At 39.1% G+C, this 119,731-nt stretch overlaps 1 protein-coding gene across 1 annotated transcript; it reads right to left on the minus strand.

The window, feature by feature from the left end:
* Positions 1-7,706: 7,706 nt before the first annotated feature.
* On the minus strand, positions 7,707-93,212 carry SCIN (scinderin). Its single transcript, XM_055272572.2, has 16 exons — positions 92,381-93,212; positions 85,129-85,283; positions 82,092-82,253; positions 58,589-58,738; positions 40,909-41,001; positions 38,653-38,785; positions 38,151-38,239; positions 37,199-37,414; positions 32,613-32,734; positions 25,632-25,722; positions 21,322-21,492; positions 17,209-17,386; positions 16,820-16,941; positions 11,990-12,067; positions 9,661-9,721; positions 7,707-8,971 (listed from the first exon to the last, which is right to left on the minus strand). The coding sequence occupies exons 1-16, from the start codon at positions 92,577-92,579 to the stop codon at positions 8,844-8,846; spliced, it is 2,148 nt and encodes a 715-aa protein (XP_055128547.1). The 5' UTR covers positions 92,580-93,212; the 3' UTR covers positions 7,707-8,843.
* Positions 93,213-119,731: the final 26,519 nt, after the last annotated feature.

Here is a 119,731-nt window from a genome sequence, read left to right on the forward strand (position 1 = left end):
CAGTTTGGCATGTTTTTGCAGCGGGTGGTACCGGTTGTTCCTTTCCATGTTTAGTGCTTCCTTCAGGAGCTCTTTTAGGGCAGGCCTGGTGGTGACAAAATCACTCAGCATTTGCTTGTCTGTAAAGTATTTTATTTCTCCTTCACTTATGAAGCTTAGTTTGGCGGGATAGGAAATTCTGGTTGAAAATTCTTTTCTTTAAGAATGTTGAATATTGGCCCCCACTCTCTTCTGGCTTGTAGAGTTTCTGCTGAGAGATCAGCTGTTAGTCTGATGGGCTTCCCTTTGTGGGTAACCGGACCTTTCTCTCTGGCTGCCCTTAACATTTTTTCCTTCATTTCAACTTTGGTGAATCTGACAATCATGTGTCTTGGAGTTGCCCTTCTCGAGGAGTATCTTTGTGGCGTTCTCTGTATTTCCTGAATCTGAATGCTGGCCTGCCTTGCTAGATTGGGGAAGTTCTCCTGGATAATATCTTGCAGAGTGTTTTCCAACTTGGTTCCATTCTCCCCATCATTTTCAGGTACACCAATCAGACGTAGGTTTGGTCTTTTCACATAGTCCCAAATTTCTTGGAGGCTTTGTTCATTTCTTTTTATTCTTTTTTCTCTAAACTTCCCTTCTCTCTTCATTTCATTCATTTCATCTTCTATCAGCGATACCCTTTCTTCCAGTTGATCGCATCTGCTACTGAGGCTTCTGCATTCTTCGCGTAGTTCTCGAAACTTGGCTTTCAGCTCCATCATCTCCTTTAAGCCCTTCTCTCCATTGGTTATTCTAGTTATCCATTCTTCTAATTTTTTTTCAAAGTTTTTAACTTCTTTGCTATTGCTTTGAATTTCCTCTCGTAGCTCAGAGTAGTTTGATCGTCTGAAGCCTTCTTCTCTCAACTCATCAAAGTCATCCTCCATCCAGCTTTGTTCCGTTGCTGGTGAGGAACTGCGTTCCTTTGGAGGAGGAGAGGTGCTCTGTTTTTTAGAGTTTCCAGTTTTTTTGGTCTGTTTTTTCCCCATCTTTGTGGTTTTGTCTACTTTTTGTCTTCGATGATGGTGATGTACAGATGGGTTTTTGGTGTGGATGTCCTTTCTGTTTGTTAATTTTCCTTCTACCAGACAAGACCCTCAGCTGCAGGTCTGTTGGAGTTTACTAGAGGTCCACTCCAGACCCTGTTTGGCTGGGTGTCAGCACCGGTGGCTGCAGAACAGCGGATTTTCGTGAGACCACAAATTTAGCTGTCTGATAGTTCCTCTGAAAGTTTTGTCTCAGAGGAGTACCTGGTTGAATGAGGTGTCAGTCTGTCCCTACTGGGGGGGTGCCTCCCAGTTAGGCTGCTCAGGGGTGAGGGACCCACTTTAGGAGGCAGTCTGTCCGTTCTCAGATCTCCAGCTGCGTGCTGGGAGAACCACTACTCTCTTCAAAGCTGTCAGTCAGACAGGGACATTTAAGGCTGTGGAGGTTCTCGCTGAGTTTTTGGTTGTCTGTGCCCTGCCCCCAGAGGTGGAGCCTACAGAGGCAGGCAGGCCTCCTTGAGCTGTGGTGGGCTCCACCCAGTTCGAGCTTCCTGGCTGCTTTGTTTACCTAAGCAAGCCTGGGCAATGGTGGGCGCCCCTCCCCCAGCCTCGTTGCCGCCTTGCAGCGTGATCTCAGACTGCTGTGCTAGCAATCAGCAAGACTCTGTGGGCATAGGACCCTCCGAGCCAGGTGCGGGACACAATCTCCTAGTGTGCCGTTTTCCAGGCCCATTGGAAAAGCACAGTATTAGGACGGGACTGACCCGATATTCCAGGTGCCGTCTGTTTCCCCTTTCTTTGACTAGGAAAGGGAACTCCCTGACCCCTTGCGCTTCCCGAGTGAGGCAATGCCTCGCCCTGCTTTGGCTCGCGCACAGTGCGCTTCACCGACTGTCCTGAACCCACTGTTAGGCACTCCCTAGTGAGATGAAACCGGTACCTCAAGCAGAAATGCAGAAATCACCCATCTTCTGTGTCGCTGGGGCTGGGAGCTGGAGACCGGAGCTATTCCTATTCGGCCATCTTGGCTCCACCCACCGAACATTTACTCTTATAACTCCTTTCCTCATCATATACGCTTTTTGACATGTTGGTTTAATTTGGTTTTGTTCAGAAAGTTTCTCTGTCTTCATCATATTCTGTATATTCTGAGACTGTGCCATGCTCTTGTTCATGTCTTCCTTCTCTTTTCAGCTGGCTTAGCCGGGGGTAGCAGCTCAACTACTTCCTCCTGACTTCCAGCAGCTGTGCTTGTTTCTTTCCCAGCATTCATACTCCTCCGTGAAAGACTGTGCAGTGAGTAGGCAGGGAAAATACATGCTTAACCATTAGAGAAACTAAGATCAAAAAGCAATGAAGTGGTTCACCTAGTATATCTGGCCCAAATAATAACAGTAGAGCCAAGATTATTCCAAAGGTCTTTTAATTAAAGGACCTATCAAGACGCATGCAGTGTTCTCTAGTATTACATCGCTATTGGAATCAACTACACTGCTTTCAGACAAAGCAATGGAACTTCAACAGCATCAGTAATCTGTCAGTTATATTTGGCTATTAGGTGTCATCTTGGGAACACCCAGGAAAGAATCTGGTTTCACCAAGACTTACTTGAAAGTTTACTCTTCTGAGGGGAGAAAAGCCATGCCTGGATAATTGAATGAAATTATGCCCTTTCTTTTTGGTTTCACTTAATTATTACCTTAAAATCCAATGAGTATAAAATATGTTTTTTAAAAACCCATAAAGCTCAAAATTTTAGGAGCATGACATATTTTTGCAAGCTATGGAATATCTGTAATCCTTATTAGGAAATAGGACATAATTTTCAAGGTTTTTTTGTTGTTAAGTTTTTTTCATTAAAATTTGGGGAATCACTATTCGGTGACCATTTCTGCCTACACATTCTTCTGGGCTTGTGGCAGTTTTGGTGCTGAAATATGAGCTGATTTGCTCCCATATAATTTATGAAGTTCCTTGACAAATATTTATAGCTATGTTTGATGGTGGATTTTAGAGAGGCCAGTTAGGCATTATATAAGTTTTTCGTTGTGAGTTACTGATGACCTCTTGGAGCCTGAGACATTACAAAGGGAAGAAGAGAATGCAGACACAAATAAGCAGCTGATTCAAGGACTGTAAAATAAATGTTCGCTCTGGTGCCCTCCATAAAAGTTCACGTAAAATAATACTTGACCTTATAAAACATGACCTTTTTTGAAGCACATTTGTATTCAGAAGTTGAAATCTCAAAATAATGATTTCTCTTTATCAAACCTGGGTTAAACATTATGTACCATTAGAAGCCTTTTGGCTAACCCTGACTGATAACCTGCTGAGAATGTTATCTTTCCAGCGATGTCCTTCCTGGATTGTAAAATACATAACATCTACAGATATCCTGTAACTGAGAATAGAAAAATACCACTCTCAAAATCCAAAGCTCAAGGTAATCTTATGAAATTAGATTCTTAGTTTAAAATATTTTGTTTTTGGTTTAACTCAACTGAAATATCCTATGCACTCTCTTGTTTCCATAATTGTCCCACACATACTTTTGTATTTCAGGTAGTGTTACTGTAATTGTGTAGACAGCAATAGCCTTATATGAGCTCAATATGTGAGTTTTTTTTTCTGCCCAAGTATGAAAGATTGTCAGATTGAAACAAGAATGGACATTTTTCAAAGATTATGAAAGAGATGAAATATTGACTATATTTTTCCCCCAGTTGCTATTTATTTTATTTTTTTGAGACAGACTCTGACTGTTGCCCAGCCTGGAGTACAGCAGCATGATCATGGCTCACTGCAACCTCCACCTCCCAGGCTCAAGGGATCCTCTCCTCTCAGCCTCCCAAGTAGCTGGGACCACAGGTACGCACCACCACACTTGGCTAAGTTTTGTATTTTTTGTAGAGATGGGGCTTTGCCACGTTGCCCAGGCTAGTCTCAAACTCCTGAGTTCAAGTGATCCTCCTGCCTCAGCCTCCCAAAGTGCTACGACTATAGGCATGAGCCACTATGCCTGGTCCAATTATTTTCTGTTTTAGAAATGAGGAGGCCAGCGCAATGGTTCATGCCTATAATCCCAGCACTTTGGGAGGCCGAAGCAGGAAGATCACTTGAGGCCAGTAGTTCAAGACCAGCCTGGACATCATGAAACCCTGTCTCTACAAAAAAAAAAAAATACAAAAATTAACCAGTAGTGGTTGTGCACACCTGTGGTCCCAGATACTTAGGAGGCTGAGGTGGGAGAATCACCTGAGCCTGGGGAGGTCAAGGCTGCAGTGAGCCCTGAGCACACCACTGCACTTTGGCCTGGGCAACTGAGTGGGATCCTGTCTCAAAAAATAAATACATAGATGATAGATAGATGATAGATAGATAGATAGATAGATAGATGATAGATAGATAGATGATACATAGATAGATGGATAGATAGATGATAGATAGATAGATGGATAGATAGATGATAGATAGATAGATGGATAGATAGATAGATAGATAGATAGACAGACAGAGGTCTAGGCTGATGGTAGAGTTAATGGAAGAGAGTGGGAATATTGATCAGCTTTTCAAGATATCAGCTTTTACCCAATATACCAACTGCCTAGAATACTAGCTTCACTGTACACCTTTTTACCCAGGCAGAATAGCATCCCACCAAAAACGTCTACATATTGTGACAAAGATGTCTAGGACCTGTGAATGTTACTTTACATGCCAAAAAAAGGACTTTGCAGATGTGATTAAATTAAGGATCTTGAGATGGAGGAGATTATCCTGCATTATCTGATGGCTCAATAATCCACTGGACCATTGGACAACATAAGCAAAAGCATTCTTATAAGTGAAGGAGGGAGGCAAGAGAATCAGAGACAGAGAAGGGGATGTAACCAACAGAAACAGAGGCCAGATAGGAAGACATAGATTTTGAAGATGCAATTTTGCTGGCTTTAAAGATGGAGGAAGTGGACACAAACCAAGAGGGAGGGTCTTGGGAGAGGAGGATGCCACTGGTATCTGGCAAACAGAGGCCAGCAATGTTATTAAACATTCTATAATGAACAGGCAACCCCACGAAATAAAGAATTATTTATATGTCTATAGTGCCAAGGTTGAGAAACTCTGCCTTGTTAGACACGTTAGGACCTCTAGCAAAGTATGGAATAGAAGAGATGAGAACAAACATCCATCTCTTGTTCCAGATCTTAGTGCAAAACATTTACTTTTCCATTCTGAAGTATGCTGTCAGCTGTACATTTTTTGTAGATACTCTTTTTAAGATGGAAGACCCTCCATTCTATTCCTACTTTGCTGAGAATTTTTACTATGAATGGTTGCAGAATTTTATCAACTGCTTTTCTGTATCTATTCAGATGTTCAAATGGTTTTTAGTCTGTTACTATGGAAAGTTATTAATTTTTAAATGTTAAAATGAACTTCTGGGATAAAACCCAGTTACATATTGCTGGATTCAATTTGATAAACTCTTAATATTTTTACATCTATGTTATGAGGGATACTGGTTTTATTACTTTCTTAAATGTGTTTTTTCCTCCTCCCAATCTGCGGTAAACTTTCTTTTTTTTTTTTTTTTTTTTTGAGAGGGAGTCTTTCTCTGTCCCCCAGGCTGGAGTGCAGTGGAGCGATCTCGGCTCACTGCAAGCTCCGCCTCCCATGTTCACGCCATTCTCCTGCCTCAGCCTCCCGAGTAGCTGGGACTACAGGCGCCCACCAACACACCCGGCTAAGCTTTTTTTTTTTTTGTATTTTTAGGAGAGACAGGGTTTCACCGTGTTAGCCAGGATGGTCTCGATCTCCTGACCTTGTGATCCGCCCGCCTCGGCCTCCCAAAGTGCTGGGATTACAGGCTTGAGCCACCGCGCCCGGCCGCGGTAAACTTTCTTGAATGTTTAACAGAAGTCACGGTGAAGCGCAAATAGGCCTGGATTTTTCTCTGTAAGGAGATGTTTAGACCGGGCACTGTGGCTCACACTTGAAATCTCAGCACTTTGGGAGGCTGAAGAGGGAAGATCACTTGAGCCCAGGAGTTCCAGAACAGCATGGGCAACATAGCAAGGCCTCATCTCTGCAAAACCTAAAAACAAATTAGCCAGGTATGGTGGCATGTCCCTGTGAGTCCCAGCTACTTGGGAAGCTGAGGTGGGAGGATTACTTGAGCCCATGGTGTCCAGGTTGCAGTGACCTGTGATTGCAACACTGCACTCCAGTCTGGGCAACAGAGGAAAATCCTGGAGTCTCAAGAAAAAAAAGTTTGACTATAATTTCTTTTTTATTTTCTTTCTCTCTTTTTTGAGACAGCGTCTCGCTCTATTGCCCAGGCTGGAGTGCAGTGGTGCAATCTTGGCTCACTGCAACCTCCACCTCCTGGGCTCAAGTGATCCTCCCACCTCAGCCTCCCAAATAGCTGGAACCACAGGCACTGACCACCATGCCCAGCTAATTTTTGTATTTTTTGTTGAGATGAGGTTTTGCCATGTTGCCTAGGCTGGTCTCAAATTCCTGGGCTCAAGTGATCCACCTGCCTTGGCCTCACAAACTACTAGCATTAATTTAGTTTCTGTGTGTGTGTGTGTGTGTGCATATTTCTAGATTATCTGTCCATTTCTTCTTGAGTTAGCTTTAGTAGTTTCTGCCTCCCAAGGAATCTGGGCTCACTGCAACCTCTGCCTCCCAGGTTCAAGTGATTCTCCTGCTTCAGCTTCCTGAGTAGCTGGGATTACGGGCGCCTGCCACCACACCTTGCTAATTTTTATATTTTTAATAGAGACGGAGTTCACCATGTTGTCCAGACTGGTCTCAAACTCCTGACCTCAAGTGATCCGCCTGCCTCAGCCTCCCAAAGTGCTGGGATTACAGGCGTGAGCCACCACGCCTGGCCTCGATTCTCTGCTTAGATATCACCTACTTAACTATGCCTCCCCTGACCATCCTATTAGTATTGCCTAGCCTCCTTCCCTGTATTTTCTTCTCCACAGGACATATCTTCTAATGTATTTTATAATATATCAATGTGTTGATTTAGTTTTTTTTTTGTCTCTTCTGTAGAATATAAAGTCCATAAAAGTTTAGATTTTGTCTATTTCATTCATGTTGAGTCCAAAGTGCCTGAAATAGTGCCTGATACTGAATAGATGTCTAATAAATATTTATTGAATGAATAGTGCCTTGAAGTACAGCTTCTCCTTGCTTCCTTACCTCCCACGCAAGCTCTAGGATCTCACAGGAGCATTCACCATTAGGCCATAATGAAACTGGGCCCACTTCTCCATACCAGGATGCAATTTGAAATACATATGCCCTTCATTTCCCCAGAGAGAAGGTAAGAACTCCTCAGATCACTTCCCTGCTTCGTTTCTTCTTCCCATGGAAATGTACCTTCCCCTCCTCAACTACCCAGTCCTCTATCCAATGACCAAATTCAGTTCCTACTTTACTGGGGATCCAGATTCTGTCTCAACTCCTGTTTTCTGGGGACCTATGTTTCGCATGCAATCTCATATTTTAAATTTTTCATAATGATCTGACCATGAACAGCTGTTTAATTTTGACCACTTAATGAGGATGAATTAAGAAATATTAAACTCAAATCTACTTATGCATAGATGTATTTGACCTTAAAATTAATAGTGTAATTAACTCATCAAATTTGAATAAAATGTCATAACACAAAACTTTCAAAGAGATGTATTTTAATAATGAAAGACAGCATTAGTGAAGTTTTTCCTGTATGTATCTTTTGTGATATTAAACATGTACTGTCAAATATCTATCTATCTATCATCTATCTATCTATCATCTATCTATCTATCATCTATCTATCATCTATCTATCTATGATCTATCTATCATCTATCATCTATCTATCACTTATCATCTATCTATCATCTATCTATCTAAGTGGATAACAATACAATTCATTTTATCATGAAAGAGATGTGTTTTCAAAGGTTTTTAATAAGGTTAAAAAAAGATAAAATTCCTCTTAGAAAATAACACTTAGCAGTTAATGGCATCAAAGTCACATTGACTAAAGAAGGAAAATAGCAACCAATTGTTTAAGCCACCTTAACATAAACCTTATTGCAAGTATACAAATCTTTTGAACACAATCTATAGAAAAGAGAATAACTTTCAAGGCATTGCAACTTTTTCTCTGGCATGTTAAAAAACAAGTTTGACTAATGGCTAATGCATTATAAAATTTACTATCTGACAAATCTCTCTAGATTATGCATAGTATTTTACTTTTGAAAGGTCATAAAAAAGATATAAATTAGTTTCCAGAAGAGCTAATATTGGCCCATAACAAAAGTTTCCTTCAGGTTATTTTAATGTATTAACGTAAGAAAATTCCAGTTTAAGAATTTCAAACCAAAACTAAGCATTAAAAAATTGGTGTTTGGTTGAGGTTTTTTTTTTTTTTTGAGACAGAGTCTCTGTTGCCCAGGCTGGAGTGTGGTAGCACGATCCTGGCTCACTGCAACCTCAGCCTCCTGGGTTCAAGCAATTTTCCTGTCTCAGCCTTCCGAGTAGCTGGGACAAAAGTCGTGCACCGTCATGCCCAGCTAATTTTTTTGTATTTTTAGTAGAGACGGGGTTTCGCCATGTTGGCCAGGCTGGTCTCAAAATCCTGACCCCAAATGATCCACCTGCCTCAGCCTCCCAAAGTGCTGGGATTACAGGTGTGAGCCACCGTGCCGGGCCTTAATTTTCAAAGGACAAATAAACAAAAGACTTTTCCTGTTCCTCCCCCAAAACAGCAATGAGATAACTGCCTTGCAATGTTTGTTTGCTTTTTACAAACACCAATTTACCACTTGCTGGAATCCCAGCCCAGGAACCAGCCTGTGAATGTGGGTGGCTCATGGCCCTGTTTTATGATGACAATTGGTGTCCTCTTGTCTCTTCCAGAAGGGTCTGTCTCAAGGTACACTTTGGCTAAAAAGAGTTGTAAAGACATATAAATTCAGTTAGTTTGTGTTAAAGTAACTACAGATTGAAAATTCTTCGAATAAAAGTAATAAATTAAATTTCCAGAAGAACAAATAAATATTGGCCACATTGAAAATGAAAATTCTTCGAATACAATTCTTCAAATGAAAGTAATAAATTACATTTCCATTGACCAGGTAGACAAATACTATTTCTTTTTGATTTCTCTCATCTGCCATGAAAAGCAACATGCGAGTCTCATTAATGTCTGAAAGAATTCCAAGTTTTATGGAATTGTCCTTGTGGCATAATTATTGTTATACTTTTCAGTAAAAGGAAAATTGTGCCAGAAAGAACAGCATTAGTTAAAAGGAAATTTTAAAAATCTGGCTTATCGCAGTCATGGAGGTTTTACTCTTATCATAACAAAACAAGAGTTGAAATGAATTTAAGTTTTTCAGGTTAAATTGATATAATTCTATTCTAAATTAGATAACAAAACATATTTTTTCTTGTGCCCATTTGGAAATTCTACAGTTCAAAAAATCCCATTACTCTTTAGTTTTGAGGAAGAATGCTAAACAACTTCTTGATTTTGAAATGTATTTTTGTAAGACATGGTGGCAAAGAGCAGTCAGACACCCGGTCATAATGGTGCCCAGTTACTGCTATAATTGTCCATCAGTTGAGCTTACCAGACTTCAGAGATTCTTTTTTTTCAACTTCATTAGCATCTTTGCCAATCCAAATAAATATCTGAAAAATGAAACAATAACAGTATGTATGGTTTCTGGGATGTTGACTCAGTGCTAGGCCCTATAAGTGCTTCACATACACACTACTCATTGAATCCTCACAATATCCGCAGAAGTTAGGGATGTGGAGGCGGTGGCCCAGAGAGGTACCATCACTTTTCCAGTGTTCACACTCATCAGGAGACACCTAAATTTACATCCAGCCAGTTTCACTTCAGATTTCATATTTGGATATTTTATGTTTACATGATATTTTCTAGTTTGTAAAGTGATCTTTCACAAAAACAACAGATTGTCTGGGTGGATTTTTTTTTTTCATCCACCCTCTAGGGTGTGACAGCAGTCGAAGGAAGCCAAAATATTTCACCTCCAAATACACTTCTTTGACATATTTCGAGATGGCTGTTCAGAGGACTTGCAAACAGAACTAGCCTTGCAAAGCTGCCTTTTGTGGGGGAAGATCTGCATCTGTAGAGAATCTGCATTGGTGCATCCGGGCTTTCTCTGAGGCCCATCCTTTTTGGGATCTAGGGAAGATTAACTGAGAGTCTCACACACCCTTAAAGGTCTGAAAGAAACATTTACCATTTATACTTTATGTGAGGTTTTATCCGTAACAAAACCACCTTTCCTAGCCAGGCCTCTTCTCTCCCTCCCATAACCAGTTTTGCCATCCTCCAATCCCCCATTCTTTCTGTAACTTCAAAATGGTACAAAAGCATCAGCCATGCAGCCATTTCTTTAGTTGTTGCATTCTGTATGACTCCTGTGCACATTAATATATTTGTATGCCTTTTCTCCTATTAATCTGCGTTTTATCAACTGATTTTTAGGTGAATCTTTGGATAGTGAAGGGGAAAATTTCCCTTGGTCCTTACACCATTTATCCCCATTTCCTAGATGTGGATCTTGGCTGGAAGGGACTGCATGCAGACAGAGCTTGTCTGTGGGTGATCCCAGACTAACCTCTAAGGTTAGTGTTTTTCTCCTCTAGTAGCGTGCCCTCCCTATAAGATGTTGGTAAAAATGCTGTAATGTTTAGTATTTAAATAGCAATCTTTTTTTAAAAAAATTGATACACAATCGGTATATATCCTTCTTGTCAAATGTGTGGGTGGGGGTACTTTAATGCTGAAAAAAATTTCCTGAATTACCTTATATTGAAATCACTTTAAAATCACTTGTGGCAGAGCAATTTTGGTCAGTTATGTTTAGATTGTATTCTAATTCATACTGAAAGTGCTGAAATATTTGTGTGCAGGGCACAGAACAAACCATGACAGCATGGTAATGTAAATAAAAAGTATGATTTTAAAAAATGAAATGTGGCATGGTAAATATTCTAAAAAGTATCCATGATTACAGAAACAAGAGTTGACTACAAATGAGAAAAATTAAATATGTATCTGAATAAGGAAGTGTAATTCTTCTTTAATTCTTACATACACAGGAGTGTTTTATTGACCTGGAGATTTAAATCTCATCTAGAAATAACTAATCCACTCACTTGGCAAGAATCTGAGGCTGGGCCCTCAAGTCAAACATGGTCATTGTAGATTAGAAGCTAGGGTGTGATAATACTGAGTGGTTTATCAACTGGGAACAAACTTAAAAGGAACAATCTCTGTGCTTGACTCTAAGACTAGGCCTAATTCAGATAAGCATTTCACACTTGTTCTATATAATTTAGTTCATAATATATTTACTTTTCTCTTTCACTGTTAATTTACATAGAGGTTAAAAACCTATCAGATGTGGCATGTCAAATCACCATTAATTTACTTGAAAATTAAGATAAATAAAACAGTAACATATTTTACTGTGTAGATTCAAAACTATTCTGCCTGCTTCTTCCCCAGGGGAGGGGTACCCATGACTTCTTGTCAAATTTCAAGAGAAACTTTGAATATGTCGGTTTCCTCAATGGCATTGTACCCCCATGACACCGTACACACTAATGCACTTATTAGTTAAATGAATTATAAACAAATTAGGAATGAGTAACATTTACAAATAAATGAAAAATAAAAGTTTTTTGCCTACAACTGTAAAGCCAAAGATGGTAGCTCTGGAATTATTTTCATAGTAAGAAATCAACTTGCCATATGTATTAGTTTCATTTTTTACCAAATGTGTGTGTGTGTTTTTTTTTAAATACAGCCTAAATCTCTAGGCTCATTTATATCTAGACTTACTATTTCTCAAATCAAGTTCTGTCATCTCCCAACCAAAAATGCATTCCCTTCTTATGAACAAAATGTAGTTTTACCTGTTCCCAAGCATCTAGTAACATGACATCATCTTCTGCTAAATCATCCTGGGTGAACTCTCCTGGAACCTCTTCAATCTGAAAGGTATAAAAAGCTATATAAGCAAAAAGTAAAGCAGTAATTTTTCTAATACATAGGATACAAATGCCCTGTATTTTTTTTGAGTATAGTGAAAATAAAATTTCTAGTAATTTTTTTCTTCTTTTTCAGGTAATAAAAATTTAAATAATTGTTCATTAATTTGGCATCACAAACTAATGGTATTTTATTTGGTCAGCACAGTATTTAATATAAACATTGCATTTATGAAATTAAATAATTCAAATATAAAGCTGGTGGAACCTTAAATTATTCTGAACTTTGAGAGGAATGTGGCTATGTGGCCTGAGTCTTGAGGCATGCACTCAAGCTTTTGTCTTTTTTTCTGCAAATAATTAGGAAGACCAAAGAGTGCCAGAGATAAGACCCCCCTCAGATCACCACTCCTCAGAGTAAGAAAGTACTCTTCCTTGGAATGTATTAATAGCAATCTGTAACCAATCAAATCACTGTCAGTATACATTGGTCTTATATAAAAAATTACATAATCCTGCTAAAATTTCTCTGTTTCTGCCTATTGTCAGTGAAACTTTAACTCCTCCACTTTAAAATGCTGACTCCATTCATTTGGAGTCAGTGTTTTCTGGGTGGCCATCCTCAAGCCTTGCATTTCAATAAACTATATATTTAATCATATTTTCTAAATCTCATCCTTAGGGTTGACACATTTGAATGCCCACATATATAGTCAATTTGCTCACAATCCTCTGTACTTCCAGTCCTTTATGACTAGTTGTTTCACAGATCTATGTTGCCTATCTAGTTCCTAAAAACATTTGAGTTTATGGTCTGAGTATTAAATTATCTTTCATTTTGTAGGTCAAGATTACTTTAAAAAAGTCAATAGGGCCTGGCACGGTGGCTCACGCCTGTAATCCCAGCACTTTGGGAGGCCGAGGTGGGTGGATCACGAGGTCAAGAGTTCAAGACCAGCCTGGCCAACATGGTGAAACCCTGTCTCTACTAAAAATACAAAAATTAGCCGGGTGTGGTGGCAGGCGCCTGTAGTCCCAGCTACTTGGGAGGCTGATGTAGGAGAATTGCTTGAACCTGGGAGGTGGAGGTTGCAGTGAGTCAAGACCGTGCCATTGCATTCCAGCCTGGGCAACAGAATGAGACTCCGTCTCAAAAAAAAAAAAAAAAAAGAGAAAAAGTCAATAGTCCTGGTCATTTTAATAAATCAAAAATTTTCAAGAAGATGACATTATAACATAATATTGCATGTACAAAATTTTTTTATTTTTAATGAGTTAAATTGTGATAAATTATAGTTAGTATTAAAGGGTAATGGAAGGGTTAGCTTCATCCACCCAATACCAATGGGCATGTATTAATCTAAAGTTCAGTATTTTTAGAGAATTCTGAGTGAAAACCCCCCGATCCTTAGGCAGGAGTTTGGATTATGGTTCCCCATTCTTTATTCACTCCCTCTGGCATGTGACTTTGCGGTGCTATGGAGCTGACTGGGGCCTTGGCCATGTCATATTAGCAAAGGTGACTCAGCAAGAGCCTTTTTGTGTCCTTGACTTTGTCACTGGAAAAATATGTATAAACTCAAAACATGCGCCCAGCACAGATAAACCTAGTTCCCAGCAGCCTGCAGACATCTGAGCATGACAATTCATGTTTGTTGTAATCTGATGAGATTTAGAGATTGTTATACAAAATAAACAAACAAAAAGCCTTGACCATTTAGAAGGCAAAGGATTTGTTTATATTATGTTTTTAGAGGACATATACCAATCACATAATGATTTTAAAAAGAAAAACTTTAAATAGCACTTACTTGATGTCAGGCACTGTTCTAATCTTTTATATGCAACAGCTAAGTTAATATTCACAACAACTGTATGAAGTAGGTACTAAGATTACCACCATTTTAGAGTTGAGACAACTACAGCCCAGACAGGCTCAGTAACCAGCCTAAAGTCACACAGCCAGCAAGTACTATCACCAGATAAGTGATAGCACATGGGCAGATTGGTTCTAAAAGCTGTGCTTTTAGCTAATAAGCTCTGCTGCCTTGTAGCTGCCTTGTAGGAATCTACACGTGTAAAGCCTACTTTCTGATAGTAATTATAAGATCAAAGATTTGTTAGCAACAATCCTTTGCCTTAAACTATAAAGGGAGCAGAAGGGGTTCCAAATATCAAACAAGAAAATGAGTCGGTGCAGAGGAAATGTATATTTCTCTTAAAGGCTAATATATGTGCATAACAAAAAGCCAAAGACTAACAGATCTTTTTTCTTTAAACACACTGAGAACAAGGCTTAGGTACTTATTTTTGTAAAATACATTTTTCTTGGAAACAAACATCTAATTTATAGCAATGTTAATAAATAATTCTAATAAGAAATTATAGAAGCATATGCTGAAAAATAAGTTGCTTGGATGCAATATCAAGTTACCAGTCAAAACAATAAAACAGCAGATTTTTCTGATGACAAATCTATAAACTATAGCAAGTTCAGGGATTTCCTGTAAAGTAGGTGAGCAAATTGTGGTATACAGCAACCAAATATTTATCTCAATGCACTGTTTAAGTCTTTAACTTGTAGGTCAAATCATTTATAAGCTTCAAGGGAGACTTGAACCACTTCATCTCAAATAATTTTATTTCCAGTAATCAAAATATCTGACAACGTACATGGGAAATTTTCTTTCCTGTGTTGAAAAATAAAGTTTGCATTTATTCACTAGGGCATGTTGACCAAAATCTGTAGATCAAATTTTATATAAAAGAAGAATTCATTCTTTAAATGAAAAATTTACCAAAAACTTAGCATGTCAAACAGAGAAAGTATAACTTTTTTTTGAAATTTAGGTGAGAGGCTGTGGTTTAGGATGATATTTCAGAGCCCAGTGTAAAATCACTCCTGTATTCTTTTGTATTGGATGTTTGTTTCCCCCCAGAATTCCTATGTTAAACCCCTCGCCCCCAATGGCATGGCAGTAGGAGGTGGGGCCATTGGGAGGTAATTAGGTTTAGATGAGGCCATGAGGGTACAGTGCCCCTGCTTAGTGTCTGTCTTTATAAGGAAAGAACAAGACTAGAGCTTGCTCTCTTGGCCATGTGAGGACACAAGAAGGCTAGAAAGTGGTCCCTCACCAGACATCAGATCTGCTGGTGCCTTAATCTTGGACTTCTCAGCCTTCAGAACTGTGAAAAATAAATGTTTGTGGTTTAAACCACACAGTCAATGGTGTTTTTGTTATACGAGCTTGAACTAAGACATGCATACACATACTTCTAATTTTACTTCTGACTGGACTGGAAGTCAAAGCTTGTAAATGACTATGAAATAAAACATTCCTGTTATTATCAGTTAATTTGTAACTGCATATATAGCTTTCTGTGATTTTTGCCCAATGATCATAATGTTTCCATAATATTTTTAATTCAGTCAATATGGTGAAAATTTTTACTCCGCTGGGAAATTGACATGTAGAATTTACATAGTTTGATCAGAAATAATGATTGCTGCCCATAGAAAATGCCAAATTATTAAATTAACAAATCTAGCCACATATATATTCATACAGCAACTGCATGCTCACACAGGTGTAAAGTACCTGGTACTTTTAAGAGCAGCTTAATCTACATAGTACATCACAACATTAATGTTTTCACATTAATTATATCATTAACCCTTAAAATACCCTGTGTAAGCAACAGAAAACCGAATACTGCAGGTTCTCACTTATAAGTGGGAGCTAAATGATGAGAACACACGGACACATAGAGGGGAACAACACACACTGGGGCCCATCAAAGGGTGGAAGGTGGGATGAGGGAGATGATCAGGAAAAATAACTAATGGATACTAGGCTTAATACCTGGATGATGAAATAATCTGTACAACAAACCCCCATGACACAAGTTTACCTATGTAACGAATCTGCACATGTACCCCTGAACTTAAAAGTTAAAAAAAAAAAAAGTACCCTGTGTAGAGCAAAGGTTGTCACTGTGGTTTGCAGGCAGGCTGAAACTGAGATTCAGAACAGTAGCATGTCTGAAAGTGTCAGAGCTACATGGGAATGCCCCTCCCAGTGTTGTTAGCTTCTCTCCCACTGTTTTTTTTTTTTTTTTTGAGATAGTCTCACTCTGTTGCCTAGGCTGGAGCACAGTGGCGCCAGTGGCGCGATCTCAGCTCACTGCAATCTCTGCTTCCCAGGTTCAAGAGATTCTCCTGCCTCAGCCTCCCAAGTAGCTGGGACTACAGGCACGCATCACCATGCCTGGTTAATTTTTGTATTTTTAGTAGAGACAGGGTTTCACCATATTGGCCAGGCTGGTCTCAAACTCCTTGGTCTCATGATCCACCCGTCTCGGCTTCCCAAAGTGCTGGGATTACAGGAATGAGCAACCACGCCTGGCACCCGCCCCCCGCCCCCCTTTTTTTTTCTTTTTGATGGATTTTCGCTCTTGTTGCCCAGGCTGGAGTGGAGTGGAATGGTGAGATCTTGGCTCACTGCAACCTCTGCCTCCTGGGTTCATGTGATTCTCCTGCGTCAAGCCTCCCGAGTAGCTTGAATTACAAGCGTGCACCACCACACCCGGCTAATTTTTGTATTTTTGGTAGAGACAGGGTTTCTACATGTTGGTCAGGCTGGTCTCGAACTCCTGACCTCAGGTGATCCGCCTGCCTCGGCCTCCCAAAGTGCTGGGATTACAGGCATGAGCCACTGCACCCGGCCCTATCCCACTGTTTTTAAAGACACTTACAACAAATCTTCCAGTTTTGTTAGAGCAGCCATAAAGCCGAGGTGGATGGTCTTCAGCCTGGGATTCCAGTAGTGGTGAGGTCTGGTAGTCTTTTTTCCCTCCAAGGGAATTCCAGAACTCCTCTGTGGAAAACAAACTCAGTTATCCAGTGCATTTTCAGGGACATATGCTTGCTGTTGCTTTATATAAACAAATATTATCTCACCTTGACTTCAATGTTGAGAAATTACTTAAAGAAATCAGGTACCACCACCCACCCACCTTTGCAACTAATGGAGAGATTGTTAACCCTTATAAGCCATTAGAAAGTGACTTTTTGGTGAAAAAAGATAATTAGCAATCATATCAATATAAATTCTAGTCATTGACCTTGGCCCCACAGCACACACCTGGCTCCTCGCCTTCTTGGATCCTTAAGGTTTTGCACTTGAGGACACTTGCTACATACTCTGCTCCTTTCTCCTCCTCCTGGCTAGCACCTTTTCCTACCCAGATGTAGCCACTATTTTGTGGCAGTTTCAGGACAAAAACATCGTTAGAATTCAGTGAATTTGCATCAACATCAACCTGGAATATGAAGAAAAATAAAACAATGATTCAAATTCATTACTGCTCCCTCAATAAACATGTCCCAGAAGCTGTGACTGTGGCAAACCATACATAGCCTCTGCCCTATCCCAGGAAATTAATTCAGGGCAGCTCTGGGACACCACTATGGTGTTTTAAACCCTAGAGTAGGAGCCCTTTGGTCCTTGTCACTTGTGAATTTGTGACCCTGTGTCCGTCTCTGTGAGAACCTGTCTGACCATATGACTGTGCTACTATGTCACTAGTATGGCTTCCTGCATAATTGTTGAACAAGTGTGATGTGTGATTCCAGAAAGAGGAAAAAGAACGAGTAAGCAAGACTGAGGGGGAGCAGCTGAGATGGAGGAGGAAAACAAGAGTGTAGTGGTCTTGAGGCCAAGTGAGGAAAATGCTTCAAGAAGGCAGAGGTGATTTGCTCTGCCAAATGGTGCTGCTTGGCCAACCACACTGAACTGCCAGGACGAAGGCATCCATGATGTGGAGTTGAATTTCACCAGGTTTGTCAGGAGCCTGTCGAAGGGGAGAACACTAGAGGAGGAAGGAACGGCTGTTGGAGGTTTTAAAGGAATGTCCAGGAATTGCGAACATTCAGGAAAATGGTTAAAGTCCTCTCCCAGAAAGAATGAGGCCTCACAGACCAAGCTCAAAGGAATCTATCAGATGTGATGATGGAGAATTACAGGAACCAAGTCTGGCTTCCAGGGCTTCCAATTTCTAATATATACATCTCATTATGGGTACAGAGGAAAGAGCCAGGATGATGGATAGAAGGTGACAAGAGACCTGTGCCCAGACTGGTGTGAGATCAAGAAATGAGATCTAAAACAGAACCTTTATAAGGCCGGGCGCGGTGGCTCAAGCCTGTAATCCCAGCACTTTGGGAGGCCGAGGCGGGTGGATCACGAGGTCAGGAGATCGAGACCATCCTGGCTAACACGGTGAAACCCCGTCTCTACTAAAAAATACAAAAAAAAATTAGCTGGGCGTGCTGGCGGGCGCCTGTGGTCCCAGCTACTCGGGAGGCTGAGGCAGGAGAATGGCGTGAACCCAGGAGGCGGAGGTTGCGGTGAGCCGAGATCGTGCCACCGCACTCCAGCCTGGGGGACAGAGAAAGACTCCGTCTCAAAAAAAAAAAAAAAAAAACAGAACCTTTATAAAGCCTTTAGCCTGCCAGGAGATGAAGACAGGAAGACTTGTAAAATGATCTTGACTGGTGCATTTCAGAGAGGCTGGGAATGTGAAAGCTGGTTTGAGAGGCTGCAAGGAAATAAAGAGATGCACTGCAAGCAGCTGATGAGGTCTCACAAAGGAATGTCCACTGGGAAGAGAATAGAATGTAACAATGGTGCATTTTGGTTGACTTTCCCATCTGAAATCAACTGAGAATGCCCATAGATAATGAATGCTTAAATGTCATTTTGATAGTTTTTAAATGTCAAAAAATTAATAGTCATAATTAAACACAGAAGAATCCGTGCACAGAAGGTTCTGGATGAGATCAATACATATGCTGGCATTTAAACCATATGACTGAATGAGACCACGGTGAAGGGGCCAAGGCCAAGGCTTGGAGCGCTCAAGAACTTATAGGTCAAACAGAAGGGGAAAACGCAGCAAACTGGCCCGAGAGGAGTGGCTGATAGGTTAGGAAGAAACCATGGTAAGTGTGGGGATACATTCACCTAGTGAAAAAAGAAGTGCTCAATAAAACTGGAAAGGCCGACTGGCAAATGCTCGTGGGAGGTTGAGAAAAATGAGATCAGAAAAGTGACCTTTGTTTGTGGCATGCGGCAGGTCATTGGCAAACTAGATAAAAACCATTTTCAGTGGACTAGTGGGATGGACACCTGATTGAGGTGGCTTTAGAGAGAACTGGCTTTAAAAAGTAGAGATGGTGAGTGAGTGAGAACACTCAAGACAAACCTTTCAATGATATGTGCTCTTAAGAATGACAGAGAAATGATGCAGTAGCTGGAGAAGGTCATGGTCAAGGTCAAGACACAGTTTTTAAAGAAATGACAGGAGGTTTTTGTTACAGCCATCTTTGTAGTTCAAAGTGAATGATTCCAGATAGAAAAATAAATTGATGATACAGAATGAAAGGAGATTACTGCCTGTAATCATGATGAAATCGAAGTGGAATAAATGCACGAGAAAGACAGAAATCCAGGAGATTCCTTAGGAAAGCAAAAGAGGGAAGGATCCGGACAGAAGTTGGTGGCCAGATGGGCAGGGGAGGAATTGGGCCTTAGGTAGGAGCGATAGTCTATGTAATAAACATTTAATAAATTATTTATTGATGTATCACTGTACACAAATATATTATTCATTGCTAATTTATGGATATAGTATATATATAATACATATAGTATATAATATTCACTTAGAAGACACTTTATCATATGGAAATTCCTAATATAAAATATTTATTAACTTAAAAATATAAAGATTTTATATTTATTTCATAAAAGAGGAAGGAAAGAGAATATATACACAGATGCAGACAAATTGATAGAGTTGCAGGGGAGTAGATAAGGTGATTTATGCCTGATTTATCTTCTCTGCGAACTCTGAATCAAAGTTATCAGTAGAGAGAAGGGGGTGCTGGGGATCTGGGGAGAAAGGAGGACATGAAGCGTGGGGTGTGAAGGAGGCAGCGGGTTCATGGATTCAGCTATAGGCCTGGAGAATTGCCAGAATGTGCATTCTGGAGTAAAGGAGACAAAGGATGGGAGAGAGTTGTCAGAGATTAGATGACTGAAACAGATTTCTGAGGAGCTATAGTTATTGCAAATGGCAAAATTTAGTATAGGATCACGTGAGTGTGCGGTGAAATGCGGTCAAGGAAAAGACTGCTGGAAGAGAGAAGCCGGAGAGATAGAAATAGTGAGATAATGGCTGAAGTCATCGAAGAAGAGGAGAAGGACTGGCAGTTGTCTATGAAAGCACAAGAGGTCTAAAGGAGGGAAAGTCTGATATAAAGGAGAGAGGCAAGATAAAATCAAAGAGGTAAGGGTGAGCAGGGAGGGAACTTGTCCAGCCCCATCCCTGAGGCCATGGTGAGTGGGCCTTGGGAAAACACAAGTTCCACTTGAGAGGGCTGCCGGGGAATCTGTCCTCAGAGGACAGTCGTAGAGAAATCAGGTGCAGGGAGAGGGAGGCTTAGAGAAGAGGTCGCAGGTGGAGGGATGAGATGACCAACCCAAGCTGAAGGGGTCTGCTGATTGACTTGTATGGAGGGCAAGTTTGAGAGACAGCTCCAGGCTTGATATGCAGAGCATGCCGGGCAGCATAAGGGTGATGTGGAAGACCTGGATTTCAGTGGTGGCTGGGGTGACAGGATTGTCCTAAGGTCAAAGCACTTAGCCATTTAAAAACCTGGGCAGGCTGGCCTTGTCTATACCTGGAGGTCTTCTTATCTTATGGCACCATGGCATGGGGTTTGATCCCAGCTGCTGTCAGAAGCAGCTCATGGGGCCAGTTCAGTTACGGTTCTGGTCCAGTGTGGCGGGACATGCCTCCCATATTTGTTACACTTGTGCAAACGAGGGCCTTCCTTCTCAAATGTCTCCAGTGTGGTCAGTCACCTGACCATCACCCGTGCTCCATCCACCTCAGGCCTTTCAAGATGGAGCTTAAGCAGCCTCATGCTTTTGGCAGCTAATTTGTGATAGTATTCTTAAAAATTTGTTTGGGTTCGACGCAATTGAAAAATGTGAGAGGCCTGGTATCTGGAGTTTTACTTTTTACTCAACTCTCCTGCTTTTAGTGTTTTTAAAATTTTGAACAGTGGATTAATTATAGAAATGAAGGGAGTTTATTTGCCAAGTTTTTAAAGTGTAATATTTGCTGATGGCTCAGGTCCATTGGGAAGTCCATAACTAGGGCATGTTTTATGGAATGCATGACATTACCTCCACAATTCTGGTGATAGATGCCAGGTTTCTCCGGACTTGAAAGAGGCGTGTAGGGGGAGCAGGTGCCTGACCTCCTTTCTTTGATGTTCCATTCTTGTAAATAATGAGCGGTTTGTCTTTGAACAAACTCAGCAGGTGAACAGGCTCTTTCCCTTGGGAGACTCGGATCTGATGGGGGAGAGGGGGAATAAAAGAAATATAATTAAGAGTGCTGTGAAAGAAGGCTTTAGTTCCAAATGTGTTCTTATGTTGTCTTTTTGAAAATAAAACAAAAAATAAAAAGTCACGAGCAGGAGGAATGATGATTAACAGAACATATAGGTTAATGATAATCAATTTTCCCTGTTGACTTAAGAATCTTTTGTTATCACAGGCACAGTGTCCGTGAGTAGTTTCTTGTCAGGGGAAACATCACCATGCTCCAATACTTTCTGTTTTTGAAAAGTATGAAGATGTAAGTCTGTTCATCTACATCTCCGAAAGAGAAAAGGTAACACCAAAGTGCTGTTGTCTGCGACCTTATGTGAAAATCACTCTTCTTTCAAGGGCGCCAGTGACACAGATATTTACAGAGGTACTAGAATCTCATGTGTTTTGGATCTGGTTCAGAAGGTTAAGAGATGTGCATTCAAATGCTTCATAACATCAGATGACCCCAAATCATACTCATTATTTCTATATCTCTGTATTCATAAAATAAAAAAATTACACACACACACAAAGATTTCTATGCAAGCATTAAAAACGGGCAAAAATAAACAGAATATGTTTTCTACTTTTTAACTTACCTATAGAAATGTAATAGTAGATATGCTCAATATAAGAAACTTTAAAAAATACAATATAAAGACTTTTCAGGATGAGGAAATTGAAAAAAAAGGGAAATTATTTGCTTGATTTTATTTATTAGCCCCAAATATTGGATTAGAATTTCCTATTTCTTGCACAAACTATTGATGCATTTACATAAAGAGTTCAAATTTCATGTCAGTCTCTCATTGTTTTCATTTGTTCTGCCCTATGTTAAAATTGAACCGTCTCACTTCCCCTGGTTTTTCTTTTTCTAGAAGCCAGGTGAATGGGAATGCTGATGCATGTACCATTATAGGGAGGCCGAAAGGCATTGAAAATAATTGACTTCATAAATATATTTCAATTAGTAGGCATTCAAATAAGTGAGCAGCAAATTATGGAAATGTTTTGTCAGTTATAGTCTCACAAATACCTAAAACTGTTAGCTTAGCATTTCATATAACATGGAGAAAACTTTAATTGCCAACATGAGAGAAAGGGAAACACTGATTAAGGCCCATCCCTTACTGTCAAAGGAGAATAAGAAAGAAAAAAGGTTGATTAAAAGATGTTCAATATGGTTAATATATTCTACAAAGGAGCGTTGAAAACCGCAACTTTAGTTTTCTCATGCATTATTGTAAGCTACTGCCATCTAGTGATTAAACTAAAAATTACCATTTTGTTGTCAATTTAGGATTCAACTGGCTAACAATTCATGGGAATTCATTAATGGAGTGCATCAAATATAGTACTATGAAATATGAAATATGTAAGACAGTGCATATCTTCAAAGTTTTTTAATAGTTGGGTACGTAATACCTTAAAGATCAACTAAATTCCATAGAATTGAGTGCATTTAAAGAATTCAGTCATTTCATTAATTTATTAATTAAAAGTAGCACGTTAACTTATTTTTAAAAAGTTAATGTGCACATTTAAATTTAGATTTAACTTGTTTTATGTATCTACTAACTTGTATCAAGATGGAAAGGAAACCAGCTGGAAGACCAACTTCAGCCTCCACATCTTACACTTTATGTTCTAAAGTGTCTAACTTGCCTCTCTATTTAATTATTACATTAAAATAAGCAATTACCTGCTTACAAAGATTTGAAAAGAAGACAGAAAGACCCTTTTGTACCATATAGAATCTTAGCTCCCTTGACACCAGGAATGAGGAAGTTAAACAGGCACAAACATGTAAAGGGAGTGTTTAATGCTGCTGTATCAGAAACATCACTGCATTGGCCAAGTAAGCACCTGCTTTCAGTTTGAACTCTAATCTGTAAGACGCTTTTCCCACCAGATGGGAGCAGATGGCTTCTCAAAAACTGGCCAAAGACAACAGGCAGGCAGAAAACAGGCAGCAGTGTGCGCAGCTCCAGCTAGGAAGACGCAGGGAGTGAGAGAGAGGGAGAGAGAAAGTTCCAGCTAGCTGTAGGAAAAGAACAAGCAAGTACCCTCTCACAGAATGAACAAGAAAGCAGACAGACACATTGGGGCACACTAGAGGAAAATAGGGTCTCTTTGAAGTCTGTATGTCAGTTATACAGTAACGGAATTTAAAAAACAAAGACCCAAAAACTTTTTCATGGTAACTAATAAGGGTCCTGAAACAAGTAGCAGATACTCCACCATAAATATAAAAGGAGGAGCAGTTGAACTTAGGAGAGTACAGAGGTTGAACTGGGCTAGAAACAGCAGTCTCTTAGACACAGTGAGGAGATCAAGAACTAGACATCGATATTATCTGACATTGTATATAACATTTAAAGTTTTATAATAAATAAAGCGGCATATTATCTCTTCCTGCCCCTTTTTCTCTATCTTAATCTCTGTCTCTAGATAGAGATAGATAAGATAGATAAGTTATAGATAGATAGATATAGATAGATATAGATATATCTATATATAGATTAGATATACTAAAAAGTTGTCTCATTTATAATTACATGAAATTTTCATTTTGGATTCAGTCATTCTCGACAAGTAAGTTTTTATTTCAGAAATACCCAAGTAAAAAAATAATCTCTCCTCCCTCTCACGCTGTCCTCTCCCTTGCCCTTCCTCTTCTCTCCTCCTTCTTGTCTTATTTCTTCCTCCATGATTTCCCTCTCTTCTCTTCCCTCTCTCCTCCTATCCCTTTTCTTTCCCCTTTCTCCCTATCTTTTCTCTTTGTCTCTCCCATTTCTGTTCGTCCTTTCTCCCTCTCCACCACTTCCTCCTTCACTTTTGGGTGTTGGACTTTGTTTCAGTAAAGATTCCGGTACCTAAAAGGGAAATATAAGGACCCATGCTATTTTATCAAGATTTATTTCTGTTTACTTGTGCAAAACATAACTTACGCATGTTTATGATTTAAGAGTGTAAGAAAATGCACCTTTTTTAACCTATTAATTAGAATTGTTCATCTGTGCTTGTTCTGTACTGTTGTATTTATTTCCCGTTGTTGCTGTAACAAATTACTATGATTTAGTGGCTTAAAACAACACAAATTTATCATCTTATAGTTTTGGAGGTCAGAAATCTGAAATGAGTTACGGGGCTAATTTAGTAACTGGGCTAAAATCTGGAATAACAATTTAGTCACGGGGCTAAAATCAAGCTATTGCAGGGCTACAGTCCTTTCTAGAGGCTCTAGGAATGAATCTATTCCTTGCTTTTTCTGGCGTCTAGAGGTTGCCCATATTCCTTTGCTGGGGACTCTCTTCCACCTTCTTTTTTTTTAAATTTTATTTTTTAATTGATTAATAATAATTGTAGATATTCATGGGGTACATACAATGTATAGTGATCAAATTAGGGTAACTAGCATAACATCATCTCAAATATTTATCATTTCTTTGTGTTGGGAATGTTCAATATCCTCGTTCTAGCAATTTGCAACTATATAATATGTAATTGTTCCCTCTACCCTCAAAGCTAGCGATCGCTAGTTAGTCTTTCCCATGCTGCATCCCTCTGACTCTATCTGGCTTTCTGTTTTACTTATAAGGACCCTTGTGATTACACTAGGCCCACCCAGTAATCCCAGATAATCTCCCTAGTTTAAGATCTGCTGATGAACAATCATAACTCCATCTCCGACCTTAACTCTCCTTTGCTTTGTAACATATCACACTCGCAGGTCGTGAGGATTAGGATGTGAACACCTTGGGGACATTATTCTGCCTACCATAGCTGTTGAACAACAGCTGGAAACAATAATACAGGTAAAACCCTTTTAATGTCAAGCGACTATCATTGACATAGGGTGTGATTCTAATGGGAAGATTCTTTTGGAATCTTACATCTGTTGATAGTTTTTTTGTTGTTTTTGTTTGCTACCTCCTTTCCAGAATCTGAGAGAACTACTTTGAAATGAGAGTAGGAATATTTGAATTTCAAAATGAAAACACAGTTCATATCAAGAAAATGTCAAATTTCTATCCCAACTTGGGAGGGAGCTATAGCTATCCATTGAGCTAGCAAGACTTAACTTGTGTGAGTTTTGGGGGTAAAAATATCCCAACCTGCACAGCCTGTCCTCCGAGGGACCGATCCAACTGAACGGTCAGGAACGCAGATGTCGTCAGCTCATCTCGTGTGGCATTTGCTCCTTGCCTAGAGGAATGAAAGTGAAATGAATTAGCTTGCCTTTAAGTTTTAAGATTGTCGCATGTAGGCATTGCAAGCAGAGACAAGTTATTATGAAAGATCAAGAAGAAGCGAACTGTTTTAACATGATATGAGCTGTTAAGCTATTGTTTTTGTCAAGATATCTAACATTTAATTGTCCTATGTGTTGTCTAGAACTGAATATGGTAGGCATTTTTATCTCCATTTTAAAGAAATTGAGCTTTTGCTCCTAATATAATTTAGCTAAGTAATTGGGTTCACCTGATTTTAAGTTGGAGCTGCCTGTTTTTTAGAAAACATCTCCACATGGATACATATGTAACAAACCTGCACATTGTGCACATGTACCCTAAAACCTAAAGTATAATAAAAAAAAAAAAAAAAAGAAAACACCTCTACAGTGAAAAATAATCTATCTGAGATGAAAATACGAGCTAAACTTATTAGTTTGAATGTTAGGGGCATTTTGTCTTTCTTGCCTTTTTTTTTTTTCTTTTTTTTTTGAGACGGAGTCTGGCACTGTCGCCTGGGCTGGAGTGCAATGGTGCAGTCTTGGCTCACTGCAACCTCCGCCTCCCGGCTTCAAGTGATTCTCCCGCCTCAGCCTCCCGAGTAGCTGGGATTACAGGCACCTGCCACCACACCCGGCTAATTTTTTGTATTTTTAGTAGAGATGGGGGTGTCACTATGTTGGCCAGGCTGGTCTCAAACTCCTGACCTCATGATCCGCCCACCTCGGCCTCCCAAAGTGCTAGGATTACAGGCATGAGCCACCGTGCCCAGCCAGCATTTTGTCTTTCTATGAATATTTGGTGAGCATGAACCAAATGTCTGTAACCCAGAAAAATCAAGGAAATAATAATGAGAAGTAGACAATGGAGAGGCCCCATTTTGTCATCTTAGCAATTCCATAAGGAATTATTTATTATTATTATTTGAGACAGAGTCTCACTCATCACCCAGGCTGAAGGGCAGTGGCGTGAACTTGGCTCACTGCAACCTCCGCCCCTCAGGTTCAAGCAATTCTCCTGCCTCAGCCTCCTGAGTAGCTGGGATTACAGGTGCTAATTTTTGTATTTTTAGTAGAGACAGGGTTTCACCACGTTGGTCAGGCTGGTCTCAAACTCCTGACCTCAGGTAATCCACCCACCTCGGCCTCCCAAAGTGCTAGGATTAAAGGGGTGAGGCACTGTGCCCTGCCCACCATAAGGAGTTATGAATAAGGCTGTACAAGAGGCTAAACTTCCAGTACTCAGATAAGGGTCAATCAACATGTCCAGTTCATTCGTAGCCTCTCTTTCTAGGGTAGCTTGTGGCTGTTAACTCTGTGTCACCTTAACCTGTAAAGCAACTTGTAGGAGATCTGCTGTTTGATGAGCTTGTAGAGAAGACAATAAAAGAAAAAAAAACAAAGCCCCAAACATGGTAAAAGCACTCATTGAGCATTATTTATTTTTAGCCAGCTTTCCCATTTCTATCTGACTAGTGGTTAGCTTAGCAGCAGGAATATTAAACTTGGATTTAGACTTTGAAAGTCAACTATTAGATTGGTGCAAAAGTAATTGCTGTTTTTGATATTAAAAGTAATGGCAAAAGCTGCAATTACTTTTTTTTTTTTGGAGACGGAGTTTCGCTCTTGTTGCCCAGGCTGGAGTGCAATGGCGCCATCTAGGCTCACCACAATCTCCGCCTCCCAGGTTCAAGTGATTCTCCTGCCTCAGCCTCCCGAGTAGCTGGGACTACAGGCATACACCACTATGCCCGGCTAATTTTGTATTTTTAGTAGAGATGGGATTTCTCCATGTTGGTCAGGCTGGTCTCAAACTCCTGACCTCAGGTGATCCACCTGCCTAGGCCTCCCAAAGTGCTGGGATTACAGGCGTGAGCCACCGCACCTGGCCTACCCGCAATTACTTTTGCACCAATCCTAATACATCTTTTCTTCTAAAACTTTGACAGTAAACTGTTCCATACTCGGAACAGATTAAAATAACCTGCCACCTTGGGCAACACACACACACACACACACACACACACACACACACACACACACACAACACACATATACCCCAAAGCACTGGGAACAGGGTGTGTATCTTATCACAGAATTTTCCATTGGACCAGCATAGGCAAATGGTCGATGTAAAAATGTTCTACAGAGGGGTGCAAAAAAAACCATGCACACAAATGTTGATAAGAAAATAAAAAATGCTTTCCCTAATAAAGGAACTACTAAAAACGTAGCGTTTTAATGTCAATAGCCTACGTTTCCCAAGAGCCTATAATGCTAGCCAACACATCTGTGTGCACTGGAAACACAAGGTGAGGAGTTACACAGAGCTGCATGATGATGGGCCACTGCAGCGTCTGTTATCATGCATTATTTCTTTGTCACATCTGTGGTTTCCTGAGTTCTCACTTCCAGCTGTTGTTAAAAATGGCTGCTTTCCATTTTGCTTTTATTCTGGAGGGAAGAAATCCAACCACCGAACAGACAATATTACCCAACTTTTGTCTTCATTTTTCTCCTTGTATTTTTTTGGAGTATTTCAACTAGCAAACCTGAAAAACATCACTAAGTTCTGCCTCACGACACCCTGAACAAATACTTCTCTATTCATCTTAAACCTCTCTTCTGGATCCCAAGTACCATACTGCCATCCACACAGATTCAAGTATTCCACTACAATCAAGAAATAACACAGTCGCTCTTTGTTTCTAATTTTGAAATTGAATACTGAACAAGAAAAGCAATCTACTTTGACATATTTTTTCTTTATAAACCTGTGGTGGTTGTTGCTCATTAAAGATGAGTGCTGTGTAAAAATGGGAGTTACTACTTCAAGAGATTCATCATTGTCATCTGTTCAATTTTAATTACCTGTTATTTCATATAAAAGATCATTGCTGAATTTATTTTTGTCCTGTCATTTCAGAATACAAGTGGTTTCATAACTGATTTAATTCTAGTTTCTCACCTTTAACTCCGCCTCTTGGACTTAACCTGTTTATGTCCCTGTATTGAAATTATCACATAAACTGGAAAGTTGTTTAATTTGAAAGCCAGTCTTCAATGGAACTGCTTACTTGTTTGAAAGCCTCTTCACTATCTTTATGGAAGCTTTTGAAGTTCCACAAATCATACAACACTAACAAACTTACATACTTCACATCCATGATTTCAAATGGCAAAGACTCACAAGAGGACTCTTAAGTATCTAACTTACATTCTTGATATCCCCCCAATATATACATTCTTATGATGGAAATGTTGAACATTTCAAATTGGAAAGAAGAAAACTTTAGTTTTCTCCAGCCCCATTACAAAGACAGTAACTTTTACCAATGTGGTGCCTTCTCTTTCTCTTCTTTTTCCTTTTGCATTTTTTTACAGTGTGGGCCAAACCTGTCTTCTTAAGATTTTTAATCTCAGGAAATAAAACACTACCCATTTATGCTCAGACCAGAAACCCAGGGGTCATCCTCCACTTTGTCTTCTCCATTCCCCATTAACAGTATTTCTGGTGCCAATACCTTAACATCTTGCAAATTTGTTTCATTCTTTCCTTCCCTGTTGTCACTACACTAAATTCAGGCCACATCTTGCAGCTGGATTATTGCAACACATTCCCAGTGGTCTTCCTGCTGCTAGCCTTCCTCCACCAATCCATTCTGTACATGTCAATCAGAATAATTTATCTAAAATGAAAACCAGGCCAGGTGCAGTGGCTCATGCCTGTAATCCCAGCATTTTGGGAGGCCGAGGCGGGTGGACCACTTGAGGTCAGGAGTTCAAGACCAGCCTGGCCAACATGGTAAAATACTCTCTCTACTAAAAATACAAAAAATTAGCAGAGCATGTGGTGTGCGCCTCTAATCCCAGCTACTCGGGAGGCTGAGGCAGGAGAATAGCTTGAACCCGGGAAGCGGAGGTGGCAATGAGCCAAGAGTGGTACCACCGTACTCCAGCCTGGGCGACAGAGTGAGACTCTGTCTAAAATAAAATAAAATAAAATGAAAACCAATCATGTAACACCCCATACAAACTCTTTGAGTGACCCCCAATGTCTTAAAAATAAAGTTTGTCCTCTTCAGCATGGTTTATGAGGCCAGTTACAATTTGGCTCCTTCTAATTTCCCTCATTTTATCTTTTGCTCCTTAAATGTTCTCCAGCCGTACCCTATGATGAGTAGATTGGAGCACACTATTTTCCCGCATTTCTTGGAACAACTTCTCTATTTGCCTGCCTGTCTAGCTCCCACTTCAATGTCACTTTTTCCAGGAGCCTGTCTTAGTTCATTTTCTGTTGCTTATAACAGAATACCTGAAACAGGGTAATTTATAAGGAAAAGGAACTTATTTTTACAGTTATGGAGGGCGAGAAGTCCAAAGTCAAGAGATCACATCTGGTGCGGGTTTTCTTGCTGGCAAAGACTCTGCAGACTCCTGAGGCAGTGCAGGTCATCACACAGTGAGGGGGTTGAGTATGCTAGCTCAGGCTTCTTCCTCTTCTTATAAAGCCACTGGTCCCATTCTCATGATAACCCATTCATCCATTAATGAACTCATCCATTCATGAGAGCTATCACCTCTTAAAGGCCCCGTCTCCCAATACTTCCACACTGAAAATTAAGTTTCAACATGAGTTCTAGAGGGTACAAATATTTAACCAATAGCCTAGGGGTATGGTGGAGGGTCTGTATATAATTATCCAAAGATCACTCAGCTTGATCTTACATAAAATCCTTTATATTGCACTAAAAATACCTGTTAATCATCTGTTTCTCATTACGTATAAGCTCCTGAAGGCACGGGTTATAGTTTTCTTTCCACCACTGTATCTCCAGAAATTAGTACAATGCTTGGTACATAACGTGCTCAATAAACACTTTCAAATGATACAAGAAATAGCTACTATTTAAAACTTAAATTTAGCATTTAAAATTTGTAACCTGATTTATTCTATTTTAGTATGTCCACATAGGCATTTATATGGGTTGCAAATTGTTAATTCCTCAAACACTCTTTTGCATTACTTGCTTAGTCTTTTTTCGTTTAATCTAAGTACCACAATCAATTATGTTTTTCATATTCAAAAGAGAATTAAGAGGAAGACCATGAAATAAAATGCAAAAAAAAAGTTAACTGGAAATAATTAATTTATCCCTATAAATGCCATGATTTTGTTGCATAAACACTTTTCTGAATTAAAATTTTAGAAAACGAAATTGCAAAATAAGGACATACCTACCTGGTATAGATATACTCAGGCCTTAAAGAGACCAATAGATTAAGATTTAAAATGTTGCTTTACCAGTTACAACAGCTGTGACTTTGAGTTAAATTACTTCACCTGTCTAATCTCCCCTGCTCCACTCTTTTTGGAAAGAAATAAAAAATACAAGGAAACATCTGGCACTTTGCCAGTGAAAACATTCTGCTCACAGAATGGTTGCTATTAAGATGACATGTTAACCGCAGAGCTAAACAGCTAAATGCATTCTTCTAGGGCAGCAAATGGAGCGACTGTGGCGTCAGAGATGATCCTGGGTGCGGTGGTTCACACCGATGTGGTGGTATAGATTAGAATCTCAGGACGCCCCCCAGCTGAGATTTTGATTTATTTGGTGTGGGTGACAGCATTTGGATTTATGAGAAATTGTCCAGGTTATTCCAATATGCAGTCAGTGTTCTAAACCACTGCCTGAGGCAGTGCCTGTCAACCATTAAAGTGCATATGAATTACTTGAGGTCCTTGCTGAAATGCAGGTTCTGCCTTTGTGGGTCAAAGGTGGGGCCTGAGAGTCTACATATCTAAGAAGCTCCCAGGTGATATTGATGCCTCCAAGTTCCCAGACCACTCTTTTGGTGTCATCCCATCTCCTGAACTTGACTGGGCTCAAGGCACTGGGCAGTGTAGATGACCAGACTATGGGGATGCATGTGACTCTGTCTTTGTGTGTGAGGTTCACCAAAAAGAAATGTCACCATATCAGCAAAGGACTGAATGCATCTATATTCTATACACCTATTATAGGTTGTTATCACTATGTAGGCAAAGGTAGGCGTCTGCCCTGCCTTTGTACCTTACGCCCACATTTCTCTGCTTGAAGATCTTTCTTAAGAATTGTTTTCTTTTTTCCAGCCATCTTAGCAATATTCTATTCTTACCTGATTTCACTTAATAAAAAGAGAATTTCACATTATATAATTTGTTGCAGAATCCCTATCCCTTGACATATCCTGGCATGGTGTATGCACATAAATTACTTGGTTTGGACATTGGATCATTTCCTCCTTGAGCAGGGCATTGGTAAATTTAGACTTCAATTAACTCAAATCATCACGCAAAACTATGTAAGATGAAAACACAGTTGCATATTTTTTCCATTATTGTTGTGAATTTAATGGAAACAAGAATAAGAATTGCATCAAGTTGAGGTATCAGTGGAATCACAAATTGTATCTCCTACAGGTTTTGCCATATTGCAACTTTGCAGTTCCAATTAGGATGGACCTCTGTGAATTTTAACCATAAGAAACCATGGTACCTGACACTTGCTGTTGCAGTGTTAACCTGCATACAAGATGAGATATTCAACTACATATCCACTAGGAGAACATCACTGGTTTAGGATATCAAAAGTTTTTTCCTAGACTAGATAGCATGATCTTTATATAACTCCTGCTCCCTGTGGATGGCAGCTGCAAAACATAGTCAAAATCATGTAAAAAGAAAATACTATATGCATGCTATACAAATCTCACTGGGGTGATTATAGGATTATTCTACCCCATAATGCATAGAATTTAATACTTTGGAGCAAAATCTGGCTCCTGTGGAACCCGAGATCTTTGCCCGATACAAACTCACCACGTGTAGATAATCTGTCCTCTGGGATAGGTGTAGAGTATGATGTAGCAGTCACCACCATAGAATTCACCATATGAGTTTTGGTCAACTTGGATCCTACCACTGTTTTCTACACGCCAAATCTGGAAGGAATGGAATATATAAAACAAATTACAATTTTCTTGATCTAATAATATTTCTCATAAGCTTTAAATAATTTTTGGTTTAAATCTATTATTAAACAACTTTTAAATTATTTTTAACTAGTTTATAAATCAAGCAAAGGAAAGAAATTGTTATCAATTTGCCAATTTAATGACATTTTAACTACTTTTATGTGTCTTTTGCTTCCTCTACAGTATTAAGCTCTGTTCTGAGCCTGTTGATTAATAAATACCTATTGTTTCATCTACTAGTGGAAATAACATGACACTCCAGTGGAATAAAAGATTGCAAGATTCAGCTCAGAAATATATATCTATTTTATAGTAATTTTTTTCTTCAATTATGAAATAACATATATATATTTTTTTCCCTGTGCTTTAAGATAGGAGACTATTATTTTCCCAGGCAAGACTTGATAGACTGTGACCAAATACTAAAAATGCTACAACATACTGAATGTTTGAGTCCCTCCACGATTTATGTTGAAATCCTAACCTCCAGTGTGATAGTATTAGGAGGTGGGACCTTTGGGAGGTAATTAGGTCATGAAGCTGGAGCCTTCCTGAGTGAAATTAGTGCCCTTATAATCTGAAAGCTCCCTAGCTCCTTTTCCACCATGTGAGGATGCAGCAAAAAGTCTATGAACCTGGAAGTGGATCCTCCACCAAACACTGAGCCCATCAAAACCTTGAGCTTAGACTCCCCGGCCTCCAGAATGGTGAGAAATAAATGTTTCTGCTTAAACCCCCAAACTACGGTATTTTTGTTATAGTAGCCTGAACAGACTAAGACCATGCCAATAATATGACTTCTGTTTTTAAAAGGTGCCATCCAGGTATAAGACTGAAATGTGATGATGGGATAAAAGCAGGCAGAACCACTTTCATTCTACCTCCTCATCTTCAGCACAGATTAGAGACCCTCCAAGTTGGAGAGATGGGAATTGTAGATGAAACAGGAGAGTAACAAATGAAGGAGAGGCTGCCAGGCCCTGTGCGTGTACATGCAAGCACACACACACACACACACACACACACACACACACACACTTGCCTAAGTTCTCGGTTGGGAAGGGAAGACTCTTTGCTTTGAAATCTGAAGATGAGCAAGTGGACAGGACCAGTGCAGTGCTTCTAGAGAGAGGCCACCCCATACTATCCTAGTGAGCAGAAGCCTTAGATCCTAGAGAGAGCACAAGATTCTAGAGAGAGTCCTCAGATTTCAGCAGCCCTAGGATGGCACAGGAGAAGGCTGCAGCCGGGACACAGCTGGTGCTGGGGACCAAGTTTGCCAGGAGGGCTGAGCTCCAGCAGGAATGTCTGAGCAGGAGACAGACGCAGACCCAGAAGTCGATACCCCTCTGACAACAGCCATGAAGGACATTTGTGACCTCCCTTGGCACTCCCCACTCTCCAACACCCATGCTGCTTCATGTCTTTGAAAAGAGGAAAAATTATTTCATTAATTTCTTTTTTTTTTTTTTTTTTTTAGGTCTTTGAGGGTTTTTTTTATTAATTTTTTTTGCATACAAAAACAATAAACATTTTCTAAAAATACATACAAACAAAAACATGCGTATCAAACATATTAGGAAGGTTGCACATGGGAAGTCGGGGAATAGAAATGGGGGGTGGGAGTTAAAATAAATGAGAGAGGGACTTTATATGGATCAGTGATAATAACTCAATCCTCTATTTGACAAAGAAGAGGGAGAAGGAAGAGGAAGAAAAAGAAAGTGGGATAAAGGATCAGAAAGGGAGGAAAATAGAAAAAATTAGAGTATGACTCCAGGGTAGACCTGTTTTGTTGTCACTGAGTTGGTTGTTTGGTTTGTCTGTTGTATTCTTCATGTTTCGCCAAGTTGGCCAGACTCGTCTCGAACTCCTAGCCCGAAGTGATCAACCCGCCTTGCCCCCCAGAGTGCCGGGACCACAGGCGTGAGCCACCACGTCCAGCCCCCACATTGCTTCTGGCCTCCGTGGTAGACCTCCCAGACGGAGCAGGCGGGCAGAGGCACTCCTCACTTCTACCCACACACGGGGCGGCCGGGCAGAGGCGCTCCTCACTTCCCAGACGGGGCGGCCAGGCAGAGATGCTCCTCACTTCTTCCCAGACGATAGGTGGCCGGGCAGAGGCGCTCCTCACTTGCCAGACGATGGGTGGCCGGGCAGAGGCGCTCCTCACTTCCCAGACGGGGAGGCCGGGCAGAGGCGCTCCTCACCTCTCAGACGATGGGTGGCCGGGCAGAGGCGCTCCTCACCTCCCAGACGATGGGTGGCCGGGCAGAGGCGCTCCTCACCTTCCAGACGATGGGTGGCCGGGCAGAGGCACTCCTCACTTCCCAGACGGGGCAGCCGGGCAGAGGCGCTCCTCACCTCCCAGACGGGGCGGCCGGGCAGAGGCGCTCCTCACTTCCCAGACGGGGTGGCCGGGCAGAGGCGCTCCTCACTTCCCAGACGGTGGGTGGCCGGGCAGAGGCGCTCTTCACTTCCCAGACGGTGGGTGGCCGGGCAGAGGTGCTCCTCACTTCCCAGACGATGGGTGGCCGGGCAGAGGCACTCCTCACTTCCCAGACGGTGAGTGGCCGGGCAGAGGCGCTCCTCACTTCCCAGACGATGGGTGGCCGGGCAGAGGCGCTCCTCACTTCCCAGACGGGGCGGCCGGGCAGAGGCGCTCCTCACTTCCCAGACGATGGGTGGCCGGGCAGAGGAGCTCCTCACTTCCCAGACGATGGGTGGCCGGGCAGAGGTGCTCCTCACCTCCCAGACGGGGCGGCCGGGCAGAGGGGCTCCTCACTTCTTCCCGGACGGGGCGGCCCGGCAGAGGCGCTCCTCACTTCTTCCCGGACGGGGCGGCCGGGCAGAGGCGCTCCTCACTTCTTCCCGGACGGGGCGGCCGGGCAGAGGCGCTCCTCACTTCTTCCCGGACGGGGCGGCCGGGCAGAGGCGCTCCTCACTTCTTCCCGGACGGGGCGCCCGGGCAGAGGCGCTCCTCACTTCTTCCCGGACGGGGCGGCCGGGCAGAGGCGCTCCTCACTTCCCAGACGGTGGGTGGCCGGGCAGAGGCGCTTCTCACCTCCCAGACGATGGGTGGCCGGGCAGAGGCGCTCCCCACTTCGCAGACGGGGTGGCCGGGCAGAGGTGCTCCTCACTTCCCAGACGATGGGTGGCCGGGCAGAGGCGCTCCTCACTTCCCACACGATGGGTGGCCGGGCAGAGACGCTCCCCACCTCCCAGATGGGGCGGTGGCCGGGCAGGGGCTGCAATCCCAGCACCCTGGTAGGCCAAGGCAGGCGGCTGGAAGGCGGAGGCTGCCTCGAGGCCAGACCACGGCACCGCACTCCAGCCCGGGCAACACCGAGCACTGGGTGAGCGAGACCCCGTCTGCAGTCCCAGTACCTCGGGAGGCTGAGGCGGGCAGAGCACTCGGCGTCAGGAGCTGGCGACCAGCGTGGTCAAGATGGCGAACGCGTGCCTGCAGGGAAAGGAGAAAAGGCAGGCAGCGGTGGCGCGCGCCGGCAGTCGCAGGCAGTCCGCGGCGCGGGCAGCAGCAAGCCGAGTACATTGCAGCCTGGGCTACAGAGGGAAAGAAAGAAAGGAAGGAAGGGAGGGAGGGAGGGAGGGAGGGAAGGAAGGAATTTCATTAATTTCTTGACCATATACTTTGGTCCAAGAATGGTGGTAAACCCTAGGAATATAAAGATGAAATATTTAATTCCAGTCCTCAAGGAATTGATGAGAGGTCTAGGAGAAAGCTGGCAGTAAATGAACAATTCTGTGGTAGGTATATGATAAATTCTGTGAAAAATATCGCTAGAGGTTGAGCACAGAGAAAGGCCACTTCAGCGCTGAGGGAAGCCTTCTCAGAAAAGGTATGGCTTGTGATTTAACTGCGTTGCCAATGAGGCGTAGGAACATTAGCTAGATGGCAGAGGGGAAGTCAGTCCTCAAGGCAGTGGAAGGATGAAGCCAAGAGGAGGGAAAGGGTCAAGGGTCCAGCTGAAGATGGATGCTCTCAGGAAGGCTGTGGAGAGCCATTAAATATGTATAAATATGTGTACATATACATTTATAAATACATATGTATATATACACACAGATATATGTGTATATATACACATTTGTGTGTGTGTGTGTGTGTGTGTGTGTGTGTATACACATTTCTCACTCTGTCACCCAGGCTGGAGTGCAGTGGTATGATCTTGGCTCACTGCAGCCTCCACCTCGCAGGCTCAAGTGATTCTCGTGCCTCAGCCTACCAAGTAGCTGGGACTACGGGTGAGCTCCACCACGCCTGGCTAATTTTTGTATTTTTAGTAGAGGTGGGGTTTCACCATGTCGGCCAGGCTGATCTCGAACTCCTGTCCTCAAGTGATCTCCCCCGCCCTCCCCCCACATACACTGGCATTAATGGGCTTGACGAAAACAAAAACAGGTAAATACCTCCACTTTGCCAGAACCATCATCCACCATATTGTGCTGGGCTGCCATCCGCGGAGAACGGTGTAATTCTGAGACATCAAAGGGAATTTGTTTTATTTGAGCCACTTTCTCTGTGACATATACTTTCCCGAAGCCATCACTCTGATCTTTATCTCTCCAGTCCTTAAAGAACTGTTTGAAGATTGGTGTTTCACCTCCTTCTGGAAGAACTTGAATCTGAAATTTAAAATAATAATAATAAACAGGAAAAGAAATTGAGGGAAAATATGAATCTGGCGGTGGAGACAGAACTAAAGAAATGAAAAATTATCCTGGTTTAGCTATCAAGCTCATGTAATTCAAAATTGCTTTTTCTCACAACTAAAGTAATTGCCACTGAATTTGAATATTTGAGAGAAGAATCAAGTTCTTTAATATGTTACCTCTGCAGTAAAATAAGTTTGTCTTTCTACATAAGGTTCACAAGAGATCTGTGAGTTGGAAGAAATTATCTTATTGTGTTCCTTGTGCGGGGACATAAAAATGAGGAGAGTAGATGAGGCTGAGAGATTCGGAAAGGAAAGGAGTAATTAGCCAGGGTCTAAATTGATTTTGATGAAGACAAACATCATCTGGGTTTCAGGCCAAGTCTGCACAACTTGCTCTAAGGAATAATAACTCATAAGTGCTCTTAGCTAAATCTACTGTGGTTTACTACCTTGAATTAAAGGCTGTTGAGGAAGTGAATGGCAGCTCTATGGAAAGTCTGATGTGCAGTTTCTAAAAAATTCTAACCCCCCCCACACAGGTAAAGAAGAGGGACATGTGACACCAGATGGCAGCAGACAGGCAGGTGGAGAATCACTTCACATGCAGATGTTACTTTAACCCCAACTTTTTCATGAGTTTCATGGACATGTCATGAGCTCCCATGTTTTCTATTTTTTTCTAGCCGGTTCATTTTCACACATACTTGGGTATTCTTGGAATAATTCATTTGCTGTAGAAATTCTTCAGCTGTCTTCATTGCAGCCTTCCTCTCCTGGGGATTAGCATCTGTACCTAAAATACAAGGTAAATTAAAGAGAAAGAATTTCAGAGAAGGAAGACATTCTATGATTAAGAAATACTTGTGTACCATAATAAACACAATTATAATTCAAGTTAAATACATCAGTGAAAGAATAGCAAAAATTTCCTGGTACATTAAGTATATTTAACAATACAGGAAAAAGCGTTATTTGTAAAACAATTCTTTTTACATTGCCCAAATGCTTTTTTTTTTTTAACTCCATAATCCCTGGTACATGATGTTGGTAGGAGGAAAATGGCTGCATTTTATCTGAGACATTTATAGATTAAGTCTTAATTAAAAGGTGGGCCTTTTTTAAAAAATAAAAACATATATTTTATTTACCCTTATAGAGGAAATATCTATAAATCTGAAATACAGCATCGTCAATGGAATTTTTTACCTTTCCATACAAAAATTTGTTTTGCAGCCCCGTGGTCCAAAATAAAGCATTCTTCAGAAAGCAGCATTGCCATCGAGAAGGGGTTTTCTTCTGCCACCACAGTCACTCTCATGGAGCCACTTGCATCTGAAACCTAACATAAAAACCATGACCTCCGTGTTTTCATTTGGGGATGATAAGGATGTTCTATAATTAGATTTTGGTAATGGCTGTACAAGTCGAGAAATGTAATAAAATAGAAAGCATTGAATTGTACACTATAAATGCATGAATTTTATGGTGTATAAATTATATCTCAATAAAACTGTTTCAAAGAAAATGAAAAGAATCCACAAGACTAATTATACTCAATTTTTTAAAAAGTCCTTTGGGGTAAAGGAACTACAAATAAAAAGTTAACTTTTGACACTGTGCTTAAAATATCAGAAAAGAATAGTGATAATAATAATGGCTGAGGTCTATTCAGATGCTCTTATGTACTAAGTATCACGTAATTAACTTTACATGATTATTCCTTGTACATTTTAGAGCAATCTTTTCACGTAGGTAATAATCTTACAAACATTACATACACACAAGAAGATGAAGTTTCAACATTCATTCAGTCAACATTTACTATCTACCATATACCAGTCACTTTGCTAAGGAAGGTATTGATACAGTTTATGCATAAAGATTTTTTTCAACATAGGTCCTGCAATTTAAGTACACTTTGTATAAATTATCAAAGTAAATTTCTTCTGTCACATTTAGAAATGACTACAGACTACTAAAACAAATTTTTAAGTGGTCTTACAAAATTGAAAGTGATATTCATGTGCAGGTTAGGATTTACTGGTTTTCAATGGCCAACTTGTATGCTACAGTTTAGTTACCAATTATACAGATTCCAGAGCCCTCCCTAGATCAGTGGTGGAGTTTTGCAGGACCAGGGAGGAGTTTGAATTCTGTAGTTTTAGAAAATGCTCCAGGTGATTTTGCTTGCTAGCCTTGTTAAGAAACCTGAATTATTTTCAAAGGAACTTTATATTTTATATCCATGTAATACAGCATAGCTCCACTAGAGGAAGCTATGACTCAGGATGAATATTTTCCCATTTAAAAATACTTCTTTAGTTCATAATACTGTCCAAGAGGGAGAACAGTTTTGGCTGATAATGTGAAATAAAAGATATCTGTTGAGCTGTTGAAAATGAGTTTTAGAAATAGTAATTTTTAAAAGCAGTCACAAAATATTTAGATAACGCTTTCTGTATGGCTCATATTAAAATTACCAGTATTTAGCACAAATGGTAACCATATTTCCTTTTGCATCTAAGAAGAAAAAAATCCACTTATTCATTATGAAAATGAAGTTACACTGAACAAGTTATTAATTTGGTCTTCATGTAAAATCACAGAGTTTCGGAGCCAAAAATCCCTTAAAGAGCAGCAAATATAGTTTCTTTCTGTTACAGATGAGAAAACTACTAAATTCCGCATAGAGATTTACGATCTGCTCCAAATCACTTGCTTAGAAAGTTGCAAGGGGAGGGAACACTGGAAGAATACCACTGTAGCAATAATCTTAACTGGAGTGTCTTGCAGTTTTTGTTACCCTCAACAGAAAAAACAAACAAACAAAAAATAAAAAAATGATAGAGTTGGAAGGAACCTACTGTTTTTTGTGTGTGTGGATAAGAATACTTAGACCCAGAGTGGTTATGTCCTGTGCAAAGTCATGCTGCTAATCATGTGCTATAGAGCTGATATGGAAGTAGGTATGTTAATGCCTAGAACAGAACCGTTTTTACCGTTTCCCTCCAGCTGTTTCATTTGGTAGCTCAGCCCTCCTGCAACAAAGAACTCCTTCATTATGGCTAAAGACAATGTTTTAAATAGGGTGAAGACTTTACATTCTTATCAAGAATTTATAAGAAAAAGCTGATAAAATATTTTTACTCCATAAAGGAAATATTGTACTGAGTACTATATATATCAAAAGATTGTTGCAAATTAGTACAGCAACAATATATAATTCTATGTAAGTCACAGCAATAAGTTCACATATTTGTTGTTTTTCACAAAAATAACAAAAAGTATTAAAACTTAATTTAAAAAATATACAAGAGCAAAGAACTGATTCTATCTACACATTGCTCTTGGAGAGCAATGAGGAGAGTTCTCAACTGCAGCAAAGGGAATCCCTCCCAATACAGGCCTCTCTAGCTACATCCAGTCCTGTAGAAACAATAAATTTGGTTACAGTGAACTCACCATGTATAGTTTAGCCATTTTCCTGTTACTTATGTCTGCTATAATGTCATCATCATCGCCTCCATCTGGAAGCTCTGGCTTTTCCCCTAAGACCTGGAAAAAAGTGAACAGTGGATGCAAAGATAAAGATCTCCCATTAAAGGATGCAGAGTTACAAAAATACACTTATAAAGACATGGATTATAAAATATTTGCAATTAAAATGACCAGGTTCAAACAATTCTCATCAATGCATACAAGGTAGTCCTTTTCACATAGTTCAAATCAATCAATTGCATTAAGTAAACAAGCACTGAGGTTGCTTGTTTGAAACCTCAAACAATGAATTTCAAGAAGGGAAAATCCCTAATTTGGAAGCCTAGGTGTCCATATTACTGAAAGCTAGAAGGAATTAATTAAAATTTGAGCTCTATGTTCAGCTCTGCAGCAGAATTTCTTCTATGACCTCTGCTTCTAGAAATAATCTCTAAGTTTTATGAGTTTATTATAACAAAGATTTGAATCAAAATTACTATTTGGAGGTAAAATACTATTATAATTATTGACATATAGGATAAAGTGCAAGCTCTTGATCACCCAAATCATGCTTTGTTTTCTGCTGTATCCTTGGCACTTGGAACAGTTCTTGGGACATAGTATATGCTCAGTAAGTATTTGTCAAAATAATGAATAAATGAATTTATCTATTCTGTGCACATGTGATGCAATCCAAAAGTCCAAAAAAGTGTTTGGTAGAAAATACATTTGAATCTGCTTTGGATTTCTTTATATTAAAATAAAAAATATGTCTATGAGTACCTTAATTAATTTATTAACACAAACAGCATAGAATGTCAAGGACAGGAATCAAATATAAACTTCTTCTAAATAATTTAATTTTTATAATATAGATATAAATTCAAGTTTAGAAAATGCAAAGGTATTCATTTAGATACAACAAATATTTAACACACAATAAGTTCCTTACATAATGTGTTTTATATTCACTATTCCTTACAATATATTGCATAAAAATATGTACTGCAAAATACCAGAAAACAATAAAAATGTACGTTAATCCTTGCATGAGTATAAGTACACTCTCAAATTTAGAGATGCATCAGAGAACTTATGTCCTCTGGGAACATACCTATCTTTTTATTTGTACTGTGATCAATAACATGTTTTAGATACTGTACATGCTAAATGATTGTAATACAGTTTTTCTTTTTTTGCTAAAAATAGAATCAAGCAAAAAAAAAAAAAATGAAAACACTTGTGACCAAAAGCTTTTTTAAAAAAACACTTGTGCTAGAAGTATGTATAGCTTGTAAGAGCCATCAAAGATCTCCTCACACATACTTTTCTAATTCTACTCCAACTAAGACCGTAGTTTGGAATAAACAGTTTGTGTTAAGGGCATATCTAATACTAGGAAACCTCCCAGCGGGCAGACTCAGTCTGGGATTTGAGGCACACTGTAACTTTTAATTTTCAGACCACAATTCCCATATTAGCCAGGCATCTTAATTAGCTTCTCAAAGGACTGCAGCATAGTCGGGAATTGAACCCAAGGGATTTAGCAAAAACAGGCTTAACTCCAGAGGCAGAGAGAGGCCATATATTGTCAGGTATCATCTCCAAGGATCACTTTAAAATTGAGTTCAACTAAGCATTTATCAAATATTTGAGGTCACTGGGGTATATAAATGAGTTTCTAACCACGTTGTCCAAAACTTAAGGACGTTACATCTGGCGTAGAAAGAGCAAAATAACTAAATATGTTCACTTTATCAACTAGGCCATACATTTTGATCTTTGACATAAACTGTAAATACAGCTTGGAAGATCATGCCTGAATGTAAAACATTTTCATTTTGGATTGCCCACGCGATTGGCATTTAGCTCATGCCATCCTTTGTATGTGAAATATGTTTTGACAATTTAACGGGGTATAAACACAGAGAAGCCTCATTTGAGGGTGTTACATAAAAATTTCATCAATTCTTCTAGCCAAGATGTATCTTGCAAGTTTGGAGCTCCTCTTTCTTTCAATTATTTTCTGTAAGTTTCCGTTTAAAAGTATTGCCATCATCTAAATACTCCAAACTGAACTTATTTTCTACAAAATTAGCCACTCTCAATTCTCCATTTGTGTCAATGTATCTCTATTCTCTCCTCTTTATATGGACTTAAAATTATGTGGTCAGTTTTAAACACTTCCTCTCCTCCAGTGTGGATCTCCTACCCACTTAGTCGTTATTATTATTTTTAATAATGGTTAGTCACTGATTCCTGTCTATTGCTGGACACTGGCTACAAGGCCCCTTATTTCACATTACTCCTATGTTGTAGGAATATGACTCTAGATCAAGGAAATCCTGTCATTTGCAACAACATGGATGAAACTATTGTATATTATGCTAAGTGAAATAAGCCAGACACAGAAAGATAAATAATGCATGATCTCATTAATATGTGGAATCCAAAATATCCAGTTCATAGAAAGAGAGTGGTAGAATGGTGATTGCCAGAGGCTGAAAAATAGAGGAAATGTAGAAATGTTGGTGAAAGAATTCAAACTTTTAGATATAAGATAAATAAGTTCTGGAGACAAAGTATAGTATGATGGTTATAGTTACTAATAATGTAGTTTATACTTGAAATTTGCTAAGAGAGAAGATATTAAAAATTTTCATCACACACACAATGTGAGGTGACAGATGTTAATTATCTTGATTGTGGTAATCATTTCACAACTTATACATCTATCGAAATACCACATTTTGTATATGACATTTTGTATATGACAAAGTTTATACATATATATCTATCAATGATAGATATCCCTTTATAAAGCTGGAAAACATTTCAAATTTCTTTTAAAATTTTTAAAAACTAAAAATTAAAAAAGATTTATATTTTACATCTGCTGCAGTGGTTCCTGAACTTCAACGTAGTCAAGCAACACCTGTGTGACTTTGTAAATACAGATTCTCAGCTGCCAGCCATTGAGTCAATAAACAGGTCTATGGTGAGGCCCAGGAATCTGCAATCTAGATTATTCTGAATTGGGTGCTCCCACTGACCCAAAATTTCTGTCTGAATCCCAAGTCCCCTTCAGATGCTGAATGTCATCTACCCTGCCTTATTTTTCAGCATTCCCTACCTTGTGCCCGCCTCTAATCAGGCTGACATACTTGGTGTTCCCTATGGAAGCCAAGCCCATTCTTTCCCCCTAGCTAGCTCGGAGATTAATAATCGCCCAGCTTCAGAGTTTCTAGGTTCTCATGACCTGTTTCAAGACCACCTTTGGTGTTTGTTTATTTCTTTCCCTACTATGATCCAAGGCGAACTTTTCTTTTTAAAACTTAAGCAGGCCTATGTGGAAATTTGTATTTTCAGATAAAAGGATCAGGCAGTCAAGAAACAATTGCTATACTCTTTTACTCTCTTAATCCTTAGTTTTTCACAGCATGTACATCTGTTTTTATTTATTCATTTATTTTTTACCTTCTAGTCAACTTTACCTACTTTGGATAAAAACTTTCAACATTTGCACTGGCTTGTTCTCAAGATGTGGTTTCCCTTCTTTATACAAAAAAGTCAAGATGTTTGGCCACTTTAGAATAAATATTTGTAATGCGTCATAAGAAAACAATAATGATGCATGACCTGGAAGAAGCACAATATATAACTCAAAGCTACACATCACTGTGGATGAACATGTGCCAAGTTGGTGCCAAGTCCTAAAGGCATTTATCATTGAGGGTCTTATGTGCTCCCAGCAGAACTCTGAGAGAGAGGCAGAACCTGTGTCATGATTACTTTAACTTCATAGATTAAGAAAATGAGACTGAAGGAAGTTAGGAGTTTTGCCTTAGATCCGTGTCTCATAAATATTAAAGCAAATACGTAAACCCCAGGCCTTCTAAACTCTACTTCAAAGCTCTTTATATAGAAAATGAGGCATTTCATTCTTCTCACCTTAATCATTTTAGGGTAGATGACTCTGCTTTTATTTTCACTAAAAACAGAATCAGCTCACAGGTTCCAGGAATGAACATTTTAATTACTCAGTAAATTCTGTATCTTACTTCCTTTGCTTAACTGAGAAACAATCAGTAGAGTGTAACATATGGAGCACAGAAATAAATTGTAAGAGTGAAGCTAATCCTTGTTGTTATGGTATATTTACTTGCTGCAAGGCATTTTATGCCTTAGGTAAGACAAATATTTGATAATAGGGAAGATCCACAGAGATATAAAATGACCGGTGATTCCGAGAAAGCTATGGTCTTATTTAGCCAGCTCCACCCACTCTAGATATAAGATTCCAATATTTACTCTGCTGCTCTCTCTCAGTGATGGCCTCAAAAATACCTTTATCCCTTTATTCATAAATAAAATAGAGGGTGATTTCATATATTAAAGAATGGATAAAGGTGTTTTAGAGCAGGGAAAGCATGTGAGGTATTTTAGAGGTAGGAAAGCATATTTAGATAAAAAGACAAAGTGAACGGGGCCTCTGCAAGAGGTTTAGCTATAGCGCAGTGCTGTCCTGTAGACATTTCTGCAATGATGAAATATTCCACATCTTTGCTGTCCAACACAGTTCTCACTAGCCATTTGTAGCTAATGAGTACCTGAAATGTGGCTAGTGCAACCGAGAAACTGAACTTTACATTTTATTTAATTTTAAGGAATTTAAATGTAAACTTAAATAGTCACTCATGTCTTGAGGATGCCAGACAGAGAGTGCAACCCTAGAGGCCTCAAGGAATGCTGTGGCAGTGGGGAACTTATCATGAGGCAGGACTGGGCTTCAGCATTCCTGGAATATCAGCATATTAGAGGTAGATGTTGAAGGGTCAAACTCATAAGAAAGTTACCCCAAAAGTTACTATAATACGGAAAGTTACCTTACAAGTTACTATAACACAGAAAGCAAAATCACAAGTCATTAAAAGCCATAAGCCAGAATGCCAACTTATTAAACAAGAGCAGTTGTTTTCACTGGCTGCATATTAGAACCATGTGGGCTGACATAAAAAAGAATGCCAATGTCTGAATCCAATCTCTAGAAATGCGGATTTATTTATTCTGATTGGAGCCCATGCATTGTATATTTGGAAAGTCTTCTGGGCCTGGTTTGGTGATGTGATTCAAGTGCTCTGTGGCATCAGCTTTGCTAGCCTGGTTTATCTACCTCAACCATTGGGATAGGTCTGCCAAGCATTTCTGAGGTTCACATTAGCTTGTTAGAACACCTCTCCCCTGGACAAATTATTAGAGCCTGGTGGTCTGGGAGCTGCTCTGGGGCAAATCTCAGGTATTAAGATTTCAGGTCATTTGCCTTTTCTGGACGTCACCAAACCTTTTTCCCTAAGACTTCAAACCCACTTTGGACATTTCTGTCTGATCAGTGCTTGGATGAACGCTTCTAAAACTTGCCTTTGGGGTTCCTAATTTCTATGCATTCCTCCATTGTCTTTTTGACACCTCCCTTCATTTGGCAGGATCAGGCAGGCTGAGCTGGGTGGAGCCACTACTAAGAGCCTCTGTAATCTTGTTTCCACATTTAAAATGGTATAATAAATAATACGGTTCAATTATCATGTGATTATTACTATGACTAGCATATGGTGAAAATTCAACAAATGATAGATCCTGTACCCTTTCTTCACCTTTATATACGCAGAGTCAAATCTTTCCCTGGTCAAAGCATTACTCTTTCTGTCTTATACGACCCTGCATATTACTGGACTAATCCTTTGCATAATGATTTTACCACTGGACTTCTTGCCACACACCTCCTCATGGACTTACACTTTATTATTTGTTCATGTACTGATCTAATGATTTTATAAAGCAGTCTATATGTCTTGGTAATGTACCTTTGTCAAAATCTTGTATCTTAGATTTAAACTACAAATTGAATATAGATCTGTATATCCCTCTCCAGGCAAAACCTAGAGAAAAGTCTTTTATGCAATCAGCAGAAGAGCAGGTGACAATGCTGAGAAAAAGGAATACGATACAGTAATCTCTTCCTTTCATTGAAGTCCACCATTGTGGTGTCTATGATGTCGTTAGTCCTTGATTATAAAACGAATTCTCTGATCCTCCTCTGTGTTTCCATCATATTTTCCCATATAGTCTTGTACATATGACCTTATTTTGGTGAGGCAAGATATATCTGTTGTGTAAGGTTTATTTCTTGAGTGTCTATAATACTCTGGCTCTGTGGGAAAGAGCGGAGTCTACAATGGTTAACAGGTTAGCTTTGATCCCTGCTTTAGGTGAACTAACTTTCAGTGCAGTGTTTTAGCTGTTTGGAGTTGCTATAACAGAATACCACAAATTAGGTAATCTATAAAGAAAATAAATGTATTTCTCACATTATGAAGTCCAATATCAAGGTAGCAGAATCCAGTGAGGCCTCCTTGCTACCTCATCTCATGGTATAAGGAAGAAAGGCAAGAGAACGTGGACAGCAAGAGAGCAAGAAGGGGCCAAACTCACTTTTATATAATAATAAACCCACTCTCAAGAAATAACCCACTTCTGCAATAATAATGTCAAACTATTCATGAGGGCTCTCATCATCTCTTATTAGGTCCCATTTCCCAAAACTGCTGGGTTCATAAAGACCATCCTCCTCCTCCTCTCACGGCTGGGGCTTCACTACAATGTCTCTGGTAACATTATTAGTCTCAGTAACTTCTTGCTTATTTTCACTGACTTTGGAAAACATTACCCTCTGGTACTCTAAGTTGGATAAAAAACTGGCTGGGCGCGGTGGCTCACGCTTGTAATCCCAGCACTTTGGGAGGCCGAGGCGGGCGGATCACGAGGTCAGGAGATCGAGACCATGGTGAAACCCCGTCTCTACTAAAAATACAAAAAAATTAGCCGGGCGTGGTGGTGGGCACCTGTAGTCCCAGCTACTCGGAGAGGCTGAGGCAGGATAATATTGTGAACCCAGGAGGCGGAGCTTGCAGTAAACTGAGATTGCGCCACTGCACTCCAGCCTGGGCGACAGGGCAATACTCCGTCTCAAAAAAAAAAAAAAAAAAAAAAACAAACTAAGTTGGATAAGGGGAGAAATGGAGAAGAAAATAGGGCACCCCTATAATGAGAACATGAGTTAAACCTCCAGGAGTATTTTTTCACTGCCCTGTATCACCATATACATATACACACATTTATATGAACTTGTTTAATTTTATCTCATCTTATCCTTTGAGGAGAAGGTACATAAACCTGATTTATATAAAACTTTTAATTCAGTTTGGCCAAGTTTTGTTTCAATGGCAAGGGAGTTGGGAAAACTTTTTTATCTACATAATCCAGAAAATTTCCAAGCATGAAATTTTAATTGAGCAAACTCTAAAATGGCTTTTCAAGTACTCTGAGGCACTTAAAAATATTTGCATACCTTCTATGTTATACATTAAGAAAATGTGTATTCTTTCCAAAAAAAAAAATGTGTATCCCAATTACCCTGAACCTAATGCCTCTGTAATTTGGATGAAGGGCTGAATGCTAATGGTAAGAGATAAAAAGCAAAGGGGTAAGCCAGTTGAATTAGTCAATTTTCACACTGCTATAAAGAAATACCTGATACTGGGTAATTAATGACGAAAAAAGGTTTAATTGACTCACCGTTCTGCATGGCTGGGGATGCCTCAAGAAACTTACAGTCATGGTGGAAGGTGAAAGGGAAGCAAGGCACATCTTACATGGCAGCAGGAGAGAGAGAGGGAACACACAGGAAAAAACCACCACCTTTAAAACCATCAGACCTCGTGAGAACTCCCTCACTATCACAAGAACAACATGGGGGAAACTGCCACCATGATCTAATCACCTCCCACCAGGTCCCTCCCTTGATGTGTGGGGATTACAATTACAGATGAGATTTGGGTGGGGACACAGAGCCAAACCATATCACCAGTCCACTGAGTACAAACACTGTGCTATTAAAACTAGCAATTATTATATGGAATATATAAAATGAGGCATAATTATCAAAAATTTCTGGCAAAGTTTTTGAAGTTATAAAATAACTTCACAGCAGTTGGGATTTCCCTTGCTTTGTATGTTAAAGGTCGTGGTGTCTGTAAGAAAGACAGTTTGGGTGTGATCCACAGATTTCTTATTCTTATTTCTACTTAAACAAGTTACACAGCCTCTCTATGACTCAGTTTCCTCTTCTGTAAAGTAAGGATGTAGCAGATGCTATTGGTGCTCTGCCCATATCACCTTGATCTAACTTAGAGGTCATTTGCAGATAGTGTCTTAAAGCTCTAAGTCTTCTGCTCTCTACATGGTGGCATTATCTGGCCGTGGAGCTGTCTATAGATAGTATCTTAAAGCTCAAAGTCTTTTGCTTTCTATCTGGTGGCATTATCTAGCCATGAAGCTGTACTGTGTCCAAATACAAGGCAGACTGCAGGTTCTGGGACATTAAGAACCAAGGAGCAACACTCAGGCAATGAGGGATGGGAGTTACTGGCTAGACCCAGCAACCACTCAGCCTTCTGAGGGCTAATGCCTGAGGGTCTCTTTGGGACTCAGCCCCAGTTGCTCACTGCAGTAAGACACCGGTTAACAAAATGTTGTCTCACTTTACTCCTACTTGATGCTTTCAGGATCACCTTTCAAATAACAACCTGCCCCCAAGTCCTTGTCTCAGAGTCAACTTTTGGAGGAACAAAATATAGACAGAGAATAAAAAATGTCTCCATTTCATAGTAATGGTTTTAAGAATTAAATCCTGTAAAGCCCCTAGGAGAGTGCCTCTTCTATGGTTAGCACTGAATGTTTGTCAGGGTAGTAGTTGTTAGCTCTTTTGCAGCAATTAAAATCCATTTCCTAGATTATTTAATTCCTGTGTTAATAAGAAGAAGCACTTGTGTGGTATCAAGAAAATGTAACAAAAAGATTAAGGAATGAACAGAAAGTTCAGCTTACCAGTGAGCCATCTACATTTACCCTTGCAGAACACAAGATGAGAGAAGTCGTGCCATTCCCTAACAATAGTGTTCCATAACAGGGAATATCACAATGCAATTGTAGAGCATTTGCTCCTTGTTTCAAAACTGTTTTTAATCAATATATTTGTCTTCTCTACATGCACTCTATCAGACATCGTTAAGATGTATTTTCGACAGCAGATTGCAGACCATTAATGTTTAATTTCTCTGTGATACATGGTATATGACTTCACTTACCAACATAGTTCTATGAAGCTTTTTTGTTTACATACAGGTATTAATATATTTTAGCAGCATGTTAGTACCTTTTTCATGATTAGTAGATTATGGGATATCTAACACTGAGAATTTCCTATTGGTTTCCACTGAGCAGAATACTGTATTTACATGAACAAACCATCCTTTCCTTACAAAGTCACTTTAAAGCCTTTAAATATATTATTACATATACATTTTTTCAAAATAATGTAATTCTAAAAATTGTGATGCACTAGATACCCCTGCAAACATAATAGCAATTCTGATATAGTAACACTAGTTTATACAAGTGCTGTCAATATAGCCCAGTTCCAACACTGCAATTCTAGGCTCTGGAAAAACAGTACTTGGAAGCACAATCCAGGTGGCTACCATTTTAGGAACGTCTTTCCAATATGTAAGCATATTTCCTCATGATATTAAACAAATGCTTATTATCAAATACATCCTAAGGAGATATGAATGGCTGAATCTTGCATATTTAACATTTTCGTATCTGGGCTTGGCTAACTCTAAGCACAATATGTAAGAGGAAACTGATATAAAGTAAATATTATTGTTTATTATTATATACTTAAAAACTAATTTGCAAAATGAATGCAAGAAATCATGAATCACTGAATCAGAGGCCTGGCCCTTTTATATCTGTGTTTGGCTGATTCTTAGCACAAAGGATAAGATGAACTTGACCTAAAATTACTGAAAAAATACAGTCTGTTTTTTTAAAATATATTATCACCATTGTGACAAGTGGAACACTAAAAGGATAGAATAGAAACTGCCATTATAGTTCAATATTTATATTAGCTTATCAATTCAGATATACACCGTGTGGGACAAAGATCCATCCCTGTCCTACCCATTAAATCCATCTGTCTTGGAACTGCATTATCCTATTTACAGAGTCTATTGATATTCCCTCACTTCAGCTGCAAGCTAAAGAGAAAATTACCTCATTCAGAGATGATTGCCAAGTGGTGTTAATTTGGACTGATTATATAACAGTGTTACCTTATCTGTAAGGTTACAAGTCTTCATGATGAACTTTGGTATGACAAAGGGGGAGATTATGTGAAATGTTATCACTTTATTGCAGCATGTGATAAGCTGTTACTATATGCATTTCTTATCTCTGTTCAGAACATTTCAGCTTCCCCCACTGGATGAATTGGTGAGGAACAAAACGGGTATCCAAATTCAACACTAGAAATCCAAGCAACAAATTCATTACATTAAATAACAACAAATGAATAGTGTCTGGAACAGTGCCTGGCAAACAGTAAGCCATCAGTACCTGGTAGATCTAAATAGCTAGAGCAACTATAGTGTTCTAGAGAGCATCGCAACCTTGGGGCAGGTACTCCTTATCACTGTAATACTTTGGATTTCAGGAGTGTACTAAGTACTATTGCAGTAAAGCAAAATGGAGAAAATGCATTAATTACAATGCAGCAAAGAGGAGAAAGGGAAAGATTCCTACTTCTTGTATCTCTGATAGTTCATCTCTTCTTTACATGCAGTGTAGCCTCAGGACTAATTTAGAGAGGGTTGCAAATATATTTGCTCCCTTTAACTTAAAAATCTTTGAATGGTAAGTTGGTAAACGGACCTCCTCTTTCCCAGTGACTCTCATAATAATGTTATTTCAATCAAATGACAAATACTTGATGAGCAGTGCCTATGTGTCAGGCATCATGCTACATGAACGAGGGATTCCAAAATATTTAAGACATTGTTCAATTTCCCAAGGACTTACAAAAAGTTGTAGGAAAATAAAAGCGGGATAAATAAGGAAGCTAAAACTACTTGGAAAACACACAAGTATTTAGACCCAACTGGTAACTCAGACAATACAAATTTCCATTCTTACAAAGTACAGAGTTTCGAATAGAATGAAAAAAAATAGGAGGGCAACAGAAAAATAGTTTAATGAGTTATTTTTTGTGTGCGTATTACAAACCCATAAAGCAACCTTAATCTTTTTTTTTTTTTTTATTTTAAGAGACAGGGTCACTTTATGTTGCCCAGGCTGGAGTGCAGTGGCTATTCACAGGCATGATCATAGCTCACAGCATCCTTGAACTCCTGGACTCAAGCAATCCTCCCACCAGAGCTTCCCAAATAGCTGGGACTATAGGTGTGCACCACCAGTGTGAAGCACTTTCACTTGGAGTATATGCCATCTGCCTAATATGTGGGACAGTATTGCACTAAGTATAAATAAGCTCCAGACTTGTTCATTGTTTTTCGAGAGGCTGGTTGTAATTATCACCTGAAAAAAGAAGAGCAGCAGAATATTTGAATTATCCTTTCTAAATACCAACTGCCCTTCTATATAAATCTAGTTGGTCTTAAAGCTTATTTTAATCAGCATATGACTTTGTTCATGTCTACATCAACAATATCACCTAAAACAAGGGAATTTTTTAAGCAATACTATCCCCTAAAAAACAGAAAAACAAGCATACTTAGTTTCTGGAACTACATATTTCACAGTTAATTGTCTTAATTATCCAAATATGAGTGGGCAATGAGTTAGAGCTGTGAGGGCTACACAAATATAAAGGCAGTGCCTGCCCTCAAGGAACTTAGTATTGATAACATATAAATTTTATTTTGCAAAGTACTTTGAAGAAATATGGCTAAAATATTTACTCTTTGCCTCAATAGGCTTTGTAGAGTACACCTCTAAAAGATAACTTAAGAACTATCTTCACTATTCAACTTTAGTTTTTACTAACAGGACAGCCAGATCAGCATAGAGTAAATATCCCATCAACTTTCCAAGAGAATGGCTGAATACATTCTTTTGTTTTCATACCGTGAATTATGACTTATAAAAACAAAAGGAACAAATTTTCTATTTTGGGAGAACCTTTGGAGTCTAATCTAGACTATATGCTAATATCATAAAGCCTAAAATAGGATTTTCATCATGAAAAGTCTTCCAACAAATGGTGGTGTCATTCAGACCATGCTCTCTGGCCTCCGAGGACCGTCACGATTCTATTCCCACATTTTCTGACTATTTTCTCATGCATGCTTATCTCCTCAACCAGACAATAAAGTAAGCAGAGTCTTCAAACTTCATTGGGAACCAACCCTGCACTTGATAAACAGTTATTAATGGAGACATAATATGTTATTCTGATTTTCTTTTTTTTAGATCAAAAATCTGAAACAATCATTGCATGTATGACTTTCCAGAGAGCCTTACAGTCGTTTTTATAAAAGCAAGAGTTCAACAACAGTTCAGCAACACAGCATCTGCCTACCATCTCCCTGTAGTATTTTTACTGCCAGTATTTCACCACCAGCATTTACAATGATTATAGGCTTAACGAATTCATTAAACTATATTTAAAAAGTCTTTCCAGAATAAAAAAAATTGTTGTTGTTTCAAACAACTTGCCCCTTCTTCATCTTCATTCTTTTTATATCTACCAGATGCTGGTTTTGTTTCTTAATGAAAGTCTATAAAACATAGATTTTTTTTCCTTGGGTTTTTTTTTTTTGTTTGTTTGTTTTTTTTTTTTTTTTTGCTTTCCTCCTAATGTTTACAAAATGATTAATCAAGGAATAAAGTTTGGGACCTTACGGCTAGTGAAATATTTAATTTTTCTTCACATTCACTGATTATTTTAAATATGGAAAGAAGAAAGATCATGAAAAAAACTTAGCATAATTTATGTGCAGTCATTTATGGTAAATATATTTGCAGCAAAAACAAGCTCAGAGTAAAATTTGACTTTAGTTACAGAGTTTAGTTTTTTCCACATACAGGATTGTCTTCCTATTTAGGCACATGGGCTTTTAAAAGTATTAAAGATGCAGAAAGGAGGGTGAACACACATCCTGTTTCCCCAGACAGTCTTGTTAACGATGGTTGTGTCCTGTCTCCTCAGTGCCCCCTTTTACTCTACAATGTGCTTTGCTTTGGAGGATAAATTTATGGTCACCCTGGAGATAAGCCATATAAAAACTGTGTGAAAATATTGTGATCAATAGCTGAAATACTTCAAACTAAAGATAAATTTTTCAAAAGACTCTCAGAAAAGTTTGAGTTTCAGTGTTGAGCACTTTAATGTGTTAGACAAGTTCAAAAAATTCAGCACTGAATACAGAGTAATGAAAACAGGCTCATTTAATTGATTAAAATATCCTTGCTTTCAAGCCATTTCTAACTTTCACATAGAGAGGCTTTCAAAGCTTTTAAAGTTAATAATTTTAAAAGAACCCCACTAGAAATGAATCTTTTAAAAGGTCAAATTTAGGCCAGGCGTGGAGGCTCACGCCTGTAATTTCAGCACTTTGGGAGGCAAAAGCCAGCAGATCATGAGGTCAGGAGTTTGAGACCAGCCTGGCCAACATAGTGAAACCCCGTCTCTACTAAAAATGCAAAAAATTAGCTGGGTGTGGTGGCGGGTGCCTGTAATCCCAGCTAATTGGGAGGCTGAGGCAGGAGAATCACTTGAACCTGGGAGGCAGAGGCTGCAGTGAGTGGAGACTGTACCACTGCACTCTAGACCGAGTGACAGTGCAAGACTCCCGCTCAAAAAATAAATAAATAAATAAAACTTCAAATTTAAAAGATATTTGAAAAATTTTTAGATTTTCAGACTCCATCTCTAGTAAAATCAACAGCTGCACTAGAGTCTCAGAAAAAGAAATGACATTTTTAAATCTTAAGGATACTCCGTGTGTGTGTGTGTGTGTGTGTGTGTGTGTGCATGTGTGCGTGTGTGCTATAGACTGGTTTGGAACACTTCTGAAACCTATTAGTTCCCTCCTAAGAAAAATATTTGCTAAATGCATAAAACAAGATACAAAATATTATAATGGAAATAAATTACCTTGAAATGCAACTATTAAAATATCAACTAAAATGCAACTATTAAAATATATAAATATATTTTAAAGTTTGGTAAAGTAACATATGAGCTTTTCATTAATTCATTAAATACTAGTGAGCAGAAGTTCTAATAACAATAATAATTACCAAGTAGCAATGAGCATAAACGATATTTTGAGGTTGTGCACAATAGCTATAATGTGATCTGAAAAGTCACAGGACTGTTCCTGCTACTTACGTTTGCTTATTACTTTCACAACTGGAGGAAAGGCCGTATTTCAGTTAAGAGGTTAGTGAAAATAAAGTTGTAATTCTTCCCAACCAAGTTCATGGGCTTTTTGTGTTCTATCCTTATCATTACAACACTAAGAAAGCCTAGAAGTCAAACAAGTTTGTTATAGGTGCTCAATTAATTAATCAAATAATTACTCTTTCTTGTAATCAGGCTACAAAACTACATTTCCAAAAACGAAAAGCCCACTGAATGCTTTTTTTCCCTTATTTAATAAAGGTTTTCACTGAAAATTCATCTCAGTTCATTGTGTGAGTGAAAGCAGTCAAATAAAATGTAGTATAGACACTGAATGTATTGAATGAAAACAAAGTGGGTGCATTGTAGGATTTTTCTAAAAACCAAACTGAAGAGTCTTGGAAACACAGACATCACATTTTATCTTAAGCATTATATCTCTTTATCCTTATCACTAATATTTTAAAGCCAAATTATATTTTTTGCACAGTTTTTCTTCATTTGCATTTTCTTATTTTAATTTTACAGTGTAATGTATTAATTGACTGTTTACACTTTCTTTTTCAAAACGTTGAATGAAATCCAATAAGCAAGGACACCAAATATGTACATGCACAGCAAGGCCTCGCAGCCACAGCAGCATCACTTCCTGGAACAGAGTGCAAGTGGCAAATGAGTGGTAATTAAACACAGCTGCTGCCCAAGAGGTAAGGTAGAAGCATAGATCATTAGAACCTAAAGGGACCAGAGAAGCCATTTTGTCTAACCCTTCACTTTGCAAATGAGGACTCAGAGACAATGAGTAGTTAGGAGACTAGCTCTGGGCCAAGGGTGACCCTGGAGAAGCACGAGTGATGTCTGATAGTTAATGTGACACTCTTCTTGCCACTTCACAGGGCGAGTCCTGTTCTTCAGTCTGCTTATGTCCAAGCATAGCTATTGAGACAAGGGGTTACAGTCAACTAGAAATACATCTTATTTATAGATTTTTGCTTCCAAATATGCCAAGTTAGAAGACTTACATGGTTGATCCCATCTCTAGAACAGAGGCCTTAAAAGAATATTAAAAGACCAAGAATTTGTTTTGAATACTTTTCAAGGTCTGATTTATTAGCTATGTTATTCTAACCAGTGAAAATCCAGTAAAACCATCCCTAATTTTATCTTAATTTTTTAAATGGCCTTTTTTTCTGATTATAAAATGAATCAGAATTTGTCTTTGTTAATTATAACAAAGACAAATGAAGAAGAAAATAAGCAGCCACATCCCAAGATGTAATACTGGTAATATTTTAGCATATTTTTCCAGGTATGTATATATGTATGAATACAGAGCTACATACACATATTATATATTAGTATAATATTGCATATAAAATGTTATATTCTATCTTTCTCCTAGCATTAGACCATGAGAATTTTCCCCACTGAATTAAAATTATTTCCAAAACATCATCAATGTGAAAGTCTGTGTCTGGGCATTATTAAAGCAATGAAGTTTAAAGACATTACAATATATAAAGTTATTTCATATGATTTCTGATCACTGGATTTTTAGGCTATCACGGGACCATGCAACTACTGCATTATATTTCTGTAAGTCAAAAATATTAAAAATGTTTATGAGATAGCCTTTAGATAGACTTAAATGCAAATCTAAAATTACTGGGGGAATATGTGTAATATTCCAGGAAATCAGAGAAATGAAAACTCAAAGATACCACCTACCACTATTAAATGCAGAAGTTTCAAAAAGGTATTATATCAACAGATTTTGACAGGGCTCTGTAAAGTCACGATGGAACACAGTGCTCGTACAGGGAAGTAGCAACTGGTGCAAACATTTAGTGCCTGGCACATCGCAGGAGTACAATAAATATTTGTTGTGTGAACAAATGGAAATTAATTTGTGAATACGTATCAAGACATCTTAATATATAGTTATACTCCTTAACTGATATTCTTATTTAAGGGAATATATACAATATATACACTTAGGTAGTCACTGCAATATTCTTAAAAGACAAAGTTCGGTCACAACCAAATTCCTAAGATTCATATAATCGTTAAGTAAATGACGTAGGGTCTATAGAGCCACGAACGCTTAATTTTCACATTAATTTAAGAACTACACTAAAATCATAAGTGTGTTGCCTGTAATTCTCAGCTTAAAATGATTGAAATATTTTAAATACTGGCATATTTAATCTCTTCGTATAAGATTTCATTTGATTCTTTTAACGAAATACAGGTTGAGCATCCCTAATCCAAACATCTGAAATTAGAAATACTCCAAAGTCTGAAACTTTCTGAGTCTTGATGTTATGCCACAAGTGGAAATTCCACCCACAAGTTCTTAACACACATTTTGTTTCATGCGCAAAATTATTTAAAATATTGTATAAATTTATCTTCAGGCTGTGCATGTAAGGTGTATGTGAAACGTAAATGAGTTTCATGTTTAGACTTGACTCCCATCCCCAAGATATATCATTTTGTATATACAAGTATTTCCAAACCCCCCGGAAATTCAAAATCTGAAACACTTCTGGTCCCATGCACTTTGGAAAAGGGATACTCAACCTGCAACTGTTAATTTTAAAATTGAAGAAAACCACCGTGTTTGAAAAAAACCCTGAGAAGCTCGGGCGGGGTGGCTCACACCTGTAATCCCAGCACTTTGGGAGGCTGAGGAGGGCGGATCACAAGGTCAGGGGATCAGGACCACTGGCTAACATGGTGAAGCCCTGTCTACCAAAAATACAAAAAATTAGCCAGGTGTGGTGGTGGGCACCTGTAGTCCCAGCTACTCAGGAGGCTGAGGCAGGAGAATGGCATGAACCCGGGAGGTGGAGCTTGCAGTGAGCGGAGATCATGCCACTGCACTCTAGCCTGGGTGACAGAGCAAGACTCCGTCTCAAAAACAAAAACAAAAACAAAAACAAAAAAACAAAAAACAAGTAAAACCCTGAGAAGCCCAGATGAATAGATGAAAGAACTATTAATATTGTTTTCCTTCCAAAATACATTCTTACAGTCAATTTCAGAAGTGTCACTCATTTGTTTCACCTCGTATACTATAGAAGATAGGGCCAGGGCTTCCTTTGATAGTGACACCAACGGTGAGAGAAAGTCATGACTTTCTGTTTTCCCAGTTCCATCACTTAGATAACCCTGTTGTTTCCTCTTACTAATTGTAGCTAGGCTCACTATTGAAACATGTGTTGAATCTCTTTCCCCTTCTTCCCCACCCTGCCACCTTACACACACACACACACACACACACACACACACGAGTTGGAGTGGTAACCCTTTAACAAACAACAGGAGTCACAATACCTTTATAAGTTCTGAGGGTTCACTTCCTTCTTCCACGACAATTAGTTCAGACCTTCCTTTCCTTTCATTGTACCGAATGCCAGTAGCTACCTGGTTTGCCTTCAGACGTTCATATTTGTTGCATGAGGAACCACACCACTGATAAATTTCCTAAGAGAAAGAGACAGATCTGTTGACCCTAAGAATATGAGGAAGACATTCAGCCTCAGTGTAATACTTGTGATTAATTAGGAAAGAAAAAGGAAAATTAAATGACTTATTGTTGAGGTGTATACATAATTGTTATACTTCATCATTCTGCATCCTGCTGCTTTCAGTTAGCATTATAAAGTAAGCAGTTTTTAAGCATGTAAAATCTAAATATATATATCACCATTCTCTGTGTATATAATCTATAAATTACAATTTATAAAAGTAAACATATGGATTAAATTTGAAATAATAAATATACCACACTTCAGAAAAGTAGTCAAGAATCTGTTAAAATAAGATACTCTTGACAATCATAAAATTGACACAACACTTTTGTAAAGCTATTCATGTTTTTAAATTGACAAATACATGTTGTATGCATTTACTGTGTATAACATGATGTTTTGATATATGTATACATTGTGGAATGGCTAAATCAAGATAATTAATATATGTAAAGCAATTTAACAATTCTTATCAAGAGCCATAAAAAGAGTGATATTGTCCCAGTAATATCACTATCTGGCACTTACTATAATAAATTATTCATAAAAGGAGAAAAAAACCACACATATAAGGGTTCTCATTGCTATGTAATTATATTGTTGAGGCCTTGGAAAGGCATTAATTGTTCAAGAATAGGATAATACTTATATAAATTATGATATATAGGGAAAATTTGATACTTAACTGTTAAACTTTAACATCAAAACATGAAAAAGTCAAAACAGAATAACAGTGTGATATATTGTAGAGATTATATTAGCTATCATTTAGATTAAACTACTATATATTTTAGATTGTAGATTTTAGTATAGTGTCCAGAAAGTATACAGATACAAATGTAAAATAATAATGAAAAATTATCTCTCCCATTAACATTGTTTACCAAAAGAAAGAAAGAGAAGTTGAATAATACCCAGACCTGGAGGGGCTGTGGGAATGGGCATTATCACCCACTATTTGGGTGGTATAAACTGACACAGGTTTTTTAAGAGTTGTTTAGCATCATTATAAAAAAATTAAGGTCAGGCATGGTGGCTCATGCCTGTAATCCCAGCACTTTGAGAAGCCGAGGCTTGCGGATCATGGGTCAGGAGACTGAGAATATCCTGGCTAACACGGTGAAACCTCGTCTCTACTAAAAATATAAAAAATTAGCCGGGTGTGGTGGCAGGCACCTGTAGTCCCAGCTACTTGGAAGGCTAAGGCAGGAGAATGGCGTGAAGGCAGGAGAATGGCGTGAACCCAGGAGGCAGAGCTTGCAGTGAGCGGAGATTGTGCCACTGCACTACAGCCTGGGGGACAGAGTGAGACACCGTCTCAAAAAAAAAAAAAATTAAATGTGCTTTTAATATCAAGAAATTCTATTTATAGGAATCTATACTACAGAAACATTTGAACATGGAATATAAAAACAAAAGAAACTGTCGAAGGAAGTCAGGGACCCCGAACGGAGGGACTGGCTGGAGCCGCGGCAGAGAACATAAATGTGAAGATTTCATGGACATTTATCACTTCCCAAATAATACTCTTATAATTTCTTATGCCTGCCTTACTTTAATCTCTTAATCCTGTTACCTTCGTAAGCTGAAGATATACGTCACCTCAGGACCACTATAATTGTGTTAACTATACAAATTGATAGTAAAACATGCGTGTTTGAACAATATGAAATAAGTGCACCTTGAAAAAGAACAGAATAACAGTGATTTTTAGGGAACAAGGGAAGACAACCATAACGTCTGACTGCCTGTAGGGTCGGGCAAAAAGAGCCACAGTTTTCTTCCTGCAGAGAGCCTATTAATGGACGTGCAAGTAGCAGAGATTTCAATAAATTCTTTTCCTAACAAGGAATATTAATATTAAGACCCTAGGAAAGGCATTGCATTCCTGGGAGGAGGCCTATAAATGGCCGCTCTGGGAGTGTCTGTTTTATGTGGTTGAAATAAGGATTGAAATACGCCCTGGTCTCCTGCAGTACCCTCAGGCTTCCTAGGATTGGGAAATTCCAGCCTGGTAAATTTTTGGTCAGACCAGTTCTCTGCTCTCGAACCCTGTTTTCTGTTGTTTAAGGTGTTTATCAAGATAATACATGCACAGTGGAAGATAGACCTTTATCAGTAGTTTTGTTTTGCCTTTTGTCCTGTTTCCTCAGAAGCATATGATCTTTGTTCTCCTTTTTGCTCTTTGAAGCATGTGATCTTTGTGACCTACTCCCTGTTCTTGAACCCCCTCCCCTTTTGAAATCCTTAATAAAACTTGCTGGCTTTAAGGCTCAGGTGGGCATCATGGTCCTACCGCTACATGATGTCACCTGGAGGCCCAGCTGTAAAATTCCTCTCTTTGTACTCCTTCTCTTTATTTCTCAGCTGGCTGATGCTTATGGAAAATAGAAAGAACCTACGTTGAAATATTGGGAGTGGGTTCCCCCGATATCTGGCTCCCAACCTGGGGCTTGAACCCAGGACCCTGAGATTAAGAGTCTCATCCTCTACTGACTTCCACTGATAAGAAACAAAACAAATGCCCATCAATAAGAGGATGGCTATATAAATGTCATTGCATGAATGCTGTCCACTCCTCTTCAGTAGTTAAAAATTAAGAAAAATGTTTAAATACTGATGTAGAAAATTAGTGAAGGTGTATCATCAAGAATACGATAAAGACACAGAATAATATAATTACATTTAAGTAGCAACAAAAACACAAGCTCTGGCTCTGTGCTTGCATAAAAAAATGATAAACAGTTTTAAGAGATTCAGAGGGCATGCATATGCAGAAAGAAAGCCTTCAATGTTTACTGTATCTAAGTCAGTGATTTTTTTCCTTGTTTTTATGTCACATACATTACTAGGTGCTCATTATGCTGGGAATACAGAGATAATTAAGAAAAAACTAGCAAGGAGAGGTGGACAGGTAGAAAAATTGGCTAATAATACATTTGCCCTGTGCTTGGTTTTCACAACATTCCCACACACATTTCATCTAGTCAACCATGTAGAGTCGTGGTTAAGTGTGAGGGAAATAGACCTACGCTGCCACTTTCTAGGTATTTGATAGTGTGTTTGCAATTTTTCAAAAGAGTAAATAAATTAGAAATAGCAAAATAAAACATCCAGAGAAATGGACTCTTCTCTGACTAAATTTCCAGCCCAGAGTCATTTCTTCACTCAAAAAATGGTTTACTGAGTGACTAAAATGGGGCAGCCTCTCCTGTAGGTACTGGAAGCACCATTCTGAACAAAGCAGGCTTGCAACAGTCTCTCTGGCCCCCGCTTAACATTCCTGATGACCTAATCCATGGTCCTCTTTAAGAATAAAATACGCATTTTAGGAATGCAAAACTTTATAAGAAATAAAATCAAAAGGACTACGCCTAGCAATCTCCTTCTCTCAAGAATCAAATGCAGTTATTTAGTATGGTCAAAGGGTGTTTCTTTCCTATTTCTAAAAGAATAGTGCACTTCTATTGTTTTTTTTAACCTCTTTTCTACATCTGGGCATTGGAATATGAGGCTCACATGTGGAGGTCATTTGAATACCATGACAAAGTTAGCAGTTACAAAGAGTAAAAATAAAGGGCTCCCAGTGATCAGTCAACTCTTAGCCACTGAGCACTAAAATCAGATAATAGAGTAGCAAGGTAATTTTTAAAAATACAGAGATGTGAGCCCTATCTTTAGGAAATCTCAGGTGTGTTCTGGGCGGCTGTGTTTATTAAAAGCTCCCCAGGTGATTCTAGCATTCAACCAGTGCATGCCAGGTATGACGTACTCTGAGCACACCACACTTGCTGTGCACAACAGGGAATCTGTAACATCTAATTATCCAATGCAACTCGGTAGACTTTTCTGCTGAGCCCAAACTAATGTTTTTATTTTGAAAACATTTTACTTATACTTGACTCATGACAGAAAAATATTGACCCTATAAATCAGAATATTTTTTCCTATACGTATCTTTGTTTTTGTTTTTAATTTTTTAATTTTTAATTTTAATAGATTTCTGGGGAACAGGCGGCATTTATTTAGATGAATAAGTTCTTTAGTGGTGGTTTCTGAGATTTTGGTGCTCCCATCACCTGAGCAGTTTACACTGTACCCAATGTGCAGTCTTTTATTCCTCACCATCCCTCACCCTTTCCCCTGAGTCCCCAACGTCCAATGTATTATTCTTATGCCTTTGCATCCTTATATCTTAGCTCCCACATATGAGTGAGAACATATGATGTTTGGTTTTCCATTCCTGAGTTACTTCACTTAGAATAATAGTCTCCAATTCCATCCAGGGTGCTGTGAATGCCATTATTTCATTCCTCTTTATGGCTGAGTAGACCTAAATCTAAGACCTGAAACCATAAAGATTCTAGAAGATAACATTGGAAAAACCTTTCTAGACACTGGCTTAGGCAAAGACTTCATGACCAAGAACCCAAAAGCAAATGCAAGAAAAACAAAGGTAAATAGATGGGACTTAACTAAACTAAAAAGCTTCTTCACAGCAAAAGAAAGAATAATGAGTTAGCAGACACCCCACAGAATGGGAGAAAATATTAGCAAACTATGCATTTGACAAAGGACTAATATCAAGAATCTACAAAGAACTCAAAAACACATCAGCAAGAAACAATCCCATCAAAAAGTGGGCTAAGGACATGAATAGACAATTCTGAAAAGAAGATATATAAATGGCCAACAAACATGAAAAAATGCTCAACTTCACTAATTATCAGAGAAATGCAAATCAAAATCACAATGTGATACCACCTCACTCCTGCAAGAATGGCCATAACGAAAAAATTAAAAAAAAATAGATGTTGGTGTGGGTGTGGTGAAAAGGGAACACTTTTATACTGTTGGTGGGAAGGTAAACTAGTAACGACCACTATGGAAAACAGTGTGGAGATTCCTTAATGAACTAAAAGTAGATCTACTGTTTGATCCAGCAATCCCACTAATAGGTATCTACCTAGAAGAAACGAAGTCATTATATAAAAAAGATACTTGCACACACATGTTTACAGCAGCACAATTTACAATTGCAAGAATATGGGACCAGTCCAAATGCCCATCAATGAGTGGATAAAGAAAATGTGATACACACACACACACACACACACACCATTAAATACAAACTAGTGTTTTGCTCAAATTCCTCTTCCTATCTTATTCCATGATATTTTGCAAGTGATTATTTTCTCTGCAAGTCTGAGAATACAGACTTCTAATAATTATATTTTACATTAAAGTGAAAGATAAAAAGTAGATCAGAATTTAGATGTCTAGAATTTTTCAGATTTATTAGCAAGTTTCACAACTGACTTACTCTGTATTTATATAATCATTTAACAGATGTTTATGTTTTTGTTACCTTAGTTGTATTCATGACCTCTCATCTACTTCAAAGAGATTATATAAAATCACAGTAAATTTTATTAGCATCTGTAAAACATTGTGGGAGCTTGGTAAAATATGTTTTAAAGTGAATGTGAATGTGATAATTTTACAAACATAATTATTATTTAACATAGGATTCTACAATATTTTATGGATCCCAGAATATTTTCTATGATATTACTGTGAGTTGGGAGTTTTATGTGCATATCAATTCAGAGGTAAATTTAGTTACAGAAATATTTCTCACCATTGCTTAGAGACCACAGTTACTCTAATAGTAAAAACATATCTAGGAAATACTTGCAAAAATAGTGCAACTTTAAAAGTCAAGTTTTCTTTTTACCTTAAAGGTGACTAAATTACTAAGCAAAGTGGTTACAGAAAACTTCTTACTCAGCATGAAAATGAATGACTTGTGTTCTCTTTTTTATTTTCACCTTATTTTATGCCACCATTTACATACAAGTGACATATTTTCCTATTTAGTAGACTTATTTTTCAATGGTTGAGATAAAAAATTTAATAAAATAATAACTTTAATTGTAAATGGCTAAAAGTCAGAATGCTTGACAAGTCATTATTAATTAAAACACTGTTTTCTTTTCTTTCTCTCTATCTTTCTTTTTTTTTGAGACAGAGTCTGGCTTTGTCACCTAGGCTGGAGTGCAGTGATGCAGTCTTGGCTCACTGCAGCTTCTGCCTCCAGGTTCAAGCAATCCTCCTGCCTCAGCCTTCTGAGTAGTTGGGACTACAGCTATGTGCCACCACGCCTAGTGAACTTTTTTTTTTTTTTTTTTTTTTTGTAGAGATGAGGTTTTACCATGTTGCCCAAGCTGGTCTCGATGTCCTGGGCTCAAGCGATCTGCCTGCCTTGGCCTCCCAAAGTGCTGGGATTACAGGCGTGAGCCACTGTGCCAGGCCGATAACACCGGTTTTATTCAATCTAATTAAATGTTCATTCAGTGGTGGCAGCAGTACATCAAAATTTGCTTTAAAAACACAATTTTAGTATTTCGTCAAATTTGAAAATTTATATTCCACCATGTGTGGATAATGTGTTTAGGACATCTCATTTTAACAGAGCTGTACTGTGCTGAAATAAGTGTGTGTAGTTTTATTAATAAACTGTACTGCCCAACACTTACTCTATTCAGAGGTAGTTAGTTATGACTACTTCACCACTCTGGCACAAGGAAACTTTGTATTCATTTGGCACCATGCTTGAAAAAAACTCTCTTCTTAATTCAACTTACTCTGTTTCCTCCAGGGAGTAGGCTTAAAAAATAAATTCCTTCATAAAGTTAAAAAAAGTCTGAATAAATGTGATAGGTAAATACCTATTATTACAACAGAAAGTTTTCACTATAATCTAAGCTATTTTATGTATAATGCTTTAACAGGATTTAGTTTAAAAACCATTCATTGACTTGATTTAAGTATGCTAGACACTGAAAATTGTAAAGCAAACAGTTTCAGGGGCAACTATTTCACCATCTAAGATCCTAAGGCATTTAACAACTCATCACTAAATATCATATTTCTCTAGGGAAGCAATGTTTAAAAAAGCCCTGTAAATATGAAATTATCCATTTATAAATAATTTGGAATGAAATCCACTTAAATTCTGGCAGAAAGCTGATGTACATATTATATATGAACATCCTCTAGCAGAAGTTTGTGAAACTATAATTAACTCTTAATATACAAACTATTAAAGAAAAACAAAATTGTTCTGCACAATTGGAAAAGGAAGAAATAAGACTATAAATACAATCTGTTACTGGCAGTTAGTCTGGTCCACTAGTTACAAGAAATAAGAGCAAGCAAGTTATATTTATAGAAACAACCACACTTGGGGAGGGGAGTCCTATTATTGGTCTTGAAAACCAGAGGTTTCTAAAATTTCTTTAAACTATGTGGTGAGTTAATAAGTGCAGCCAGACATCATTTGAGGACAGAAAATAAGGGCAAAAATAAAACAATGCTCAATGGTGCCCTTGAGGAAAAGCAAGATTTCAGAGGCTGTGTTTAAAGGAGCACCCAAAACAGCCTATGTGATGTTGACTCAACATGTGCAAAGAATTCAGCATAGGCTTGCTACTCTTTGGTCCTTTTCTAAGTTATTATTCTAAATACATCTAAAATTTCATTGAAGGAGAACGTGAGGCCAGACTTCTTCCTCTTCCTGGCATCTATTGGCTTTGTCTTTCCTGTGTTAGCTTTCCCTTAGATCCACTTACCCAAATATAGAAATTCATTAAGATCTATCTTCAGAGCCTAGAGGTTCTCTAAGTATAGTTTAAAAATAATGATTTGTGAGATAACTCCAGGAACCTTTTTTATTTTAAAAGTTTAAAATATGACTTATCTCGTTTTTGAATAAACAAATGTTTCTTTATATCTATTTTGTTGTCTCCTCAAAGCCAACTCAACTCAATATCCTTCAGTTACATATGTATTGAAAGATATTGTGTGTGTTTTTCAAACTACCTCTGAATGAAGGACGCAAGATGAATGGAGTGGTGTGCAGGGCCACTGAAGGCTTGGTGACCAGAAAGGAAGCAACTACATTTGAATTAGGGCAGATCAGTGGTGATAGAGAGAAGCGAAATAAATATTTAGAAGGTCTAAGCCTATAGGATTGGTCAATAATGCCATTTGGATGTGCAGTAGAGGGACAGGGAAAAGGAAAATGACTTGGACAATTCTACCTTGGTTGCTGGTAGTGATGCCACTCACCAGGACCAGATGAACAGTTCTGGGAGGGATCTTTGCGTAGCACCAGTAAGCACAGGTGAAATTATATTCTCTTACTAGTCAAAGTGTTTGCCAAACCAAAAAAAAAAAAAAAAAAAAAGGCTTACAGTCATACTTTAACAAAAAGCATTTCTGCCAGCCACCTAAGTGGGGCTTAGGGATGTGCATGAAGAGACAACATGGTGGAGTATGACTTTCTGGGAACCACTGGAAAAAGGAAGAAAGCCTCAGGTAGGCATGTGTACGACTTCCTAGACACACTGCATGTGCTCACCTCCCAAGGGTAAGGAGGGCACTGCACATGCAGGCAGCCCACCCTAAGGGAAGAATCATGGGAAAGGAATCTATAAAGTCCTAGGATCAAAGTAAACACTGTGCTTGACCTTGGTGCCTGCTTGGGTCTCTTCCAAGCATACGTTCCTTTCCTTCCTGTTCTAAGCCCTTTAAAAATAAACTTCCACTCCTGCTCTGAAACTTGTCTTGGTCTCTTTCTCTGCCCTTATGCCCCTCAGTCGAATTCTTTCTTCTGTGGAGGTAAGAATTGAGGTTGCTGCAGACCCATATGGATTTGCCACTGGTAATTTGGATACCTTCTACTGGTAACAATACGACCCTGAATTGTCCAGCACCTTTACACATTTTCTTGAAGTGATTTTCAACATTCAATGTACATTATATTATGGTATCCTGGAGGGAAGGAGTCTTAAGAAGTCCAAACACCAAATTCCAAAACTTTAAAATCAGAATCTTCAGGGGTCAAGTCACAGTTACCAGTATTTTAAAAAACTTTCCCAAATGATTCTAATGTGAAACTATGGCTTAGTATTAAAGTACAAACCGTAACATCTTAAGAGTTGTCTTTCCTAATGCCTGCTCCTCTCCCCTCAACCGTTGCCCCTATCCAGCAAGAAGCAGCCAGAGGACAACGGCGCCCCTCTTCTATTACCTATTAAAAGGCTGGAATGTTAGGAACAATCTGCCCCAGGACCCCTCCCCCGACCCCAATGCAGCTGACTCTTACCCCAAATACTCTGCAGCTGCATTCCTGGACCCTTATCTAGGCCTACAGCAAGGTCACCAGACTTGCTTACAGCCCTACGGGCGGCATGGGGGAGGTCACGAGAAACATGGATAAACCTGTTACGCCCTCTTGTAAATTCCTATATTGAAACCTGGTCACAAGATGATATGTGGTAAAGTTAACTGACAAACAACCCCAGGGTCTCTCTGCCCCATATAAACCCCTCATTCTGTAAGCTCAGCGCTGCCTCCTCTGACTGTGGTGGAGCAGCTCGGCAGGATAATAAGCTTACTCGCCTGACTTTGGGTCTCTCTCTCATCCTTTCTCCTGGCTAACCTTCATTTTGGTGTCAAACCCAGGAAGGGGATAGGCTCTGACTGGGCGTCCTTAGAGGACTCTCTCTCTCTCTCTCTCCTATCTTCCCTTACCCAGCCAACCTCCCCTTCCCGAACTTGCTGAAGACCCTAAGGATCTCCCAGAATTCTCCCATTGTTGGCGACCTCATCCACCATCACAGCCTCTGCGAGGGGTGAGTAAGAGAGACTTCTGCCTATTACCCGGAACCCTTGACCGTCTCTTCACTCCCAAAAGACCCAGCGCTGGGCCAAGGGCTTCCTCTGGCCTCCAGGCCTCTGGTTCCTCCGTTTCCAGGACGCCTGACTCGGCGGCTACCTCCTCTATTCCATACAAGGCCCGCGAGACAGGGGCTGCCCTCTCTCGTCCTTGTCATCTGTGGTCTCTTCTTCCTCTACTCTCACCTCCTCCATTCACTATGGGAGCCTCTCAGTCTACCCCTCCCAAGACCACCCCCCTTGGGTGTCTCCTCCGCAATCGCAAGGCTCTCGGCCTCCGTTCAGAGATCCGTTCTAAGAGGCTTATCTTTTACTGCAATACTGCATGGCCTCAATACCAATTGGACAATGGCTCCCAATGGCCCAAAAATGGCACTTTCGATTTCAATATACTTAGAGACTTAGATAACTTTTGCCATCGCAATGAGAAATGGTCTGAGATTCCTTATGTTCAGGCTTTCTTCATTCTCCGTAACCACCCTTCTCTCTGCCACTCCTGCTCTACTTTCCAAATCCTACTCACCAGCTCAAAACCTGACTCATCTCCTGCCACCCCGCCCACAGACCCAGCCGATGACTCCTCTTCCTTTGACCCCGTGGATTTTCTCCCTCCCGGACGGCATCATGATCCTCCACCAGAGCATCGTGATCCTCCACTGTATGTCCCTGCTCCGGCTCTACCCCTCTCCCCCACTCTCTCCAACCAACCCGCTTCTGACTCTGAGTCCTCTCTGCCTCCTCCCCTCACCCACTCTCGGGCCCAACGTGCTCAGCAACCAGCTCCCCTGCTTCCTCTCCGGGAAGTAGCAGGAGCTGAGGGGATTGTCTGTGTCCACGTCCCTTTCTCCTTCTACGATCTCTTACAGATTGAAGAACGTCTCGGGTCCTTCTCCTCAGATCCCAGTACTTATATCAAAGAATTTAAATATCTTACTCAATCTTATGAACTCACTTGGCACGATCTCTACTTTATCCTCTCTTCTACCCTCCTTCCAGAAGAGAAGGAAAGAGTGTGGCTTGCAGCACAGGCATATGCCAACGATCTTCATCGGCAGGATCCTACTAAACCTGTAGGAGCTGCTGCTGTTCCCTGGGAAGAGCCTTCCTGGGAATACCAACCCACAGACCCTGGGCAAGTGTACTGTAGCCATATGATTACTTGCCTCATTGCAGGCCTTAACAAAGCTGCCCATACACCGTAAATTTTGAAAAACTTAAAGACATTTCCCAAAAGGCAGATGAAAATCCTGCCCAATCTCTTTCCCGCCTTACAGAAGCTCTCCAAAAATATACCCACATCGACCCCGCCTCCTGAGAAGGAACTATTGTTCTTAATACCCATTTTATTTCCCAATCTGCCCCTGACATCTGGTACAAACTTAAAAAGGCTGAAGATGGGTCTCAAACCCCACAACAAGACCTCCTTAACCTGGCTTTCAAAGTCTTTAATAACAGGGACAAGCAAAATAAATTAGATAAAGCCCAAAGAGATCGTGCTAAATACCAGCTTCTAGCAGTGGCTATCTGTCAGCCTAGCTATAGTACCCAAGGGCACAAAAGACCCGATAGCAGAAACCCTCCTGGACCTTGTTTTAAGTGCGGCAAAGAAGGCCACTGGAAGCGGGCATGTCCCTACCCATGAGTGCCGAAGAGCCCTTGCCTAGACTGCCAGCAGATGGGCACTGGAAGTCTGACTGTCCTCTCAACAGATGGGCAGACAAGCGTGCTCCTCAGAGCCACCATCCCTTCAACAAGACAAAAGGTGAAGAATCACTTGCACTCCCACAGCTCCTTGGCCTAGCCACTGAAGACTGACGAGGCCCAGGGCCCCTGGGCCCTGGCCCCCGGCCCCCACTTCCATCACTGCATAGGAGCCCAGGGTAACTTTACTAGTAGCAGGTAAGCCGATCTCTTTTTTAATTGATAGTGGGGCCACCTACTCGGCTTTGCCTGAGTTCTCAGGACCCACTCATCCCTCTCAAGTCTCAGTTGTGGGGGTTGATGGACTCATCACTCATCCACTTGCCACCAGACCTCTTACTTGTTCCCTGTTTGATGCCATTTTCTCACACTCTTTCCTTATCATGCCTCGTTGCCCCACCCCCACTTTAGGCTGAGACCTTTTAGCCAAAGTCAAAGCTTCTATCATCTTTTCTTGCCCCCCTCAACCAGAGTCCCCTCCTGCTCCTCTCCGCTAGTCCGGCCCCTGACCCCTCTCCCCAGTACCCACTTCCTGCCTCTCTCGTTAACCCTTCCATAGCTGCTCACCATGACCCCATCAAAATCCAGTTAAAAGACCCTTCCAAATTTCCCAACGTTCCTCAATACCCCATCTCTCTAACCCACCAAAAGGGCCTACAGCCCATCGTAAACAAGCTCTGCTCATGCGGTCTTCTTAGACCAACACACTCTCCATATAACACCCCATCCTCCCTGTCGAAAAGTCTGATGGCTCATACTGACTCGTTCACGACCTCCGAGCCATCAATCAATCTGTCCTCCCTATTCATCCGGTAGTCGATAACCCCTATACACTTCTTTCTCTCGTCCCCGCCAACACCACCCTCTACACTGCAATTGACCTGAAGGATGCCTTCTTTACCATTTCCCTACACCCTGATTCCCAAAACCTATTTGCTTTCACCTGGACTGACCCTGACACCCTCCAGTCACAACAACTCACATGGACTGTCCTCCCTCAGGGCTTCAGGGATAGCCCTCATTTCTTTGGACAAGCTCTAGCCCGAGACCTCCCTTCCTTAAACCTGTCTCCCCGTTGTCTTCTTCAATATGTGGACGACCTTCTCCTTTGCAGCCCCTCTCTAAAAGACTCTCAAACTCACACGGCCGCTGCTGTCTTAAACTTTCTCGCTATCAAAGGGTATAGGGTCCCCCCTCCAAGGCCCAACTCTCCATCTCCATGGTGACTTACTTAGGAATTCAACTTTCCCCTGGGGCCCAGGCTATGACTCCAGCTGGGGCAGCATTAATAGAAAATCTACCCCCACCCTCCTCCAAAAGCGAAATCCTTTCCTTCCTAGGGCTAGCAGGCTTCTTTAGAATATGGATTTCCAACTTTGCCCTCCTAGCTCGTCCCCTCTATGAAGTGGCCAAAGGCCCTCTCAATGAACCCCTAAACCCCTCACATAACATACTCCCCAGCTTCCACAAACTCCAAACTGCTCTTGTCACTGCGTCAGTTCCGTCCTTACCTGATATCTCCCAACCTTTCACTCTCTATGCTGCTGAAAGCTGAGGAATAGCCCTCGGTGTCTTAGGACAACAGAAAGGAAATCCTCCTTCCTTTGCCCCTGTAGCTTACCTCTCTAAACAACTAGATAACACAGTCAAAGCGTGGCCAACCTGCTTTAAAGCACTAGAAGCGGTGGCCAGCTTAGCTCTAGAAAGCAGGAAACTAACTTTCAGCCAGAATACCACCGTCCACAGTTCTCATAATCTACAAGAGCTCCTCTCTTCCCAAGCATTAAGCTCCCTTCCTCCTTCCAGGATTCAATTACTCCATATCCTCTTTATAAAAAAATCCCAAATTCAGTCTTGCCAGAAGGGCTCCCCTCAACCCAGCATCCTTACTCCCCCTATCCTCTTCCCTTCCTACTCATTCTTGCACCAATATCCTGGACCACGTACACCCACATTTCCCAAACATTTCCTCCGAGCCTCTCACCAACCCCGATGACCAACTATTCATAGATGGCTCCTCTTCCGGGCCCACTGGCTCCCCCCAAATTGCTGGATATGCAGTTGTTTCCCTTGACCAAGTAATTGAAGCAAGGATCCTCCTCCCAAAAAGCAGAACTCATAGCTCTCACCAGGGCCCTAACCCTTTCCAAAGGCAAACGAGTCAACGTTTATACAGACTCCAAATATGCCTGTCACATTCCTCGTTCCCACACTGCTATCTGGCAAAAGAGAGACTCCTTACTGCCAAAGGAACCCCTATCACTAATGGCCCCCTTATTTACCAACTCCTTCAGGCCGCACACCTCCCAGCTAAAGCAGGAGTTACACACTGTTGAGGACATCAAACAGGATCAGAAGAAATCTCAAGAGGCAACAGAAAGGTCGATGAGGCAGCAAAAGAAGCCTCCTTTTCTTCTGCCTCTGCCCCTCTCCTTCTTGTTACTCCAGCAATCCAACCCAAGAACTCTCCCACCGAGAAAGTTTTGCTACTACAGCAAGGAGCCTCCTTTCAAGCGGACTGGATAGTCAAAAATCAAAAGTTCGTCCTCCCCTAAGAGCAGACCAAAGAAATTCTGACATCTCTTCACCAATCCTTCCATATCAGTGTGTGCCCCCATACCTACTCATTCACCCTATTTCTCCTCCCCCCATCTATTCACCTCACTAAGAGACATAACCTCAAACTGTCCTATATGCTCTGTTACTTCCTCCCAAGGGGCCCTCCACTCTCCCTGCATCCCTACACATCGGCTCAGAGGAACACTCTCAGGGGAGGACTGGCAACTAGACTTCACCCACATGCATCCCGTCAAGAGGACAAAATTTATTCTTACTCTTATAGACACCTTCTCCGGGTGGGTAGAAGCATTTCCTACCTCTTCAGAAAAGGCCACAGAAGTCTCCCAAATTCTTGTAACAGAAATCATCCCTAGATTTGGTCTCCCTGGCTCCATACAATCAGACAATGGCCGCTAGCTTCATCTCCCAAATCACTCAACAGGTTTCTCAGTCCCTCGGCATCCAGTGGCATCTCCATATCCCACACTGGCCCCAGACATCCGGAAAAGTTGAAAGGGCAAATGGGATCCTTAAGGCTCAGTTAACCAAACTCACTCTTGAAGTCCAAAAACCATGGACCTCCCTTTTGCCCATAGCACTGGACAGCATTAGAGCCAGTCCAAAAGCACCCTCCTTCCTCAGTCCATTTGAGTTAATATACGGATGCCCTTTCCTCTTACAAAACAGGGCCCCTTCTAACTCTCAGCTAGGAGAATACCTCCCAACACTCTCCCTCATCCGCCATCTCCTCTGACAACAAGCCAACCAGGCCCTCCCAAAACCCCACGAAGGGGTCTCCAATACCAAATAGACTTGCTCTCCAATTCCAAATAGACCCTTTAAGCAGCAGTGACACTTCAAAACCATCAAGGTTTAGATCTCCTCACTGCCGAGAAAGGCGGACTCTGCATCTTTTTAGAAGAGGAGTGCTGCTTCTATACTAACCAGTCAGGACTAGTACAAGATGCTGCTCGACGAATAAATGAAAAAGCTTCTGGCCGGGCGCGGTGGCTCACGCCTGTAATCCCAGATCTTTGGGAGGCTGAGGCGGGCGGATCATGAGGTCAGGAGATCGAGACCATCTTGGCTAACACGGCGAAACCCCATCTCTACTAGAAATAGAAAAAATTAGCTGGGCGTGGTGGCGGGTGCCTGTAGTCCCAGCTACTCAGGAGGCTGAGGCAGGAGAATGGCGTGTGGCATGAACCCGGGAGGCGGAGCTTGCCGTGAGCAGAGATCGTGCCACTGCACTCCAGCCTGGGTGACAGAGCAAGACTCTGTCTCAAAAAGAAAGCTTCTGAAATCAGGAAGCGCCTTTCAGATTCCTGGCCCAAGTGATTTCGTAACTCCTGGGCACCCTGGCTACTGCCCTTCCTAGGCCCTGCCATTACCCTCTTCCTCCATTTAGCACTTGGCCCATGTCTCTTACATCTCCTTACCCAGTTTTTACAGGACCATGTTAGAGCCTTCACCCATGGAACAGTGCAAGATATGATGCTACTCCGAGAATACCGACAGCTCCAGGAACGGCAGTCCCTACTACCCAGCCTCTGCCCCCAACCATCGCCCCTATCCAGCAAGAAGCAGCCAGAGGACAACGGCGCCCCTCTTCTATTACCTATTAAAAGGCTGGAATGTTAGGAACAAGCTGCCCCAGGACCCCCCCCCTCCCCCCCCCACACACACCCAATGCAGCTGACCCTTACCCTGAATACTCTGCAGCTGCATTCCTGGACCCTTATCTAGGCCTACTGCAAGGTCACCAGACTTGCTTACAGCCCTACGGGCGGCATGGGGGAGGTCACGAGAAACGTGGATAAACCTAAGTCACGCCCTCTTGTAAATTCCTATATTGAAACCTGGTCACGAGATGACATGTGGTAAGGTTAACCGACAAACAACCCCAGGGTCTCTCTTCCCCATATAAAACCCTCATTTTGTAAGCTCAGGGCTGCCTCCTCTGACTGTGGTGAAGCAGCCTGGCAGGTTAGTAAACTTACTCGCCTGACCTTGGGTCTCTCTCTTGTCCTTTCTCTCGGATAACCTTACAGCGTCCTCATCCATTCTCCAATTATAATGTGTTTACACCTTTCCTCCTGCATGTCTCACATTTTACCTTGTCATCCTTTTACTTGTGTATGTGTCTATGCCTCCCAGCATTTGACAGTACCTGAAGGTCAAAGTCTATCTGCTGTTTACCCTTACAATTCTATTCACTCAGCACACACTAGGCACAGAATAAATGCCATTCATCCCTACTTTTACTTCAGGGTACATTTTAGAGATCTAAGATTTGGTGTACCTTTCCCATTATCCATTCTTGTTGCCTCAAGGCTCTGCTCTTATAAATCTAGTGGTATGCATTACTTTGGGGGTAAGGACAAATTTATCCAGAACAGAGAAGATTTGGTTCAGTCTTTAGTGTTAAAATAAGCATTTTTAAGCAATAGCAGAGACAAAAGTCTGAAAGCCAACATAGTTTTAGCTTAAAAGAAACTTGATTTTGCTACAGCTTTTTGGCCAGGAGTAAGTAAGGATGCTGTTTCAAAAGCTGGTCTTGCATCTTAAGCAGTACAGTGTTGGTCTTAGGGGCTGGAGTGTACTTTGCAGGAACCATAGAGTAGGCAAGAATGTGAGGTGGTGTAAGCCTAGTTTGTCTGGTTCAAAAAGTAAAAAAGAAGACTGAAAAAAGTAGGAAATCTAACCCAAAGCAATGAATCTTTGAGAAGAGCCCAGCACACTTCCCTTCCAATTGATTTGTCCTACACCCATCCACGAGCCTAAGCATTAGAGCAGAAATGACTGAGGGTAGCATCCAAGCCATTGGGCCAAGGGGTACTGGTGCGATGAGGATACAGTGTCCCACAATTCCACGGTAGTCTGGGAAAAACAAAGCAGAGTTCCTGAGAAGAGTGCAGTGGTGGCTAACAGAACCAGAAAGGGTGTTGTAGTGATATGTGGCCATGACATCAGAAGATTAAAATGAGGCTATGGATATTCCCTAGCAAATGTCTTGGGAACAGAGGCCAAAGCCGAAAGCTCACGAATTAATGGAATGAATGGAATGACTACATCTCAATGAAGGTTATAGATTAGTGAGGACTGATGACTATAAACCAGACTCACACATCCATCCTCATCCTCACTCCCCACCCCCAGGCCACAGTGTTACATATATGTCCCCTACTCCTTAGGGATGGAAAAGAGGATGGGTAGGATAAGTTCAAACTGCTTTAATGGCTAACAAAATTCACCTTTATTCCCTTTTATTTTTAGTTGACATGTAAAAATTGTACATATTTATTGGCTACAGAGTGATATTTTGATACAAGTATAAAGTGTGTAATGATGAAATCAGAGTAATTAGCACATCAATCACCTCAAATAGTTATCACTTATTTGTACTGGGAACACTCGAAATCCTTTTCTAGCTTTGAAAAAATATACAATAAATTATTGTTAACTGTATTCACCACATAGCACTATAGAACAGTAGAACAGAACTTATTCCTCCTATCTTGCTATAATTTTGTATCTGTTAATTAACCTCTCCCTATCCTCCCCTCCCCCCTACCATTCCCAATCTCTCATAACCACAATTCTACTGTCTAGATCTATGAGCTCATTTTTTAAGTCCCTGCATTTGAGTGAGAAGATGAAGTATTTATCTTTCTGTGCCTGACTTGCTTTGCTTAACATAATATCCTCCAGATTCATCCATGTTGGTGCAAATGGAAGGGTTCCATTCTTTATTTTATGGCTGATGATTGTTCCATTGTGTGTATACCACATTTTCTTTATTCATCTGTTTATGGATATTTATGTTGATTCCATATGTTTGCTATTGTGAATAGTGATGCAATAAACATAGGGGCATGCGTATCCCTTTGATAGACTAATGTCCCTTCCTTTACATAAATACCCAGTAGTGGGATTGCTGGATCATATGGTAGTTCTATTTTTATTTTTTTTGAGAAACTTCCATAATGTTTTTCATAATGGCTGTAGTAATTTACATTACCACAGCGTATAAGAGTTCCCTTTTCTCTGCATCCTCATGAGCATTTGTTTTTTCTGTGTGTGTTTTTGATGACAGCCATTCTAACTGGGATGAGATGATATCTCATAGTGGTTTTGCTATCCATTTTCCTGATAATTAGTGATGTTCAGCATTTTTTCATTTACTTATTGGCCATTCAAAATTCATTTCAATAAATCAAAATTATTTTTAAACCTTCTGGGGAAATAGGAGCTTGAGAATAGGGTCCAATTGAGTTATAAATGAATAAAAAAACACTCTAGACATGTGACTGCATGAGCCATATACTTTATGCTGGATAGATACACATTTGTTGAAACATTTGTTGAGTGGCTGTGAATTGTAGGTTTTATATTTTAGAAACACAGTGAGTGAGGAAGGCTGATAAGTAAATGGACAAGCAATATAAAAAAAGGCTGAGAAGCAAGTCTCTGCATAATGACAGGAAAGTTAAGTCTAGATCTCACCCTAAAGGGCTGGGACACTGGACAGTGGAAGCAGAAGAAAAGGTCAGGAAACAAACTATGAAGAAGACAATATCTGATGTGGATATCAAAGGATGAGAAAATATTGGATACCTGCTGGAGAAAGGTGCCAAATAAGAGGCGAGTATTCTAGGAAAGGAATCCATCTGCAAAAGCAAAAGTCTGGTGACTTGAAGGAATGTGTCAGGCACCAGGTACTAAGACAGTATCAACAGCAATGAAGAGAACAGGAAAGATTAAGGAGATAATTAGAAGGTAGAATAGGCTAGGATAGCGATTAAATGAATGTGGAGCACTTGGGAGAAGTTGTCAGGATGACTCCTGGATTTTGGCTTTGAAAACCTGAGTGAGTGGTGGCTCCATTAATAAGATAAAGACAATTAGAGAAGAAATCATTTTCTAGACGTGTTGAGTTTGAGGTTCTTATGACACACATAACATGAAATATCTGAAATACTGACTTGGAGCTCAGGCAAGAGGTCTGAGTTAGATTTAAAGTTTAGATTGACTCAAGGGTAGTAGCTGAAGCTCTGGGTGGGGATGAGTTTGCTTAGGAAGAATGTATAAAAGAAGAGACAATAATTAAAATCCTTTAAAAAAGCACTTGAAGGTGTGGGCATGCAAGGAAGAATAAGAGTGGCCTGAAAGGGAGAAAAACAAGGAAGCCAAGGGAGGAGTGAGGCTGGAGAAGCTGGGAAACGTCAAAAGTGTGGGTTGCAACACAAGAACCAAGTGCATAATGTCACAGTGTCCACCGGATTTAGCAGGGGTCATCGGTGCCCATAACAAGAACAGTTTCCAAGGAACTGTGGGAGTGAAAGTCGGACCGTGGGTTAAAGGCTGACTGGCAAATGAGGAAGTGGAGACCGTTTTTTCAAAGCAGCATGACTGAACAATGGGAGAGGGCGTGATCGATTATAAATAGCGAGGAGAACATGGTAAAGCTGCATCACTGACCAAACAGCAAGGAAACAGAACATGGGGAACATCAGGATCAGTAACTCACTACAGGAATTCCTACTTCTGGGAAATCGAATTCTTCACTAGTGGCTGACTGTGACATATCTTTCCAAGAGTTAACCCCAGACCCCAAATCTTAAGAATATGGGCTTTTTTTCCACTATAATTCACATTCTGCAGTTACTGGTAGTATTTTACAGTATTTTCAGATGTAATTTTACTGATTTCTAAAAATACTTCATATCTTTAAAAATAGTGGGAAAATCATGACTAATAAATGCACCAACCTTAAAATATATTGTTCAAAAGTGTTTTTCCAATGACTCTATAAATTGGTAAGATCTAGCCACGTTTCACATTATTTTCTAAAAATATACTAAATATGAGACAATGGGTCTAAATCATTCTCCAAAATATTGATGATGTTCTTCACTTTCAAACTGGCTAAACTGATAATTTTACTATCTTATGCCTCCGGCTGAGAAGGTTATATTGTAATGTTCAGGAATATTTACTATAATTTAAAATTCAATAAAAGGATAAATGTTTCTAAGAGATAGGGAATAACATATTAATAATAGTGACTGTTGATGAAAAAAGCTGATTTCTCTGATATATGATCAAGCTGTGGAATTTAGGTTATATCCATAACCTTAGTTTTGGCCAGGTGGCCTTAGCTGGGTGATAACTGGATGTTTAACCTAAGTTTTTCATACTTGGGTCATAATACAAACTTGAAGAAACTGCACTGGCATCCTTTTAGGCTCTCTGATGCAGAAGGTTGTCCTTAAATAACTAGCGCAATGACTACTATTAAAATATTATGGTACAGAAAAGTTTAGTTACGTGTATTTCTTTGTTTACTGACACACCCCAAAATAAAGTTGCCAAGGTAGTTCAAGATCTTATCACCATTCAGAAACTTTTGGCAACATACCAACTGGCTAAAGGTTAATAACACAAACACAGATCTTGGAGGTATTTGCTGTAGATTATGTGGGAATCTGGTGCTTGATTCTCACCAGGGTATCCCTTTTGAGTATAGGAAAATTCCAGAATATAAGAGACAACCAAGCACCAGTACCTCTGCAACAAATATCTCTCATTCCAAATATCTCTTTTACAAGGCATGGGAGAAGAGAACTTGAAAGTTATTAAAGATAATTAACTATATAAAATAAAAATAATTTACTATTAAATAGATGAATGCCCTGGAACCTTATAACAGAGACTCTGTCCCTATTACATGAACCTGGATTTGTGGGCCATACTCCCGCAGGTTGACTATGGGAAGAGAGTATACGGCACAAGAACCACAACCTGTCTACCACCACACCCAACTACCTGGCCCATAGTGGAAACTCTGTATTTGTTCCGCAAAATAATAAATGATTTAGTGAATACTACTGCTTTCAGTGGAATCTCAGCAGATTAGGCATCATCAGTTCTGAATTCAGCAGATTCTGAAACTGTCACAAGACATTCTATTACCAGGCCATAATATCTAATATACTACCAAGTTAGCTTAGTGTGGTGAAAAAAATGTAAAGTAGGAATAGAAAAATCCAGGCCCCATCCTGGGTCATCACGCAGCTGGCATGAATGTGACTTGCACATACCTTCTAAGGCCTAAGGCTTTTGTTTCCCCTTTTGAAACTGGGATGATAACTGCCATTTCCCAGATGTGACTGTGCGCCAGATGAGACTGAATCATAGTCAGCTAAGGATAAAAGTGGCATCAGAAATCAGAGTCAAGATGTAAAAACAAACGAGGAAGTTAAGGCTCAGAGACATTAATGAGTTGCCCAAGATCATAGCAGATAGTTAGAAAGGTGAATTGGAAGCTATTCATGATAACTGAATAGATTATTATATTTACATAGCAATTATATTATATATAACAAGTTTCGTTTTTTTTAAGAAAAGAAATACTTTCAAGTAAAGGCAGTAATTAATTACATTATCACTGGGAAGCGTCCTTCTGGTTTAGGGACTCTGGCGATCACCTAATCAAATATTTACTTTTACAGATGAGAACCTCAGAGTATAGCAACTGGAATGAGAACTGAGGTCTCCTTTTTCTAATAAAAACGCCATTTTATTTTCAAAGCATTTATATATTATAAAGAGCTTTAGAGTGCAAGCGGTGGAGATGAAAGTTGAGATAGAAAAGTATTGTGCATAGGGTTTGAGAGACTGAATGCTGCAATGGCTTTTGGAACTGTGTGGCTGTAGACATTTATTTGCATGAGTTATTTATTTCTTTATTTATAGTGTAGGGGGTGGCGGTGGTAGGGGAGAATGAAAGGGTGGAATAGTTTGTGTATTCTGCCTAGATCTGAGAGTCAGGACTTAAATCTGTTAGGAGAATGAATTAGCTATTGAAGTTGAAAAGGACTTTCCCACGAAATTTATTGTGAGATTCAGGGCACAAGTACTGCCATTTAGGGTGTAGATGTCTACGTGTAATATTAAGAATTGTATTTTGGACATTTATATTATTATGATCTCAACTTTGCACACAAGCTGGTATGATCCAAGAGAGTTGGATTATGTATAAGCAGTAATAAAACTACAGATGCACACTCACTTAAATTAACTGATGCAATTTATATCTTGGGGTCATTTTCCAAACAATGTATAACCTTAGTACATTTAATCTCAGTACTGTTGTTAAATTAATATTGCTTAAACAGAACTTTGTAACTCTATTTTCAGAATCTTTTGTGTCCCTCCTCTATGCAGATGGAATAAGCTCTTTTGGCTTCTGTCTACTGCTTTATCCCAAAATACTGCCCAAGTAGATGCAATAAAACAAAATGCTTCGTGGGGCATCAGATATGCTGAGAGTCTAATCCTGGCTTCACCATTTACTGACTTTGCAACCTTGAGCAAATTCCATAGACAAGCCTCATGCTAACTGAAGCAATGCAGGTCAGCTCATGACTCTGTTACAATGTTTGGCCCAGAAATGTTAGGAATGATAATCAGAATGTTGAGATGTATGGTGTGATGAAAATGATGATAATGAAAAGCAGGAAGAGGAGATCCTTATAAGTTGTGTGCTTTCTTGCTTTCATTGCTTTTGCACATGGCTTTTCAGCGGAGGGAAATGCTCTTTGTTTCTATTATAAAAACTTCACAAAGTTTTAAAGACACAACTTATATTCTACCTTCTAGGGTCTAGCAAAGGGTCTTGCAATAATGCTTCTTTGTCATGACAATAATGATTAATAAGTATACCTGATAATAGAGGAGCGTATTTTCCAGGAAGAAAACGTAAGTTGGATATAATATACCATTGCCCATGCCGTTAAGATGATACCTGATATTTGTACTTGTGCTAATTGAAAAGTGTGAAATGGTATGGTGTGTGTATATATGTATGTCAAAATATGTCTTTAAAATTCTTTAGGTGGCTGTTTAGATTCATCTTATGTCCATATTATATTCTAGAACCTTTTGTTGTTGGGGGAACCAGTTTCTCTCTCAAGCTATGTTTTCCCATGCACAATTAGAGACAAAAATAATTAGAGGAAGCTCTGCTCAGAGAGAAGGGGAAATGTATTAAAAATTAGTTAATTTCTGTTCTATGGTAGGAAGAACTAAATCACTATTCTAAACCTATCAAAGAAAATAAAAACTTTGAAGTCTCACTTCATGCGTCATTTAAATACTTGGCAATTACTCATCTCACATAAACGTGGCCCCTTTCCGGTGTGTAGAAAAAGTGATTCTTTTCAATGACATGTACATATGATTTGATCTGAAAGCAATTCACTTTTCTTTAGACATCGATGCGTGTATGTGAAACTTACAGTGCCAAGGTCAATGATGAAGCAGTCACCCTTGTTGAAACTGTCCCAGCTAAGGGGAACTTCTGTGGCTCTCACCACTCTACGACCCTTCACATGTAGGAGCCTCTTGGCTGTCAGGTCGTTCGTAAGAACATGATTTAATCCAGATGCCACGCCTCCAGCCTGATGAATGAGGGAAGACACACAAAAAACAAAGAGAAAACTGATGAGGTGCCTACCTAGACAAAGCAAAGCACAATAATACCGCTGGTGTTTGTGCCAAAACTGTACCTGTCAGGCCAAGTTAAAATAGCCACCTTTTCCATAAAACAAGAGAGAACTCCTTGGTAATCAACAGATTGTGTTTGTCTGGTCTCTTTATTCTTTCTGTTTTAACCATTCAATTGATAATTGCAAGTATTTACTGAGAGCCTTCAGTGTATAAAACGCTGCTGCAAAACCAAAAGGAAGAAGCCATAGCTCTTGCCCTTTGAACACTAATGATTCCCAAATCATTAATGAGCAAGAAGGCAAAGATTTCAGGGAAGAAGGTGGCAGGTGGCTAGAGGAGGGTCAGAGGTAACACGTACAGATGACAGCAGCCAGAGAAGAAAGCACCCAAAAGTTCACACTGGTACAGGGTTGGGACAGAGATGGTTGTTGAGTGCTGGCCAGGAACGGGTTGATCTTATGTATGGTCCTTGTTTTTACATTTAAAGTAATCAAACATCTTTATTTTCTGGTAAACAGGTCTTACTATTAATAAATATGCTAGGCCTGAGTGTTTTTACTGTAAGCTAAGAGAGATGCAATATCTTGACTGTACATCCCCAACCAAAAAAAACAAAATAAAATGAAATACAATCACACTGAATTAAAGAAACGCTTAAGAAAAAATATTAGCTGTATCAACTACACCTTCTTATATTATTTGCAATCATCTTTTACCTTTTCATTTTTTCTAATTAAATGATATGAACCATATCTTTATTTCTACTATTAATTATAATTAATTATATGTGCATAACTGAGCTACAGTATAAACAAAACTGTCATTGATAGATCAAAGACCTCTATAATAATGGTATGGAAAATTAGAGCTAATTTGTCATTAGTACATTCTTTTCCATTGACTTTAAATTTCCACTGTTTTCCAAGAAAAGTTGGTAGAGATTAAATGTTAATTTCAGGACAATTAAAACCTCAAATTTAAAAAAAAAATATATATATAAAATGATTTCCCAGTCCATAATTTTACAACGACTGCTACATTTCTTGGTTGAATAAACTAAGTATTATATAATTAAATAAATACAAGTTTTCATCTATGTACTACTGTTTTGAAACGGAGTTTCGCTCGTGTCTCCCAGGCTGGAGTGCAATGGCACAACCTCGGCTCCTTGCAACCTCTGCCTCCTGGGTTCAAGCAATTCTCCTGCCTCAGCTTCCCTAGTAGCTAGGGTTACAGGCACATGTCACCACGCCCAGTTAATTTTTGTATTTTTAGTAGAGGGGGTTTCACCATATTGGTCAGGCTGGTCTCAAACTTCTGACCTCAGGTGATCTTTGGAGATGCTTTGGCCTCTCAAAGTGTTGAGATTACAGGCATGAGCCACCACGCTCGACCACAGTTACTTTATTATTTAATTTATTCCTTAATACAACATCTGTATCAGGAAACTGTTATAATATTCATTGTTTGGGGAAACTGAGCACAGAAAGCTCAGTATTTTCCCTAAAGCAAACAAGTCATATGTGGCAGAAATGGGTTCATAACTAGGATAGTGTCACAGCACCTGCTTTTAGTAACTACAAGACTCAATTTATTTAAAATGTTGAGTTCACTGACATAAAGGAAGTTTCAGTATCATTTGTCATAAACTGTAGGAGCTCCTGTGAATCAAATAAAATGAGAGGTAATAGTTTTGTGTTTAGGGTAGTTCATAGTCTAGAATAAAATAATGATTTCAAGAGACATAAGAGAACCTATAATGTATAAGTGTTTTGTTCTGATCTCAGTAGTATCACAAAATATTCAACCAAGACTCTGAACAGGTAAAGGTATAAATAAACCTTGCCATCTTAGTAAGTGGACTTAGTATTACAGTCAGAATTGTAGTGAAGCTCTAAGGTTTCAGGTCTTCACTCGGGTAGCATGCTCACAGGGCGGGGCAGTGGGGTGTGCAGAACACTTGCTGGAGCGTGTTCGATTTCAGAAATCTGTGATGTTTGTTTGGGGAGGGTATTCCTCACACTTTAACTGAACATGTGTAGAGGGGTGGGTGGCAGGAACAGTGAAGGGAGGGCCAGTCTGGAAAGCTAACTGAGAGGATGCCAAAAAAACAAAACAAAACAAAACAAAACAAAAACCTGTCCTATACTGAAGGCTGCCTTAAAGAGATGGAACCATTTAACTATTTGTTCTTGTTTATTTTCAGAAGTAAAGCCAATTGATCAGTGTTTCAGACCAGTGTGCGTAAATTATGTATGTGCATGTGTGTAGTTTACCTGCAGAATTTTAAGCTCAAAAGTTTCATCTGCATCCCTTCTAAGATCAAACCACACTATTTTGGAAATACAAGTATAGTTCTTTACAGTTACTAAAATTATAATTATTATAAATACTGTATTAATATATTCCAGAACAACTGAGATTTTGAAGGCTTAGGTTACTTGCAGAAACTTCAGATTCTCTAGAATAGCAAAAATGAAAACTTTTAAGACCCAAATTACCAAAATTTAAATGTTGAAATAGCTACAAAATATTAAAAAGGTATCTTGTGAAGACATCATTGAAAACTCTTTTAAAAAATTAACCTATCAAATTAAATTGTCACAATATTTCACATATTGTACCACACATTTCACAAACATTTATTGAACACCTACTTTATATCCAGCAGCTACTGGAGATGTATCCATGAACAAAACAGATTAAAACAAAAACAAATAAAACAAAAAACCCTGCCCTCAACGGACTGTCATTCTATGAAAACAGGAGGTATGGATGGACGAGAGGAGAAAGGGATTCATAATGGAAACCGAGGGAGCTGCTTACCTTGTATTTCAGACCGCCTTTGAAATAGCTAACAAAGTCATTAGACTCATATCCTTGAAGTTCTCTATGCTGCACTGGCTTGCCACCCAAATAGTCATCCATCTGAACAGTGAAGATGGCAGCAGCTGTGCTTTCATCCTGGGAACACTCCTTTCCTAAAACAGTGGACAACAGCACCTCAATTATCAAGCAAGAAAAAGGATTAAGGCAGAATTTCTGATATGAAAGAAGTCAGAAATTTTCATTTCAATTATGTATCAATACAACACTCTTCTACAGAAAGATCTTTTAGCTAAAATAGTGTAATATATTATTTTGCTAATAATTAACAATTTTTTTGTCTATTTTTTTAAATTTTTTTTTGAGAGAGGGCGTTGCTCTGTTGCTAAGCCTGGAATGCAATGGTGTAATCATAGCTCACAGTAACCCCAAACTCCGGGGCTTAAGCGATCCTCCTGCCTCAGTCTCACAAGCAGCTTGGACTATAGGTGCATGCCACCATGCTTTGCTAATTCTCAAAAAAGTGTTTTGTAGGGAAAAGGTCTCCATATGTTGCCCAGGCTGGTCTCAAACTCCTGGCCTCAAGCCGTCCTCTGGCTTTGGCTTCCTAAATTGTTGGGGATTACAGGTGTGAGCCACCGTGCCCGGCCTGTTTTTGCTTCTGCTTTTTCCAATTCCTTTAAAAAATTTAAAAAGAAACACTATTGTGTGAAGTTGCTCAAGAAGATAAAACAATCTATTCCAATGAGATTTCAGTAAGCATTAATTTGGTAAGGTCAATAAGATCAGACTATGAAAACATTTGACAAGTGGTTTAGCCTTTATTAGGATAAATCTTTGGTTTTGTGATATGTCAATATGTTAATTGATGTTGGTGAGAAATATGACATCATGAGCCATAATTAAATAAGTGGTTTTTACAATGGGAAAGTGAATATAATTTAATTTTACCCCTATTTTTTGGTCTTTTTCCCTACTTCATTATCTGATTGGTTTTGTTTGAATGAAACAATGATCTCTGGAGGAAAGGAAGAGCAAAGGAAGCAGCATGCTAAAATTTATTAAGTGTTAATGTACTTGGTATTGTTCCAGGTATTTTACATACTACATTGAATTTTCACAGTTGTAATACAGATCACATCCAGGTAACTTCACTAAGGTCAAAACAATTCCTAAGAACCAGTGTCTGTAGTGTACATAAAGGTTATAGTATGGACAGTCAAGAGGGGCACTCACATTTTATGGAAAACACTTCAAACTCTTTACTACATCCAAGTTGTAATAAAAATCTTAAATGACTCTAGAAATAATAGACAACATTATACATTTATACTACCCCATGGGCCAGACACTGTGCCAATATTTTACATGGATGATCTCATTTAATCTTCAAGCAACCTCATAAAGCAGAACCTATTTTCTACTAGATTGGAACAGAGAAAATGGAGGCTTAGAGAGGCTGAGTAACTTTTCTGAGGTCATAAAGCAACTTTTGGGAGAAAAGGACCAGATGTAGGTTTGTGCGACTCTGAAGAACAGGTTCTTAAAAACTCCAGTACACTTGTGGGTATTTTTTTGTACTCAGGCTCTCATTAGCGGTACGATTTTATAGTGACAAGGTATGTTAATTTCTTCCATAGATAACTGATGCATAAAAGCTTAGAAGCTGTAATAATTTAATAGTTCACATGAACAACCCTAATTGAGAGTATTCACCAAAGTTGAAGAAGGGAAATCAGTCAGCTGTATTAAAGAAAGAATCAGATTTCCTTACAATTCCCCTATAACTCTCAAAGGAGACCCATATACCAAGTATCTTCTGAGTGGAAACAACAACAACAACATCAACAACAACTCAGTAGCTAGAAGATTACTTGACATGATAACAATTTTGTGAACTTGCTGTGGTCAAAGTTAAGTATTTGACACACCAGCAATTTTGCAATCTGAAAGGACTCTGGTGTCATTCTTCTGCTGATTTGGTATCCGAACCCTAACTGAGAATACCATAAAGATGTAGATGTAGATTTTTATGATGCTTTAAGAGAGATGCTTTAAGAGATAACTTGGAATCAAGGTTAACGTCAAAGGTGTTAAAGATGATGTATTTGACATAAACATCCTCACCTGACTACAAGTTGAAACCTGAATCTCTTTAGGTAGATGTAAATGGACAGGCATGAAGTTAATGAATGAACTGAAAGTAAGTTAATTAAATTATCCTATCATTTGCTGATGCTTATGTAATATGGTTGGCCAGGGAATATCTGTTTGAATAAAACAGGCTGCCTGAAAGATGTTGACGGTCTTGATGAGGCCAATGTCAGCCTTTGGATGCGAAAATTAGAATCAAATCCAGTTGTAGCATGCTGGAGTTCCAGAAAGTGTTTAGAAACTTATGAACTTTGTGTATAAAGTCTGCTTAAGAATCAATTTAGTTTTTCCCTACCAATCTGCTTATGATTTCCATTTGTTGTTTCCCTACACTGATTTTACCGCTGTCTTTTATGTTCTGTTACACTATGTTGTGCCATGTTATTTTATATTATGTTAGACTTGTGTACATCCTGCAAATTTCTGTAAGTATTTTGTGGATGTAATGATTTTATAGATAAAAAGAGAGGTTAAAAACTAGGTTAATCCAACAGCCATTCATGATAAAATAAAATAAGTCAAATTAGGAATAGAAAGGAACACCTTCAAACGATAATTAGAGTCAACAAAAAACACAGAGCTAACAATGCTGAACAGTAAAAGACTGAATGTTTTTCCCATAAAATCCAGAAAATGCGTGTGCACTCTCACCACTCTTATTCAACATAGTACAGCAAGTTCTAACCACTGCAATAAAGTAAGAAAAAGAAAAAAAGCATACAAATTGAATATGAAGAAATAAAAAGGTCTCTATTTAGAGACAACAATATGATTTACATAGTGAACTCTAAAAGACCTATCCAGGAAAAAAAAAAAAACTCTCCTAGAAATAAAAAGTACATTGAGCAAATTAGCAGGATACAAGATTCATCAGTAACACAAAAAATCAGTCACATTTCTATATAGAAACAATGAACATGCTGAAACTGAAATTAAAGGCGCAATGCTATTTACAATCACTCCAAAGAAACTGAAATACTCAGGCATGTAGTTTAAAAACATGTACAGGAGCTGTAGGCTGAAAATTACAAAATGGCATGCAAAATATCAAGGAAGACCTAAGTAAACGTAAACGCTTAGTGTTCATGGATTTTAAGACTCCACATAATAATGATGTCAATCCTTCACAAATTGATCTATAGGCCTAATGTTATTCTTATCAAAATCACAGTAAGGTTTATTATAGACATATACACGCTTATTGCAAAATTTATATAGTGAGGCGCAGGCCCTGGAATAGCTAAAATAATCTTGACAAACAAGTGTAAAGTGGGAGGAATCACTCTACCTGATACTAAGGTTTACTATATAGCTAACGTGATTAAAACAGATTGGTACTATTGAAGGACAGACACAGATCAATAGACCCAATTTCCCCCAGTAGTGACACTTTGTAAAATTACAGTATGGCTTAGTATATTAACGTATAGTACAGTATAGTACTGAATACCACAACCAGGATATTGGCATTGATATAATACACCTATTTTATTCATATTTTCTCAGTTTTACTTGTACTCATGTGTGTGTGCATTTAGTTCTATAAAATTTTATCACGTGTAAATTCATACATCTGCTATCACAATCAAGACGCTGTATAGTTCCACCAAAAACATCCTTCATGTTGCCCTTTTATAATACACTCTTTTCCTGTCCACATCATCCCTTCTTCACCCTATCCGTAACCAATGGCAATGCCAAATCTAAAATTTTGTCATTTCAAAAATTTCACATAAATGAGATCACACAGTATAAAGTCTCTTAGGATTTTTCACTCAGCATGATTCCCTGGAGCTTCATCCAAGTTGTTGTATGTATCAATAATTTGTTCCTTCTTATTGCTGAGTAGTATTAGTTGGTACAGATGTACAACTTGTTTAACCAGTCACCTGTTGAAAAGCATCTGGGCTGATTCTAGAGCTTGTTTATTCAAATAAAACTGCTGTGGACATTCAGGTACAGATTTTTATGTGAACACAAAACTTCATTTTCTGGAATAAATACCTATGAATGCAATTGCTGGCTCATATGGTAGTAGTATATTTGGTTTTGTAAGAAACTACTAAACTCTTTTCCAGAGTGCTATACCATTGCACGTACCCACCCCCATGCTCCAACAATGTAAATGATCCAGTTTCTCAGCATCCTAGCCAGTCCTTTATATAAGTTCTTTGTATTGTATATTGTAATCCAATCCTTTGGATTCCCAGGGCATTGCACAGGGCCTGGTACAGCCCACTTATAACATAAATGTATACTGCTTTAAAATATATTTGTGTAAAGTTCAAAACTGGCAAAGAGAAAGAGTAAGGATAAGTGTTTGTAGCTTAGGTTAGGGATGTGACAGGGAGCAGTTTTACTATCTAGACCTACCCATTGATTTGATGTTATAAGGAACTACAAACAGAAGGTGAATGGATGCATTTAAACTGCTAGGTGCAAAGCTGAAATGTTTTTAAAGAAGGGCTAATGCAATAACATTTAAGTTCTTTGCAATAAATTTTTACTTTCATTACATTTAAGCATATGATGTTAATACACTTAAACATGTAATGTTAATACAATAAAATAATCTGAGATATGCCAAGTGTTATGGAAACACTGAGGGAGAGACCAGGAAAGATGACTCTCCCCCTCTGTTCTCTCTCGTTTTAGGTCCAACTTCTTCCTGTTTCCCCTTTCTGCCTCCCATTTGGCCTGTTTCTTCATTTCTATGCTATGCACCTTTTTTCATCTCAGTTTAACTTTAGTTTCTCTTTCTTCCAGCTGATTTCCTTTAACCAAATGTTCTTTTCCCCTGAAAGTTCAGCTCTCTCTCCTGTGACTTTTTCTCAATCCGTCTCTCTGATGAAGCCTCATGGATTCATCCTGATTTAGGTCTTAGACTACACTATTTTGGGTGAAATTCTGTTTTCTTAGGGAACTGAAGTAGGAAGAGCTGTTGGGCAATCCCATCTGAAGGTCCTGTTGACTATTTTACTTGAAGCTTTTTTTCTCTCCATGATTCTCTCTTGACACAAAAACCCTTCCAAGTACTTTCATTCTTTTTTTTTTTTCCTCTAAAGGCTTCTGTTTCCCGATAACCACAGACACTTTGTGCTTTCACAGTAACTATCACATTCTACCTGTGTTATATCACTTTTTGTCTTTTTGCACCTTTGAGGTGATGAACTTTCAGAGAAGTTTCATTAATTATTCATATCCACAAGTGCCTTGTACAGTACTGCCATATTGAATAATTACTGAATGAATTCGCTTGTTATTAACATGTTATTGACTTCAGTTTTAGCATGTCTTTAAGATTATAAATGTTTCTGCCCAAAGCATTTTCTATTATATTTTTGAAATTTATGAGCACCAAGTGGATAATTAAGAAGATAATTAAGTGAATAAGGTGAATCTGTAAACCCTACAAAACACAGTAGTTAAGAAGTCAACTTGGATAAAAATGTATAGAATTAAAGAATTGTGTTCAAATCTCCCTTGCAGTCGTCCGACAAAGTCAAACTTAACTGCTGTCTATAGTAAGATATGGAATTATTTCACATTTTAATGTACTCAAATGGCAAACGTGGCATTTCAAACACTTTCCTTCATGCTAGATTTAAGTTCTGTGTGGAAAGTCCTCTGTAAGGACATCATTATTCAATCTGGCATCATTCATTCTTGAACATGGGTTATATATTAAAGTTTCAGTGTTTTCTGGCACAAAATACAAATAGGTGACTGTGTATTACAACATTATAATAGGAATAACAGCAATGCAACAAGAAACCAAAATGTGTTTAGAGCTCAGGCTGAGCCTTCTCCGCCTCCTCAAGCTAACACAAATTTTTGACTCCAAATGTTATAATTAAAAGTCTTATCTTCATCTACGTATTTTTCATTTTTCATTTCTCAAATGCCTGTTCTAGGTGTTTGCCAATGTTTAGAGAGTCACTATTCAATGTTTTCTACTATTTTGTTTCTTAAAATCTTCAAATGTTAGAAATTACAATGTTGGCTTTCAGAGACTTAAAAATGTGTATGTGTGTGGTTTTGTGTGTTTTCCTCCTAAGCTCAGGGATAAAACTAAACAAACACGAGTACTGGGCAAGCTAGCTAGTTTTAAAAGAAGGCAAAAAGGCTCAGAGGATCGGCATGTTGTTAGAAAGGGTGTGTCCACTGGCACAAGACCTCCTGGGGAGAGGCTGGACATTCAGGATGTCTATGAGTAAAAGTAGAAGGTGGAAAAAGAACACACAAGGCCCAGTGTCCTGACAGCCTGGCACGAACGCAGCTCAAAATAATTACTACTGCTGAAGGAGCCGTTTCTGTTCCACCTTGTGTCCTTGAAAAAATAAATAATAAAACAATAAAGCAGTCTATCTACATAAATATATGAAATACTCATATAGAGCTATTTACTTATATATAAAATATCTGTTTTTTTTTCTTGCTTCCATCTGAGGACGCCAGCTTCCTAATGAAGCGGAGTTTTTGTCTACCAGACCCGCAAGCAGCATGGTGCGGGTAGAATCCTGTTTTAAAGAGGCCCAGAACAATAATCCCCGCAATCATAGAGAAAATAAGCCAGTGCCCGAAAGCAACAAATAAAAATAATGTGTGAAGAAAAAGAAAAAGACTTTTCCCTAGCGGCGGCAGATGCCCCCAAACTTTATGACTTCCTCTCCATCCCGACAGGAAAAGCAGGACTGAGCTTGTCGGAAGGTGAGCGGGGCTTGGCCACAGACGGTGTGCGCGGTGGCAGCGCCCCTGGACAAGAGTGGCGTTTGGAGACTTGAAGGTGAAAGGGGAAGAAGCCAGAGTCACCAGCTCCAAAGACCAGCAACTACACCTGGCAAAGGTCAAAGCCTGCGGGGTAAGTCAATTGCAGACAACGCCTGAGCCCCGCGTTTGCAGCCGGCGAGTTGACTTTGGCAGGGAGAAAGTGGCCGGCCCCAAAGGGCAGCCCCATGGGGGCGCGAGTGGCGCGACAGGTCTCCAGTCTAGCTCAGTTTGTGGTCCCCTTTACTCCCACGCCTGCAAATCTCAGACCCCTACGTCCTCCCCTCGCCGGCCTTGGCGCGTCGGGGTCCCGCAGCCCGCAGTCCCTTACCGAGCCAGAAGTGCAGACGGTAGGTGAAGCCTCGGCTCGTCTTGGCCGTGTGCAGCACCAGGTAGGCATCCCCGACGTAGAAGTCGCCGTGAGCGCTCTGGGGCACGGGCACCAGCTCCAGCTTCTCAATCCTCCAGACCTGCAGCCCCGCCTGCTTGCCTGCCCGGGCGAACTCCTCGTGGTATAGCTCCTGCGCCATGGCTCCTGCGCGCGATATTCCGGGGGGCGCGGGATCTCGCTGATATTGCAGTTGGACTAAACCGAGAGCAGCGGGAGGAACCTTATTCGCTGCCACTTTATAGGGTTTGCCATCCGGGGAGGCGGCGCCCTGAAACGGGAGGGGCTAAGTGCCCAGGCGCGAGTTGACGGAGGCGGAGATCGCTTCCCACAGGGAGCGCAGCGCTGGCTTCCAAGCTCCCACGCCCTGCCCCAGGCCAGGAGCGGAATCGGCGTCCCAGAAGTCTTGAGATTCAGAGGGAGTTTATAGTAACTCGTGCCAATGCCTCCTCCAAGGAAAGACATTTTCTCTAGCAACAGACGAAGAACATTAACGATTAAAACTGCTTGGCACTCCTTCGTGCATACCCATCACCACAGTCCATATTTCCCCTTCTCTCGCTAATCCTGTTATTTCTGGATCTCAGTTGTGCCTGGCAGGAGGGTTCAGGTGAGGAAAGAGCGCGCCAGCCCTACAGAGTTGAGTCAGCGTTTACCCGGGTGGAGCAATACCTGTTCTTTCTGGCCCTCTAGAATAATTCTTAGAACAACGCTTCCTCTGCTAATAGCAACACCTGCCGTTAGGCAGCAGAGGAGTGTGCCACATTAGTGTGCTGGAATAATTTTAGTACATCCTTCTTTAAAAATTTGGCTTTTTGAGTAATAAGCATCCTAATGATCAATTCTGTCATTTCATTGGGCAATCTCTCCATTCCTGATGACCAAAGTTTCTGTCTCGATCTTCCAGTTTGAAAATACCATGAAAAACAGCATGTCAGTTTTCTTGGACAGGAAGAAAACCTGGAAGACAGAGCAAGACTCCGTCTCAAAAAAAAAAAAAAAAAAAAAAAAGAAAACCTGGAAGAATAGCAGTCTTACCCCAGGTGACAGAGCTCTGTAAATCTCAAAGAGTTTAGGAGCTGTGGTTGAGCTCTCTTAACACCTGCTTCCTTTGGCCAAGAAAGATGAAAACAACAACAACAACAAAAACCCAGCAGCCGCGCTCCTGAGATGTTCTCTGCAGGGCTGTTTGTGGCTGTAATTTTATGCTTGGCCGGACTTCTGGGTTACCTGTTACCTAGCTTCAAGGTGATAATTTTCTTTGTTTTACCTACAGGTTTTGCTTTTGCAGCATGGCTAAAACACTATGGAATACAGATGGAAATTTTACTCTTGATTTGGCATTCATTTAACAAGCTGGTATAGCAAAGGATTCTGTTACTGAAAAAGGCAAATCACTCAGAATGTATAGAGTAAGAAAGCTGAATTTCATGCATGTAAAATTGTTTTCATTCAATTTCTCAAATTACATGAATCCCTAGGTCAATAATAATGCAAAATTAGATTTTTTCCTTAATTAAATTATGTTTTTAATAGGTTATTACACGACCATGGTAAAAAAATTAAAAGTACAAAATGTGTGCAATAAAAAATTATCTCCATTTCACCCTGCCACCCAGTTGCTTTCCCCAAAGGCAATTACGTTACCAGTTTCTTATGTATTTTTCCAGACACTCAAATTTTGTCAACAAGAATATAGATAATGTAGTTATTTTAAATTTTTAACAGAAAATGTAACATATAACCTTTTCGAATCTCCCCCCCCCCCCCGTGTGTGTGTGTGTGTGTGTGTCTGTGTATCAACACACAGTACTCATAGAGCTACCGGTTTTTACTGACCACATGGTATTCCACCTTATAAACATACTAATTTATTTTGTCTATCTCAGTTCGTAGTGTAGGGGCCAAGGGAAAACTTCCCCTCTACCCTCTGAAGTTTCACTGAAAAATCAAGTCACAAAAGGCAGATTAACAGGACAAATGGCATACAAATTTATCCGCGGGCATGGGGGAGAATAACAGAGTGATTGGCCAATATCCCAATGAGGTACAGAGGGTTGTACATCCTTATTAGAGGAAAGGCAGATGGGTGATGTATGGGTGATTTGGAGGGTTAGAAAATGATTTTTAGGGGAATTCAATGGGTTTGAAGAACATACAGTGGCCTGAGACAAAGTGTGTTAAGCCTGCAGAGCAGACAATGGTTTGTGACAAAAGTTTCTCCATGTGTGTTGACAGACTTCAGTCTTTCTCTCTGCAATATGAGTTCAGTTTGTGGAAAGTCAGGGAAGAGACCAGAGGTAACTGTTTTCCTCTTTGGCAAGTCGAGACTTTAGGCAGATAAGGGAACTTCAGAGAACACCTTCATCCTGTGCTTTGGGAAAGAGAGGATTGGTGAAGGAAGGTCAAAGAAAACTTAAGCCTTCTTCATTTCAGCATGTCAAAGTGTCACATTTTGTGGTATTGGTTTCTGAGCCCCAACATTAGGCATTTAAATTTTGTGTATATTTTGCCAATACAGTGTTACAAATAGCATATTGAACATACTTTATTATGCATTCGCAGTATTATAATTGAGATAAAACCCTGGAAATATAATTGGTTGGGATTAAATAGCTTTTATGATAGTGATGATAATTATGAAACCAATTACTACCACTTACTGATCTTTGACAATAATAGGCTATAGTACACATTACCTTGATTCAATTCCTGCTTTCATCCTTAGTTCTGAGGCTTTCAGGAAGTTACTTAACTACACACAGCCAGCCTCATGTTCCTCATCTCTAAAATGGGAAAATAATAATATTTGCCTTATAAGATTATTTGATTTAAATGAGTTGACACATGTAAGGTATTTGTGTCTGTTACACAGAAAACACTCAATAATTAGGAGCGATTATGCGGTGGTGAGCTTCCTTTTGTTCCTTTAGATATCTTCTCTAGCCTGCACCCTTCCATCTTCCCTTGAGGTTGATCTGCAAGAGCTCAATCAAGTGGGCTCTGATGTCCTCTAGCTTGAGGCTTGGTTGGAGACCAGAGGGAGAAAAGAGAGTCAGGTCGGAGTATTTATTTCCTTGGCTCCTTCTGCAAAAAGTCACTGTTCTTTTAAAGGCAAATAACTCTCTCTGACTTTTTGTCTCCTGTTGGGTTATAGCAACCCTCCCCTCACATGTTTTATTCCTTTTGTTTTCTCTGCCTCTGTTCTTTTGTATATAGCTTCCTAAAAATCTCCTGGAATTTTCCTATTTTGCATACATGCTCTGTTATAAGTTGAGATCCTGATGGTTAAATTTTATTAGCTACATTCTTTTTTTTTCTCCTGACCAAAACAGTGAGAGGTGGATATGAAGCCTCATTTTACTGATGAGGGAACTGAAGCTTTGGAGTTTGCCGTAGGTCAGTCACCCAGCTGATGAGCAGCCAAAGGGAATTCAAGCTCTCTCTCTCATTCAAAAGCACTTGCTCTTTCCAAAAACATATTCTTTCAATCTAAATTATTTGGCCAGGTGTTTTTCCCTGAAGCATACTTTATAATTTTATTTTCTTCAAGGTTGTATCTAGAGAAGCTTCTGATTTAGTAGGTCCCATGCAGCACTAAGAAACTTAGTTTTAACTTTGAGCCGTTAGATCTCAGTTTCCTTATCTGTAGACTGAAATCATGTGTTCTCTTCTTCCTGATGAAAAAAAATATAAGAACTGGTGCTCTAGACTTAAGATAATTTAAAAACCAGAGGTGTCTCAAGTTCAGTTTCAATTTCAGTGGTCATTCCTTTCTTGGAGAAATAAAAAGAAGCTTTGGCATAGATGAAAGTGAAATTCCCTCTAGATTAGGCCAGAGCTAGTGTGAGGCAAGTAAGACACATGCCTAGGATGCAAAAGTTAAAGAGGCACAAAAAACAACAACAACAAAGTAGCATTCAAGATAAATACTATTTTAAGGTGATATTTTAAAGCTCAAAATTAATGCAAAATATCATGATATAACATTTCAAATAGAGACAGGATTGTTAATAGTGCTGTACAGGCTGAGACAAAGGAAAAGTACTGATCCTTCCATTACTTAAAACTTTGGGCTGGGCGGGGTGGCTCACCTGTAATCCCAGCACTTTGGGAGGCAAAGGTGGGCGGATCACGAGGTCAGGAGACTGAGACCATCCTGACTAACATGGTGAAACCCCGTCTCTACTAAAAACACAAAAAATTAGCTAGTTGTGGTGGCAGGCACCTGTAGTCCCAGCTACTCGGGAGGCTGAGGCAGGAGAATGGTATGAACCTGGGAGACAGAGCTTGCAGTGAGCCGAGATCGCGCCACTGCACTCCAGCCTGGGAGACAGAGCGAGACTCTGTCTCAAAAAACAAAACTAAACAAAACAAACAAAAAACCCACTTTGATAGTTAGTTAATAGTTTTGGCATTAATTTTGATATTTAAAAAAGTGCTGCATTGAAATACTATTTTATATACTAAAATACTTGATTTCTTTTTTTTCGTCCTATTAATTTTGTGCATGAGACAAGTGCCTCACTCTCCTGACCCTAGTCCTCTCCTGGCTAAGTGAGCTCCAGATCTAAACTTCCAACTCCCTGATAGATATAGCTACCTGATTGGTCCTGCTGAGGTCAAGTTCAACATGCAACAATCTTATCATTTTATCCAAACATACTTCTATATTTTTCTAATTTCACTAACAGCATCATTTAATTTTGACCTAACACTCTCTCTTTATCTCTACATTCAGTCAACAACCCAATCCATCCCTAGTAGCCTACTGTCTTGCTCCTCCTCTCATCTTCAGTAGAGACATGCAGTGAAAGTTAAGCGGCCTAACTTAAAATATGGCTTTGACCTAGGTTGAATCCTTGTTCTCCCCCATTTCAGCTCACTGAGCTGGGGCAAGTTACTAAACATTATGTGTCTCAGTTTTCTCATCTGTGGAATGGGGATACTGACAGAAATTTCCTTGTAGAATTGTCATGAGGATTAAATGGATAAATACATATAAACCTGGAAAAGTACCTGGTACACAGTAAGTGGCAGTAAACTCCACTGAGACTAACAAGTGATTAATTCATTTCTCCAAATTCAATCTTCAACGAATAATGTTTCCAGAGTCCAGATAAGGACTGCCCATTTTCTACACAAAAAAATGGTCTCCAAAACCAAGTGCCAATTTCCTTTCCAGGTCTTTATTTTCTGTTCCTCTCTCATACCCTAGTTTCCTAAAAGTAAATAATTTCCTTCCATTTGTGTTATTGCCCTTCTTCCATATCTGTCTGTTAAACTTCCTAATTCTTTAAAGTCTGCTTCCTTAGGGTCATGATTCCCCCGGATCCATTAAACTCCAGCATCCTCTGTGCCCCCAGCACTCCAGATCTGCTTTCATCATAGCAGCTCCCACACTCTGAAGTGTGTTTTCTCTCTCAAGTTTGAAGGTTCACTTAGAGATTCATGTCTCATTATTTGATTCCCTGGCTTTATGGTAATACATGCTGACTAGGTATGATTGAATTGTATGTTTTAGATTAAATTACATTTATATTTTCATCAATTTACAAACCTCAGTCCAAGAAGAAACACCCAATGTGAATAAGTCTTTACCAAGAGTCAGGAGGTTTGAGGTTTGGGGCCATGTGATTGGACTCAAGGTAAGTGTTCTAGAATATTAATACCTAGAGGGGAATGTTGCATATGTTATTCCTCTGAATAAAAAACAATGTCAAATAATATAATTGATGTATTGTGCAATTCACTAAAATGGGCTGGGAAAAATGAATCAGCTTCAAGCGATCTTCATTCCTCAGGGGTAGAATCTCAGAGTTGAGAGACATTTTATTTATATCATTGCATCGTGATCCCAGAATTGTTGAAACTAAACATGTGAAAGACAGGGACTGCACTTTTTTTCCCCCCAGGAGAGGTAAATGCTTTGAATGTGCTATTTATTTGCTTTTTTTTTATATATATAAATAATGAAATAATGTAATTAAAAATACATTTCTTTTACTGGTAGTCCTGCGAAATTGTAATAACTTAAAGTTTGTTTTACCAAATTATTTGAGGGTATAAGCATGGAACCTGGAATCAGGGGACCTGAGCATTATGAGGATTAAAAGAGATTATGTATGTCAAAGCCCTAAGCACACAATCAACAAAATCAGTTGATAATCAGCAAGCACCCTTTTTTCCAGTACCTATCAAAGCTTCACTTAGAAGTGAAAATACATTCCAGGGAAGTGTATATCCATCCTTTCAGCTCATTCTAAACAAACTAGAGCTTAAAAAAAAGCACTCTTTTTTTTTTTTTTTTTTTTTTTTGAGACAGAGTCTCGCTCTGTGGCCCAGGCTGGAGTGCAGTGGCGTGATCTCGGCTCACTGCAAGCTCCACCTCCCAGGTGCATGCCATTCTCCTGCCTCAGCCTCCTGAGTAGCTGGGACTACAGGCGCCTGCCACCATGCCCAGCTAATTTGTTGTATTTTTTAGTAGAGACGGGGTTTCACCATGTTAGCCAGGATGGTCTTGATCTTTTGACCTTGTGATCTGCCCGCCTTGACCTCCCAAAGTGCTGGGATTACAGGTGTGAGCTACTGCACCCGGCCCAAAAAAGCACTCATTTTAAAAAAAAGTTTCAATCAGGATTTTGGACTTTCCCTTTCATAAGTCAATTATTTTTAAACTACACATAACACTATAACTATAAAATAATACTGAGCCATGAATTATCATAGTCCAAGGTTCAGTACTAAAGTGAAGGTTTTATTGCTGTTGAATGTCTGCTGGTGTGATATATGGTCAATTTTTGTAAACCTACTTACTACAGCAGGTCATAGTTGGTTGATTTGACATTTCTTCTGAATACTATCATGTAGTATTTTATTATTATGTAAGCAATTTCTAACCCATGTTTGATTATTTACAGAAGACATTATCATTACTTTAGAAGTTTATACATTGAAGAATGCTTATGACCAAAAGAAAGGTTGAGGATGAAAGTTTCATGAAAATTTATGATTTAAATGTATTTTTTTCCTTTAAAATTATATTTGTATAAATGGAGATCATATCATCTAAAATATAATAAAATTGAGGCTAATGGTGTTTGAGCCTGTGTCATCTTTTTTGCCTGATTTTTCTAAATGTCTCTATTTTACTAATAATCGCAATTAACAATTTATTCTGTTTTGCTTGCTTATTTGTAGCCCTGGCTTTACCACTTTGTGAGAAATAACTTCAGATTTTCAAGGACTAAGTCAACAATACTTGAATGCTAGAACTGTGCAACCATAGAAAATGATGGAAATCAGATATGATCAGATTATCATTTTGTTGTAAAGATACTTACAAAAATAAGGTTAATTAATTCATTTAAACCAAATAGAAAGTTGTTTTTAAAAGTTAAAGCTTGAAGATTTTTTTCTGCTAGCCAGAAATAACTTCCTTTAGCCAATTCTGTTTTTGTCACAACCTCCCTTTATATGAGTTGAAATTATGCAATTTGACTGTAACTCCTTTTACTCTTGGTATTTTGAGGCTTCCTTGAAATCACAGGCCTCAATGGAGTAAGCAAATTGACTGAAAGGATTTCTGAAGATATTTTATTTTACATACTTCAGAGAACAGTGTCTTTTGAGGCTGGCAAAGGAAGCCTCATCAACTCTGTATCTACCCAGTTCCTCTCCTGAAATGACAGAAATTTAAAATAAACAGCTTAACAAGTATTCCCTGGACAGCTGGTACTCATGCTTCTAGCTGAGGCCTACTGAAGAAAGATGGAGAGCAATTTGCTTCACCCAAGAAGTCTTAGGGCATTGGGATACTTGGGGCAGTAAAGATGAGGGAGAATTCTTTTTGTTTTCCCACCTTTTCTTTATTTCATTATCTACATGGCATTTTTTTTTCTGATTGCCATGGTTACAACATGTTTACTGAAGACAATTTTGAAAATACCAATTACAAATGAGATTAAAATTATCCCTAATAATACAACCTAGGGATATGCTCTGATAACGTTTTACGCAAAATTAAGATCATGATATAATACTGTATATTTCCATTTATAATTTGTTAAGGACTCATACTACACAGATCTTTTCTTTGAGTGGTTGGTGTTAAAAGCAGAATTCCCAAAAGTTCCATCCTTCCGTTTGGGAAACCCTGACTTGTTAGGCACAGAAATATTCCATGCCATTTTAGCATCACTCAGTTGTATAATTTTGACATTTATTTTGATTTGAAAATTATAGAAGAATTACACTCATCCATAATCATGTCTTTCTTGCTCGCTCTCTATTTTAACAAGTATTATGTTATTTAAGAAGTTCAGTGCCCTTGGCCAGGCGCTGTGGCTTACGCCTGTAATCTTAGCACTTTGGGAGGCCGAGGCGGGCAGATCACGAGGTAAGGAGATGGAGACCATCCTGGCCAACACGGTGAAACCGTCTCTACTAAAAATACAAAAAAAGTAGCCGGGCGTGGTGGCAAGCGCCTGTAGTCCCAGCTACTCAGGAGGCTGAGGCAGGAGAATGGCTTTAACCTGGGAGGCTGAGCTTGCAGTGAGCCGAGATCGGGCCACTGCACTCTAGCCTGGGCAACAGAGCAAGACTCCGTCTCAAAAAAAAAAAAAAAAATAGAAGTCAGTGCCTATCATTGACTCATAAAATGCCATAATGGTATTTTTATAGACTTGCCTATGCATTATCTTTCTGTGCATTATCTTTCTATGCATTATCTTTCTGTCTGCCTATCTCTGTTCCTCCATCCATTTCTGTTCCTCTATTCATCCATTTCTCTCTGTATTCGTGGTTAAGAGCACAGGCTCTGGAACTAGCTGACCAAGAACCCACCAATTCCGGACACAAAATGGGACTACTATGTGATAGGATTGTTGTGAAGGTTAAACGAGTTAACACAAATAAAGTTCTTGAAATAGTTCTCACCAGCTAGTAAAATGCTCAGTAAAGGCACATTACAGTTATTCATACATAAACACACATACACATCTACCCACAGGTACTTCAGCCAAAATGGAATGCATATCAGCATCCAGCTTCCTTTCATTTAAACAAAATCATATTAATAGATTATGAACATTCTTTCAGGTAAGTATGTATGGATTTACCTCATTAAAAATAATGGCTTTGCATTCCATTGCATTAAGTAATATGCAATTTCCTTGTGTCCGGAATTGGTGGGTTCTTGGTCTCACTGACTTCAAGAATGAAGCCGCGGACCCTCGCGCTGAGTGTTACAGCTCTTAAGGTGGCACGTCTGGAGTTGTTCGTTCCTTCTGATGTTCGGATGTGTTCGGAGTTTCTTCCTTCTGGTGGGTTCGTGGTCTCGCTGGCTCAGGAGTGAAGCTGCAGACCTTCACAGTGAGTGTTACAGCTCTTAAGGCAGCGCATCTGGACTTGTTCGTTCCTCCTGGTGGGCTTGTCGTCTCGCTGGCTTCAGGAGTGAAGCTGCAGACCTTCGTGGTGAGTGTTACAGCTCTTAAGGCGGCGCGTCTGGAGTTGTTCGTTCCTCCTGGTGGGCTCCTGGTCTCGCTGGCTTCAGGAGTGAAGCTGCAGACCTTCGCGGTGAGTGTTACAGCTCATAAATGCAGTGTGGACCCAAAGTGAGCAGTAGCAAGATTTATTGCAAAGAGCAAAAGAACAAAGCTTCCACAGTGTGGAAGGGGACCTGAGCGGGTTGCCACTGCTGGCTCGGGCAGCCTGCTTTTATTCTCTTATCTGGCCCCACCCACGTCCTGCTGATTGGTAGAGTCCAGTGGTCTGTTTTGACAGGGCGCTGATTGGTGCCTTTACCATCCCTGAGCTAGACATAAAAGTTCTCCACGTCCCCATCAGATCAGTTAAGATACAGAGTATCCACACAAAGGTTCTCCAAGGCCCCACCAGAGTAGCCAGACACAGAGTGTTGATTGGTGCATCCACAAACCTCGAGCTAGACACAGGGTGCTGATAGGTGTGCCCACAATCCCTGAGCTAGACATAAAGGTTTTCCAAGGCCCCACCAGAGTAGCTAGATACAGAGTATCGATTGGTGCATTCCCAGACCCTGAGCTAGACACAAAGGTTTTCCACATCTCCACCAGACTCAGGAGCCCAGCTGGCTTCACCCAGTGGATCCCGCACCGGGGCTGCAGGTGGAGCTGTCTGCCAGTCCCGCGCCATGCACTCGCACTCCTCAGCCCTTGGGTGGTCGATGGGACTGGGCACCGTGGAGCAGGGGATGGCGCTCGTCGGGGAGGCTCGGGCTGCACAGGAGCCCATGGAGGGGGTGGGAGGCTCAGGCATGGCGGGCTGCAGGTCCCGAGCCCTGCCCCGAGGGAAGGCAGCTAAGGCCCGGTGAGAAATCGAGCGCAGTGCCAGTGGGTCGGCACTGCTGGGGGACCCAGTACACCCTCCACAGCCACTGGCCTGGGTGCTAAGCCCCTCATTGCCTGGGGCCGGCAGGGCCGGCCGGCTGCTCTGAGAGGGGGGGCCTGCCAAGCCCATGCCCACCCGGAACTCCAGCAGGCCCGTAAGCGCCGCGCGCAGCCCCGGTTCCCGCTCGTGCCTCTCCCTCCACACCTCACTGCAAGCTGAGGGAGCCGGTTCCCGCCTTGGCCAGCCAAGAAAGGGGCTCCCACAGTGCAGCGGTGGGCTGAAGGGCTCCTCAAGTGCCGCGAAAGTAGGAGCCCAGGCAGAGGAGGCGCTGAGAGCAAGCGAGGTCTGTGAGGACTGCCAGCATGCTGTCACCTCTCACTTATTTTGGTACTTTTAGTTGCTTTACATGCATAAATTCAAATAATATATTAATAACCTTCCACACATATCTTTCTTTGTATACACGTTACTATTTCTGTAAGATAGATTTCTAAAAGTGGAATTTCTAGGCCAAATGATTTACACATTTTGTTTTGTTTTGTTTTTTTGAGACAGAGTCTTGCTTTGTCACCCAGGCTGAGGTGCAGTGGCACGATCTCGGCTCACTGCAACCTCCGCCTCCCAGGTTCAGGCAATTCTCCTGCCTTAGCCTCCTGAGTAGCTGGGACTACAGGTGCGTGCCACCAACCACGGTGTATGTATGTATGTATGTATGTATGTATGTATGTATGTATGTATTTATTTATTTATTTTGAGACGGAGTCTCGCTCTGTCGCCCAGGCTAGAACGCAGTGGCGCCATCTCGGCTCACTGCAAGCTCCTCCTCCCGGGTTAATGCCGTTGTCCTGCCTCAGCCTCCTGAGAAGCTGGGACTACAGGCCCTTGCCACCACGCCCGGCTAATTTTTTGTATTTTTAGTAGAGACGGGGCTTCTCCGTGTTAGCCAGGATGGTCTGGATCTCCTGACCTCGTGATCTGCCCACCTCAGCTTCCCAAAGTGCTGGGATTACAGGCGTGAGCCACTGCGCTTGGCCTCGCCCGGCTAATTTTTTGTATTTTTAGTAGAGACGGGATTTCGCCAGTTTTACACTTTTATTTTTAAAGGTTTAAGGATATCACCAAATTATGTTTTCTAAGTCAGTGGGCAAAAGCGACCATTTCCCTTATCTTAGTACTAAATTGTAACAATTTTTCATTAAAAAATTCATTTCCAGTCTAATGCATGAAAATTATATCTCATTTTCTTTAAGTTGTATTTCTGTGATTATTAGTGAAATTTAGCATTTTTCTATATATTTGGTACTATTTTTATTTCTTCTGGAAATTTCTTATTATATTATTTGAACATATATCTACTGAGCTCATATTTTGTGTTAGTTTGTGTGTTAAGTATGCCTAATTTTTCCTCTTAGATGGGTTGCAAAAATACCATTTATTTTCCTTCTTTGTTTTCTCCTTAGGAAAGCTTTCCTAACATGATGTTAAATAACATTCTCATATACTCTATTGCAATAATTTTGAAACTTTGTATTTTTTCTTAGATCTTTACTTCATCTGAAATATATGTTATAACATAATTTAAAGATATAATTTTAATCTAAATTTATAACCACATTTCTTAACAAGATGTGTTAAATCATGTATATGTACTGATTTGAAAGATATTTATCAAATGTAAAATTTTTATTTCTTAATCTTCTATTTAATCTACTAACTTATTTATTCATTTATCTGTAGAATGCTTTTTTATATCACACTAATTATTTGTTTCCCTTTAATCTCTGCTATGGCAGGTCTTCACTGTTTTTTTCTGTCTTAGCAATGCTTACATATTTTTCCACATAAAATTAAAAATCAATTGAACATTCTGTTTTAGCATTAATTTAATCTACTCTTCTGGAAACATTGTATAATCTTAGCATTTGATCATATCTTGGCGTATAGTGGTCAATAATATTTCAGAATCTTTTAAAGTTCTTATTTCTAGACTTTTCATAAGTAAATATAAGACATTTTTGTTATAATATTCTAAGCAAGTAAGTGTCAATAAATTTGAAATTGAAGTAAAATGAATATAGTTCTAGAAAATGTAAAAATGCCAAAATTAATGCAGTAAGAAATATAAAATCTTAAATACATGTTAAATTAACAACATTGTTTTAAAAGCAAAAACTTCCCTCCTATAAAATACAAGGCCCAAAAAGTTTTACATGTGATTCACCTTTACTTCCTATTGTACACTAGTTGATGTAGAAAACACAATTAAAGAAAAGCTGCTAGAATCATTTTGATGAGGCTATTATAGCTACACAACCCGATAAAGGTATTCAAGAAAATATAATTATGGTTCAATTTCATTTATGAACATCAATGCCAATGTCATAAATAAAATTTTCTCCAACAAAGTAAAAAATGTGCTTTGTTTAAAGAAAAAACAGTAGGATTATCCTACTAGAGTAAAAAGTAATAAAATTCTTCTTTTTCAATATTCTTAGAAGGTTACATAGAAGGGAACTTTATTAATGTAATGGCATAATAATAAATTGCATTAATAACATATTAAATAAAAAAACTTTAGAAGGATTTCATCTATGGTTGGCAAAAATGATAGAAAAAAACATTAAGAAATCCACTATCTCATTACTGTTCAAGAGGGTACAGAAGTCCTTGACAATGCAAAGACTGGAAAAAGACATACAAGATATTAAGAATTGCTAGGAAAAATAAAAACTCAATATTTGTAATGATAATCGTGTAAATAAAAGGTCTAAGAAAATGTACTGACAAATGAAGAGACCTCGCAAGAAACTATAGTGATTATCAAATGATTAGAATAATGTAAAATGAAATGTAATAATGTAAAATATAAAAAATGAAATAGAAATTCAAAGGAATCAAAATCTATAAAATTGAATGTCTTTATGAGTTCAGAGTAGAAAGGGCTTTCTTAAACAAAATCCCAAAACAGCATAAAGTACAAAGGGAAGAATGGATAACTTTGACTACATCAAACTAAAGATGTAACTTCAAAATAAGACAACAAAGATGAAGTTAAATGTTGGCTGATAAACTGTGTAAAAATAAAAATATTTTCTATTAAATAAGTATATCAGGAATATACATATAAACAAAAAGAACTCAGCAAGAAGAAATTCAGTAAATCTTATGAAACAGTAATTTCAAATATTGATACAGGAACTAGAAAGAAATTATTTAGGCAGATAGTGAGGGTAAGAGAGTCCTCGGTAAGGTTTCTTTTTAATAAAAGGCAGCTTCAGGCCAGGTGTGGTGGCTCACGCTTGTAATTCCACCACTTTGGGAGGCCAAGGCAGGCGGATCACCTGAGGACAGGAGTTCAAGACCAGCCTGACCAACATGGTGAAATCCCGTCTCTACTGAAAATACAAAAATTAGCCAGGCATGTGGTGCATGCCTATAACCCCAGCTACTCGGGAGGCTGAGGCATGACAATCGCTTGGGAGTCAGAGATTGCAGTGAGCTGAGATCGTGCCTCTGCCCTCCAGCTTGGGCGACAGAGCAAGACTCTATCTCAAACAAACAACATCAAAAAAGCAGCCCCCGGATCATTTCTTTTCTAACAAAAAGCAACCTGAGAAATCACGCTGCAAGCATAGATAAACAAGCTAAAACTTGCTATATAGGTAAATGCCAGCAGCTCTGCCAATACGAAAAGAATACCTGGAAGCCAGGTATATTCAACATGGAGGTTCCCTCTTCCCTTTTCTTTGCCGCCATGTGTGCAGTAAAAAAGCAGGCAACATGGCACTAGCCAGGCAGAGACCCTATCTGCATAATACAAGATTAGGGTGGGATGGCCAGCTTCTTCCTGTACTATGCAAACAGCACACCTGGTCCAACCAATCTCTCTGGCCCTATGTAAATCAGACATTACCTCCTCAAGCTCGTCTATAAAACCCCCGTGCATTTCACCACAACTGGAAGACCCACTAGGGCGCCCCTCTCGCTCTGCAAGAGAGAGAGCTATTCTCTTTCTTTCGCCTGTTAAATCTACTCTCTTAAATGCACTTTTTGTGTTTCTGCATCCTCGATTGCCTTGGTGTGAGACAACAAACCTCAGGTTTTATCCCAGATGATGCCTATTCAATATGAAGGAATGTGAATGGCCAGTAAAGCATGAAGAGTACTCAGTACTTGGGTCCTCACTATTAATTGGAGAAGTCACATAGCCAATATTTGAGTGCTTGCAATGGCCAGGCATTATTCTAAATTCTCTTAAAATATAACTGTTCTGATACCTATAGCAACTTTATGAACTATGTATTATTATTATCTCATTTTACAGATTAGAAAACAGGAACAGAAAGCTACATAAGTATTCTACTTACCTCGAATATGAATCTAGGTAAGGTTGCTTTGAGCCCATGTACCTAATGACTGTGGGATATGATGATGTTTCTCTTTGAATAGCCTGATCAATCCTTTATTCTTTAATTCGCAGTATGCCTCCCCACTTTCTCTTTTTCTCCTCTTTCCTTCCTTTCTGCCTTTGTTACATGCCCAGACACGCCACAGTACCAGGCATTAGCAGTACCAGCTTGCACTCCTTTCCTTATTTGGAGAGAAGACTAGTTCTCTAGCTCATTACAGACACCTCTTCTCCCTTGCCTCTCTTACGTGCCCACCTTATCTAAAGAAAATTCAAATGTTTAGCCAACTGGTTAGTCTAGATTGTGCAGCCTAACTCCAGTCAATGGAGAAAGGGTACAGGGGCAGGGTTTGTGTCATGAATAAAGGCTCTCATGCCCCTTTGTTCTGGTGTGCTCTCATGGCGACTGGCCAAGGAGGAGCACCCCTCTGCGCAGAAGTAAAATTGCTTTGCTGAAAATCCTTTGTTTGAGTGTTCAATTTCCTTAGGATTTTGAGCATTATTCCCAACACCACTACAACTACTATGATTCTACTTCTGTTACACTATTTTATAACTATTAGTTTGTTAAAAAATTAGAAAGATTAAAAAGTTATATAATATCAAAGGCTGGTGAGGATGTGGGGAAATGAGAAACCTCGTACAATATTGAGAGAGGCAGCTCTAACATGAGCTTGGACGACAGAGCATTTGGAGAGCAATCTGGCAGTATTTACTGAAAACTGTAGGCACATACTTTGTATTCCCAAATTCCACTCTTGTATTTGTACTCTAGACATGCTCTTCACAGATGCACAAGAAGACATGCACAATGATGCCTGCCAGAGCATACTGTGTGTACAAATAAGTTGTAGGCTACTTAGGAGATCAGACATAGGTAAATGTATGAGTAACGTGGTATATGGATATGTATGAGAGAAATAACATACAGTGTCAGAGGCAATAAACAGCATGGAAGGAATAGCAGCATAGACAAATTTCAAAAAAATAAAGTTGAATAAAGTAGTAAGAAACAGAATGCAATACCACTTATACCATTTAGAGCACACCCATATTAATAAAAACAAATTTTATGGAAGCATGTATTTGCAAATGGCCATGAACTACGTGGAATGTGGTTTGGAAGAGTGTTCATTGTCTGCATGTAAGTGGATGCCTGGTGGAGATGGGAAGGGGATGAATGATGCAATAATGAATGGGAAGAGTCTCGAAATGAAATATAAAATAAGGGAGGTGCACTGTTAGAATAAAAGCCAGTCATGAACTAAGGAGTAATGCCAATTTAATTCTGTGGACTTGAAATCCAAGATCCCAAAGCAAAACAAAATAAAACTTGCAGCATCAATTTCAACATCGATTTTGTATCTCTATTTTAGTGATAGATTTTAAAAAATATTAGTATATCAATATATAAAATTTAGACCTGGTATAATAAAATTACTTATGGATTTAAAGAAATCTTGGGAGCCTGGAGAATAATACAAAGAATTATTAGAGATTAGTGTAGTGGTTCTAGGTTCACTTTTTCCTGTGTATACTTTTAGCTCATATGACACGAATAAAAATCTTTAGCTCAGGAAGTGTTTCACATGAACCATAAAACCTTGGTTATTAATTTACTATTTTATTGCCATTTGGTTTAACAACATGTAGAAAAATGCTTGTTCTTAAGACCTGAAATCCTGCAGCTTTACAAACTTTACAAATCATTTGAACATCACAAAAAAGTTCAAATGATTGTTAAGGCTAATATGTTCTATATTGCATTATTTTGACCTTTCTTTTTATCTAATTGCAAATCTTGTAACGACCCACTAAGCATATTTACCTTTTGAATCAAGGAAGCAGCAAGAAGGAAACAGCTGGGTAAGTACTTTTAGTAAGAGAAGGCAGGAAAATGTTTCCCTTTCAGGTATATTCTTTCCAGTTGTCTTAATTACTATCCTCTTGCATTTATGGCCTTTATTAAGTGATTGCAATATTTAATTTTTCAAACAATAACAATGAAAAATTATAGTGTATTAATATATTCCTTAAAATAAGAGGTAAAAAAAATACGTTTTTTCTCATCTAGCGATATAGTGAAATATTTGTGAATAAAATGATACAATGTCTGGGATTTACTTTGAAATATTGAGGGGGGATAGATGAGACCGTATTGCCAAAGTGATTGATGATAATTGTTGATATTAAGTAATGCGCATATAGAGATTCACTATTCTCTTAGATCAACTTTTGCTTATGTTTAAAACTCTCCATTATAAAGAATTTCTCTTAATAAAAGGATAAACTTAGGTTTTGTGTAGTTTTAAAAATCTGTTAGCTACAATCGCCTTCTGAAATATTTATGAAATGAATAAAGCTCTTAGCATTGTATGGCTGGATACATTTGTCAGAATTTAAGGTGCCAGTCCAACTGGGCCCACCATATTCAGGGCTGACATTTGTATTCCTTTTCCAAAACAATGGGCAGGTGTGAGTTGCTTTTCCTTATGTGAGGTAATCATTGGTAACTTTTCTTCCTCTCCAAGTTTGTGTATGGCAGATCTTGTCTACAGATGTTGCTTTTTCTCTCATCAAGCAATTGCACAATTAAACTGTCAAGTGTGAGTTGCTTTTCCTTATGTGAGGTAATCATTGGTAACTTTTCTTCCTCTCCAAGTTTGTGTATGGCGGATCCTGTCTACAGATGTTGCTTTTTCTCTCATCAAGCAATTGCACAATTAAACTGTCAAGTGTGAGTTGCTTTTTCTTATGTGAGGTGATCATTGGTACTTTTCTACCTCTCCAAGTTTGTGTAGGGCAGATTTTGTCTACAGATGTTGCTTTTTCTCTCATCAAGCAATTGCACTATTAAACTGTCAAGTAGTAAGTATCTTATATAGTCAAATGACTTTGTGAAGGAAAAAACTAATTTATAAAAGACAGCACAGAGAATAATTGTCCAAAGGAGATTAATGAGCAAAACCGGCTCCTCTTATTGAAATGTTTAAACTAATGATTATGTACTTTTAGGGAGAGTTTTCTACATTAAAATGTGAGTTGAAAATTGGTAACATTTATTGCCACATTTATTATGAAAGTTCATGATAACTTAAACATTTTGAACGGTGAATACTAAAATCTGAAAGAGAATGTCCACAGGCTGAGGAGAATAAATAACTCTGAAGGCCTCTGTCATTCAGGCTTTATATTGTGAGGATATAACTTTTTGGCTTCTTTGTCCTGTCTTTTTTTAGAGAAGGGGAACTTCTTCAAAACATCTTCAGGGGTTAATTTTCCTTTGTGTCATTTGGCTGACCCAAGCAGATTTTCAACTTAGCCTTCAACTTTCCCTTTTGGAACTATGAGATTGAAAGTGAATATTTTCTGCAGAAAGCTCTCTGCTCATCTGTTAAGAGCAGTTTAAAAGTTTCATAAACGAAATTGAAATTTTTAAATATTTAAAGTCCTATCTCAATGAAAGGAAAACTGTTGAAAATTTGAATATTTTAACTTGTGTTTCTACTAGTGAAAAAAATGGAATGTTTCTCTATAGTCAATAAAAATATGGTGATTATCTTTGCTTTAAGTTTTCTCTTCTATCTTAGAAAACACAGAAAATGTATTCTTTAACTCAAAGAAAAAATACTTCTTTTCACTTTGTGCATTAAATTTTGTAGAAAAATGAATATGCCAAATTCTTAGTTGTTTAGGAGATATGATTTAGCAGAATAGTTTTCTAGTGATAAAATTAGAGATGAAAAGACACTTGAAACCTGTTTCTTGCCATTAACATGCCTAAACTCTAGAGACATTGCGTATAGTGGTTAGGAATCTGGACTTTGCAACTTAAAAAATCAAAACTACCTGGGTTTGATTTCCAGATGTTCCATTTATAAACTGTGTGAAGTTATGCAAATTCATAACTTCCTCTACCCCTCATGTGTAAAATGGTGATGATGAATCCATATTAAACACATATATAAGAAACATATGTACATTGTCTTAAAGATACAATTGGACTATGCATACAATGCATCTAAATAACTAAAACACATAAAATTTGCTCAATAAGGAGTAGTTGTTATTTGCTCTAGGACAGCATTCACATTTAAATTATATAGCAATGAATAAGTTTGGTACAATAATTGTTTTGAAAACAAGTTTTAGAAAATTATTTGCTTTATAGAAAAGGCAAAAATGCAGCATTTAGCTCCACAGCTGAAGGATTCTGAAAGTTTTTCTGAAATCAACTACAATATACTCAGTTTTTTAAAACTACTTCCTTTGAGTTTTAACATGCATCTGGTTTGAATTATTGTTGGAAAACACTATTTTTTTCCTAAATAAGGGCTTGATAATCTCCACATAACACTGACAATAATATCGTTTAATTTTTTAGATAGTCACTTTTTCAAAACTTGCTCAAAATTTTCACTTGCTCAAAAATTTTACAAAAGGAAATACAAGCAGCAGTTTATCCCTCGGCCTTTACCAATTGCTAATGTAATTATCTGACCAAAGAGTGGAACAGGTTTATCTTTCGTTCACCATTTTTGTATAGCTTTATGCAAGTGCAGGCCATTTTCCCTCATTGCTTTAAATTCTTAATTATTAATATTCTCAGCAAGCATAGAATTAAATCAATTTTATTGTGTCTCCAATGGAAAGTTTTTTCTGTCAATCAAATGTCAGTTATTTTCTCCAAAAGCTGCATTTCTTTTTCTTTTTCTTTCTTTCTTTTTTTTTTTTTTTGAGACAGAGTCTTGCTCTGTCACCCAGGCTGGAGTGCAGTGGCGTGATCTCGGCTCACTGCAACATCCGCCTCCCGGGTTCAACTGATTCTCCTGCCTCAGCCTCCTGAGTAGCTGGGATTACAGGCACATGCCACCACGCCCAGCTAATTTTTGTATTTTTAGTAGAGAGGGGGTTTCACCATGTTGGCCAGGCTGGTCTCGAACTCCTGACCTCTTGATCCGCCAGCCTCAGCCTCCCAAAGTGCTTGGATTACAGGCGTGAGCCACTGCACCCAGCTCAAAAGCTGCATTTCTTATCTAACAGAATCTTAATATTTTAATTTCACGGACCTTCCATTTTACTCCATAGAAGTATTGATTTAGAGATCAAAGTTAGAATTCAGCGACCTGAATTAGAGAGCAAAAGGAGCCCAAGCCTTGAAAATGGCAAGAAGAACCCTCAAAATGCTCGTGCATGACTTAGAGGAAAGAATAAGATCCTTGGGATGTTAAGAGTTTGACAATTCTAACCAGGCTCTGTGGTCTGCTTTTGCTTTCAAGCTGATCCCAATGGAGAGTTTAAGAGGTTCAGGTTCTGGAGACCAACTGTATGAAATAAATTCCCACTCTGTCGCCAACTGTGTGACAAGAGCAAATTGCTTTTACAAAGGGAGAATACTGATCTCTAGCTCAAAGGATGATTCTGAGGATTGAATCAATTCGTTATAAAGTGTGGAGGATAGTGCCTAGCACAAGGTAAAGACAGTAAATGTGCCTAGCACAAGGTAAAGACAGTAAATATTAGCTATTTTATATATATATACATAGCTGGGACTACAGGCGCGTGCCACCACGCCTGGCTAATTTTTTTATTATTTATTTATTTATTTGTTTGAGATGGAGTCTCGCTCTGTCACCCAAGCTGGAGTGCAGTGCGCAATCTTGGCTCACTGCAAGCTCCGCCTCCCAGGTTCACGCCATTCTCCTGCCTCAGCCTCCCCAGTAGCCGGGACTACAGGTGCGTGCCACCATGCCTGGCTAATTTTTTGTATTTTTTAGTAGAGATGGGGTTTCACTGTGCTAGCCAGGATGGTCTCAATCTCCTGACGTCGTGATCCGTCCACCTCGGCCTCCCAAAGTGCTGGAATTACAGGCATGAGCCACCATGCCCGGCCAGCTATTATTATTTTATAAACACATATACAGGCTAAAGCAAGTGTGTGTGTGCGTGCACGTGCACACATGTATGCAAGCATGTGTATGTATACATATATATATATATTTACACATAGGCCTGTATGAATATACATATGTATAAGTATGCATACATACATATGTACCAAAATAGTGTGACTTTTGGTTTTATCTCAAACTTTTTACTTTTCATAGACTACATTTTCAAGTAAGTATACATAGATTTATCTCATTTAAAAAAATTACTATCTTCTATCACATTGTATAGATGTACCATTGTCACATTGGTGTACCTTTAGTTTCTCTTTCCAGGATTTTTGCTTTACAAATAATACTTAAAAGTATTATATTTATATTTTAAATTTTAATAGATTCTCCCAAAGTATTCCCCAAGTATGTCACACTACTTCATACTCCTAAAAACTGTGTATAAGACTTCATTTTTTTCAGACTTTAGCCAGGTAATGCTAACAGTTTAGTTATTGAAAATCCAGTGGGTACAAATTGTATTGCATTTGGCTTTAATTTGCATTTTCTCGCTGATAGTGAAGTTGAGCATATTTATACTTTTTGGCTGTTTACAGGTATTTTGTGACTTTTATGTTCATAGTATTTATATGTTGTTCTGGTGTGTCTTTCATTTCTTTAATCACTGTGTATGTTAGAAATATTAACTCCTTGTCTCGTATGTGTTTTACAAATATTTTATCCTAATTTGTTGGTTGTATCTGGACTTCTTTCCTCTTTAAGTTGGACTTTGCATATTGAACTTAAAATATTCTCCCATAGTGCCTTCTAATACTTTTATAGCTTTGTTTTTTCCTTTTAGATATTTAATCTACATATACTTATGCATATGATGCCTGCAAATACATAGTTTTATTTTCATCCACATGGGTGCTTGATTTTTCATAGTTGAATAAGTACAAAATCCGAGCTAGAAATTGAGAAATGAATAGAATCTTACAAATTCCTTAGTCCATGATTCCCTTTCACTATTCAGATGACTAATTCCCACCAAAAGAAAACCGCAGAGTTTAAGGCAATTTGATTTGAATGTTAAAGTTTGCTGGCTCGTCTGAAATTGCGTCATTTGGTCAGACCATCTCTTGCCATGACATTTCCTGCTGCATGGGTCTGCATTAATCAATTTGTCTTGTACTGTTTTCACGTTTAGCTTCCCCTTCTAGATATCTTTGGCCTTCCCTAAAATTATACCCCTTCCCACCATTATTTCAAACAGATAGTAATGATTATTGTTGCATCTTTTCTGCAAGTTTTTTTTTTTTTTTTTTTTTCAAAATTCTGAGTGTTTCTGCAACTTCTGGTTTGGTTCAACTCTCTTCTGAAAATAACAAAGCTTAATATTCCATTAATAAATGGCTACCAGACAGAAAGATACTCATTTTTGTAGGCCAGGCTCAGGTAGGAAATATATATGAAATTTGATTTTTAAAATGTATATATATCAGTACATTTGGGCAAAAATTCTAAAGGGATAAGCCATGGTACAAGTTTTTATGTTTTCTTTCTTTTTTTTTTAGACAGGGTCTCACTCTCTTGCCCAGACTGGAGTGCACTGGTGTGATCACAGCCCACTGTGGCCTTGACTTCCCGGGCTCAGGTGATCCTCCTAACTCATGTCCTGAGTACCTGGGACTACAGGCACGCGCAACTACACCTGGCTAATTTTGTATTTTTAGTAGACACGGGTTTTTGCCATGTTTCCCGGGCTGGTTTCAAACTTCTGGACTCAAGTGATCAGCCCACCTCAGCCTTCCAAACTGCTGGGATTACAGACATTGAGCCACCGCACCTGGCCACAAGTTTGTTTTTGAGAGGAATTGTTTTAATTTTTGTTAGCATTATTTATTAGCATTTATTGTTGTTTCAGTTTTAGTTGCTGAAGTAACCATACTGGTTGAAGAAAATTTAGAAAATAAAAGGGTAAAGAAAAATTATGGGCTGGGCACGGTGGCTCACGCCTGTAATCCCAGCACTTTGGAAGGCCAAGGAGCACGGATCATGAAGTCAGGAGATTGAGACCATCCTGGCTAACACGGTGAAACCCTGTCTCTACTAAAAAATACAAAAAATTAGCTGGGCATGGTGGCAGGTGCCTGTAGTCCCAGCTACTTGGGAGGCTGAGGCAGGAGAATGGCGTGAACCTGGGAGGTGGAGCTTGCAGTGAGCAGAGATCACACCACTGCACTCCAGCCTGGGCGACACGGCAAGATTCAGTCTCAAAAAAAAAAAAAAAAAGAAAAGAAAAATTATGTTCTGACATAATCACTTTAAATATTTTCATCTATATCTTTTTTAGTTTTATATATACATATGCAGTTTTTGAACAAAATTAATATCTTAATGAACATATTTATTTTTTTAATTTACTTTTATGACTTAAAAGAGTAATTGAAAATTATGTGTTTAGCAATAAAACCTGGGAAGACTGATGGCAGTTCAACTTACAGTTTGCTCTTGCCCTTTGAAGAGGATGTATTTCTTTCATATGATTTTACTTTTTAAAACTTTTCTCAATTCTTAACATTTATGTTTTCTTCCTCACTTTTTGAGAACACTAGTGTCAAATTGCTAGAAAAAATATCACCACTTTGGAAAGAAACCAGAATATTTTCCTTCAACAGAAATCTGGGGTGAAATGAATAAATTATGTACGTTCAAGTTATTGAGCAATTTTTCCCTGTGAGTGGACAAATATTTGAAAGAAATAAAGAATACTAGATCAACGCAGCAAGTGCATCTAAGAAAGTATGATGTACCGTTATAGAATGTCTACCTGGCATTCAAGAAGATAATTCAAGGCTACTATAGCAATAACTAAAGGTAAATATATGGTTTGAAAACAATGTTTAGGTAGAAGAAAAGAATATTAATTATCTAAACCTTCAAATAAAGCAGATAGAAAAAGAACCACAACATAGACAAAGAACAAAACACGAAATAAGAGAATAATAAAGATAATGTCACTAAAAGGAAATGGAAAACAGAGAGGTAATTTCCACAACTGAAAGTTATTTTTCAAAAAGATTAGCGAGCTAGACATGCGTTTGAACAGATTGATCATTAGTAAGAATGTATATGTAAACAAAACACAGAATGAAGTATTGGTAGATGAAATAACGAAAGATATAAAAGACATAATGAAACATCAAGTTGTGACTAGTATAACAATTTGATAGTACATTAGAAAACTAAATTAAATGGGCAAATGATTTTAAAATGTAAAGTGACAAAATTAGTAAAAGATAAAAAGCTTGAATAGACTAATAGCCACTAAATATATTGAATTACTATTGAAAATGTTTTTATCTTAGGAAGTACCAGAAAAAGAAAACTCTATGGGCAATTCCTACTACATATTCATGCAACAATATTAATCCCTATTTTATACAGGTTTAATCAAAAACAGGAAAACAGAAAAAATGTCAAAGTATTGTTATGAGGCCACATTTTATTGCCCTTGGCCACATTTCCTCAAGAAGACTTTTACCTTTCAAAACCATTAAGCAAGGAGCTTTTTCTACTTCCATTCTATTTCAATTTCTATTTCCTTTTCAATTTAAAAGGCCTTCAGAATTGTATTTTTTATAATGAGAATAAGAATTAATTCCCTCTGTTTTCCATCTATGAAATAAGAGCAATTTACAAGTCAAACCTACAAAATAGCACTGAGAAAATGAAAGTGCTGAATTTTATTCCACTACAAAAATTTTAATATTAGCACTTCTCTCCCTTAGTAATGTTTTAACTACTGATGACAGTTTTTATAATTAGTCATAAAACATTTTAAAATAAATTCTTGCTGTTCATTCTGGAAAACAGAAAAATCATTCAGTGTAAAGAAAGAGTGGAAAAACCTTTGTTCACATGATGAATTTTTTTTTTTTAGAGACAGGATCTCCCTCTGTCACCCAAGATGGAGTGCAATGGTGCAATCATGACTCACTGCAGCCTTGAAACCCCTGGGTTCAAGCTATCCAGCCTCAGCCTCCCCAGTAGGTGGGACTACAGGCGTGTACAAGTGTACCACTATACCTGGCTAATTTTTAAAGTTTTTTGTAGAGAAGGAGTCTTGCTATGTTGCCCAGGGTGGTCTTGAACTGTACCCTCAAGTGATCCTCTTGCCTTGGCCTCCAGAAGTGCTGAGATTATAGGTGTGAGCCACTGTACCTGGCCTGAATCCTTTATATATATATATATTTATATATATATATATATATATATATTTTTTTTTTTTTTTTTTTAGACGGAGTCTTGCTCTGTTGCCCAGGCTGGAATGCAGTGGTGCGATCTCGGCTTACTGCAACCTCCGCCTGCCAGATTCAAGCAGTTCGCCTGCCTCAGCTTCCCAAGTAGCTGGAACTACAGTCGTATGCCACCATGCCCGTCTAATTTTTTTGTATTTTTAGTAGAGACAGGGTTTCATCATGCTGGTCAGGCTGGTCTCGAACTCCTGACCTCGTGATCCGCCCACCTCAGCTTCCCAAAGTGCTAGGATTACAGGCATAAGCAACCGTGTGCCGCCTTTAATATTAATTTGTATAGCAAATGCTTAGTTATCTAATAGATGTGGGTTGGAAGAGCTTATGTTGAAGCAATCTCTGCATATAGCATAGTGCTTACTAGCTCAGGCTTTGTAGTTAATAAGCCTGGATTTTATATCCGGGTCTTCTTTACAAGCTGTGTGGCCTTTGGCAGATTATGTAAACTCTCTTAGCCTCCCCATCTTTAAATTGGTAATATTATTTTAGAGACTTTTTGTGAGAATTAAATTAGGTGATCAATATATGTAAGTTAAGAATAGCTGTCTCACAATCATCTTCATCTTAGTTACTATCTGTGCTATCATGTTTATTGTTAGAAGAGTTCAATTATAATGTAAAGAATCTTTAGGTAAAAGTTTAAGCAATGTAATATACCTGATTGACAAAAATTTCTTCAAAATAACTTTTTGAAAGACACATTTATTTTGCTAAATGAAATAAAGCTGTAGAAAGATTCTACAGGTTTTTACTATCATCTAATGTCCTGGGATCCAGTGAAAAAGAATAAAATTTGTGGTTGAAAAGATTTTTAAAAATCATCAAAAACTTGGAGATAAGGCCAATGAAGTACAGCAGGACATTTCAACAGCAACCTGGGGAACTGGTTAATACACGCATCCAATTAATATCAAATTATTTAGAGCTATACTGTCCGATATTTTAGCCATTGACATATGTGGTTATTGAGCACTTGAAATGTGGCTAGTCAAAAGTGAGATGTGGTTTAAGTGCAAAATTTTGGAGTACAAATACAATTTCCATTTTTAATGCAAGGAACAAAGAATCTTAGTAGAAAATCCACCTGCCTCAGCCTCCCAAAGTGCTGGGATTATAGGCGTGCGCCACTGCGCCTGGCTGAGAATATTCTTGATATATTGAGTTACATAATTTTTTTGTTAAAATTGTTTTTACTTTTTTTTTTTTTAACGTACCTACTAAAGAATTTCAAATCACATAGTGGCTTAAATTATACTTCCATTTCATGGTGCTGGTTTAAAGGAATGCAGCTCTGTATGACTCACTGTTTACCATTAACTAACGTCCTGACTCTGTAAAATTACATGTTACGTGGTAGATTTCATTCCACTAGGAATGCAAATGATTTCTCTCTGGTAGAGAGGATAATTCCATCGGTTATGATTTTATTGTCCTGAAAGATAAGCAGCTTTGTAAATAACCTAGGAAGCCCATAAAAACATTTTTTAAACATGTGTACAAATATCCAGAACTTCAAAATGGCCTTTTATCCACCTTTCTTACTTTCTTGATTCCCTCATTAAAGAGTTATAAATCTTTGCTATGTGTTCAGGCTAGTGATTTAATAGATTTTTGTTTGTTTGTTTGTTTGTTTTGAGACAGAGTCTCACTCTGTTGCCCAGGCTGGAGTGCAGTAGCGTGATCTCGGCTCACTGCAACCTCCGTCTCCCAGGTTCAAGCAATTCTCCTCCTCAGCCTCCTGAGTAGCTGGGATTAGAGGTGCAGGCCACCACGCCCAGATGATTTTTGTATTTTTAAGTAGAGATGGGTTTCATCATGTTGGCCAGGCTGCTCTTGAATTCCTGACCTCAAGTGATCTGCCTGTCTCAGCCTCCCAAAATGCTGGGATGACAGGCGTGAGCCACCATGCCCGGCTTAATAGATATTTTAGAAGGCTTAAAATATTTCATTTTCAACTAATAATATACATGAAAGTTATTGTCTGACTTTCTGAAAATTATATACTTTGATGCAGGTAAGTCCTTATTATATTACAAATATATAATAACGTTAAATTAGCTTGGCTTTTACTGCCCTTCTTCTGTTAACTAACAGCATGATATTTTCCTTAAATCCAGCTATGACATAATCTAATATTGTTCTGAAAGTCACTTTGTAATCCAGAATTCAGAAACTACACAAAGATAAATATAACCAGAAGTTTATAGATTGCTGTTACCTATTGTTTGCAAGGATGTGAGCATAGATATCATAGTTTTATGTTAATGTAGGCTATTTATTTCATGCTGCTTTGAGCAGCTAATCATTAATGTTCTCAGCA

The sequence above is a fragment of the Symphalangus syndactylus genome, chromosome 3, assembly GCF_028878055.3.
Source record: "Symphalangus syndactylus isolate Jambi chromosome 3, NHGRI_mSymSyn1-v2.1_pri, whole genome shotgun sequence".
Classification (NCBI taxonomy): Eukaryota; Metazoa; Chordata; class Mammalia; order Primates; family Hylobatidae; genus Symphalangus; species Symphalangus syndactylus.

What these genes read in the sequence shown, in the direction of transcription:
- SCIN (XM_055272572.2), bottom strand. Translation starts at nt 92,579, where the DNA reads ATGGCGCAGGAGCTATACCACGAGGAGTTCGCCCGGGCAGGCAAGCAG. An exon ending in TCATCATTGACCTTGGCACT is followed by an intron (nt 58,739 to 82,091) that starts GTAAGTTTCACA and finishes TCTTTCTCTTAG; the next exon opens with GAAATTTATCAGTGGTGTGG. An exon ending in CCAAGAAGGCGAGGAGCCAG is followed by an intron (nt 16,942 to 17,208) that starts GTGTGTGCTGTG and finishes TGTTTTCCACAG; the next exon opens with AGGAGTTCTGGAATTCCCTT.